The 144,179-nt window shown below is 38.1% G+C and overlaps 2 protein-coding genes across 2 annotated transcripts; both read left to right on the forward strand.

Moving 5' to 3' along the window:
• Positions 1-1,032: 1,032 nt before the first annotated feature.
• LOC114497508 (tyrosine-protein phosphatase non-receptor type 20) lies at positions 1,033-64,820 on the forward strand. Its single transcript, XM_036027507.1, has 8 exons — positions 1,033-1,132; positions 2,258-2,349; positions 5,576-5,578; positions 9,242-9,339; positions 11,774-11,883; positions 40,911-40,913; positions 63,000-63,172; positions 64,710-64,820. The coding sequence occupies exons 1-8, from the start codon at positions 1,033-1,035 to the stop codon at positions 64,818-64,820; spliced, it is 690 nt and encodes a 229-aa protein (XP_035883400.1).
• Positions 64,821-96,390: 31,570 nt separating this feature from the next.
• LOC118500780 (tyrosine-protein phosphatase non-receptor type 20-like) lies at positions 96,391-112,076 on the forward strand. The gene is made up of 3 exons (XM_036026707.1): positions 96,391-96,678; positions 110,856-110,918; positions 111,758-112,076. Exons 1-3 carry the CDS (start codon positions 96,484-96,486, stop codon positions 111,821-111,823), a joined length of 324 nt encoding a protein of 107 aa, XP_035882600.1. The 5' UTR covers positions 96,391-96,483; the 3' UTR covers positions 111,824-112,076.
• The last annotated feature ends 32,103 nt before the right edge of the window (positions 112,077-144,179 follow it).

A 144,179-nucleotide genomic window follows, 5' to 3' on the forward strand; every position in this document is an offset into this window, starting at 1 on the left:
ATCAGCTGATAGTCTTATGGGAACTCCTTTGTAGGTAACTGTGTTTTTTTTCTCTTGCTGTTTTTAAGATTATCTCCTTATCTTAAATTTGGGTAACTTAATGGTCATGTGTCTTGGTGTGTTCCTTCTAGGGCCCAGCTTCTTGGTACTCTGAACTTCATAGACTTCCTGGAGGTCTGTTTCTTTTGCCAGATGGCAAGGTTTTCCTTCATTATTTGTTCAGTAAATTTTCAATTTCTTGCTCTTCCTCTTTTCCTGGAACCACTATGATTCTGTACTTGGAGCGTTTAAAGTTGTCCTAGGGGTTCCTCCACCTCTCCTTATTTTTTTGAATTCTTGTTTTTTCATCCTGTTCTGTTTGGCTATTTATTTCTTCCTTTTGTTCCAAATTGTTGATTTGAGTCCCAGTTTTCTTCACTTCGGCAGTGGTTCCCTGTATATTTTCCTTTATTTCACTTTGTATAGCCTCTATTTCTTCCTTCATTTTGTGACCAAACTCAGTAAATTCTTTGAGCTTTCTGATTACCAGTGTTTTGAACTGTGTATCAGATAGGTTGACTATCTCCTTGCTGCTTAGATTTTTTCTGGGGTTTTAATCTTCCTTCATTTGGGCCATAGATCTTTTTCTCTGTGCACCTGTTATGTTTTAAGGGGAAGAGCCTTAGGTATTTGCCAAGGTGGAGCAACCTTCTTTGCTGTGCTTTGGCGCTGTCTGTGAGGAGGGGTTAGAGAGGGAACAATGCTACTTTCTAGGCTCTCGCCCTCTTTCCATCACTTCCCCCATTATTCACAAGCGGATTGTGCCCTTTCAGGTGCTGATTTGGAGGTGAGTGGGTTTGTGTATGTTCTAGGACCACATGGACATCTCCAACAGACTCTCCTGTGATACTGGGAGTTTGTCCCACCTCAGCCTCCACAGATTTTTACAGCCAAAGGTTTTGAGTCTTTAGTTTTTCATGCTGGAACCCAGGGTTGCCTTGTCTGTCTCACTCCCAATTTGTTTCTCCCAGCTTATCCCCATGCAAATGTGGGATGTCCCAGTCAGCTAGCTCCCACCTTGCCACTCTGTCCGCCATCTTGCCACTTGTCCACTCTTCCCCACTTTCCCGCTTCACCTCTCCTAGCAGTTTGGGTGAATGTTTCTTTAATTTCTTGGTTGTTGGACTCCCATGCACTTTGATATTCTGGAATTTCTGGTTGTTTTTGTTTTTAAATTGGTTGTTTTCCTTGTTTTGGTTATGCAAGGAAGCAAAACTTTTCTACTTATGCCTTCACCTTGGCCACTACTCTATTTGCTACTTTTTAATGTTATCTCCCCTTCTATAGTTTTGGTCATTTCCTCAGTTATTCTTGGTCTTTAGAATTGAATACAAAACTTGGTTTTGTAACTTTTTTCTTTTTTTATCAATCTATTTAAAAACCATACTTTTCCTCCTTAACACTGCTTTAGCTAATTCATATCAGTTTTGATATGTGGCCCTTTCATTGATACTTTGTACTATATGTTTATAAAAATTTACTATAATAGTCCATAATTTCTATTTCCTTTTTATCACACTCAGCAATGCACTAGTGTTCAGATTGATTGATTTTGTAACATGCTGTGTCACAAAATTTCTAAATTATAATATGTAAGACTGACATGATATAGGAAACAGTATTCCAAGTGCTCAATTCTAAGATCAGAGAAAAATATCTCTCTTGGTTTCTGGAAGATTCTGTGCAGTAGAATTAACAGAGTAAGCAACAATCTTGTAATAAAGCCAGCAATATTTTTTGTAGGGATTATTTATATTACATTCTTCAATAAAGCCTAAAAAAGCTTTTTATGTGTCTTTACATATTGATAATTTATTTCTTAGTAATAATATGAGACATGTCACATTTTTTTTTTATCTAAGAAGTAGACTCTGAAACACAGAAAATTTTATTCTGTAGATTCCAGTGCATAGTTTCTGTGGGTCATATATTTAGGATTCACCTGAAGAATACTTCCTTGAATAATATAGAAGTAGGAGCAAAGGGACTGCTTGACAATCAGTTTCCTGAGGATACTCACAGAAGAAGAATCATGTTCGCTATGTTAGTTTTTCAAAGCAAGGAGAAAAGCAAATGTAACATATGAGATAAAGATGAAATGACTAAAATAGGAAGAGTAGGTGAAAAGTCCCTTCACACAGCTTGACTTTTCTCATTCAGATTCAGTCATTCCTTCTGTGTAACACTTTGTATTTGATTAATTCTTTCTTTTGTTCAGGAAAAGATCAGAAGGGAGATGACTCTAATATGGAAGACCTGAATTTCTGGAAGACTTTGCCTTCATCAAGTCAGAGAAAGATGCCTAGATCAGTGACTAATGAGGTAAACCTAGAAAAAGTGGGATCTCTGCTGATATGAGACTAATACTCAAATCACTGACTAAGCTCTCAAAGAAATAGGTGTCCATTTTGTTTTCCTTATCACAGTGATATTTTCATTTCTGTGTTACTCTGATATTGAAGGTGACCAAAAACAGGGATTTGAAAGTGTGGAACTTTATGCAGCTTTAAATAAAACCACTTTTGATGCTATTCTGGAAACTTTGCTCATGTTGGCACCTACTTCATTATATGATACTAACAAATACAAAATAAATTTCACATAAACATTGAAGAAATTTTAAATATATTGATGGAATTTTTACTTGATAGAGACAGCTTGGTGCAGTGTCTCCAAACTATGGGAAAGTAGAGGGTTGTAAAAAAATTGGGGGCAAAAATCTCTTACCTTGATACAGTACTTTCTATTTGGAGATACTGATAGGTTTAGTGCACCAAAGGGGCAATGCATTTTCATCTTTTGAGTGCCTTGTATTTTTTTCCTCTTATCTAATCTCCTAGAACTTTGGGACACCCATGATTTTGCTGTCTTCCTGCTTACTTCCTATAAGTTCTAGCTTTAATAGAGATAAAAATCATGATAAAAAATAACCCTGCTTCCCCCACTGTCCAGTTTGACCACCACCCTCACTCAGAGATGACAGTTGTGTTGCTGATTTGAAAAACAGCTTTGAAGATTGGTAGATTTGTGTGTGTGTGTGTGTGTGTGTGTGTGTGTGTGTGTGAGATACGTAAGCTGGTCTTATCAAGGTCACCACTGCATCCCTGGCTACCAGTCTCTCTTCTGGACTCTCAGACCCACTCTTGATAAGAATGATTTTCTTCTTGATGGAGAGATGATTTAAAAGTGAACAACTTCATAGAATGTCCTGAGTAGATCCTTTATGTAACTCTACTTGACTCTCTTTTAGAATTGAGTACATTTTATGGTTTGTTTTTCCTTATATCTTATGGCTTGACATATTTGAATGAGTTTTGATATTTTTTAAAGCTTCCTTTTTGAAAAAATTATCTTAGTATATTTCTGGATGTTTTTTAAAGTATGTTGGGAAAATCAGCTCTTTTATCAGAATTTGCTTTTCTTATATTTCATGAAGCAATTAAATTGATGTTATAGACACCAGATGCTTTTTCAGGTATGATGCTGTTCCTAGGAATTGTCTAGACTCATAGACTTGTAGATGGTTAAATTTGAAAAATAGATCAAGAAACTTTTTCTCATTTTATTTATTTAGAGGTGAAGAAACTAAGGTCCTAGAAAAAGCTGAAATGATTTATCTATGATCATACAGCTCTTCAGTCACAGAGAATAGGCTAGAAACCAGGGTCCTATCTTCTAGTATTACTTTGTTTTCATAAAATGCTTAGAATATGCAGTGTAGTAAAGCTAATTTAGTCTTGTCAGAAAAATTTACCCATCCTTTTCTTTAATTTGAAATTAATTTGATTCAGTGAGAAATCAACAAAAAGACCTGAAATCTTGATAATTTAGTATATTTCTCCTTGTGCCTTCTTGACATTGTTAGCCAAATCACATTTCATTCAATCAAAGACATATTTAGTCCTAAGTGATACTTTAGCTTGAACTGCGGCCATCTAGAACAGTTTGCTTCTTTGATAAGTGTAATCAAGTTGATTGTGAAGCATGATTTGAAATATGTCTCAGGTGAAAATTATGCTAGGACTTCTCACTCAGGTGTTTTAACCTTTTCTTAGTAAATGAGTTGTATGCAAATGGCTTTTACACTATGTTGTGCTGGAGATTGGAGGGATCGTGGTGATGTAATAGCACCACATCACTTCTTCTCTATCTCATTGCACTCACAATCTCCACATTTCTATTTTAATTATTCTGAAATTAATTTTTAGAAATTTATTTTACTGATTAATATCAATAAACAAGTTTTCAGGACTAGATTAACTCTATAGAACTCATTTTATTTAATTTATTGGTAATTTATATAGTTTAATGAGGAGAAATCCTTGGGAAACATTTTTCCTTGATATTTTATTTGTTTTTCTTTAAGATTTTACTTATTTATTTTTAGAGAGAGGGGAAGGGAGGGAGGAAGAGGGGGAGTGAAACATCACTGTGTGGTTGCCTCTTTAGCTCACCCTCTACTGGGGACCTGGCCTGCAACCCAGGCATTTGCCCTGACTGGGAATCAAACCAGTGACACTGGTTCGCAGGCCCATGCTCAGTCCACTGAGCCACACCAGCCAGGGCTCCCTTGATATTTTAAAATAAAATAGTTAAAATACACAAGTTAACACCAAAAAAAAAGAGAGCTGTTGTAGCTATGGTAATATCAGACAAAGAGACGAAAGCAAAAAGCATTAGGTATTAAGAGGTCACTATATAACACTGAAAGGTTTAGTTCACAAGGAAGATATAAAGTTTTAAATTTATAAGCATCTAATAGTTTCAGAATATATAAATTAATATTTGGCAGGATTATAAGGAGGAATTTATAAGTTCACTATGATACTACAACATTTAAAACTATCTCCTAAAAATAGATTAGACAGTTAAGAGTATAGATACTACCCCCCAAAAAACAATCAGCAAGCTCGGTATAATAAACATAAATAGAACTTGCATCCAAAAATTAGAGACCACATTCTTTTCAAGCATACATGGATCATTTGCAAAAATTCACCATGTTCCAAATCAAACTATATCTCAAATAATCTTACAGACTGACTGTGGTCTCTGACATAAAGAAATTTGGTAGAAGTCAATCACAAAAGGATGAAACATACATTTGGAATGTAAAGATATGTCCTTTCAAACTCATGGGTCATAGAAGACATCATAAGAAATATAAAGTATTTAGAATAGAATAAATACAAAATTATTATATATGAAAATCTGTGGTTTGTTCAATATGCAGCAGTTAGCAAATATAATGATATAATCTATATCATTATATTTACAATGATACTAGCTAGTAAATATATAGGAGTAAATCTAAGAAAAGGTATGAATTGCCTTTATTGAGAATATCATAGAATGTTATAATAGCTATATCATATTAATGAATAATAAGACAATATAATAAAGATAACAGTTATCCCTAATGTAAATTACAAAATTAATTTAACTGAATTTCATAGGTCTTGTGCATGTGTGTGTATGTGCGATTTGATCAGCTGATTCAAAAACTTGGGAAAACAGAAGGCCACAAATAGGCAAGAAAGTATTAGGTAAGGAAGGAAAAGTGTATATGTGGTAGAGGAGGTGACTGGAACTGCAGGTTGTCAAGACTTATTACAAGGCTATAGGAATTAAGTAAATATGTAATTAAGCAAGTGGCAAATAAGGCCAATGAAACTGCATAGAAATTACAGAAAAATACCCATTGATGCATATACAGGAACTGTTCATGTGATAGGTAGCATTGCAGATAGAATGGTCTGCTCAATTAATGGTGCTGGTATAGTTGGTTATTCCCATAGGAACAATAAAACTGCATTTTTACCTATGAGTAAAGGTCATGAGAACCTTTTCTTCTTCGCAGTAAGAAAATAATCTTTTGTTAGCCTTCTGGTATCCTATTTCTCTGGAAACCTAATAAAGGTGGACTATCATCTGAGTTATCAAGCAGCACATTGATTATGGTAAAAATGGCTCCTGGATTGGAAGGTTTATGACTAAGACAATACATACCTTATTGAAAGTGCAAATGGGGTGAATGTGGGAAGCCCTTTTCTGTGATCTCCAGAAGCCAGGTTCATGGAGTGTTATAAGAGACACTGGTTCCTGTTCTGCTTGAGGCTTCTAAGCCAGGATGACATGGGTGAGACCACCCATGTGGTCTTGCTACCTTCACCTGAGTTGACATGAGAAAGCTGTTAGGACTCCTGATGTGGGCAAATGTAAGATTGTACTGCTGATGTGTTGTGGCTGTTCTTCTATATTCTTTGGCACCAGGTGTGGCCTATTGGGTCTTGTCAATGTCCAGTTGAATGCAAGATCATTGTTGGTGGTTGAGCAGAGAGACAAAAGTACACTTTATACTGAAATTGATTGTTGGTGAATTAAATCCTTAAATATTAAAAGCAAAGCTTAAAATATTTTAGAAAAATATTGGATAATTAATATTTTTCTTACTTGCATAGGGATTTTTTAAATTTATGTTTTATATATTATTCAAAACAGCAATTAGCTAATCTACCAAAAGTTAGTATGTTCTTTTTTTAATTTTTAATTTTTTTAACTTTTATTTATTTATTTTTAGAGAGGGAAGGGAGGGAGAAAGAAAGAGAGAGAGAAACATCAGTGTGTGGTTGCCGGGGGCCATGGCCTGCAACCCAGGCATGTGCTCTGACTGGGAATTGAACCTGTGATGCTTTGGTTCGCAGCCCACACTCAATCCACTGAGCTATACCAGCCAGGGCAATATGTTCTAAAATGATAAAGTTATTGCTAAAATATGTTAACTTTATATTTCAGGCAATGTTTATTAATGTTATATTAAAAACTCAATAAGCTATATGTTTTAAATTGTTCAGCAAAATGAATATGCTTGATAGGAGTTCTGGGTAGTTTTTTATATCTTTCCACTAATGTGCTTGGTTTTAAAATTGTGTTTGGGTTCATGTTCTGGAATGATGTCTGTATGTATGCCCACAAGAGGTATTTCAGGTCTAGGAAATTTTATGGAATCAAGCAAAACACATACAACTAGCAAGAGGGGAAAAGATTAATAAGCTTTACAAAATTAAAGTAATCAAAGAACACTTCAAAAAAGACAAAAATGCCGGACATAGGCTGTGCCTGGAGATGCTGCATGAGAAATAGGCAAGAGATGAGGGTGGGAAATTAGGCAGCAGCTAGACCATAAAAGGCTGCCTGGATTGTGGACCTGATCTTTTTGCTCAAGATGCTTCCTTTGCTTAGTACTTTTTGTTTTTAAGGTACATGGCTATTATGCATCACTATATTCTGTTACTACATTAACACTTATCACCACTGTAATTTTTATATGCTTACTGTGTATTTCTTCTTTCCCTCTGAAACTATGTATGCTCTACAAGGGCAGAACACAAGCCTCTTTTGTTCAGTGTTTTATCTGCAGTATTTAGAAGAGTATCTACACATAATAGGCCCCCAGGAAAAAACTGTGAGTGAATAGATTAATTGAAGCAGAAATAAGGGCTAAAATACTGATTACTGAATCTGTATTTTAATGTGTCTTTCCCCCTCTTATTATGTTCAATTTTGTTTACTGGTAGGCTATATACTGTACCAGAGGCTCCAAATGCAATAAAGTAGACTAAAGTCAGTTGGGCAGTACTAAATCTCATGGCAGAGAAAAGCTCTAAAAGAAAGATAAATACAATGTTGGGAATGTTCTTTTTTAATTTTTTTATTTGAATTGTTTAAGTACAGTTTTCTGTCTTTTACACTCATCCTAGCCCACTCCTCCAGTCCTCCTCACCTTCCTCTCATTTCCACACCCCCCTAGTTTTTGTCCATGTATCCTTTATACCTGTTCCTGTATACTCTTTCCCTTTTCCCCTGAAATTCCCTCCCCTCTCGTCTCTGGTCACTGTCAGCCTGTTCTCTATTTCAGTGTCTTTGGTTATGTTTTGCTTGTTTGTTTTTTTGTTTAGGTTCCCATTAAAGGTGAGATCATATGGTATTTGTCTTTTACCACCTGGCTTATTTTGCTTAGCATAATGCTTCAACTTAAATAAAGGCCATATATAAGAGACCTGCAGCCAACATCATACTCAATGGGCAAAAATTAAAATCTTTTCCACAAGATCAGGAACAAGACAAGTTTGTCCACTTTCACCACTTCTATTCAATATAGTATTGGAAGTTTTAGACACAGTGATCACACAAGAAAAGGAAATGAAAGGCATTCAAATCAGAAAGAAGGAAACAAAATAGTCATTGTTTGCAGATGACATGATAGTGTGTATAGAAAATCCTATAGACTCCACCAAAAAACTGCTCAACCTAATAAATGAATTTGGCAAAACAGCAGGATACAAATCAATATCCAGAAATCAAAGGCTTTTTTGTATACTAACAATGAAACAGCAGAAGCAGAAATCAAGAAAAAAATCCCATTTGATATAGCAACAAGAAAAATAAAATACCTAGGAATAAATCTAATCAAGGACATAAAACTACAGAACACTAAAGAAAAAAATTAAGGAAGACACACACAAATAGAAATATATACTGTGTTCATGGATCGGAAGAATTAACATCATCAAAATGTCCATACTACCCAAAGCAATGTACAGATTCAATGAGAATGTTCTATTTACAATAAACTCAACACTCATGATAAGAATCTCTGTGTTGAAGTCATAATCTTTTTTCTAAGAACAATGAAGCTTATTTTTAAAAATCAACTTTTGGAAAATAATTTGAGTGATTCAATAAAAATCACTTGTATATGAATAGTAGTCTAGTCTGTTATGGCAGATTAGAAAATATTTGATAGGGAGATACACATTTCAAGTGATTTTCTAGGAGTAAAAGTCACACTGTGATTATAGTTTTAATTGTTATGGATAACTTACTGTTTATTGAATACCTTAATGTTTTTAATATTATAATTGACATATAATATTATATTAGTTTCAGGAGTGCAACATAATGATTAGATATGTACATGCCTTACAAAGTAATCACCCTGGTATATATAGTACCCATCTAACACCATACATAATTATTATAATATTATTGACTATATTCCTTATGATGACTTTACACTCCTGTGACTGGTTTTATAACTGTCCATTTTTACTTATTGTTTTTTCAGGAAGCTATAGAAATCATGCTTTTAATTTATATATTTATGAAATTTAGCCATAATGTTCTATTCTTATGCCTGTAGGTTTTTGCAAATGAGGTTAACTCAGAGAAGGGAAAATTCTCTCTTCAGGATCTCCAACATAGTGACTATGAAGATTTTTTTAAAGAGCCTACAAAAAGGTATAACTAACATGCTTATGTAGTTTTCTATTTAGTCATTTTAATAGCTAGCTAGCCTTCTGAGTGGAGACAAATGTTTGATATATCTTTTTAAAAATATAGCTCCTTGTAAGTACAACTTGGTTTGACTAGAAGTAGGATGTATTCATGATCTCATAAATATGGCATTAACACAAGAAACAGATATTATTTAAAGAATTTAATTTCTCTGCCATCTCAGTAATTCCATAGTTCCCAAGCCTTTGTAAATGTGTCCAGAGCTCCTGAGGAGCCACTATACTTAAGGTAGGGTGAAGCTCAGTATGCAGTGAGACTTTATTGGAAATTATGTCTGTTTCTAGAAAGAAAATAATGTGCTAGAAACAAAAGGACTGCTAGCATGGTGAATTCCTGGAACTTTGTATGAAAAAAAATTTAAAGAATCAGGAACAAAGTAAATTTCCATCAGAAAAAACAAAGAAACAGGAGGTTTCCTGTTCATAAAATGTTCAGATTTAGGTGTTATATGCAAAAACATATCAAATAAGGAAACATTTTATTGAGTCATTTTTTCTTAGATGTTTCTGTTATATTACCTATAGAGACTGGGATAGTACTGCACAATAATGTATATGGTATAAATCTTGTATGTACAACTTTCAGAAGTACATTAAATGAACAAACTATATGCTAATAGTATATAATAATTAGCAGATACTAATTATATACTGAGCACTATTTATAAATGCAAAACACTGCATAGTTCTTGCTCTTTAGTTTGTAGTTTAACTAGGGGAAAATATGAAAGAGACAAATTTAAATGCAATATAGTAACTATTATAAAGTTAAAGTCCAAGGACTTTTGAGTACAGAAGACAGAACAGTATGGAAGAGGGGCATTATTTACCATTTGCTTGGAGAAAATATATTTTGGTTGGATTTTGGGTCAAAATAAATAGAAATCTAGCAGGTGAAAAGAGGGAAGAAAATTTCAATCATGCGACAGAAGTTTGAGCAAAGGTAGCGAGTTGTGAAAATACCTTATTAATGGTGGGAAATGTTATGTGTTAAGAATTGTAGGGTGTGAATTGTGAATTGGAATGCCAGAAAGCTTCAGAAGATGAGAGATGGAGCCAAAAATATAGCATAAGTCAAAGTGTGAAGGAACTAGATATGTGTGAAACCAAGGAGTATACAATTTATTCTATCTGTTAGAATGAAAATAAAGCATAGATACAACCCTTGTTTTATTCATCTATCTATCATCTATCTACCTATCTATCTATATGAAGGATTTTTGGTAGCAAGGTAGAAGGTAGCTGGCAGGAAACAAAGAAGGAGAAAGAAAAGAAACCTGAAATTATCCACATAAATAAAAGAAAAAAGCCTTTATTTTGTTAAGGTTAAAGCTTGAAGTGCATGTGGAGATGACAATGAAAAAGTAGGCAAAGACCACATTGCCAAAATCCTAAACTTATGTGTCCACTAGGAGCCTTGGTTTATCCTGAAGTTGGTGCATGGATATAATAACATTTGTATTTTAAGGAGAAATTTCTCTGGACATTAAAGATTAGACCCAGAAGCCAAAGTAAGAGGTTTTTGTTAGGTGGAGTTATAAATGAAAGTGCAACAAGAGCCAAGCAGATTACACAAGTGAGTAACCTGAGTGGTGAGAAGCTGGAAAGAAAACAAATGCGTGTGGATTAGCATTTGAAAAATCATTAGAAATAGAGCAGTAGTTAGATGATGATAGAAAGTTTAAAGAGTCTTCTATGTTTAAATTGAGAGAGAATTGAGTATCTTTATAATGTGGAAGAATCTGCTGATAGGGAGTGATTATATAAAGAAATTTTTGAAAAATATCTCAGAGGATACAGCATTCATGGTACTTGAGAACGTGGAAGGATTAATTCTGAACAGGAAGTAAGGAATAATGAAGACCACTGATGCATCTAGGTATACATTTAAAAAGTAAGTTGAAAGAGCTCCTGTTTTCTGGGCTGTATTTTCTAGAAGGGGTTGCATTTTTACTATAACAGAGCATTAAGGTCTGGACTCCATGAGGGTGGTAGTTGGCTGTAGGAGGAATAGTCGAGGAAATGGAACAGAGATATACCAATGTTTTCCAAATGATTCTCTGATGATACAAGAAAGCCCAGCAACCCTAGTACTGTTTTCCCACAACCTAGATAAAAGAAGAAAGTGAATAGGTGGATAGGTCGAAGGTAGCTAGTTTGCAAGCCAGGTAAAAGTGGAAGGAAATGGAGTTGGTGATCAGACATTGGGATTTTAGAATTATCTCTTTGGAAGTGGGTCAGTTCCAGGTGCAGAAAATTAAAGTGTGTGGCTGAATTGAAATGGAGGTTAACGTCAATTTAATAATTACTGTGGATTATCAGATATTTTTTAATGTGCATGTTCTTTGACATGAACACTATACAAATTTATTTTCTAGTGAGAGTGAACATAGTATATGGACAGCCAGTGGATCCTTCCTAAGAGACAAGTGGAACAGTGAGGATGAGCTGGCAGGGCCATCCCAGACTGTTTCTCCTCATCTGCACGGTATGACTTCATCCTATTTCTAATAGCAAATTCTTCAAGAGGCTATGTTTCAGAGGTATGCACAAAGAAATTTCTAATATAATGCAGGAAAGAGCTAGGAAAAATTTTTAAAATGAGGGAAAACATGGTTGTCTAGGTTTTTCTTTTAAAAATGAGGAAAATGCTGCACAATCCACATTCAAATGGGCAAATTTCTATTCTTTAAATATTTTAATATATCAAATGTGACATATTGAAGTGAGCTACTTTATATTTTCTTAAACTAGGGATTATAGATTTGTATAGACTTGAATATGACCTCCCTCATTTACCTAATTTTAATTTGTTGCACAGTATGTATTTTGTAAGTTAAATAATAACTTTTTTTTGGATTACACATAATCACATATTGTGGGGGGGGGGAAGGAAACACAAGTGTGTATAATATAATAAATCATAATACTGAAGAATATTCCAATTATTTTCCATGCATATATATTTACATTTGTATATAATACAAACATAAATATAACCATAAATGATTATATTCATACAGGTACTTACATAAAAATTTTGTGGATGAGATTGGAGGGAGTCACATACATATCTCAAAAACTATGGTGTTTTAGAGGACTTTAGAGATCACCCTTTTCAACCTCCCATCAAATGCCAGAATATCTTCTCTAATGCTTTTTTAATTTAAAAAATGTCAAATATTATTATGGTATCATCACACTATGCAATTATAAAATACAAGTCTCATACAAAAGTAGTTTATAAGAAAATACTTTTCAAATATTGAAGTATAATTTACATATGGTAAAATTCACCCTTTTAGCATATAGGTCTATGAGGTTTTATTTTCTTTCTCTTTTTCTTCTTAAAGCAAGCCCTTTAACATTTATTGCAGTACTGGTTTGGTGTTAACAAACTCCTTTAGCTTTTTCTTATCTGGGAAGCTCCTTATTTCTCTTTGATTTTACATGATAGCTTTGCTGGGTAAAGTAGCCTTGGTTGTAGCTCTTTGCTTTTCATCACCTTGAATATTTCACACTACTTCCTTCTGTCCTGAAATGTTTCTGATGAGTAATCAGATGTCAGTCTAATTGGTGTTCTCTTGTAGGTAACTACCTGCTATTCTTTTGTGGCTTTCAGAATTCTCTTCTTGTCTTTAAGCTTTGTCATTTTAATTATGATGTGTCTCAATGTAGGTCTCTTTGGGTTCAAATTGTTTGGGACTCGCTGCACACTCTGGACTTGTGTGTCTTTTTTCTTCACCAGATTAGGGAAGTTTGCAGTCATAATTTCTTTTTTAAAAGAATATTTTATTTATTTATTTTTAGAGGGAAAGGAAGGAGAAAGAGAGGGAGAGAAACATCAATGTGTGGTTGTCTCACATTGGTTGCGAGGGTGGTTGCACAACCCCTACTGTGGGCCCGACCTGGCCCGCAACCCAGTCATGTGTCCTGAATGGGAATTGAACTGGTGATCCTTTGGTTTACAGACCAACATTCAATCCACTGAGCCACACCAGCCAGGGATCAGTCACAGTTTCTTTAAATAGGTTCTTGATCACTTGCTTGCTCTCCTCATTCTGGTATTCTCATGGCACAGGTGTTGTCATGCTTCATGTTTTCCAAAATGTTTTTCAAGCTCTCCTCATTTTTTAAAATTATTTTTTCTTTTTGCTGCTCTGCTTGGATGTTTTTTTCTACCTTGTCTTCCAGAACACTGACTCAATCCTCTATTTCATCTAACCTACTGTTTATTCCTTCCAGTGTATTATTTATTTCAGATATTGCATTCTTTATTTCTGACTGGTCTTTTTTTTATGGTTTCTATGTTTCTTTTTATGCTGTTGAGTATCCTTATAATTATTACTCTAAACTCTCTGTCTGATAAATTGCTTGTCTCCATTTCATCTAGTTCTTCTGGAGAATTCTCTTGTTCTTTCATTTGGGGTTTGTTTCTTTCCCATTTTGGCTGCTCCTTTGTATTTTCCACTTTAGTTATTAAATTAATCAATCATTAAATGGATCAGTTGCTATCTAATGAAGCTGTAATCAGAAACTAGACTTAAGCACCACAGGCAGAGTAATTCCTATGGGCAGGGCTATTGTTTCCCCTCAGGCTGATGCTACTTGGAGAGGAGTGTTTTTCCTGAGAAAGACGGATTCTGCAGTATGGGGAATGATTCAGCATAGGGATCCTGGTAGCTATTCCTTTAGTTCTCCCTTCAGAGCCACCATTGCCTGGCTCTCCTCAAGTGTCTCTAGTCCACTCTGCCTTCCCTCTCCCAGAGCCCAGGGTAAGTGGCTGCATATGAAATTTTGTCCATTGGCCCTTTAAGGGGCTCTCAGCATCTTCAGCTATCTCTCCCTGGCAGAGAGAAACCCTGCTGCTTTTCACATCTGGAAGTTATCTGGATTTCTTTCTGGCTCTTGTGCTGTATGTTGAGGATCCCAGTTTGGGGTTTAAACCCACACTTCTCAGGGGGAACTCCAAGGCCACTGAAATATCCCTCCAGAACTTCAGCTGCCACCCATGGGAGCACAGTCGTCCCTCTTGCACCTCCTATTCACTGCCTACCAGTCTTGTAGTGAAGTAGTTTCTCATGTCTGTCCTTGGTTATAAGGCTTCTCTCTGGCTAGTGTTCATTTGGTTATTCTGGATGATTTCTCTGCAATTTAGTTGTAATTCCAGATTGGTCCTGGGAAGAAGTTAGTGTAGCTTCCACTTCTCGACCATCTTGGATCTGAAAGTCCTTGCTTTCCATGACTTTGAATATTTCTTGCCAATCCTTTCTAGCCTGCAAAGTTTCTTTTAAGAAATTAGCTGACAGTCTAATGGGCACTCCCTTATAGGTAACTAACTTCTTTTTCCTTGCTGTTTTTAAGATCCTCTCTTTATCTTTAAACTTTGGCATATTAATTATGATGTGCCTTGGAGTAGGCCTCTTTGCATCCATCTTGTTTGGGACTCTCCATGCTTCCTGGACTTGTGTGCCTATTTCCATCATCAAATTAGGGAAGTTTTCTTTCATTTTTTTTCAAATAGATTTCAAATTTCTTGCTCTTTCTCTTCTTTTTCTGGCACCCCTATGATGTTAGTGTTGCACCACTGAAAGTTGTTCCAGCTGCTGCCTACACTGTCTACATTTTTTTTTATCCTTCTTTCCCCTTGTTGTTCTGATTGGTTATTTTTTGATTCTTTATCTTACAAATCAATTTGACTCTCAGCTTCATTCACTCTACTATTGTTTCCCTATAAATTGTTCTTTATTTCAATTAGTGTATCCCTCATTTCTGACTGGATCTGTTTTATGATGCTGAGGTCCTCACTAAGCTTCTTGAACATTTTTATTTATTTTTTTGAGAATTTTAGATTTTTATGTTTTTTAAGAATTTTTTATTGATTATGCTATTACAGCTTTTCCAATTTTCCCTCTTTTATCCCCTCTCCTTCCTCCAGCACCCCCACCCCTCAGTTCATGTCCATGTGTTGTATATGTAAGTTCTTTGAGTTCTCTGTTTCCTATACCATTTTTTACCTCTCCCCATCTATTTCATGTCTACTAATTATGCTTCTTTTTCCCTGTACCTTTTCCCCCCATTCCTCCTTCCCCTTCCCCACTGAAATCTCTCGATGTTATGTCCATTTCTTTGATTCTGTTCTTGTTCTAGTTGTTTGCTTAGTTTTTGTTTTCATCATTTGTCTTTTCTTTTAGGTTCATTTGTTGATAGTTGTGAGTTTGTTGTCATTTTATTGTTCATATTCTTTATCCTCTTTTTCTTAGATAAGTCCCTTCAACATTTCATGTAATAAGGGCTTGGTGATGATGGACTCCTTTAACTTGACTTTATCGGGGAAGCACTTTAACTGCCCTTCCATTCTAAATGAAAGCTGGGCTGGATAGAGTAAGCTTGGGTGTAGGTCCTTGCCTTTCATGACTTCAACTACTTCTTTCCAGTCCCTTTCTGCCTGCAAAGTTTCTTTTGAGAAATCAGCTGATAGTCTAATGGGAATTCCTTTATAGGTAATCTTTCCTTTCCTCTTGCTGCTATTAAGATTCTCTCTTTATCTTTAATCTTGGGTAACTTAATGATGATGTGCCTTGATGTGTTCCTTTTTGGGTCCAACTTCTTTGGGACTCTCTGGGCTTCTTGGACTTCCTGGAAGTTTATTTTCTTTTCTGTATTGGGAAATTTTCCTTCATTATTTGTTCAAATCAGTTTTCAATTTCTTGCTGTTGTTCTTCTTCTGGCACCCCTATAATGTGGACATTGGAACATTTCCAGTTGTCCCAGGGGTTCATAAGTCTCTCTTCACTTTTTTGAATTCTTGTTCCTTCATTCTGTTGTGTTTGGATGTTTATTTTTCCCTTTTGTTCCAAATCATTGATTTGAGTCCTGGTTTTCTTCCTGTCACTGTTGGTTCTCTGAATATATTGCTTTATTTCACTCTGGGTATCTTTCATTTGTTTTTTTCATTTTTTGACCAAGCTCAGTCAGTTCTGTGACCAATTTGATTACCAGGGATTTAAATTCTCTATCAGAGAATTTGCTATCTCTTCATCACTTAGCTCTTTTTCTGAAGTTTTGCTCTGTTCTTTCATTTGGCCATTTTTCTTTGTCTTGATGTACCTGTTAAGTTGTAAGGGGGCAGAGCTTTAGGTATTCGCCAGGGCAGGGCAACCCTCTTTGCTGTGCTGCGGTGCTGCCTGTGGGGCATGGACCAGAAAGGGAACAATGCAACTTGCCTGCTCATCTCTAGCCCACTTTCTAATGAACCCTTGTGTGACTTTGGGAGTTTCTTCCACCACAGCAACTGCTGTAGTCCACAGTCAACTCTGAGGCTCAGTTTCACCTTCAACCATCCCTACCTGTGCAGTCCATCACCTTACTGTGGTTTTTCTCAGCTGGCCCTGGTCCACGCAATCCACCACCTTGCCGTGGGTTCTTATTGGTTTGGTTGTTCTGGTTGCCTTTTTCTTTAATTCCTTGGTTGTTGGAGTTCAATGCAGTTTGATTTTCTGGCACCTCTGGTTGTTTATTGATTTTAGATTGGTTGTTATCCTCCTTTTGGTTGCATGAGGAAGCAAAGGGTTTCTAACCTATATCTCCATCTTGGCCAGATGAGCTTGAACATCTTTATAATCAGTGTTTTGAACTCTATGTATGACAGATTGATTATCTTCATTTTGTTTTGTTCTTTTCCTGGAGTTTTAATCTGTTCTTTCATTTAGGCTGTGTTTCTTTGTCTCCTCATTTTGTTAGCTTCCCTGTGTTTGTTTCTATGAATTAGGTAGAGCTGCTATTACTCTCTGTCTTGGTAGTGTGAACTAATGTAATAGGTGTCCTGTATAGTCCAGTGGCACAGCCTCCCTTATCACCCAACCTGTGTACTTGAAATGTATCCTCCATGTGAGCTGAGTATACCCTCCTCTTGTAGTTGAGGTTTGATTGCTGCTGGCAGGTCAATGGGAGGGATTTACCCAGGATAGTCAGCTTCAAGGACTGGCTATGACCACTTACCACCAACCTCCACCCTCTGTGGAGAATCAGCTATGCAGGGGCAGGGTGTTGGTGCTCCAACATGGTCTGTAGTGCTCCACTGGAAATGCAGGCTCTGGAGTTTGTTGTGGGCCAAGGTTATATCCCACTTGTGTTCTGCCCATGGCCACCCTGCTTGAGGTATAAAACAATCTGAGATGGCTGCTACTTGTGCTGGGCTTTGAGATTCCAAGGTGAAGCCAAGTTGAGAATCTAGGCTGGCTGCTGGTAGTACTGGGCCTGAGGCCACTTAGTAACTGGTATAGGACTGGATACTGAAGACAGCTGTCACTTGTTTGATAGGATTTAGGAAGTTGTGAAGTATGAGCCCAGACTAGCCATTTATATGCAAAAGCCATGGTTAACATTTTGAGTGGACCCATAAGTTGGGTGGGATAAGGTCTTGGGGATCTACAGAGTGGGGCAAACAGTGTTAGCCAAGTTGATCAAGTCTTAGATATGCCACCTGCCTACTGGCTCTGTGGCTTTGTTGGGAGAGTACTTAGAAAAGGGAAAGTGGCCTCTGCCCACCTTCCTGTGTGGAAGAAAGTTGTCCCACAGCTCCTGCCTTGATGTCATATACTTGTTCCTCTCTGCATGTCACTGGTGCTTTCCAAGCTGCTACCCCAGTGCTGGAGCTCAGAGGGAGTGAATCTGAGTTAGTCCATGTGTGTGTTCTTTACAGGGAACTGCTTGGGACCCCAGATGTTTCCTCTACTGGCTAATCCCCACTATGTTTTATAGACAGAAGTTATGGAGACTTATCTTCCTGGCACTGGAACCCTGGGGTGGGGAACCTCATGTGAGACTGGGACTCTTGCTCTGGAGATATCCTTCCTAAATTTTTATCCACCACATGTGGATATGGGACCAGCCCATTCCACATGTGAGGAAATTCCTCAGGAAATTGTTGAATCATCTGCTTGCATCCTGCCATCTGTTTATAGTAAAATGTGAGAAGAGAGAAATGAATTGAAGATAGAATTGCTAAGCAAAATTGAACCAGAACTTAAATATTTGGAAAACTCATAACCTATCCATATTTAAAAAAGAGAGAGAGAGAAAGTTTGATAGGGAAAGTAATAAGGGTGTGAATCAGGGATCAAATAAGCCATCTCAACAGGAAGCCAGGCCTTATTTTCAGAGCAAGAAAACAATAACCTTTCAGAAATCATTAGGGCTGACACTCCCACTACACGCCCAGAGTGTGTTAAAAGGGTTGGGAGTGGGGATAGCGAGGGGAGAGCAGATGAAGGAGCTAAAATGGTCTTTCTATGTGACAATGCGAGAAGAAAGCAGCCCTTTGTAAACCAGGAAGAGACTATTCACTAAGAACCCAACCATGCTGGCACCCTGACTTTAGACATCTAATATCCAGTACTATGAGAAATGTTTGTTGTCTAAGCTACCCAGTCTAGATAATTTGTTATGGCAGCTGAAGCTGACCAAGACAGAACTGACACCAATGGGCACTTCACTAAAGATGAAATATGAAAAGGTGTTCAACCTAATTTTAAAGCAGGGAAGTGAAAATTAAACCATAGTGAAATAACAATTTATACTGACTCAATAGTTAAAAATTAAAAATTTATGACAGTAGTCAATATTCATGAATATGGGCAAAATAAAAAAATAATAGCATTTTTAATGTGCATATATGCTATCCCCTAGCATTTCCTTTCCTAATTATTTTTAACAGCCTATTATCTTTTTATCTTTTAAAATTTTATTTTAATTGTTGCAGTACAATTTTCTATCTTTTACTACCATCCCAGCCCACCCACCCAGCCCTCTTCTCCTCCCTCCCATTTCCACCCACCCCTAGTTTTTATCCATGTGTCCTTTATACTTGTTCCTGTAAACCCTTCTCCTTTCCCCTGAAAGTCCCTCTCCTCTCCCCTCTGAACACTGTCAGTCTGTTCTCTATATCGGTGTCCTTGGTTATATTTTGCTTGTTTCTTTGTTCTGTTCTTTAGGTTCCCGTTAAAGGTCATATCATATGGTATTTGTCTTTCACCACCTGGCTTATTACATTTAGCATAATGTTTCCCAGTTCCATCCATGCTGTTGCAAAGGGTAGGAGCTCCTTCTTTCTTTCTGCTGCATGAAATTCCATTGTGGAAATGTACCATAGTTTTTTGATCAATTAATTCATTTACTGATGGGCATCTAGGTTGCTTCCAGCACTTGGCTATTGTAAATTGTGCTGCTATGAACATTGGGGTGCATAGGTTCTTTTGTATTGGTGTTTCAGTGTTCTTAGGATGTAATCCTAGCAGTGGAATTGCTGGGTCAAAAGGCAGGTCCATTTTTAATTTTCTGAGAAAATTGCATACTGTTTTCCATAGTGGTTGCACCAGTCTGCAATTTCACCAACAACGCATAGGGTCCCCTTTTCTCCACAACCTCTCAGACACTTGTTGTTCATTGCTTTGTTTATAATGGCCATTCTGACTGGTGTGAAGTCGCATCACATTGTGGTTTTAATTTGCATCTCTCTGATAGCTAGTGATACTGAGCATTGTTTCATGTATCTCTGGATCCTCTGTATGTCCTCCTTGGAGAAGTGTCTGTTCAAGTCCTTTCCCAATTTTTAATTGGGTTGTTTGTCTTCCTGGAGTGGAGCCATATGAGTTCTTTATATATTTTGGAGATCAAATTCTTGTCTGATGTGTCATTGGCAAATATGTTTTCCCATATGGTTGGTTCTTTTTTTTTCATTTTAATGCTATTTGCTTTAGCCATGAAGAAGAATTATAATTTGATAAAGTTCCATTTGTTTATTCTTTCCTATATGTCCCTTGCTTTAGGAGACACATCACTGAAACTACTGCTGCATGGAATATCTGAGATTTTCCTGCCAATGTTTTCCTCTAGGTCTTTTATGGTATTATAACTTATATTTGAGTCTTTTATCCACCTTGAATTTATTTTTGTGTATGGTGTAAGTTGGTAATCGAGTTTCTTTCTTTTTTTTTTTTTTTTGCATGTAGCTGTCTAGGTCTCCCAACATCATTTGTTGAAGAGACTATTTTTACTCCATTTTATGTTGATGCCCCCTTTGTCAAATATTAATTGACCATAGAGACTTGGGTTTACTTGTAGGCTCTCTGTTCTGTCCCACTGGTCCATATACCTGTTTTTATGCCAGTACCAGGCTGTTTCAATTACAGTGGCCTTGTAGTACAGTTTGGTATCAGGTATTGTGGTCCCTCCTACTTTGCTCTTCTTTCTCAAAATTGCAGCAGCTATTCGAGGTCGTTTATGGTTCCATATAAATTTTTGAAGTGTTTGTTCTATGTCTGTGAAATATGCCATTGGTACTTTAATAGGTTTTGCACTGAATCTGTAAATTGCTTTGGGTAGTATGGACATTTTGATGATGTTAATTCTTCCAATCTATGAACACGGTATATGTTTCCATTTGTTTTTGTCTTCCTTGATTTCTTTCTTCAGTGTTGTGTAGTTTTCTTCATGCAGGTCTCTTACCTCCTTGGTTAGGTTTATTCCTACATACTTTATTTTTCTTGCTGCTATATTGAATGAGATTTTTTCTTGATTTCTGCTTCTGCTGTTTCATTGTTGGTATACAAAAAATGCCTTTGATTTCTGGATATTGACTTTGTATCCTGCTGTTTTGTGAAATTCATTTATTAAGTCAAGCAGTTTTTTGGTGGAGTCTATATAATTTTTTTTTTAATATTAACACTGGTTGTCTCCAAGTAGAGTGAAATCATGGGTGACACACTTTTTTAAAAAGATTGTATTTATTTATTTTTTAGAGAGAGAAGGGGGGAGGAAGAGAGAGAGAGAAAAATACAAATGTGTGGTTGCTCGGGGTCATGGCCTGCAACCCAGGCATGTACCCTAACTGGAAATTGAACCTGCAACACTTTAGCTTGCAGCCTGCACTCAATACACTAAGGTATGCCAGCCAGGTGAGTCTATAGGATTTTATATGTACACTATCAAGTCTTCTTCAAACAATGACAGTTTTGTTTCCTCCTTTCAGATTTGGATGCCTTTCCTTTTCTTTTTTCTTTTCTTTTCTTTTCTTTTCTTTTCTTTTCTTTTCTTTTCTTTTCTTTTCTTTTCTTTTCTTTTCTGTCTGATCACTGTGGCTAAAACTCCCAATACTATATTGAATAGAAGTGGTGAAAGTGGACATCCTTGTGTTGTTCCTGAAGTTAGTGGAAAACATTTTAGTTTTTGTCCATTGAGTATGACGTTGGCAGTAGGTCTCATATATAGTTTTTATTATCTTGAGGAATGCTCCCTATATTTCCCTTTGCTGAGTGTTTTTATCATAAATGGGTGCTGTACCTTATCAAATGCTTTTTCCACATGTTTTGATATGATCATGTCATTTTTGTCTTTGCTTTTGTATATGGAATAAATTACATTTATTGATTTGAGAATATTTGGCCATTTTTTTAATCCCTGGGGTGAATCCCACTTGGTCATGGTGTATGCTCTTTTTAATGTATTGTTGGATGCGGTTTGCCAATATTTTTTTGAGGATTTTAGCATCTATGTTCATCAGCAATATTGGCCTGAAGTTTTCTTTCTTTGTTGTGTCTTTATTTGGTTTTGGGTTTAGGATGATGCCGGGTTCATAAAGAGTTTGGGAGTCTTCCATTGTTCTGGATTTTTTGGAATAGTCTGTGAAGGGGTTAGCTCTTCCTCAAATGCTTTGTAGAATTCTCCTGTGAAACCATCAGGATGCAGACTTTGTGTATGGTGTTTTTTTGATTAGTGCTTCAGTTTCATCTGCTGTTATTGGTCTGTTCAGGCTTTCTGCTTCTTCTTCATTAAGTTTGGAAGATTATACTTTTTATGAAATTTGTCCATTTCACCCAGGTTTTCAAATTTCTTGTCATATACTTCTTAATAGTAATTTCTTACAATCCTTTGTATTTCTCTGGTGTCAGTTGTAATCTCATTTCTGATTGTGTTTATTTGGATCCTTTCTCTTTTTCTCTTCATGAGCCTGCTTAAAGGCTGGTCGATTTTAGTTTTCTTTTCAAAGAACCAGCTCCTGGATTTATTGATCCTTAGAATTGTACTTTTAGTCTCTATGTCATTTAATTCTGCTTTGATCTTGGTTATTTCCTTCCTTCCACTTTCTCTGGGCTGTCTTTGTTGTTGTTCCTCGAGTTCTTGTAGATGTGGGGTTAGGTTGTTTGTTCGAAATGTGTCTAGCTGTTTTAGGTAGGCCTGTATCGCTATGAACTTCCCTCTCAGGACTGCCTTGTCTGTGTCCCATAAATTTTGGGTTGTTGTGAGTACATTTTCATTTGTTTCCAGAAACTTTTTGATTTCTTCCCTTATTTCATTCTTGACCCATTCATGGTTTAATAGCATGCTATTAAATCTCCATGATTTTGAGTGTTTTGGGTTTCTTCCCTTGGGGTTGGTTCCTAGTTTCAGTCCCTTGTGGTATGAGAAAATGCTTGGTATAATTTCAATTTTCTTGAATTTGTTGAGCCTTGCTTTGTGTCCTATCATGTGATCTATCTTAGAAAATGTTCCATGTGTGTTTTAAAAGAATGTGTATTTTGCTTCTTGGGGATGAAGGGCTCCATATAAATCAATTAAGTCTATTTGCTCTAGGGTATTGTTCAATGCCACAATACCTTTGTTGATATTTTGTTTGGAAGATCTGTCCATTTTTGACAGTGGGGTGTTAAAATCCCATAGTATAATTGTGTTGCTGTCAATATCTTTCTTGAAGTCCTCTAAGATTTTCTTTATGTATTTGGGTGCTCCTATGTTGGCTGCATATATATTTACAATATTTATGTCTTCTTGGTGGATTTTTCCCTTGAGTATTATGAAGTGATCTTCTGGGTCTCTTTTATGACCCTTTTTTGGAAGTCTATTTTCTCTGATATGAGTATTGCTACCCTGGATTTTTTTCCTGTTCATTTGCTAGGAAAATTTGTTTCCAACCCTTCACTTTTAGTGTGGGTAAAGCTTTTGTCCTGAGGTGGGTCGCTTGTAGGCAGCATATGTGTGGATCATGCTTTCTTATCCATTCAGCTATTCTATGTCTTTTGATTGGAGCATTTAATCCATTTACTTTTAAGGTTATTACTGATAGGTACTTATTCATTCCCATTGTTGTACCTGCCCCCCCCCTTCCTTCTTTTTCTTAAAGTAGGCCCTTTAACATCTCTTGCAGCACTGGTTCAATGGAGGTGTATTCTTTTAGACTTCTTTTGTCTGGGAAGCTTCTTATTTGACCTCCTATCTTGATTGAGAGCCTTGCTGGGTAAAGTAGCCTTGGTTGCAGACCTCTGGTCTTCATTACTTGGAATATTTCTTGCCAATCTCTTCTGGCTTGGAGTGTTTCCATTGAGAAATCTAGCTGCTAACCTCATTGGGGCTCCCTTGTATGTTAATTCCTCTTTCTCCCTTGTTGCTTTTATGATTCTCTCTTTGTCTTGGTATTTTGCCATTTTAATTATGATATGTCTTGAAGTGACCCTCTTTGGGTTCTTCTTGATTGGAACTCTCTTGGATTTGTTTCTTGGATTTGCGTGACTTTTTCTCTCATCAAATTAGGGAAGTTTTCCTTCATTACTTTTTCAAATGGGTGTTCTATCCCTTGCTCTTCTCCTTTTGGTATCCCTATTATACAGATATTATTACATTTCATATTGTCTTGCATTTCTCTTAATCCCTCTTGATTTTTCCTGAGCCTCTTTTCCTTTCGTTGCTCTTTCTGGGAGTTTTCTTCTACTTTGTCCTCTAGCTTGCTGATCTGATCTTCTGCTTCATCAATCCTGCTTTTCATTCCTTTTACTGTGTTCTTCAGTTCAGAAATTGTATTCTTCATTTCCTCTTGGCCCTTGTTCATTGTTTCTATTTCCTTCTTCATGTTGATGTAGTTTTCAGTGAGTTCATTGTAGCTTCCCTGTAGTTTCTGGTAGCTCATTGTGAGCTCAATGGGCTTCCTGATAATCATTGCTTTGAATTCCATATCTGATAGTTGAATTGCCTCTATTTCATTTAGCATTCTTTCTGAGGCATCCTCCTTTACTTTCATTTGGGGATTGTTCCTTTGTCTTAGCATTGTTTGTGAGACTCTTCTTGTTAGCCTCAACTCCTTAAATTGATCTTTTCTGGCTCCCTGGGTTTATGGTGTGAACTTCTGTAGTAGAATAGCAGTGAGTTTCAGTGGTGTAGTTTCCTTGATCTCCCAAGCTCACTGGTCTTGGGCTGTCATTTAAGTTGGCTCTGTGCTTGCCTTTGGGTTTTGATTGTTGTTGGGTCTTTCTTTGGTGGTTCCTTCCCACCAGATGATTAACTGAGGGTCAGTCTTTCCACTACCTCTTGTATTTTGTTGTGCTGGTGAGGGCAGGTTGTGTTGAAGCTGGTTCTTCCATGTGTATAAGGCTTTGAGGATTATCTCTTGTCTTGTTAAGTTGTTTGTACTGGATTCTGTCTCTACTGTTTAGTTGTATTTCCAGATAGGTCCTGGATTGAGTTTTGTGTGTTTTCCACTCCCTCCTTCACCTTTCTCTGTTGTTATCTGTTGCTGGTTCTTTTGTTGTTGGCTTTCCTCTTCCAGTGGGTATCCTGGTGTTCACCACTTCCACCCTACTGTTTTTTTGTGAACCGGTGGAGGGGGATGGCAAAATGGTTTAAGACAGCAAGAGCGTATTCTATGATATTTACAGCAGCCAGTAGAGAAGAGATAGGACATCCTTTGGCTATGTGTAATGTTAACTGTGATCTTCCACCCAGCTATCTGATTTTTAGAAAGGGTGGAAATATGATAAGACTCTTGTTGGGGAAGAAAGGATTGTGAGTTGGAGCTAGAAATCAGTGAGGATGTGGGAGGTCAGATTCTGAGGTAAGGTGAGAGTAAAGGAAAGTAAACAGATGTAGTGTGTGAGGAAATAGAGGTAACCACCACAGTAATAATGTTCAGGAAACTTTGAAGTGGGCTAAAATCTGGGAGGGGTGTTGTGAAATATTTACAATTGAATGGAACAGCTATTATTTACAATAATACTAGAACAACAATCATATTACAGAACCTATGATATCTAGATAACAAGAATAGGGAGTATAGAACCTTGAGTAGTGTGCTAACGGGACACAGGTGAAGTGAATGACAGTAAATGAGCAATACAGTATGAAAGAGAACAGGGGAAACCCGTCAAGTGTTACAATATAGCCAGCCAAGCAAAGCAGACTATACAAAAAGAAGAGGAATACAAAAATACTATTAAGAAAAAGATGTAAGAATAATGAAAAATAATAATAATACAAATATGCAATAACTTGCAGGTTCTCTGTAATAGCAGAGTGAAATTTATTTCACTGTCATAGCTGTTGCAGTGCCCCTTCTTTGGGTTCAACACTGGTCTTTTCACAGTTCCAGGTTTTTGTCTTACTTGCAGGTATTTAAAAAAAAGGCAGATGAAGGAAGGAAGAAGACATAAATTTGGAGGAAAGAAAGGAGGAAGGAATAAAACAAGAAAGCAGAAAAGAGAGGAAAAAGAAATTGAAATAGAATAAAAATGAGAAAAATTAAAAAATTAAGAATTGTTTTTTTTCAGTTCTTATCAGATTTCTTTTTCTTTAATTTTATTTTAATCATTGTTCAAGTACAGTTTTCTCCCACCTACTCCCATTCCAGCCCACCCCCCAACCCTCCCCTCTTCCCCTGCATCACCCCCCAACCCTAGTTTTTGTCCATATGTCTTCCAAATTTGTTTCTCTAAACACTACCCATTGCCCCCTGAAATTCCCTCTTCTCTCCCCTCTAGTCACTGTCACTCTGTCCCCTATTTCAGTGTCTTTGGTTCTATTTTGCTTGTTTCTTTGTTTTGTTGTTTAGGTTCCTGTTAAAGGTGATATCATGTGGTATTTGTCTTTCACTGCCTGGCTTGTTTCGCTTAGCATAATGCTTTCCAGCTCCATCCATGCTGTTGCAAAGGGTAGGAGCTTCTTCTTTCTTTCTGCTGCATAGAATTCCATTGTGTAAATGTACCATAGTTTTTTGATCCATTCATTTGCTGATGGGCATCTAGGTTGCTTCCAGCACCTAGCTATTGTAAATTGTGCTGCTATGATCATCGGTGTGCAAAGGTTCTTTTGTATTGGTGTTTCAGTGTTCTTAGGATTTAGTCCCAGGAGTGGAATCACAGGGTCAAAAGGCAGATCCATTTTTAGTTTTCTGAGGAAGTTCCATACTGCTTTCCATAGTGGTTGTACCAGTCTGCAGTCCCAACAGTGCACTAGGGTCCCCTTTTCTCCACAACCTCTCCAACACTTGTTGATTGTTGCTTTGTTTATGATGGCCATTCTGACTGGTGTGAAGTGGTATTTCACTGTGGTTTTAATCTGCATCTCTCTGATAGCTAGTGATATTGAGCATTGTTTCATGTGTCTCTGGATCCTCTGTATGTCCTCCTTGGAGAAGTGTCTGTTCAAGTCCTTTGCCCATTTTTTTTAATTGGATTCCTTGTCTTGTTAGAGTGCAGTTGTGTAAGTTCTTTATATATTTTGGAGATTAAACCCTTGTCTGAGGTATCATTGGCAAATATGTTTTCCCATACAGTTGGTTCTCTTGTTATTTTGATACTGTTTTCTTTAGCTGTGCAAAAGCTTTTCATTTTGATGAGGTCCCATTGTTTATTCTTTCCTTTATGACCCTTGCTCTAGGAGACAAGTCAGTAAAAAAGTTTCTGTGTGAAATACCTGAGATTTTCCTGCCTACGTTCTCTTGTAGGACTTTAATGGTGTCACGGTTTATATTTAAGTCTTTTATCCACCTTGAATCTATTTTTGTATAAGGTGTAAGGTGGTGCTCGAGTTTCATTTTTTTGCACATAGCTGTCCAGTTCTCCCAGCACCATTTGTTGAAGAGGCGATTTTTATTCCATTTTATGTTGCTGCTTCCTTTGTCAAATATTAATTGACCATAGAGACTTGGGTTTATTTCTGGGCTCCCTGTTCTATTCCATTGGTCCATGTGCCTGTTTTTATGCCAGTACCAGGCAGTTTTGATTACAGTGGCCTTGTAGTATAGTTTAGTGTCAGGTATTGTGATGCCTCCTACTTTACTCTTCTTTCTCAAAATTACAGCAGCTATTTGGGATTATTTATGGTTCCATATAAATTGTTGAAGTGTTTGATCTATGTCTGTGAAATAAGCCATTGGTATTTTAATAGGTATTGCATTGAATGTGTAAATTGCTTTTGGTGGTATGGACATTTTGATGATATTAATTCTTCCAATCCATGAACACGGTATGTGTTTCCATTTGTTTGTGTCTTCCTTTATTTCTCTCCTCAGCGTTATGTTGTTTTCTGAATACAGGTCTTTTACCTCTTTGGTTAGGTTTATTCCTAGGTATTTTATTTTTCTTTTTGCTATTTCAAATGGGATTTTTTTCTTTATTTCTGCTTCTGCTGTTTCATTGTTGGTGTACAGAAATGCCTTTGATTTCTGGATATTGACTTTGTATCCTGCTGTTTTGCCAAACTCATTTATTAGGTCAAGCAGTTTTTTGGTGGAGTCTATAGTATGTTCTATGTACACTATCATGTCATGTGCAAACAGTGATAGTTTTGTTTCCTCCTTTCTGATTTGGATTCCTTTTATTTCTTTTTCTTGTCTGATTGCTGTGGCTAAAGCTTCCAATACTATATTGAATCGAAGTGGTGAAATTGGACATCCTTGTCTTGTTCCTGTTCTTAGTGGAAAAGATTATAATTTTTGCCTATTGAGTATAATGTTGGCTGTAGGTTTCTCATATATGGCCTTTATTATGTTGAGGAATGCTCCCTCTATTCCCACTTTGCTGAGTGTTTTTATCATAAATGGGTGCTGTATCTTATCAAATGCTTTTTCTGCATCTATTGATATGATCGTGTGGTTTTTGTCTTTGCTTTTGTTTATGTGATGTATTACATTTACTGCTTTGCGAATATTGTACCATCCTTGCATACTTGGAATGAATCCCACTTGGTCATAGTGTATGATTTTTTTAATGTATTGTTGGATGCAGTTTGCCAGTGTTTTGTTGAGGATTTTAGCGTTAATGTTCATCAGTGATATTGGCCTGAAGTTTTCTTTCTTTGTTGTGTCTTTATCTGGTTTTGGAATTAGGATGATGTTGGCCTCATAAAAGGAGTTTGGGAGACTCCCATCTTTTTGGTTTTTTGTAATTGTCTGTGAAGGATAGGGGTTAGCTCTTCCTTAAATGCTTTGTAGAATTCTCCTGTGAAACCATCTGGTCCCGGGCTTTTGTGTGTTGGGAGTTTTGTGATTACTGCTTCAAATTCTTTTGTTGTTATTGGTCTGTTCAGGCTTTCTGCTTCTTTTTCATTGAATGTTGGAAGATTATATTTTTCTAGAAACTTGTCTATTTCACCTAGGTTTTCAAATTTCTTGGCATACAGCTCTTTGTAGTAATTTCTTACAATCCTTTGTATTTCTGTGGTATCTGTTGTAATCTCTCCTCTTTCATTTCTAATTGTGTTTATTTGGGTCTTCTCTCTTTTTTTCTTGATGAGTCTCCTTAAAGGCTTGTCGATTTAGTTTATCTTTTCAAAGAACCAGCTGTTGGATTCATTGGTCCTTAGAATTGTGCTTTTAGTCTCTATGTCATTTAATTCTGCTCTGATCTTGGCTATTTCCTTCCTTCTGCTTGCTCTGGGATGCCTTTGTTGTTCCTCGAGTTTTTGTAGATGTAGGGTTAGGTTGTTTGTTTGAAATGTTTCTAACTTTTTTATGTGTGCCTGTATCGCTATGAACTTCCCTCTCAGGACTGCCTTGACTGTGTCCCATAAGTTTTGGGTTGTTGTGAGTTCATTTTCATTTGTTTCCAGAAACCTTTTGATTTCTTCCCTAATATCATTCTTGACCCATCCATTGTTTAATAACATGCTATATAATCTCCATGAATTAGAGTGTTTTGGGTTTTTTTCCTTGGGGTTCGTTTCTAGTTTCAGTTCCTTGTGATCCGAGAAAATGTTTCGTATGATTTCAATTTTTTTGAAATTGTTGAGGCTTGTTTTGTGTCCTATCATGTGGTCAATCTTTGAAAATGTTCCATGTTCATTTGAAAAAAGTGTGTATTTAGCTTCTTTGGGATGGAGGGTTCTGTATATATCAGTAAATCCCATTTCATCTAGGGTATTGTTCAATGCCACAATATCTTTGTTGATATTTTGTTTGGAAGATCTGTCCATTTTTGATAGTGGGGTGTTAAAATCCTGTACCATAATTGTGTTGCTGTCAATATCTTTCTTGAAGTCCTCTAAGATTTTCTTGATGTATTTGGGTGCTCCTATGTTGGCTGCATATATATTTACAATATTTATGTCTTCTTGGTGAATTCTTCCCTTGAGTATTATGAAATGACCTTCTGGGTCTCTTTTTATGGTCCTTCTTTGGAAGTCTATTTTGTCAGATATGAGTATTGCTACCCCGGCTTTTTTTTCTGTTCATTTGCTTGGAAAATTTGTTTCCAGCCCTTCACTTTCAGCCCATGCAGATCTTTTATCCTGAGGTGGGTCTCTCGTAGGCGGCATATGTGTAGGTCATGTTTTCTTATCCAATCAGCTATTCTATGTCTTTTGATTGGAGCATTTAATCCATTTACATTTAAGGTTATTATTGATAGGTACTTATTCATTGCCTTTTATGTATGTGTGTTCCTCTCTCACTCTCTTTTCCTTTCTTTCCTTAAAGCAGTCCCTTTAGCATTTCTTGCAGAGCTGGTTTAGTGGAGGTGTATTCTTTTAGACTTCTTTTGTCTGAGAAGCTTCTTATTTGGCCTTCTATCTTGATTGAGAGCCTTGCTGAGTAAAGTAGTCGTGGTTGCAGGCCTCTGGTTCTCATTACTTGGATTATTTCTTGCCATTCTCTCCTGGCTTGGAGTGTTTCCATTGAGAAGTCAGCTGTTAGCCATATTGGGGCCCCCTTGTATGTTACTTCCTGTTTCTCCCTCGCTGCCTTTAAGATTCTCTCTTTGTCTTGAAATTTTGCCATTTTAATTATGATGTGTCTTGAGGTGGGTCTCTTTGGGTTCCTCTTGATTGGGACTCTCTGTGTTTCCTGAATTTGTGTGACTTTTTCTCTCATCAAATTAGGGAAGTTTTCCATCATTACTTTTTCAAATAGGTTTTCTATCCCTTGTTCTTCTTCTTCTCCTTCTGGTATCCCTATTATACGGATATTATTACGTTTCATATCGTCTTGCATTTCTCTTAATCCCTCTTGATTTTTTCTGAGCCTCTTTTCCTTTTCTTGCTCTTTCTGGGTGTTTTCTTCTACTTTTTCCTCCAGCTCGCTGATCTGATCTTCTGCTTCATCAGTCCTGCTTTTCATTCCTTCTACTGTGTTCTTCAGTTCAGAAATTGTATTCTTCATTTCCTCTTGGCCCTTGTTGAGAGTTTCTATTTCCTTTTTTATGCTGATGTAGTTTTCAATGAGTTCATTGTGGTTTCCCTGTAGTTTCTGGTAGCTCATTGTTAGCTCATTGAGCTTCCTGATAATCATTGCTTTGAACTCCATATCTGATAGTTGAATTGCCTCTATTTCATTTAGCATTCTTTCTGAGGTTTCCTCCTTTCTTTTCATTTGGGGATTGTGCCTTTGTCTTAGCATTGTTTGTGAGACTCTTCTTGTTCACCTCAGCTTCTTATATTGATCTGTTCTGGCTCCCTGGGTTTATGGTGTGAACTTCTGTAGTAGAATAGCAGTGAGTTTCAGTAGTGCTGTTTCCTTGATCTCCCAAGCTCACTGGTCTTGGGCTGTCATTTAAGTTGGCTTTGTGTTTGCCTTGGGTTTTGATTGTTGTTGAGTCCTTCTTTGGTGGTTCCTTCCCACCAGCTGGTTAAAGGAGAGTCACTCTTTCCACCACCTCCTGTATTTTCTTGTGCTGGTGAGGGCAGGTTGTGTTGAAGCTGGTTCGTCTGTGTGTATAAGGTTTAAAGAAATCTTGTCCAGTTGTTTCTATTGGCTGCTGTCTCTACTGTTTAATTGTATTTCCAGATAGGTCCTGGATTGAGGTTTGTGTGGTTACTACTCCCTCGTTCACCTTCTTCTGTTGTTATCTGTTAGTGGTTCCTTTGTTGTTGGGTTTCCTCTTCCAGTGGGTATCCTGGTGTTCACCTCCTCCACCTATTCTTTTTTGTCTTCAGTTGGAGGGGGAAGGCAAAATGGTTTAAGACAGCAACAGAGAATTCTATGCTAGTTACAGTGGTAGCAAGTACTGAAGAGATAAGAGATCCTTTGACTATGTATAGTGTTAACCATGATCTTCCACCGAGCTAGCTGATTTTTAGAAAGGATGGAATGAAGATAAGACTCTTGTTGGGGAAGGAAGGATTGTGAGTTGGATCTATAAGGCAGGGAGATTGTGGGAGGTCAGATTCTGGGGTAAGGTGAGAGTAAAGGATAGTAAATAGGTGTAGTGTGTGAGAGAATAGAGTTAACCACTACAGTAATAGAGTTCAGGAAACTTTGAAGTGGGCTAAGATCTGAGCGGGGGGTGTTGTGAAGTAATTACAATTGCATGGAACAGCAGTTATTTACAATAATATTATGGCAACATTCATATGACAGAGTCTATGAGATCTAGGTAACAAGAATAGGGAGTACAAAACATCGAGTAGTGTGCTAATGGGACACAGATGAGTTAAAGGACAGTAGATTAGCAATCCAGTGTGGAAAGAGATATCAGGGGAAAGCTGTCAGGTCATACAATATAGCCAGTCTAGCAAAGCAGACTATACAAAAAGAAGAGGGATATAAAAATACTATTTAAAAAAGATGTAGGAATACTGGAAAAATAATAATAATACAAATATGCAATAACTTGCAGGTTCTCTGTAATGGCAGAGTGACATTTATCTCACTGTCCCAGCTGTTGTGATGCCCCTTCTTTGGGTTCAACTTTGGTCTTTTCACAGATCCAGGATTTTGTCTCACTTGTACGTATTTAGAAAAAAATTTTAAAAGTAAAAAGTAGAAAAGGCAGATGAAGGAAGGAAGAAGAGATAAAATTGGAGGATAGGAAGGAGGAAGGAATAAAACAAGAAATCAGGTAAGAGAGGAAAAAGAAATCAAAAGAGAATAAATACAATAAAAATGAAAAAATGAAAAATTGTTAAAAAAAATAGAATCAAATTAAAAAGTCTCTTGGTTTCAAAGTGGCCAAACCGGTTTTTCTGCTCTTGCTGGCTGAAGCAGGCTGAAGGATGATTTGCTTGGCTTTTCTTCCTTGGCCAGTGGAGTTCGTACTGGCTCCTCAGCCTTGTGCCCTGGGTGTGGGAATCAGGTCTTTCCCCAGGGTTACTGCTGTGGACTGGGGTGTGGGGATGCTCTCCCTGCAGGCGCGCCCATGTGCAGGTGCACCCGTGTGTCGGTGTGCTGGTGTGCTGGTGTGCCGGTGTGCTGGTGCGCCCATGCGCCGGAGCACCCACAGCTGGGTAGCAGGGAGGCTGGAGCCACTGATCACTTTAGGAGAATTCCCCAAACAACGTCTGTGTCTATTCACTCCTTCCTCTTGAGAAATTCCTCCCATTCAAGCCTGCCGCTCCCCACAGTGGCCTGGCTTCTCCCACAGCCAAACTCTCCAGCCAGACCGGTGACCGTGGGGGTCTGGGTCCACTGCGTGACTCAGTCCCTCCGGTGTCCACCGCCTCCAAAGGTGCTCACAGCCCCCGTGTGTTTGCCAGCACCTGGATTCCTCCCAGAGCCGCTCAGACCTTGTTTGGCTGGGGAGGGGGCAGTTGACCTGGCTCTCTCCCAAGGACCCTATGGCAAACCCAGCAGCAGCCCCGGGCCTGGGGCTGCATCCCCGGACCACACGCTGGTCCTGGGACCCTACCTTGTTGCAGCACTCCCCTTAGGGTCCGTTCTTTGTTCTTTCGGTTCTGCCACAATCCTTGGTCCCCTATTTTCAAAAATGCTGAAGTATGTTAGTTGCTTGCCTCTCTACTCCATAGATCGGTCAGGATTTTCTCCCCTGAGCAGAGGAAAGCCGAATCTGCTCCTTCCTACTCCGACGCCATCTTCTCCCAAGAATTGTTAAAAAATAGAATAAAATTAAAAAACCTCTTGGTTTCAAAGTGGCCAAACCGGTTTTTCTGGTCTTGTTGGCTATGGCAGGCTCAGAGGTGATTGATATGGCTTTTCTTCCTTACCGATTTGCACTCAGTGTGCCGTGCACACTGTCTGGGGAGCTATCGTGGCACTTCTCACCTGTCCCCTGGGTGTGGGATCCAGGACTTTCCCGATGGTTAACACTGTGGGCTGGGGTGCGGGGTTGCACTCCTGGGCACACGCCCTTGGTCAGACTGCCTCACCTTTCCCAATGCTATGGGGGTGAGTAAGGTCCTCTGCACAAGCACAACCTTCTGTGCAACCATGGGATCTCTGCCCAGCTGGGTAGCAGGGAGGCCAGAGCAATACAGAAAGAAGAGGAATACAAAATCCTGCCTGTAGTTAAGTAAAATAACATTAAGGTATAAAATATTAACAATCTATTACCCAATTTAAAATATTAACAATATACTGCTGCATAGGAGGATTCCCCAAACAGTGTCTGTCTTTTCACTCCTTCCTCTTGAGAAATTCCTCCTACTCAATCCTGCTGCTCCATACAATGGCCTGGCTTCTCCTGCAGTCCAAGTCTCCAGCCAGACTGGTGACTGTGGGGATCAGGGCCCATTGCATGACCTAACCCTGCCGGTGTCCACAAACTCCAAGGGTGCTCACAGCCCTTGTGTGTTTGCTAGCAACTGGTTTCCTCCCAGAGCCACTCAGACCTTGTTTGTCTGGGGAGCGAGCAGTTGCCCCTGCTCTCTCCCAAGGACTCTGTGGCAAACCCTGCAGTGTGTGCTGGGCCTAGGGCTGCAACCCCCCTCGACCCCACACTGGTCCCTGGGACCCTACTGTCTTGCAGTGCTCCTCTCACCATCTGGTTTTTCGCTTCCGCCACAATTCTTGGTCCCTTATTTTCATATATGTTGAGGTATGTTGGTTGCCTTCTCTTTTACTTTGTAGATCGGCCAGGATTTTCTCCTGTGTGTAGAGGGAAGTGGAATCTGCTGCCTTCTACCCCGATGCCATCTTTTCCCTTTCCTAATTATTTAGCTTAGAGAAATTCTTTCCCTTTTGCACCAGAAGACATATGCATGAGTGTTCATACTGTCCTCATTTGTAGTAACCATAAACATAAAAAAACTCACATGTCCTTCAACATTTAGAATACATGAATTAGTTGTGGTATATTTGAAAATGAACAAATTAATCCAGATGTAGTCTCAGCATAAAAGTCGAGATTTAAAAGAATATATGATTCCATATGTATAAATTTGCAAAATATTCAAAACAGCATATCTGGTAAATAAAACAAACAAAATCAAAGGAATGATGGCATGATCCAGAATAGTGGTTACCCCTGAGGGAGGAGGAAGGTTCATGGGGACATAAGGCAATGATAATGTTCTTTTTTCTTTAAAGATTTTATTTATCTATTTTTAGAGAGTGGGGAAGGGAAAAGGAGAGAAAGATAAACATCAATGTGTGGTTGCCTCTCATGCTCCCCCTACTGCCTACTGGGAACCTGCCCTGACTGGAAATTGAACTGGTGTTCCTTTGGTTCACAGGACAGCACTCAATCCACTGAGCCACACGAGCCAGGGCACTAATGTTCTTTTTTAAATTGAGTAGTATATGGTTAATACTTTATACCTTAATTGTATTTTACTTAACTATTAATTTTGCAAATACTCAATACTTTTTAAAATTATTTTATTGATTATACTATTACAGTTGTCCCATTTCTCCCCTTCACTCCCCTCTACCCTGTACACCCTCTCCCACCCACATTCCTCCCCTTTAGTTCATGGCCATGTGTCATAAGTTCTTTAGCTTCTACATTTCCCATACTGTTCTTGCTCCCCCCCCCCCGTCTATTTTCTACCTACCATCTATGCCACTTATTCTCCATAACTTTCCCCCCTCTCTCCTCCTCCCACTCCCCTGTGGCTAACCCTCCATGTGATCTCCATTTCTGTGGTTCTGTTCCTGTTCTAGTTGTTTGCTTAGTTACTTTTGGTTTTGTTTTAGGTGTGGTTGTTAATAATTGTGAATTTGCTGTCATTTTACTATACATATTTTTTTATCTTATTTTTCTTAGATAAGTCCCTTAAACATTTCATATAATAAGGGCTTGGTGAAGCACTTTATCTGCCCTTCCATTCTAAATGAAAGCTTTGCTGGGTTGAGCAATCTCGTATGTAGGTCCTTGCCTGTCATAACTTGGAATACTTCTTTCTAGCTCCTTCTTGCCTGTAAGGTCCCTTTTGAGAAATTAGTCTGATGGGAACTCCTTTGTAGGTTACTGTCTCCTTACCTCTTGCTGCTTCTAGGATTCTCTCCTTCATTTTTACCTTGGCTAATGTAATTATGAGGTGCCTTGGTGTGTTCCTTCTTGGGTCCAACTTTTTTGGGGCTCTCTGAGCTTCTTGGACTTCTTGGAAGTCCATTTCCTTTCCCAGAATGGGGGAGTTCTCCTTTATTGTTTGTTCAAATAATTTTTCCACTGGTTGCTCTTCCTCTTCTCCTTCTTGTACGCCTATAATTTGGATGTTGGAACGTTTCAAGATGTCCCAGAGGTTCCTAAACTTCTCATTTTTTTGAATTCTTATTTCTTCATTCTTTTCTGTTTGGTTGTTTCTTTTTTCCTTCTGGTACACTCCAGTAATGTGAGACCCAGCTTTGTTTCCATCACTATTGGTTCCCTGTGCATTTTTCTTCATTTCACTAATTGTAGCCTTCACTTTTTCATCTAATTTGTGACCAAAATCAACCAATTCTGTGAGCTTCCTGATCCAGTGTTTTGAACTGTGCATCTGATAGGTTGGCTATCTCGCGGTCACTTAAAAGGATGGGTTCTGGGGCTTTCATTTGGTCTTCTGTTTGAGCCATCTCTCTCTCTCTCTCTCTCTTTGGTCTGGTCACACCTGTTGTGGTGAGGGGCGGAGCCTTAGGTGTTCATCAGGGTGGGGTACCCCAGTCTCTGGGTTGTGACATTGTATGTGGGGGTGGGGTCAGAGAGGGAACAATGGCGCTTGCTCAGTTCTCTGTGGGACTTCAGTTCCTTCTGCTGCTTCCCCTGAGCAAACTGGGCCCCTCTGGTGCCAGTTCCTGTGTGGGTGGGCTTGTGCACACCATGGGACCCTCCAAGGACCTCTCCTGGGAGGCTGGGTGTCTCTCCGTGAACCTCAATTCCCACAGGTGTCCTCAATCAGTGTCTTGAGGCTCTCTTTCCCAGCACTGGGATCCTGGGTTGTGCGCACTGCCTTGCTTTACAATCGCTGCCTCACTGGGTCTTCTGGTAGACACCCCTCAGCTGGGGTCTTCCAGCTGCTGTTTGAGCACTCAGGGTCCACCTGCTGTGGTCTTGAGTGTCTGGGATGGCTTACGCACCCCTGGATGCCTTACACACCTGGTCCCAACTCTCTGCTCTCCATGCTGTGACCCGCGCCTGGCTGCCCGACTATGCCTCTCCTACCGGTCTAGATGAATGGGTCTATTTCTACTTTTTGGTTGTCTGACTTCCATCCAGATTAGATCAATTTTCAGATCAATTTTCTGTCAGTTCTGGATGTTATTCTGTTTCTAAATTGTTGTTGTCCCTATCTTGATTGTGCGAGGAGGCACAGGTGGACAAAGTATAAATAATTTCTTTTCTTCATCTGAAATCCTGACTCAATGATAACAAATATTAACAGTTTCTCTGTAAACACAAATACATAGGCTTTTTGTTTACAGTTTAAATAAATATTGTGCTATAACTTACTCTATAATGTTTTTAAACAAACTGCCCTGACTATATTAATGTATATTCTAAGATGTTAATAGCCACCTAATATTCCATTATATAGGAATACTATAATTCAACTACTCTCCTTCTGACTTTTTTATTACTAATCTGTAATACATATTTTATACATATTTCCTATGTATTGGTGCATTTATTTTGGTTAGAAGGTTGCTAAGCCAAAGTATATGTTTATTTTATATTTTAGTGAACAATACTAGATTCCTTTCCAAAAGGTTAGAGCAATTTATTCTTGCTCTGTTTGGAAGGGTCCTATTTCCCACATTCTTATCATCCCTAGGTAACACTTTGTTTAACTTTTGCCAGTCTGATGGATGAAAAATAGCACTTTTTTATTCCTGTAATTTACATGATGCTGATTCCTAGTGAGAAAAAGTATCTTATTTATGTTTATTAGACTGTCTTTCATTTGCATGTTTACATTCTTTGTCCATTTTTTTCTTATTACAATATTTTGGCATGAATAATACATACTTTTTTGTCCAAATTTTTGAGGGAAAAATAAGGATGTGTATTATACATGGGTCTTATGATTACATACTATGGGTATAAATAGTGGCTATAATAATCCCATGTATAATGCACACAAAAACCTGGGTATGCATTACACATTGGGGCACATTGTATATGGCAAAATATGGGGTAATTTGTAGGCCCTCTTCACATGTAGGCAGTCTTAATGCCTTGTCTGTTTGACAAATGTATTATAAATTATTTTCCTACTCCATACTTTAAGAAGTGAGACCTTTATAAGGAGACCTTATGAGACTTTATGAGACTCCATAAACATTTTGGGTTTCTAAAATGTTTAAAAGGTTCTTCTTTACAGGAAGAATATACAAATACTCTCCTAAATCTTTCCCAGAATTTATTCTTCTCTCCTTCCTTCCTTGCCTCAACCTGCATGGCTACATCAGTCATGTCCTGAGGGAAGGTGAGGCAGGGATTGAGAAATCAAAAAACAGAGTCAAAGAGGAGTCAGGTGGAGTCCCTTCTCTGGGATACAGAAGAGGGAACTGTTCATTGGTGAAGTCAGGCTGTATATATTGAGTAAACTTTGAAGCAGCATGAAAAAGACAAACCATGAGGCTAGGTACATTTTGTTTTTTAAGAACATTTGCTGCTCCTTCTTGGTATAGTGATATAGCAAGCAGCCAAGTCATTCCTTCCTTACAACAATCTGTCAGGCAGTCTTCTGTGGCCTAGGGCAGCTGTGCTGAACCTGAGGCCTGCTTCCAACTCCCTTGGCATGCATTAGCTTGCTTGCATCTCCACATTTCCCTTTTTTCTTTTTTCTAATTGCACCTGATGCAGCTTTACTCATGTATAGAATAATTGGGCTCGCAGTTTTTGGCAGACTAGGGATAAAGCACAGAACATAATTAGCAAAAACCTACCTAAGCCAATGAGATAGCATAAGGAATGCTTTAACAAATTAAAGGGGTTAAATCCCTGCAATTTTTGTAGCAGTTTATGGGCTATTTGAGCAGGGTCAATTATAGAAAGATACACATTCTGTATTTGCAGTATTTCAGAATGTAATTGCTTTATATCTAAACTTATGTTTTCATGACTATAAATTCCCATTAGATGGTTTTTCACTTTGTCCCAGTCCCATACAGAAGTATCACAAGGAATGGGAGTTATATAGACATATGTGTATTGAGGGTGGCATTGAAGCTTGGAACAGAGTCAAGGCTTCTACCCTATTTTGCCTAAACCAATGACTACAGCCTCTAAGGCATTAAGTTTGTCCTCTAACTTTAAATCTATATTTTCTTGATCTCCTAATGCTATTGATACATTATGAGCTAAATTATTAACAAAATCAGCATTGTGAATACTTTGTGTTAATGCAACCATGGCAGCGCTAGCAGTGTCTATGAGTGTTATTGGAGCAATGATTCCTGTAATGATGAGCCTGTAATGGCTCATCACATGTGGGTTAAAGCCTTTTGCACTTCTTCTAGGACTTGAAGCCTAGAAGAAGTCAGATGTCAGCATACTAAGAGCCAGTCAGATTTACAGGAAGCATAACAAAAGTAGGTTGATGCAGAATCAATAAAGCCTTATTTTGATTGTAATGAGATACACAATTAGAAAGATTAAAGCTATGACACTGGACTAAGAAAGTTTAGTCCTGCAAAGTAATATTTAAATTCCCTACTACAATAACATAAGGCGGTTGAACACAGGCCCACAACCCATGTGCCCAATGGATCCCCAAGTCAGATATACTTCCTGCAGACATGTTAATGAACTGTAGGGTCATTCCAAGATGCCAAATGTTCTTTTGGAAAAATCCCTTTGCTGTGGTCAGGATATTGGAGATGAAACTGTCAGGGGTCCAGTACCGAATGTTAGGGTGAACTGGATCCAAGAGGTGGCTCCAATCATAGAGTATGAGTCCAGTTCCAGAAACATTATTCATCATAGGCAGGATGCCGGCACAATCAGTCCATGGAGGGAATCCACTCCATGTAACATGAGAGCCATTAGGGCGATAAGGAAATGGTGGATGAGAAACACTCACAGTTCGAGTTGTGTTAGGAAAACCCCATTTTGACACAGTCATAATATATTTGGCAACATCCCATGGACCTGTTACATTAGCAATGTCTGTCCCCCTATAAGCCATTTTACATTCCTGTTGTAAGTAAACACACCCTGGTTGTACATCAGGAGACAAGCAAAGACGGGGCTTGCTAGCTCATCCCTCATACAAATAATTCCCACAGGACTGTGGCACAATATATTTAGAGTTAGAACCCCCCATGAGATGCATGTCATTTACAAACACCGGAATTGAGGGTCCTTCCCAGGGCTGGGAACAGCAATGGGGGCTCTAGAAGGTAAGCCCAAAAAGGATCAGCAACTCCCATACCCATTTGGGTAGCAATGATAGCTAACATGGCTATGAAGAGGGTAGAAGCATCACAGGGAGCAGACTGCTGGTTGACCAAGCCTTGTGCTTGCTCAGTCAGTTTCTCTAGTTGTTCCTGTGTCAGAGGTTCAGCCAGACCCATGCTATGGGTCAGCAGCCTTGACACCCTCTCCCTGGGTTGTCTGGGACTTATCCTGAGCTGTTTCACCTTTCTCTCCAGGGTATCCAGGAGTGGAGGCTCGTAGAGTTCCATCACAGATGCGGACAAGTCTTGCCGGGACCCAAACAAGTCGGGATTCAGGTAGGGAATACACACACATATCCCTGTCCTCTTGTTAATATAGGGTCAGGATCCTGCCATTGGCCTGTGGCAAGATCCTTTCACTTGGCGGAAACTAGATCCTTGGTAACTGTAAATAACTGGTGTTTTCCGGCAGGAGTAATCCCTTGCTCATCATAATTTAAAAAATTAAGAATATAGAAGGCTAGTCCTAGCTGTCTTTGTGGGGTATTAGTATTGTCTCCCCCTTTTTGTTTTTCAATATAGGTTTTAAGGGATTTGTTAACTCGCTCTACAATGGCTTGTCTCTGAGAATTGTAAGGGATGCCTATGACATGAGTGATTTGAAAGTATGTACAAAACTGTTGAAATGCCCTCCTGCAATATGCAGGTGCATTATCAGTTTTGAGCTGTGTAGGGCATCCCATAAGAGAGAACATCTGGAGACAGTGAGAGATAACATTTTTAATGCTTTCTCCAGTGTGATAGGAAGCCCATGTGAAATGAGAAAAGGTATCAATGGTTATGTGAACCCATGCCAATTGGCCAAATGCAGGGATTCATGTAACATCCATTTGTCATAGATGGTTGGGTCAAAGTCCATGAGGATTGACCCTGACGACAGGTGAGGGGAGGTGCACAATGCAGCGAAGGCGCTTTTTGATAATTTGTCAAGCCTGTTTCCTAGTAATAGGGAACAAAGCATTGTGGCATTGACATGAAATTGGGCGTGCATGTCTGTGGCTTGCTGCAAAGGTGTGTATGCACAAGAGCAGAGACTAGCAGATCAGCATTATGATTGCCCTCCACTAAGGATCCAGGTAATTGACTATGAGAGTGAATATGTTCAATAAAAAAACGGAAAGGCTCTCTTGTGGACTAAAGATTGTAATTTGGTAAAGAGGTGGAACAAATCCTCAGAGGACATGTGTCCAAAAATTGCTGACTCAATATGTCATACAGTATGGATGACACAGTGACTGTCACTATAAATATTGACAAGTTCTGCCACAAAATGAGTTAAGCCCATACAGACAGCATAGAGTTCAACACTCTGAGCAGATGAATAGGGGGTGGTTTCAACCAAAGTTTGCTGAGGGGTATAAACCCCAGCTTTTCCAGAACTTGACCCATTGGTGAATACTACTGCTGCCCCTGAAATGGGAGTCAAAGTTACAATCCTTGGAAAGATAAAGGGATGTCTCTGAGAAAACCAAAGGAGTTTATCAGCAGGGTAATGATTGTCTATTTGACCAGGATAAGCAGCTAGGGCTATTTGCCAATAATTTGCATTTTCCCACAGCTGTAGTTGTTGGGCAGCAGAATAGGGGCCTACAATTTTATTTGGCTCCAGCCCTAACAATTGTGTGCATCATTGTCCTTTATTGATTAACCAGCAGACAACTTTTGGGTAAGGCAGTAAAGATTTCTTGGGGAGATGGGAAGCATGGAGCCATTCTAGAATACCCTGGGTTTGCCAAATAGCCCCAGTGGGAAGATAAGGTGTGGGTAAGATAAGGACCCAAACTTCTTGAGTCAGGTCAACCTGGGTGACCTGAGAGTCTTGAATAGCTTGCTCTACTAATTGTAGAGCCTGTAGGGCAGTTTTGTCAAGTTGTAGCAGGGAGGGAAGGTCAGGGCCTTTTTTAAGAATATTAAACAGTGGATTGAGTTGTCCTGTAGTTAATTTTAAGGTTGGTCAGATCCAATTAATATCACCTAGTAATTTTTGGAAATTGTTGAAGCTTTTGAGAGAGTCTCATCTGATTTGTAGGTTTTGGGGATGAATGTGTTGTCCTTCAATAATATAACCTAAATAGGAAAATGGGTGTTGTTTCTGCACATTTTCCAGGGCTATTTTTGAGCCCCACTTTTCTAGTTGTGGAACTACTTCTTGGAACAAGGAGAGAAGTAACTCCTCACTTTGATGAGACAGTAAAATATCATCCATATAGTGGATAATATAAGCCTTGGGGTATTTGTCATGAATAGGTTGGAGGGCTTGTGCTACAAACTTTTGACAAAGAGGTGGACTGTTGGCCATGCCGAGGGGTAGTACCCTCTGACAGTAATGCTGCACAGGTGCCTGCCAATTGGTGGAAGGAATGGAAAAGGCAAACTACTGACAGTCTTCAGGTGAAAGCGGGATAGTAAAAACAATATCCTGCAAATCAATGATTATAAGATGATAGTCCCAAGGGATTGCTGTAGGAGTGGGCAAACCAGGCTGTAAAGGGCCTATAATTTGCATGGTCTCATTGATCTTGCACAAATCCTGCAACAATCACGACTTTCCTGATTTCTTTTTTATGACAAATATAGGAGTATTCCAAAGACTCATATTAGGCTGAACATGGTGGGCTTTTAGTTGTGCTTCTACTTATTGTTGAGCTGCTATTAATTTCTCCCCTGTGAGGGGCCACTGGTCCACCCACATGGGGGTGTCTGACAAGCAGGCAATAGGGTCAGCTGTGGTTGCCAGAGGGGGAGCTTTTACTAGGGCCCCTACCCTAAATTTGAATGTTGAGTTTGCATCCCTAGTCCCAGATGTTTTGTGTGAGGGGCTGTCTCAGTAGGCATTGTCCTATCTTGGTTGTTAACTCCAAGCCCTTTATGAGGCATCAATCTTTGATTAAACATGATTTGAGTTACAGTTTTAGAAGGGCTGTATAGAGATATACACTCATTTCAGATAATACATCTTTTCCCCATAAATTCAGAGATTGAAGGAAGGAAATAGTGTTGGAACCATCTTGAATGCCCTTCAGCATCGTGCCACTTGAGAAATTTTATGCTTTGCAGAGGGGTCTGAATTTGTCCTACACCCTGTAATTCAGTAGATACCTCTTGAAGAGACCATGTCTGTGGCCAGGGAATTTGAGCAATAATGGAAACATCAGCTCTGGTATCTAGGAGACCTTTAAATGACTTTCCTTCTATGGTAAGGTTCATTTGAGGCTGCGTCTTTTTAACCACTTGTATCCAAAAGATAGCATCAGAGGAACCAAAGCCTTTGTTCCCTCTAGGTTCATCAGTAATAACCTTTCCCATGGCCTTAATAAGGGAGGAGTAGCAATTGTGCTATCCTTGTCTCTGGCAATATTTGAATAATGACAGAGGCCTGTGCTATTACTTTCAACTCTCCTGTATAGTCTTCATCTACTATTCCAGGAAAAACTTGAAAATCTTTAGCAGTGAGACTGCTTCACCCTAAAATGATTCCTACGGTGCCAGAAGGCAATGGCCCAAAAACCCCTGTGGGGATGACTTGAAGACCCATCTCAGGCATTAGTACTTGTTGGGCAGTGGGACAGAGGTCCAATCTGGCACTCCCTGAGGTGGCTCTGGACAGTTGGGAGATTGAAATTCCTGCATCATGGCCCCTATTCTTTGCCAGGGCCAGGACAGGTCCTGTGAGGAGTTTCCCAACGATCCCCTGATGGGCTGATCATTAGTGTCAGTTTTAGAGCAGCACTCGTTAGCCCAATGCTTACCCTGACAGCAGCAAGGGCAAAGGGCCGGGGCAACAGGGGTTTTACCCTTTTGCCCTGCATTTGCAGTGCTTTTTCCCATTTTTTGAGGACAGTTATGGGCGAAGTGTCTACTCTACTTGCAGTTAAAGCAAGCACTTTTTGTCCCCAAAGTTCTTTTGAGAGTGGCTGCAAGAGTGACTCCTTGGATATAGGAGGGGCCAATATCTGCAGATTCTAATAAAATCAGTAAGATTACCCTTCTTATATGGCCTTAAGGCAGCTTGGCAGACCTTATTTGCATTTTCAGAAGCTAGCTGTTTGACTAATATATTACCAACCTTTGGATCCCCTATCAACTGTCCAGTAGCCTGGAGGAGATGGGAAACAAAATCCTGATAAGGTTCTTCTGGCCCCTGTCGGATTTTGGTGAGGTCTTGAGATTTTTCTCCTTTGGAAGGAAGGCAGCACCAAGCTTTGGTGGTGTATGCTGTAATTTGTTGGTAAACTTATAAAGTATACCCTAGCTGATTCTGAAAATTCTCATATAATCCAGACTCAGAAAGCATTTCAAATGTAATAGGTATGTTATGATTTTGATTTCTGTCTGCCTGTTGTGAGCTCTCTTCATACCAATCAGACTTCCACATCAGGGAATCCAACCCCCCACCCCCCCACCCACCGCACCACCCATAAGCATGCTTTGGCTAGTACAATCCGGTCTTTTGGTGCCATGGCTTCAGAGCCAATGGTATCAAGAAGAGCAAGGGAAAAAGGGGATGTTGGCCCATACATACTGCAAGAAGCTTTTAAGTCTTTTAAAGTTTTAAAGGAGAGGACCTTGTGATATCTTTGTCCGTTGTTAGGATTTTGTGGATCAGGCCTCTTAAACACAGGGAATAGCATAAATCTTTGTATGCCCTCTCCCAGATCCACAGCTTTTAGTAAAGCCCTTTCTTTGTAAGGGAATAGTTTCTGACGGTCCTACTGGACTAAGATAAGGAGGAGGAGCTTTGGAAGATGAGGGGTTAGTGGGAGAAAGTACTTCAGTGAGCTTAGCTTGGTCTGGAGAGGATAATTGAGACATTTGCTTTACTAATCCTACTACTGAGTCCTCATCATCAGAATTATTAGGGGGCTCATCCTCTTGCATTCTCTGCTGCTGATCCCCAGCAGCTTCCTGTTCCACTTCTTGTTCAAACTCTAGCAGCAGCGGCTCTCCACTGGGCTCTAGCTGGGGAGCAGTTGCCTTCAAAGTAGTAGATCCTTCTACAGTATTAGCGAGGGTTTCAGCTGCTGGTTTTAGCACCCTACATTCTTCCTTTTCAGGATTTAGAGCTTTTCTAATCAGGGTCCACTAAGTGAAAGCAAAGATTGGAATCTGCTTGGTGCCTTCTGCTGTATATCTTTCTCTAATTTTTAGGCCTACCCGAGCCCACATATATTCATTTACTGTGCCTTCTGCAGGAAACCAAGGCCAAGTTTGCTGTACGTAAGTTAAGAATTACTCCAGCTGTGTGGTGGGGACTTATTAGTGCCCTGTGCAGGTAACATGGAGCACAGCATTTGTGTATACAGCCGCCGCTTGGCCGACCCAGAATTCCAATTTTACACCTGCTTGTTATAAATCCTTTTCACTCCCCACTTACTGCACCATGGCCACTCAGGAATGTCCCCTTGTCTTCTGGCTGGGGAGTTCCCTCATACTTGGGTCCCTGTTCCAGGCACCACCTGCCACAACCCGTGGGGCTAGATTGGTCAGGTCCCAAGGGAAGGCGAGGGGGGATTGAGAAGAGACAGAATCAAAGGGGAGTCAGGTGGAATCCCTTCTCTGGGATGCAGAGGAGGGAACTGTTTATTGATGAAGTCAGGCTGTATATACTGAGTACTCTTTGAAGCAGCATGAGAAAGACAAACCGTGAGGCTAGGTACATTTTATTTTTTAAGAACATTTGCTGCTCCTTCTTGGTACAGTGATATAGCAAGCAGCCAAGTCATTCTTTTCTTACAACAATCTATCAGGCACTCTTCCATGGCCCAGGGCAGCTAACTAAACCTGAGGCCTGCTTCCAACTCCCTTGGCATGCATTATCCTGCTTGGCTCTCCACATTCCTTCCTTCCATTCATTCATTCATTCATTCATTCTGCTTAGGTCACTAATCTGCAGTTAATTACTATGGTAAAGGTATAGAAAACTGACTAGACAATTATACCAGCACCATTCACTAAATAAACAACCTTACCCAACTGAATTTAAATATACATTCATGGCATATTAAGTTCCCCAAACTGTTTCCTGTTCTCCAGCCTTTTCTCCCCAGATTAACTAGTTTGTTCCTGTGGACATGATATTTTATTTTGTTTCATTTTATATTTATTTATTTATAAAATTATTTCATTATTGTTCAATTACAGTTGTATGCATTTATCTCCTACCATTCTCCCCTACCCCAACCATCCCCCCCCCCTTGATTCCACCCTCCCCCTTGGTTTTGTCCATGTGTCCTTTATAGTTGTTCCTGGAAACCCCTCATTCTAAGTAATATCTAGAAAGGCACATCCTAAACCTAATCTTTTAAAGCAAATTTTTGTAACTTATTTGCATGTTTTTGCTACATATGGAATTTAAAATTATTTTGTTCATTCTCTCTAAATCCCTTTGAAATTCATATTAGAGTGACATGGGAAGGATAGGAATTTTTATGATATTAAGTTCTTCCCTCTATTTAAAGAATGAGGTGAACCAGGAGATTAGCTACAGTGTGTGACCTACAAAATGGCCATTGTTTCAGGTTTGCCTTTCAAATCTCACTCAAGAACTTCCCTTAACCATCTTAACTGGAAACATTCAGGGATTGGAATTCTGGGAAAACTAATTTGGCCTAGCCATATTAACATATTGTGAAGCAGTCACAGTCCATGCCTTGTCAACTTGGCATCCACACACATCTCTTAATCTCCAAGTAAAAACAGAATTATCAAGGGCACAAGATGGTAGAGGAGTGAATGGAAGCCACACTAACCTCCTCACAGGACCAATCTGGAACTACAACTAAATTGTGGAGAAATCACCCAGAATAAACAACTAAACAATAGTGAGAGAAAAGACTTACAACCTTGGATAGACAGAAGAATCAGCTTCAGCGAAACCTGACTGGTATGGGGTGTGATGGAACTCAAGAAGGCTGGCTAGGCACCCACAGGCAGCAGTGATGGAGGGATAATTAAGCAACTGGTTGGATCCCCCTGAGAAGTGTGGGGTCTAAACCCTAGGTTGGGACCTGAGCCTAAAGCACCAGAGCCCAAAATGTACACAGACAACAATCAGTGGTGAAAAGCGGCAGGGTTGCTCCCTGCCAGAGATAGAAGGCTGGAGATGCATTTAAAGGGCCAACAAAACAAATTTTCATTTGCATCTACTTACCTTGAGCTCTGGCAAAGGTGGGGACAGAGTGGACTGGGTATATATGAGGAGAGGCTGGGGACAGAAACTTTGGGGAGAGAGCAGAGAGAGTGGGTGCCAGGACCCTGGTGATGAGTCATACTCTGCACAGCAGCAGCCATCCTGCTCAGGCAGACCACTCCCCTATGAGCGTGAATAGCCTGAGGGGAAACACTAGCCCTGACCCCAGGAGGGATTATGCGTTGCTCTACTGTGCTTAAATCTGACTGCCAAGTGCAGAGTGACTAGATTAACAACTGAAGGAGGAAGCCATGAACAGTAGGTCCCCAGCCATCTTGGAGCAGGCTGCCTAAGGTCAGACAGGGTCAACATCTGACATCACCAGAGTAGATCCAGAAAGAAAAAACAGTGGTAAATACTAGAGACTATCAAGACAAAATCCACTGTGGTCTTCTCCATGATTTGAGATATTTTGTTTCCTGCATAGCTTTTTAACACTCATTTATTGTCCATCAAGTTTGTACATATTAAGTCATTAGATTTTATACTATAGTTTATTTCCCTCCTTTGTTATAATAGTCTTAATTTCTTTATACCCTTATTAATACTGGTTCATTTACTGTTGATAGTGAGATTGTGGATGTAGGGAGTTATTTTTGCAGATGTGGGTTTGTGTCCTGGGCTTTGTGGTTTTGTTCTCATAGCATCTGCAGAACAGCATACAAGACAAGGTGGGCAGAGTGATCTCAGTCAACCAGCTAGATAGAAGGACCCACCAAAGAACTTCCCCACAATAATCAAAATCCAATTATATCCAGAGAACCAACATAAATGGCATAAAACTCATCCCAAGAGAATCAAGGTCAGGAGATCAAGGAGACTGCACCACTCAGTCTCACAGCTCTTCTACCATAGAGTTCATATCACAAACTCAGGGAATCAAGACAGTTCAATTTAAGAAGCAAAAGCAAACAAATAAGAGACTCACAAATAATGGGAAGATAAGGAAACAACCCCTAATCAAAAGGAAAAGAGGAATACTCAGAAAGAATGCTAAATGAAATAGAAAAACTCAACTATCAGATATTGAGTTCAACACAATGGTTATGAGGAAGCTCAATGAGCTCAGTGAGAATTATCAAAAACTACAGGGAAACTACAAGGAACTTACTGCAAACTATATCAACATGAAAAAGGACATAGAGACTATCAATGAGAGCCAAGAGGAAATGAAGAATACAGTTTCTGAAATAAGTAACACATAGAAAAAAATAAAAACCAGTCTAGATCAGAGAATCAAACTCATTTTCACTGGGGGCCACATAAACCTCATGGTTGCCTTGATAGGGACGAATGTAACTTTAGGATAGTGTAAATATAACTACTCCTTAAAAGTTAAGTGAGCCCTGGCTGGCATAGCTCAGTGGATTGAGCACGGGCTGGGAACCAAGGTGTCCCAGGTTTGATTCCCAGCCAGGGTACATTCCTGGGTTGCAGGCCATAATCCCCAGCAATCACACATTGATGTTTCTCTCTCTCTCTCTATCTCCCTCCCTTCCCTCTCTAAAAAAATAAATAAATAAAATCTTAAAAAAAAAGTTAAGTGAGAGTTTGGCTCTGCCACTGAAGAGAAACAAGGTGCCAAGATAAATAAAACAAGGTGCAAGGCTGGATTTGGCCCACGGAACTTGTGCTCCCCACCTGTGGTCTAGATGAAGCAGAGAATCAAATGAGTGGGCTGAAGTACAAGGTAGAAAAAAAAACACGTGGAAAGAGCAAGAAAAGGAAAAAGGAATCAGAAAGAACAAAGAGGTGTTAAGGGAACTGCAGAACAACATGAAATGGAATAACATCCATATAATGTGGATACCAGAAGGAGAAGAAGAGGTGCAATGGATAGAAAACCTGTTTCAAAAAGTAATGATGGAAAACTTCCCTAATTTGAAGAGAGAAAAAGCCATGGAAATCCAGGCAGCACAGAGGGTCCCAATTACGAGGAACCCAAAGGCCCACTCCAAGACACATCATAATTAAAATGGCAAAATTCTAAGACAAAAAGAGAATCTTAAAGGCAGTAAGGGAGAAATAGGAAGTAATATACAAGGGAGCCCCAATAAGGTTAACAGCTGACTCCTCATTGAAAACACTACAAGACAGAAGGAAATGGCCAGAAATATTCCAAGTAATGAAAACCAGAGGCCTGCAACCAAGATTACTCTATCCAGCTAGGCTCTCAATTAAAATGAAAGGCCAAATAAGGAGCTTCCCAGACAAAAAAAATCTAAAAGAATATACCTCCACCAAATCAGCTCTGTAAGAGATACTAAAAGGTCTTCTTTAAAAAAAAAAAAAAGGAAGGAAAAGAGTGAGGAAGAGAAGAACATAGGTATGAAAAAAATGGCAATGAATAAATACCTATCAATAATAACATTAAATGTAAATGTTTTAAATGCTCCAATAAAAAGACATAAGATAGCTGAATGGATAAGAATACATGACCCACAGATATGCTGTCCACAAGAGACCCACCTCAGAACAAAAGACATCAACAGACTGAAAGTGAAGGGTTGGAAATAATATTCAAAACAAATCACCAGGAAAAAAATTGGGGGTAGTAATACTTATATCAGACAAAATAGACTTCAAAACAAAGGCCATAAGAAGAAACAGAGAAAGTCACTTTATAATACTCAAGGGAAGAATCCATCAAGAAGACATAAACATTATAATCATATATGCACCCAGCATAGAAGCACCCAAATACATAAGAAAGATCTTGGAGGACTTCAAGAAAGATATTGACAGCAATACAATTATAGTATGGAAATTTAACACCCCACCATAAAAAATGGACAGATCTTCCAAACAAAATATCAACAAGAATATTGTGGCATTGAACAATGCCCTAGATCAAATAGACTTAAATGATATACATAGAACCTTTCATCCAAAAAGAGCAAAATACATATTCTTTTCAAATGCACATGGAATATTTTCAAAGATAGAACACATGACAGGATATAAAACAAGCCTTAACAAATTCAAGAAAATTGAAATCATATCAAGCATTTTCCCTGATAACAGGGTCCTGCAACTAGAAACCAGCCTCAAGGAAAAAACACAAAAATACTCAAACTCATGGGGATTGAATAGCATGCTATTAAATGATGGATAGGTTAAGAATGCGGTCAGGGAAGAAATCAAAAAGTTTCTGGAAATAAAGGGAGATGAACATACAACAATCCAAAATGATGGGACGCAGAAAAGGCAATCCTGAGAGGGAAGTCCATAGCAATATAGGCCCACTTTAAAAAGGTAGAAACATTTAGAATAAACAACCTAACTCTACATCTACAAGAACTGGCAGAACAACAACAAAGACAGCCCAGAGCAAGTAGAAAAAAAGAAATAACCAAGATCAGAGCAGAATTAAATGACATAGAGACTAAAAGAACAATTCCAAGGACCAATAAATCCAGGAGCTGGTTCTTTGAAAACATAAACAAAATGGACAAGCCTTTAAGAAAATTCAAGAAAAATAGAGCAGCACCAACATAAACACAATCATAAATGAAGAAGGAGAGATTACAACTGATACCATAGAAATACAAAGGATTGCCCTGGCTGGTGTAGCTCAGTGGATTGAGCACGGGCTGTGAACCAAAGTGTCGCAGGTTCAATTCCCAGTCAGGGTACATGCCTGGGTTGCAGGCCATGACCCCCAGCAACCACACATTAATGTTTCTCTCTCTCTCTCTCTCTCTCTCTCTCTCTCTCTCACCCTCCCTTTCCTCTCTAAAAATAAATAAAATCTTAAAAAAAAGAAATACAAAGGATTGTAACAAATCACTATGAACAACTGTATGCCAAGAAATTTGAAAATCTGGGTGAAATAGACAATTTATTAGAAAAATAGAATTTCCCATAACTGATTGAAGAAGAAGCAGAAAACTTGAACACAATGATAACAGCTGGTTATTTGAAGGAGTAATAAAAAAAAAATCCCAACACACAAAGCTCTGGAGCAGATGGTTTCATAGAACTTTACAAAATATTTAAGGAAGAGCTAACCCCTATCCTTCACACACTATTCCAAAAAATTGGAGAAGGGGGAAGACTCCCAAACTCCTTTTTATGAAGTTATCATCCTAACCCCAAAACCAGATAAAGATACAGCAAAAAAAGAAAACAACAGGCCAATATCACAGATACACATAGATGCTAAAATCTTTAACACAATATTGGTAAACTACATCCAGCCATAGATTGAAAAGATCATGCACTATGATCAAATGGGTTTCATTTTGGGGATGCAAGGATAGTACAATATTTGCAAATAAATAAACATAATACATCACATAAACAAAATGAAAGAAAAAAATCACATGATCATGTCAATAGATGAGGAAAGAGCATTTAATAAGGTACAGCACCCATTTATGATAAAAACACTCAGGAAAGTGGGAGTAGGGGGAGCACTCCTCAACATGGTAAAGGTCATATACAAGAAACCTACAGCCAGCATCATACTCAATGGGAAAAAACTAAAAGCTTTCCCATTAACATCAGGAACAGCACAAGAATGTCCACTTTCACCATTTATTTTCAATACTAGCATTAGAAGTCCTAGCCACAGTGATCAGACAAGAAAGATAAATAAAAGGCATACAAATTGGAAATGAGTAAGTAAAACTGTCATGGTTTGCAGATGGCATGATAGTGTACATAGAAATCCCTATAGACTCCACCAATTAAGTACTTGACATAATAAGTCAATTTGGCAAAACAGCAGGATACAAAGTCAATATTCAGGAATTGAATGCATTTTTGTACACCAACAATGATATACCAGAAACAGAAATAAGGAAAAAAATCTCATTTGATATAGCAACAAGACAAATAAAGTACCTAGGAATAAACCTAACCAAGGAGGTAAAAGACCTGTACTCAGAAAACTGCACAACACTGAAGAAAGAAATCAAGGAAGACACAAACAAATGGAAACATATACTGTGTTCATGGATCCGAAAAATTAACATCATCAAAATGTCCATACTATCCAAAACAACTTACAGATTCAATGCAATACCTATTACAGTACCAATGGCATATTTCACAGAATAGAACAAAAATTTCAAGAACATACGTGGAACCATAAACACCCCCAAATAGCTGCAGAAATTTTGAGAAAGAAGAACAAAGTAGGAGGGATCACAATACCTGATATCAAACTATATTACAAGGCCACTGTAATCAAAACAGCCTGGTACTGACATAAGAACAGACACACAAACCAATGGAACAAAATAGAGAGTGAAGAAATAAGCCCAAGTCTCTATGGTCAATTAATATTTCACAAAGGAGGCAGAAGCATAAAGTGGAGCAAAAACAGCCTCTTTAATAAATGGTATTGGGAGAGCTGGACAACTACATGCAAAAACATTAAACTCAATCGCCAACTTACACCATACAAAAAAATAAATTCAAGGTGGATAAAAGACTTAAGTATAAGTCATTACACCATAAAAGTCCTAGAGGACAATATAGGCAGGAAAACCTCAGATATTCCACACAGAAATATTTTCACTGATATGCCCCCTAGAGCAAGGGATATAAAGGAAAGAATAAACAAGTGGGACCACATCAAACTAAAAAGCTTTTGCATGGCTAAAGAAAATAGCATTAAAATGAAAAGAAAACCAACTGTATGGGAAAACATATTAGCCAATGATACCTTGGACAAGGGTTTGATCTCCAAAATATATAAAGAACTCACGTGACTCCACTCCAGGAAGACAAACAACCTATTTAAAAAATGGGCAAAAGATCTGAATAGAAACTTCTCCAAGGAGGACATATAGAGGGCCCAGAGGCATATGAAAAGGTATTGAGCATTACTAGCCAACAGAGAGATTCAAATGAAAACCACAATGAGATACCACTTCACACCAGTCAGAATGGCCATCAGAAACAAAGCAACAAACAAGTGCTGGAGAGGTTGTGGAGAAAAGGGAGCCCCAGTGCACTGTCGGTGGGATTTCAGACTGGTACAACCACTGTGGAAAACATATGGAATTTCCTCAGAAAACTAAAAATGGAACTGCCTTTTGACCCAGCAATTTCACTGCTTAGATTGTATCCTAAGAACCCTGAAATACCAATTCAAAAGCACCCTTGCACCCCAATGTTCATGGCAGCACAACTTACAATAACCAAGTGTTGGAAGCAACCTAGGTGCCCATCAGTAAATGAATGGATCCAAAAAGTATGGTGCATTTACACAATGAATACAGCAGAAAGATAGAAGGAGCTTCTACTCTTCAAGACAGTATGGATGGAATGGGGAACATTATGCTAAGTGAAATAAGCCAGGCAGTGAAAGACAAATATCATATGATCACCTATAAGTGGAACCTAATCTACAAAACAAGCAAGCAAAATATTTCCAGAGACATTGAAATAAACAACAAACTGAAAGTAACCAGAGCAGAGAAGGGAGAAGATAATGGGGGGGGGGGGGGGGGAAGAGGAAGGGTCATCAAGGCACATGTATAGAGGACACATGGAAAAAGCTAAAGGAGAGTAGGATTGAGGGTGGGAGGTGGGGATAGGTGGATGTAGCAGTGGTGGTGGGAAAATGGATACAACTTACTTCAACAGTAAAAAAATAGAAAAAGAAGGGCAGAGTGAAGGAAAGAAGTAAATAAGAACTACCAATGAGTAACAGATGAACTGTATGATATTTATTTTAAATCTTGCACTGTAAGGTATCTCCATAAATAAGAGTCTTTAAAATATTGTATTTATATGATATAAAAATCCATTTTTAAAAGATTTCATTTATTTATTTTTAGAGAGGGAATGGAGGGAGATAGAGAAAGAGAGAGAAACATCAATGTGCAGTTGCTGGGGGTCATGGTCTGCAACCCAGGCATGTACTCTGACTGGGAATTGAACCTGCGACATTTTGGTTCACAGCCTGCGCTCAATCCACCGAGCTATGCCAGCTAGGACAAAAATTCCATTTTTAAAAAGAAGACAAAACATAAATAAATGAAGTGCAAGGACTTTCATGGCTTGGGAATACAGTGAAAACAGGAGTTTACCAATGAGTAAACATTTAAATATCTGGAAATCATAGGTAACCATTAGATAGGACCACATACATAATTTTTAAATTTGCCATTAAAAAAATAAATGACTTGTGTCTTTCCAAAAAAACCCAGAATTATCCTGCAATCAATGATGATACACTATCTTGTGTGCAACTAAAAACACACTCTTACCCCCATCTCCAAAATAGGTTACAAAGTCTCTTTCTCTTTTTTTATTTATTGATTTTTTTTTAGAGAAACAGATTGATTTGTTGTTCTCCTTACTTATGCATTCACTATTTGATTCATGTATGTGCCTTGACCAGGGATTGAACCCATAACCTTGACATATTGAGACAATGCTCTATCTAACTGAGCTAGCCAGGCAGGGGCAAAATCCCTTTTTAAATGTTTTAGGGATGTTCTCTTTTCTTCAGCCAATTGACACTCCCCCTTAATGTCCTGTAAAAGAAAACAAAAATATATGGTGTATGTGTGTATATATGAATGTATATGAAAACTGAAAAAGGAAGAAATACTCACAACTATTATTCCTTGTTTGTGCAGCTGGTCACATGGTTGTATCTGGTGTCTATAACTGCCTCCTTTCCTATGAATTCTATGTTCTCTTTCCTCTCATTAGGCACCTCGGTTGGTTGTAGTTCCTTGTCTGATAAGTGACATAAACCTTCATTCCTGAAAGGTCTGAGTTAGAAGCAGTCATGCCTGAATTACATTTTTGTAGTTTTCCATTGACTTTAATCACTTTAGTGGAACTCTAGAAAATCACCTGCATTCTAGACATACTCCTTCTTACCCTTATTGTTTAGGAACAGTGCAATTTCCCCTTGATAATTACAGTTAGTCAAATCAAACATAGTAAACTGTCAATTCAGTAGCATGAAGAGCCCAAAATGGCCTGGTGGCATCCTTAGCTTCCAGCTCAATGGGATCATTATGATGTCCCCTGATGGAAGCATTTCTCATTCTGTTTAGGTCTGCATTGATTTCTTTCATCACTAGTAGTGTTTTGTAGTTATAAATATATAGATCTTATACAAATCATTAGATTTTTTGTTTAAGTATTTCATAAGTTTTGGTGCTATTGTGAGATTTTGAAAAAATAATTTCTATTGTTCATTGCTGATATAGAGAACTATGATTGATTTTGGATATTGGGTATGTATTCTTTTACCTTATTAGGTTCACTGTACTTAATATTAATATTGGTTTATTAATTATAACAAATATAATATCCTAATGTAAGATATTAATAATAGGGAAAACAATAGCATGGGGTACATAGGAACTCTGTACTCTCTACTAATTTTTAAATAAATATAAATCTATTCTACAAAAAAGTATATTTAAAAGACATTTTCTAATTTCTCTTATGACCTTTCCTTTAATCCATGGGTTATTTAGAAGTATGCTTTTTACTTTCCAAGCATTAGAGGATTTTCCAGATGTGTTATTAATTTTCCAGATATGTTATTGAAAATATTGATTTCCAAATATTTGGAAAGTTTAATCTCATTATGGTCCAAGAACATACTTTATATTAATTCCTTTTAATTTATTAAAGTTTTTTTTTTAGATTTTATTTATTTATTTTTGGGAGGGAAGGGATGGGGAGGGAGAGAGAGAGAGAAACATCAATGTGCGGTTGCTGGGGGTTATGGCCTGCAACCCAGGAATGTACCCTGGCTGGGAATCGAACCTGGGACACTTTGGTTCCCAGCCTGTGCTCAATCCACTGAGCTACGCCAGCCAGGGTTAATTTATTAAGTTTTGATTTTTGGCCTAGAATATGGTCTATGCAGTGAAGATTCCATGCATAATAGAGAATAATTTTTATTTTGTTTTTGGAAGGAGTGTTTTATAAAGGTCAGTTAGGTCAAGTCCAGTTTTTTAGCTCGTTCCATTGATTCCTGACTGAAGAGCACTGAAGTCTTCAATTACAGTTGTGAATTTTCCTGTGTGTGTTTTCAACACTATCAGTCTTTATGTATTTTGAAATTCTGTTAGGTGTATACACATTTAGCATTGTTGTCTTCTCTGTAAATTGATCATTTATCATTAGTAATGAACTTTTTAAAATATGAATTTTATTTTTTAAAGCCGTTTTACATTCAGAGCAAAATTGAGCAGAAGGTACAGAGATTTTCCATATACTCCCTGTCTGCACACATGCACATTCTCCACCGCTATCAATATCCCTTACCAGAGTGGTACATTTGTGATAGTTGATGAACCTGTATTGAGGCACTTCCACCCAGAGCCCACAGTTTACACTAGGGTTCACTCTTGGTGTTGTTCATTCTATGAATTTGGACAAAATGTATAATGACGTATATCCACTATTACAGTTGCAAATAGAATAGTTTCACTGCCCTAAAAATACTCTTTGCTCCACTATTCATCCTTTCTGTCTCCCAGTATTGACTTTTTATCGCTGTAATGTTTTTCTTCTGAAGTGTGCTTTGTTGTTAATATATTCTCTGATATTAATATAACCACTCCACATTCTCTTTATTGGTGATCCTATCGACATATTTTCCATCTTTTTACTTTTAACTTGCCTATGTTTTTGTATTTAAAGTGGTTTTTTTGTAGGCATTGTATGGTTGGGTCTATTTTTTCACCCACTGTCCCAATATCTGTTTTTTAATTGGTGTATTTATTTTTTTAATTTTAATTGTTGTACAAGTACAGTTTTCTACCCTTTACCGCCATCCCAGCCCACCTGCCAGTCCTCTTTTTCTCTCTCCCATCTCCATCACCCTTTATTATTGTCCATGTGTCCTTTATACTAGTTTCTTCAAACCCTTCCTCCCTTCCCCTGAAATTCCCTCCCATCTCCCCTCTGGTCACTGTCAGCCTGTTCTCTATTTCAATGTCTTTGGTTTTATTTTAGCTTGTTTGTTTGTTTTGTTTATTAGATTCCTGTTAAAGGTGAAATCATGTGGTATTTGTCTTTCACTGCCTGGCTTATTTCACTTAGCAAACTGCTTTCCAGTTCCATCCATGCTGTTGCAAAGGGTGGGAGCTCCTTCTTTCTTTCTGCTGCATAGAATTCCACTGTGTATATGTACAATAGTTTTTTGACCCATTCATTTACTGATGGGCATCTAGGTTGCTTCCAACATTTGGCTATTGTAAATTGTGCTGTTATGAACATTGGGGTGCATAGGTTCTTTGGATTGGTGTTTCAGGGTTCTTAGGATATAATCCTAGCAGTGGAATTGCTGGGTCAAAAGGCAGATCCATTTTTAATTTTCTGAGAAAATTCCATACTGTTTTCCATAGTGGCTGCACCAGTCTGCGATCCCACCAACAGTGCACTAGGGATCCCTTTTCTCCACAACCTCTGCAACACTTGTTTGTTGATTTTTTCATGATGTCCATTCTGACTGGTGTGAAGTGGTATCTCATTGTTGTCTTAATTTGCATCTCTCTGATAGCTAGCGATACTGAGCATCTTTTCATGTGTCTCTGGATCCTCTGTATATCCTTCTTGGAGAAGTGTCTGTTCTCAATGCCTTTATATATACCTTCTTAGATTTAACTTTATCATTTGCTAATTATTATCAATTTACTACCTTTATTTTTAAATCTTTTTTTCCTATTTTTCTCCCTTAGATGATTCTGTGATTTAATTTTATCTTCCTAGTTGTCTTATTTACACTTCTTTTAAATACATTTTCTTGGTTACTCTAGAATTTACCATATACATTTAAAATTTTTCACAATCTATTTTTTCTGTTCTTCAAATAACAGTATATCACTTCAAATGATGTACTGTCTTCCTAATTACAATACTGTCCTAATTTCTCCCTTTCATCTTTTGTGCATTTGTCATAAAATATTTCAATTTCACATAACAATAATCCTAAAATACATATTTAATATTTTTGTGTTAAATTGTCTGTTATCCTCCAGAGAAGTAAAGATTAAGAAAAATTTGCATTTATGGAAGGTTTAGAACTATTCATTTCTTTGTATTCATTTACTTTCCTGTTCTGTAAGATATCCCTTCTGCCTGAAGTTCTTCACTGAGCATTTCTTACAGTGCAAGTTTGCTGCTAATGACTTCTGTCACTTTTTGTTTGTCTATAAAAGTGTTTGTTTCTCCTTCATTTGTTCAGAAAGATACTTTTGTTGGCTATAGGGTTCTGGTTTGTCTTCTGACTTATTTTTTTTTTTTTCATTTGAGCTTTGGGATTTGAGACTTGGTATCTTTCATTTATTTTGGAAAATCCCCAACCATTATCATTTCAAATACTCTTTCTCTCTCTTTCTCTGTTTCACTCTCTTGCTCTCTCCCCTCCACCTCCAATTCTCTCAATTTTGGGATTCCAATTACAGAAATATTAGTCTGTTTGATATATGCCTGTAGCTCTTGGGTGATCTCTCTGTGCCTTCCTCTCCCACACTCTTTTTCTCTTTCACATAGGGTAATACCTATTGACCTATTTTTCAGTTTCCTGATTCTTTTCTTTCTGCCATCAAGCCTATTGATGAGCCCATTGGTAGAATTTTTTATTTCTATTACAGTGTTTTGCACTTTTAGCATTTTCCCATATCTCTGATACAATTCCCCATTTGTTCATACATGTAGTCCACTTTTTCCACTAAAGCCTTTAATCATTGATCATATTTTAAATTAAATGTCTGATAATTTTAACACTGATATCATACCTCTTCTGGTCCTGCTGATTGCTTTGTTTCCTAAGAGTTTTATTTTATTTTTTATTGCTTCTTTGTGTGCCATATAATTTTTGTTCTTGTTGTTGAAATCCAGGTCTTATGTTCTAGAGACTGAGGTAAATAGGAATGGGTAGGCCTTCAGTGTAAGGAGTTGAATCAAGTTAGTTAGGACTTGAGCAGGATTTGAGTTTTTATGGTGCTTTCATAACTCTCAGTGCACCACCACTTTCAGATTCTGGTATTGTTACCTTGTGCTTAGAATGGAATATGGCATGCCAGATGGTTTACCTCAATGTTTTTCCTACTCTTTACTTTAGGTCTCCCCATTGTACCTGTGCCTAAGATAAAATTTCTATTCATGGTCTGGTCCTTTCCTTAACAATATAATGCTCTTGTAATTCTGTTGCTTGCTGATTTGGTTGTACATGGGAGTAGCATGCTCTGTTGTCCTTGATCAACCTTATTCATGTACATGTCCCTGGAATGGTGCCTTCTCAGTTATTCTGCCCTTTCTTCAAGGGTAGAAGATATATTATGGTCAGAGCCCAGTATGCTTTTCTACCTTCTCTGTCCCCAATGTTGAAGGTCTTAACCTATGTTTTGAGGGTAATAGGGTTTGGAAAAAAGGGTAGTTTTCCAACTTATTATGCTTTTGATTCCTAAGGAAGATAGGAGGAAAGCAATTGGCTGGGGCTTCATGCCTTTTCTGCAGAAGCTGCTGTTCCCCTGTTCAAGTTTGCACCATGAAGGGGGGTTTCCTGAGTTCCACACCTTGTCTCTAGTTTTTCTTCTGAGCTTCTGATGAGGTCTTTATATGCATTATCTTTTGTTTTTCCCCCTTTTCTTTTTTTGTTAATTTATACACACATCTTTGTCCTATAAATAAGTTAATTTTTGTCTACTTTATTGATTACAGTATTTAATTTAATTATTAGTTCTATAATCATGTACTTTTGACCTTTAATTTATTTTATTACATCTATAAAATTTTCACCTTATTCTGTTGTTTTTATCTCATTTTGTCTTATTATTCTAAATAATTCATATTCTTATTACTTATTTCTAAGGTGGTGGAGCTACAATTTATGTTTCATTCAGAATGGCTTAAATATGTTGCATGCTGTTTGCATTTCTCATTATTTTCCACACCTCATGTTTTATTTCCATCTTGTTCAGTAACATGTTTAGTTCTACATCTGTTTGATTTTGCTAATTAAGCATGAATGAATTCTTCTTGACTCTCATTCCATTTAACTTGAATTTAAAATCTTTCTTTACGTGAATGACATTTTAACAGCTGGATTTTGCCCAAGGACAATGACATGTGCCAAAGGTTGAAGGAAAAGGAGCAGAAAACTGAAAGGATGTGGTTGAATTGCTTTGTCACACATGTTGTAGATCAGCTTACTCAGGATTCAATATACCCTCTTCCTCATGTACCTGCCTGTATGACTCAGGCAGGAAAACAAAAAAAAATTACATTTCTGACATCCTGATAGATATGGTTTGACCAATCATATGCACTTAGCCAAGACTTAAATGTGTAGAGAAGCATCTATGTTGCTGGTGCACACTATAGCAGGCACAGCATTTCTGGTGCTTCATTGCAGCTAAGGTGGCACATTACTAGAGCCAATGGCCGTGGTGGTAAATTTTTAAGTTCTCCATAGTTGCTAAGGTAGTGTCATCCAGGAGACAGGAGTTAGAGCTGTAGTGTCCAGCTTCCTCAGATTCCTCCTCCTGGCAAAGGTAGCACTTTTCATGTCAGACTATTCTATAGTGTTATTTTTGGGTCATAATAGGGGAAACACATGATCTTTAAACCCACCCAGTGATGTTGTCAGCACTAGCTAGCTAGATAACATCTCTCTGTAATGGTTTACATTACCTACAGTGAAGCCTGACCTATACAGATTGTTGGAATACTTCAACCAGGCAGCAATGAAAAGAAAACAAAATCAAAATTATGTTAACAATAAAGAAATATATTTTCTTCTATAATGGAGATCAGAGGTAGGAGCTGTGCCAGGTTCACTATGATTAGTTGCTCAGTGATCTTATCAAGAACATAAATTCTTTATTTTTTTCATATTTGCTATACTCAGCTCATTCTTTTTATGGTCACAATAGGGCTGCCTATGATAATCAGGGCCATATGTTTCTGTGCTTAAGTCTAGGCAGGGGATGGAAGTGGGACAGAGGCTAGATTCTCTTGCCCATTAGCCCTGAATAAACTTCTCCTTGCTTCTGACTGGCCCAAATCACCTACCTATTCCTGAATTGTTCACTGGCAAAGAAATTATTGTGGAATGATCACAAAAGGCTTTAATTAACCATCAGGGTAGAATCAGTGTTGAGGAGTCAACAACAGTGTCCATTGCAATCATTCTACCTTGTCTTTTCTTTCCTTTCTGCCTTTGCTCAGCGTTTTCTTTTCCCCCAGCAAGGCTAGAATACAATGAAAAGTTCTAAGTATTTTTCTATTGGGGGTCAAAGATGACAAAATGGCATCTGCTCTTGTGGGTATTTTATCTCTCCTTCTGAGCTTCCTAGACCTCATCTCATACTACAGTTAGAGATATCTGTGAAAAATTTTAAGATTTCTGTGAATGTCTCTCCCAATCCACAATCCCTCACTTCCAACCTTACAGAAAGCTTTTAGGTATAGTAGTATTCCAAGAAAAGGTGAGTTTACCAACACTGTGCAGGTTTTCAGAAATTTCCATCTTTTTTAATGCCCATTATTCTGCTTAATTGCTTCTAATATACTTTTTGCTGGTATTAACTTGATTTTATTAGGGTTGGATGAAAAGTTTGTTTAGTTTTTTCCATAAGATGCTGTAGGAGTACTTAGTTGTCTTTAAATTCACTCAAACAAAAAAATTTTTGTTAGATTGTACTGTGACAGCTGTCAGTGTGCATTAAAAAAATCAAAATTGGTAAATTTTTTGCAACCACTTTAATATTGAAGATGGGAGAAAATACATAACACTTTGGCATATTATGCTTTATTATTTCAAGAAAGGTTAAAAACACAATTGAAATGCAAAAAAAAAAAGATTTGTGCAGGAGTAGGTGCTATGATGATCAAGCATGTCAAAAATGATTTGTGAAGTAAATTTATAAAATCTATAAAATTTCAGATATGTGGAATCTAGACTGTCAACATGATCTAAAAGATCGTCATTTAAAAAAGAAAATTTCTATGTGTACTATTATATAGAAACTATTGTATTCTAAGTGTATAACTATATAATATATATTACATGTAATTATAATATTATATATCTGTTTTTAGTTTTATTGATCACATCATATAGATCCTCTTTATTCATTTGTGTTACATGCATGTGTACATGTATGTGCACATGTATAAATGTTATATATGTGTGCTTGATTTGTTGTAGAAGGAAGAGTGTGTTAGACTCTCCACATCTTCTAATCTCAGACTCCAGGGACTTGCAAACACTTGGTTCCAGGAAGGAAAAGGTTCTCTCTTTTCCTGTACAGATCTTGTGCATGCTTGCTTTGATGTAATTGTCAGTACATAGGCCCAATTCACATTGCACAACAGAGCACTTACAGTGCAGGTCTAGTGCATCTGTTATGTTTACAGCACTTATAGTTTTCTCTAAGAACCATGGGTTTTATGTAATTTCAAGGTACATAGTTAAGATTTTTCCAAAACAAGGATACTTTCTTTCAAAGTAATAGATGCTTCACCCCTGAAAAAATAAACTTCCATTAATCCTTAAGTGACTGTGCCTTTATTTAGGAGAAAACAGCAACAACAACAATAAAATCTCCCTTTACATACATACAAATAAGTTACAAATGTGAATTTTTCTCTCTCTTAGGTATACAAATTGTTTCTGAAAGGGAGTTAGCTCAGTTGGCTCAGGTTCAGCCATTAATATTCAGTTTTCATGAGAAATCAGCTATCAAGGATTGTTTTAAAATGCTTCAGAAAAAAGTAGAAGAACATGAAATCATCCAGGAATTTATGGTAAATATTTTAGTCTTAACAAAAGTCTATATGTTATTTATTTTTCCACATCTGTATCAGAGGGTTTCTTTTCTTTTCTTTTTTTTAAGATTGAGTACATACATTGTTTTTTTAATTACATTCATTTTATTTTTAAATTTTTTGTTGTTCTTCAATTATAGTTGTCCCCATTTCCCCCATATCTCTCCCCTGCCCTACCTATCCCCCTTCTTCCACATTCAATCTTCTCTGCCCATTGTCCTTGTCCATGGGTTCTTTATACATTTTCCTTGATCTGACCCTTCCCCATCTTTCCCCCATTAAATTACATTTATTTTTAAATATTAAGTTTGTTTTAGAATTTATAGGTGTACCTGGTAAAAGAAAAGTCAAATAGCATAAAAGATTATAAAATGGATAAAATCTTCTTCTTCTCCCTTGACTTGTTTTAGGCCTCCTTTCCACTAGTAAGTTTCTCATATAGACTAGTAGGAAAATTGTTAGCATATACTTTACTTACTTTTCTACCCTTCCTTTCTTTTTAAAACATTTTCCACATAAGAAATAGTTCCCAAATATATTATCAGCACATATAGTTCTAGCTCATTCTTTTTGTGCTGCATGGTTGTTATCTGAATAAAGATCTTTAAATAGTCACCTATTATGGATATTTAGATTATTCTTGTTTTGACTATTCTGAACAACATTCACCCTTCTTCATATGCCTGTGCATATGTGTACATATTCTTTAGAACAAATTCCTAGAAAGAAAGGCAAACAATATTTTGTGCTATCAAATTTTTAGATATTTGCTCATTTCTTAAATGACAAATGATTCCTTATTGATGATATAATTGGCAGTTCTTTATTTGAGACCAAAGGAATAGCTTTCCATGTGCTTTTCATTAAGCCTTTCATGTTTATTTTTAGTGCACTGCTAGTTCCAATTCTTTGCCCAATATTTTACTTATTCTTTTACTTATCCATTAATAAGTCTTTACATGAGTAAATTATCCCTTTTGTATGTGTTATATATGGTAAACTTTTCCAGTTTGATGTTTGCATTATACACATGTGTGTGCACATATTTACTAAGAAAAAAATAACTAATTTTTAATTATCACATATGGCAAGGTTTTCTTTCTGGGCTTCAGGGTTTTCTGTGTCTTTTATGAATTCCACTTTCACTTTAGGGTTGTAGTAATTTCATGTTTTTTCCTAATATTTTGATGATTTTTAAAATGTAAATCTTTGTTCTAGCTAGAATTTAATTCATTATAAGGTATTTGGTAGGGATCCAGCATTATATAGCTACCTAATAGTCCAAGGATTCTCTGGAAACTTCTCTTCAGTGATGTAAAATGCCAGTTTTATCGTCTACTGAAGTCCTACATACATTTTAATTTGTTCTTGGTCTTTTTCCATTCATTTGTTTATTCATAGACTGGTACCAAATTGTTTTAATTAGCATAGCTTTATATTATTTTTTACCATCTGTTAATTCTGGTCTTTCCTGATTAATCTTATTTTACAAAATTCTTCCCATCTTCCTACAATTTTTTTCCTCATTTCCCCATTGCAGGAGTTGCCAGTACCTATTTATAGACCAGTGGTGCCAAGTTGGCAGCTAAGAGTTACTGAAGAACTTTTAAAATGTGAAGGCTTTAAGGCTTTATCCATCAATATTCTATAGAGTAGGACTAGATATATCACAATTTCTTTTGAAGGCCTTTATGAAACAAGGCCTTCCAGGTAGTTATAGTTTCCTTTGGGCTAGGTCGAGTGCTCAGTGCTCTTGTTACATATTTTTCAGTGTTTCCCTGAGAGAACACCTATGCCTCCATGCCTTTATTCCTGTCTTTTAACCTGGAATGATAGCCAGTCACTTCGCTCTTCTTTCCTTACATACACAGGCACGTGCAAGCATGCATGCACATGCACGTGCGCGCGCGCGCGCACACACACACACACACACACACACACACAGACTTTCTAGGAACTTTCCTTCCCATACCTTCAGGTACAATCTGGTGGTGTCATTTATACTGGTATCTTTGTACATTGTTCACATGTCCATCCCTCTAGCTTCTCCTTAACTCCTTTAGGGTGAAGCCATTTTTAGATTGAGATTCATTTCTGTACTCTAATATCTAGAAGACTGCTAAGTACATACTAAACATTCGATAAATGTTTATTGAATTTACATTTGGCAGATAATTTTTTTGAAAGGAAGAATTCTTTAATTGGTGTCCTAGCTGTAATTTCTTTATGGGGTAAGGAATAAAGTTTGAGATTATTTATATGTTTTGTTTAAATGTTTATATATTTTTGTTGCTGTTATTCTATTTTTTGTCTATAAAATGGTAGATTTATGGAGAGGTCTTAAGAAGTAAATATTCTGTATTGGCTTTTCTTTTAAGGAAAATTGAAGAGTAATGAAGTTCAAGCAAGAAAAGAATCTATAAGAGTTTAACATTTCTTCATCAAGGAACTAGTTGATTGACATATCAAATTTGAGATCTTTTATATAGTACTTTTTAAATGGGGTTTGATTTCTCCACTTATCATACAACATTTAACATAAGGTCATGTCACACAGAGTGTTAAGGATCATGAACACTAAACAAAGGCAGGTGTTTTTTGTTATATTAAATATATGACTTATATTTCTTACTTTAAAGGCTTTAGAATATAAGAATCTGCCTTGTGAATACAACTCTGGGAATGAACGATGCAACAGAGACAAAAACAGATATCAAGATATTCTTCCATGTAAGCTAAAAATGGTTTTGATTATTTTCTTGTTTACATTTGGGAAAAGGTAAGAAGTGGGTTGTATGGCTTTTAATGTTAGGCATTTTGACCTGTGATCCTGGTGAGGAGCTTTAGTAGTCAGCAACCGGGGCATATTTTTTGGACATGCTACAGGGGTGTCCAACCTGTGGCCTGCAGGCCATATACAATCCAGAATGGCTATGAATGTGGTCCAATACAAATCATAAATTTATTTAAAACATTATGAGGATTCTTTTGTGATTACATGTTACAATGTATTTAATGTGTGGCCCAAGACAACTCTTTATCTTCTAGTGTGGCCCAGAGATGACAAAAGGTTGTACACCCCTGGCAGCTAAAAGGTCATGTCTCCTATTCCAGGTACTTCTTCCAGAAACTGGCACAGGATTATTTACAGAAGTCCTTCAACTTTGTTTTTATTCATTTGTTGTTACTTCTATGGCCATGGACCATCTAAAATATAGTCTAATACTTTGAGACATCTGTCACTTTTGGTTCAACAAGCCCTGACCACCTTCCCTAGATATTTCATTCAGACACATGATTAGAATGGGGCTATTTATATTCTTTGTCCTGGACAATAAAGCTGTCAATATATTATCCAACAGGAGGCTACACTTTGATTGTCTCCATAGGGCCCTACACATTGCTTCCCTGTGCCGAGTGATACTAATGCCATTGCCCTCCCCACCTGGTTGATTGCTTACTGTTGCAGGCCATCCAAAGAGCAGAAAGAAAACACAGCACAGTTTTAATCTTAGGCAATCTCATTCTAGGCCTTACATTCCTTTCAAAGTCAAAAAATTTCCAAATTAATTATAATTTTTCTCTCCAATTTGACCTTCCTCCTTTATTATATATCTTATTTAATGCAACCACCCAGTTGTCCAAACTAGGAAACTGAGTCACCTGGAATATCCAAAAGTAGTCACAACGTTCTTTGATTCTATTTCCTTAATCCCTCTAGAATCCTCTCAAATCTCTCAATTCCCACTGCTGATAACTTAAACATTGAGCCTGTTTCATGTCTCAGCTGGTCTCTGTCTTTTTCACTGCCTCTATTCTCATCTCCTAACAGCAGCTACTGAAATGATTTTCTTAAAATGCAAATCACAACATTTTACTCTTATGTAAAAAGTTCTTTGCTTCTCTGTTTCTATCATGGTAAAGGTCTTTAGCGTGGCTTAGATTTTACCTCTCCAGCTTCAGCTCTCCCATTAGAAGTCCCATAGGGCTTCTTCTGATTTCTCAAATACATCATTCTTTTTTTTATAGCATTATTTTTTTAAAATTTAATTTATTTGTTTTTAGAGAGGGAAGGGAGGGAAAAAGAGAGAGAGAGAGAGAAACATCAATGTGCGGTTGGCTGGAGGTCATGGCCTGCAACCCAGGCATGTGCCCTGACTGGGAATTGAACCTTCAATACTTTGGTTTGCAGCATGAACTCAATCCACTGAGCTACACCAGCCAGGGCTACATCATTCTTTTTATCTTGTCTCTAAGTCTTTGAACCTGAGGTTCTTGCAAGAACCATCCATCCTCCCTTCTTTGCTAAGGTAATTCCTGCAGTCTCTCACAAGTAGCTCTGCCAGACCTTCCTTATTTTCCTCAAAGCTAGGTTTGGTGTTTCTCTAACAGTCTGCACCATTTTGTCACTACCCTCTGCCACTTACCAACCTGTATTTGAATTATATATTTATGTTCCTGTTTCTTCCACTAGACTTGAAGTGGTTATTATAAAAATCAAAGTAGAACACAGTTACTGCCATCACTGAATAAATATGTCATTTTAGTTGGTTCATTTAGAACCAACTAAAATAACTCTGTGATTGTAAAAGTAATGAGTACCTTCACAAGATTATTCTGCTATCTTTGATACAGAGACTGCAGAAATGAATATTTCTGAAATTAGATGAACCATTATTAGACATTTTAAGAGATAATGCCAAAAAGAGGTTAGAGGTCCAGTTGTATAATTTGTATCCCTACATTTGTCATTATCCCTCCAGGAGACTAAATGCAAGCAGGCCTTTAAAATGAACCTCTTGGGAGTAGAAGAAACTCATCTTAGGATATTGGGTATACTTAACATTTGATCTGGCTTTTTTATTCTGAGTATAAGAAAAGCAACAACTAAAAAGATGCAAAGATATGAAAAAGTAAAGTTAAATGATTAAAACTATGGAGAATTATATAAAACTCTGATTTTATCTTAAAAGAATATCAAATGTTACTCAACCAAGTTCTATTCTGAAGTTCACTGGTTTATCTACCTGATGCCACAGGGTAATTTAATTTAAAATAAGCCTACGTAAGTGGCAATCAAAGAACATTTCTTTGATTTCTTCATCACAGTTATTGGAATTAATAGAGGAGGTTTCTGAAGAAACCAAGAAAGCCAAAGAATTAACTAATTTTCCTTCCTCTTCCAGTGCTGAGTACACTAAATGGGGATTTTACACATTTTGGGACACTGCAAGTACAGGCAGTCCTCACTTTGCATGGCTCAAGTATGCACAAATTTCAGTTACTGTGTTTAGTTAAATATCAACCACCCCTCAACAACACAATTGAAATTTCAGTAATCATGACATATTAACTACGAGTAATTACATAAAGCATAAATTCATTCCTAACTTTCTGTCCACAAAGCACTATGTAACAAATGTGCATCATGATCAGTAACTAATCATGTCACTTCTTTTCAAATATGTCAGCAGTTGTCACTCTGTGCTGATTATTCAGCTCACATACAGACAGCAAAGTATGCAGCTGTTGTTGCCTCCTTATCTTTCAATGATAAAATTATATAACATTTTACTGGATATGGATAATCAAAAGAAGGAGCCCTGGCTGGTGTAGCTCAGTGGATTGAGTGCAGGATGCAAACAAAAGGGCCACCAGTTTGATTCTCAGTCAGGGCACATGCCTGGGTTGGGCCAGGTCCCCAGTAAAGAGCATGCAAGAAGCAACAACACATTGATGTTTCTCTCCCTCTCCTTCTCCCTCCCTTCCCCTCTCTCTAAAAATAAATACATAAAATCTTAAAAATAAGTAAATAAAATGTTTTAAAGAATCAAAAGAAGGAATTCACAAAAAGATGAAATTGCATCAAAAAAGGGAAAAGTGGTAACAGTGGAAGTAAAATTCTAGGAGAATGTAAATAGAGTTATAGAAGAAATAGCTGACCAGGAAAATGTTAGCATAGCCACCACTGAAGATACTCCATATATGAAGCCAGAACTTGTTAAAGGGGAATTTATTGGCATAAATGAGGAAAGTATTTGTGACAGAAAGGATAAATGTGTCCTAAAGGAAGTAGGGGTGGCAAAACCTTCACAATAAAAGAACTCAAGGTGCTGTTCCACAACAGTGAAAGTGCAAAGGATAAAATGGTGGGAACTGATCCAAACTAGGAAGGAAGTATGATAGTTCATTAAGACATGGAAACGCTCAGCCTGTGTTGTTAGTCATGTGATGAAAAGAAAAGGCAAACACTGTTCAGACTACTCTTGATAAGTTTTTTTTTTAACAAAATAATTGCTTTGGTTTCCAATGTTTTTTTTTAAAGATTTTATTTATTTATTTTTAGGGAGGGAAGGGGGAGAGAGAGAGAGAGAGAGAGAGAGAGAGAGAGAGAGAGAGAGAGAGAGAGAGAGACATCAATGTGTGGTTGCTGGGAGTTATGGACTGCAACCCAGGAATGTACCCTGGCTGGGAATCGAACCTGGGACACTTTGGTTCCCAGTCCGCACTCAATCCACTGAGCTACACCAGCCAGGGCAGTTTCCAATGTTTTAAATTCCAGTGTGCTAAATTAATATTATTCTTGCTATATTTACACTTTTCTTAGATTAGCAATCAGCAGAGGGTTTCTGATGTTTTGAAAACATTTTTTGAAAACATTTTTAAGGATTATGAAGTAATCATAACTTGTGCCCTTGTTTAAAAACATTTTTTTGCATCGCTCCAGCTTGCACAGTCATATTTATGGTCCTGTACTATCATGCAAAACAGGAATGGGCCCCACTGTGACATCCAGGGATTTTAAGGTGTAAAGAAGTATCGTGCATTTCTTTTCTTTTTTTTTCAAGGATCTGCTGCATGATTCAATTTTTAAAAAAAATTTATTTAAATTGTTGTTGCAGTACAATTTTCTATCTTTTACTCCCATCGCAACCCACGCACCCAACCCTCCTCTCCTCCTTCCCATTTCCACCCGCCCCAAGTTTTTATCCATGTGTCCTTATACTCATTCCTGTAAACCCTTCCGCCTTTCCCCTGAAATTCCCTCCCCTCTACCATCTGAACTCTGTCAGGCTGTTCTTTATTTCAGTGTCTTTGGTTACATTTTGATTGTCCCTTTGTTTTGTTGTTTAGGTTCATGTCAAAGGTGCCATCATATGGTATTTGTCTTTCACTGCCTGACTTATTTCTCTTAGCATAATACTTTCCAGTTGCTCCATGCTCCATACAGCAAGGAGCTCCATGCTGTAGGAGCTCCTTTCTTTCTGCTGCATAGAATTTCACTGTGTAAATGTACCATGTTTTTGGATCCATTCATTTACTGATGAGCATCTAGGTTGCTTCCAACATTTGGCTATTGTAAATTGTGCTGTTATGAACATTGGGGTGCATAGGTTCTTTTGGATTGGTGTTTCAGGGTTCTTAGGATATAATCCTAGCAGTGGAATTGCTGGGTCAAAAGGCAGATCCATTTTATTTTCTGAGAAAATTCCATATTGTTTTCCATAGTGGCTGTACCAGTCTGCAATCCCACCAACAGTGTAAGGGTCCCCTTTTCACCACAACCTCTCCAAAACTTGTTTGTTGCTTTGTTTATGATGGCCATTCTGACTGCTGTAAAGTGGTATCTTACTGTAGTTTTAATTTGCATCTCTGATAGCTAGTGATATTGAGCATCTTTTCATGTGTTTCTGGATCCTCTGTATGTCCTCCTTGGAGAAGAGTCTGTTCAAGTCCTTTGCCCATTTTTCAATTGGGTTGCTTGTCTTCTTAGAGTGGAGTTGTGTAAGTTCTTTATATATTTTGGAGATTAAACCCTTGTCCTAGGTATCATTGGCAAATATGTTTTCCCATACAGTTGGTTCTCTTTTTATTTTAATACTGTTTTCTTTGGCCGTGCAGAAGCTTTTTATTTTGATGAGATTCCATTAGTTTATTCTTTCCTTTATGTCCCTTGCTCTGGGGGACATATCAGTAAAAATGTTGTTGCGTGAAATATCTGAGATTTTCCTGCCTATGTTTTCCTCTAGGACTTTAATGGTGGCATGGCTTATATTTAAGTCTTTTATCCACCTTGAATTTATTTTTGTGTATGGTGTAAGTTGATGCTCAAGTTTCATTTTTTTGCATGTAGCTGTCCAGTTTTCCCAACACCATTTATTGAAGAGACTGTTTTTACTCCTTTTTAAGTTGATGCCCCCTTCGTCAAATATTAACTGATCATAAAGACTTGGGCTTATTTCTGGACTCTCTGTTATGTTCCATTGGTCCATGTGCCTGCTTTTATGCCAGTACCAGGCTATTTTGATTACAGCACCTTGTAATACAGTTTGGTATCAGGTATTGTGATCCCTCCTACTTTGCTTTTCTTTCTCAAAATTGCAGCAGCTATTTGGGGTCATTTATGGTTCCATATAAATTTTCGAAATATTTATTTTATGTCTGTGAAATATGCCATTGGCACTTTAATAGGTATTGCATTTAATCTGTAAATTGCTTTCGGTAGTATAGACATTTTGATGATATTAATTCTTCCAATCCATGAACATGGTATATGTTTCCATTTGTTTGTGTCTTCCTTAATTTCTTTCTTCAGTATTGTGTAGTTTTCTTTATACAGGTCTTTTACTTCCTTGGTTAGATTTATTCCTAGGTATTTTACATTTCTATCTGCTATGTCAAATGGGATTTTTTTTTCCTGATTTCTGTTTCTGCTGTTTAATTGTTGGTATACAAAAATGCCTTTGATTTTTGAATATTGACTTTGTATCCTGCTGTTTTGTGAAATTCATTTATTAGGTCAAGCAGTTTTTTTAGCAGAGTCTATAGAATTTTCTAGGTACACTATTATGTCATCTGCAAACAGTGACAGTTTTGTTTTTTCCTTTCCAATTTGGATGCTTTCATTTCCTTTTCTTGTGTGATCACTGTGTCTAAAACTTCCAATAGTATATTGAATAGAAGTGGTGAAAATGGACAACCTTATCTTGTTCCTGATCTTAGTGGAAAATATTTTAGTTTTTGCCCATTGCTGTTGGCTGTAGGTCTTTCATATGCGGCCTTTATTTTCTTGAGGAATGGTCCCTCTATTCCCACTTTGCTGAGTGTTTTTATAAAAAATCCCTTATCAAATGCTTTTTCGCACCTATTGATATGATCATGTGATTTTTGTCTTTGCTTTTGTTTATGTTTTTGTTTATGTTTTGTTTACATTTACTGATTTCCGAATATTGAACCATCTTTGCATCCCTGGGATGAATCCCACTTGGTCATGATGTATGATCTTTTTAATGTATTTTTGGATGTGGTTTTCCAATATTTTGTTGAGGATTTTAGCGTTTATGTTCATTAGTGATATTGGCCTGAAGTTTTCTTTCTTTCTTGTGTCTTGATCTCAATTTGGGATTAGGATTATGCTGGCTTCATAAAAAGAGTTTGGGAGTCTTCCTTCATTCTGGATTTTTTGGAATAGTCTGTGAGGGTAGGGATTAGCTCTTCCTTAAATGCTTTGTAGAATTTACAGGTGAAACCATCTGGACCTGGACTTTTTTGTGTCAGGAATTTTTTTTTTTTTTTTTTTTTTTTTTTTTTTTTTTTTGGTGAGGGGCAATTTTTTGATTACTGCTTCAATTTCATCTGCTGTTATTGGTCTATTCAGGCTTTCTGCTTCTTCTTCATTGAGTTTTGGGAGATTATATTTTTTTAAAAATTTGTCCATTTCATCTAGGTTTTCAAATTTTTTGGCATACAGTTCTTCATAGTAATTTCTTACAACCCTTTGTATTTCTGTGGTGTCAGTTGTAATCTCTCCTCTTTCCTTTTTGATTGTGTTTATTTAGATTCCTTCTCTTTTTTTCTTGATGAGCCTGCTTAAAGGCTTGTTGATTTTGTTTATGTTTTCAAAGAATCAGCTCCTGGATTCATTGATCCTTAGAATTGTGCTTTTAGTCTCTATGTCATTTAATTCTGGTTTGATCTTGGTTATTTCCTTCCTTCTACTTACTCTGGGATGTCTTTGTTGTTGTTCCTCGAGTTCTTGTAGATGTGGGGTTAGGTTGTTTGTTCTAAATGTTTCTATCTGTTTTAGGTAGGCCTGTATTGCTATGAACTTCCCTCTCAGGACTGCCTTGGCTGTGTCCCATAAATTTTGGGTTGTTGTGAGTTCATTTTCATTTGTTTCCAGAAACTTTTTGATTTCTTCCCTTATTTCATTCTTGACCCATTCATTGTTTAATAGCATGCTATTCAATCTCCATGATTTTTAGTGTTTTGGGATTCTTCCCTTGGGGTTGGTTTCTAGTTTCAGTCCCTTGTGGTCAGAGAAAATGCTTGGTATAATTTCAATTTTCTTGAATTTGTTGAGCCTTGCTTTGTGTCCTATCATGTGGTCTATCTTAGAATATATCCCATGTGTGTTTGAAAAGAATGTGTATTTTGCTTCTTTGGGATGAAGGGCTCTATATAAATCACGTAAGTTCATTTCATTTAAGATATTGTTCAGTGCCACAATACCTTTGTTGATATTTTGTTTGGAAGATCTGTCCATTTTTGATAGTGGGGTGTTAAAATACCCTACTATAATTGTGTTGCTGTCAATATCCTTCTTATAGTCCTCTAAGATTTTCTTTATGTATTTGGGTGCTCCTATGTTGGGTGCATATATATTTACAATGTTTATGTCTTCTTGGTGGATTCTCCCCTTGAGTATTATGAAGTGACCTTCTGGGTCTCTTTTTATGGCCCTTTTTTGGAAGTCTATTTTCTCTGATATGAGTATTGCTACCCTGGCTTTTTTTCCCTGTCCATTTGCTTGGAGAATTTGTTTCCAGCCCTTCACTTTTAGTTTGGGTAGATCTTTTGTCCTGAGGTGGGTCTCTTGTAGGCAGCATATGTGTGGGTCACGCTGTCTTATCCATTCAGCTATTCTATGTCTTTTGATTGGAGCATTTAATCCATTTACATTTAAGGTTATTACTGATAGGTACTTATTCATTCCCATTTCATACCTGTGTTTCTCTCTCTGTCTCTCTCTTTCTCTCTCTCTCTCTTTCTTCCTTCTTTTCTTTAAAGTAGGCCCTTTAACATCTCTTGCAGCACTGGTTCAGTGGAGGTGTATTCTTTTAGATTTCTTTTGTCTGGGAAGCTTCTTATTTGACCTCCTATCTTGATTGAGAGCCTTGCTGGGTAAAGTAGCCTTGGTTGCAGACCTCTGGTCTTCATTACTTGGAATATTTCTTGCCAATCTCTTCTGGCTTGGAGTGTTTCCATTGAGAAATCAGCAGCTAACCTCATTGGGGCTCCCTTGTATGTTAATTCCTCTTTCTCCCTTGTTGCTTTTAAGATTCTCTCTTTGTCTTGGTATTTTGCCATTTTAATTATGATATGTCTTGAAGTGACCCTCTTTGGGTTCTTCTTGATTGGAACTCTCTTGGATTTGTTTCTTGGATTTGTGTGACTTTTTCTCTCATCAAATTAGGGAAGTTTTCCTTCATTACTTTTTCAAATAGGTGTTCTATCCCTTGCTCTATTTCTTCTCCTTCCGGTATCCCTGTTATACAGATATTATTACATTTCATATTGTCTTGCATTTCTCTTAATCCCTCTTGATTTTTTTCTGAGCCTCTTTTCCTTTTCTTGCTCTTTCTGGGTGTTTTCTTCTACTTTGTCTTCTAGCTTGCTGATCTGATCTTCTGCTTCATCAATCCTGCTTTTCATTCCTTCTACTGTGTTCTTCAGTTCAGAAATTGTATTCTTCATTTCCTCTTGGCCCTTGTCGATAGTTTCTATTTCCTTTTACATGTTGATGTAGTTTTCAATGAGTTCATTGTAGCTTCCCTGTAGTTTCTGGTAGCTCATTGTGAGCTCATTGAGCTTCCTGACAATCATTGCTTTTAACTCAATATCTGATAGTTGAGTTGCTTCTATTTCATTTAGCATTCTTTCTGAGGCATCCTCCTTTACTTTCATTTGGGGATTGTTCCTTTGTCTTAGCATTGTTTGTGAGACTCTTCTTGTTAGCCTCAGCTTCTTAAATTCATCTGTTCTGGCTCCCTGGGTTTGTGGTGTGAACCTCTGTAGTAGAATAGTAGTGAGTTTCAGTGGTGCAATTTCCTTGATCTCCTGAGCTCACTGTTCTTAGGCTGTCATTTAAGTTGGCTCTGTATTTGCCTTTGGGTTTTGATTGTTGTTGGGTCTTTGGTGGTTCCTTCCCACCAGCTGGTTAAATGAGGGTCAGTCTTTCCACTACCTCTTGTATTTTGTTGTGCTGTTGGGGGCAGGTTGTGTTGAAGCTGGTTCTTCTGTGTGTATAAGGTTTTAAGAATTCTCTCTAGCTCTTGTTTAGCTGTTTGTATTGGGTACTGTCTCTACTGTTTAGTGGTATTTCCAGGTGGGTCCTGGATTGAGGTTTGTGTGGTTACTACTCCGTCCTTCACCTTCGTTTTTGTTATTTGTTAATGATCACTTTGTTGTTGGGTTTCCTCTTTCAGTGGGTATCCTGGTGTTCACCACTTCCACCCTACTGTTTTTTGTGATCAGTTGGATGGGGAAGGCAAAATAGTTTAAGACAGCAAGAGAATATTCTATGATATTTACAGTAGCAGCAAGTAGAGAAGAGATACAAGATCCTTTGACTTTGTATAGTGTTAACCATGATCTTCCACCCAGCTAGCTGATTTTTAGAAAGGATGGAAAGAAGATAAGACTCTTGTTGGGGAGGGAAGGATTGTGAGTTAGATCTATAAAACAGTGAGGCTGTGGGAGGTCAGATTCTGAGGTAAGGTGAGAGTAAAGGATAATAAATAGGTGTAGTGTGTGACAGAATATAATTAACTACTACAGTAATAATGTTCAGGAAACTTTGAAATAGGCTAAGATCTGGGAAGGGTGTTGTGAAGTAATTACAATTGCATGGAACAGCAATTATTTACAATAATATTAGGGCAACGATCATATGACAGAATTAATGAGATTTAGGTTACAAGAATAGGGAGTACAGAACCTCGAGTAGTGTGCTAATGGGACACAGATGAGTTAAAGGACAGTATATTAGCAATACACTATGAAAGAGACATCAGGGGAAAGCTGTCAGGTCATACAATATAGCCAGCCTAGCAAAGCAGAGTATACAAAAAGAAGAGGGATACAAAAATATTATTTAAAAAAAGATGTAAGAATACTGGAAAAGTAATAATAATACAAATATGCAATAACTTTCAGGTTGTCTGTAATAGTGGAGTGAAATTTGTTTCACTGTCACAGCTGTTGTGATGCCCCATCTTTGGGTTCAACTTTGGTCTTTTCACAGATCCAGGATTTTGTCTCACGTGTAGGTATTTAGAAAAAAAAATTAAAAAATAAAAAAGGCAGTGAAGGAAGGAAGAAGAGATAAAATTGGAGGAAAGGAAGTAGGAAGGAATAAAACAAGAAATAAGGAAAGAGAGGAAAAAGAAATCAAAAGAGAATAAAAACAATAAAAATTTAAAAATTAAGAATTGTTAAAAAATATAATAAAATTAAAAAGTCTCTTGGTTTCAAAGTGGCCAAACCGTTTTTTTCTGCTCTTGCTGGCTGTGGCAGGCTGAGGGGTGATTGATGTGGCTTTTCTTCCTAGGTCAGTGGCCTGCACACTGGCTCCTGCACTGTCTGGGAAGCTAATGTGGCTCCTCAGCCTTGTGCCCTGGGTGTGGGAATCAGGCCTTTCCCCAGGGTTACTGCTGTGGACTGGGGTGCGGGGATGCTCTTCTCGTGCGCACTAGGCTGGGTGGCAGGGAGGCTGTAGCTATTGATCACTTTAGGAGAATTCCCCAAACAGTGTCTGTCTTTTCACTTCTTTCTTGAGAGATTCCTCCTGTTCGAGCCTGCTGCTCCATACAATGGCCTGGCTTCTCCTGCAGCCAAACTCTCCAGCCAGACTGGTGTCTGTGGGGATCAGGGCCCCACTACTCGACCCAGCCCCTCTGGTGTCCATAGCCTCCAAAGGTGCTCACAGCCCTTGTGTGTTTGCTAGCACCTGGATTCCTCCCAGTGCTGGTCAGACCTTGTTTGGCTGGGGAGGGAGCAGTTGTTCTGGCTCTCTCCCAAGGACTCTGTGGCAAACCCAGCAGCAGGCACTGGGCCTGGGACTGCAGCCCCCAGACCCTGCGCTGGTCCCTGGGACCCTACCCTCTTGCAGCACTCTTCTTAGGGTCTGGTTTATGGTTCTGCCACAATCCTTGGTCCTCTATTTTCACATATGCTGAAGTATGTTGGTTGCTTGCTTCTCTACTCTGTAGATCAGCCAGGACTTTCTCCCCTGAGCAGGGAGAAGCCGAATCTGCTCCTTCCTACTCCGACGCCATCTTGGATAGAGCCATAGCTTGCATTTCTGTAGCACTTTATAATTTATAAAGCACTTTTAAATGCATAATCCTTACCAACTTCCTCTGAAGTAGACCAGTCAGATATTGCTATTCTTGTTTTATAGATGAAGAAATAAGCTCTGAGATTAAAATATATTTAAGGCTCATAAAAGGGTGCCTGACATACCCTGAACTAATAATAATAGTGACATATTTCTATGAATTTTCTACTTTTCAGAGCAAGATGGCATATTTTTTAAAAATTATTTTATTGTTGTTCAAATGCAGTTGTCTGCATTTATCCCCCAGCACTCCACACCCAACCCAGCCATCCCCACCTTTCTCCCCTGATTACATCCCCCTTGGTTTTGTCTGTATGTCCTTTATGGTTGTTCCTGAAAATCATTCCCACCTTTTCCCCCAATAGCCCCTCCCACTTCCCCAAGATTATTGTCAGATTATTCTTAATTTCAATGGTTCTGGTTATATTTTGCTTGCTTGTTTGTTTTGTTGATTAGGTTCTGCTTAAAGGTGAAATCATATGGTATTTGTCTCCTGCCACCTGGCTTATTTCACTTAGCATAATGCTCTCTTGTGGGGGTGCTTCGTCCACAGAGCCACCTCACTTGTCACAGATGAGAATAAGTCTACCAAGAAATGATCTGCTTGGGGAGGAAAAGTGGCCAATCTCTCAAAGGAGGAGGGTCTATAGCCTGCTCCTCAATGGGGTTTTATTGGGTTTAATTTGCACAGGAATACAGAGCTTATATGTAAAGCTCATCAACCATTGTCAGACAGTAATGATCAAACAATAGATAACATTCAAAGAACTATCAGGGCTTATTAAGAGTCAGGGTCAGATAGCCAAAGGGCCATAAATAAAACTTTGGGAAACAAACTCATTTTATGCTGAGACCCTTATCATTTAACTTGAAGGCAATCTTAACAAAGCAGGTTTCACAGGATTTTATGCATTCTCTTCTTAGTCCTGATTGCCAAAGAAACCCGCCCTTTCTAGCACAGGACCACACCCCACATTGTTTCAGGCTTAAGTCAGGCAGGGGAAGTAAGGCAGCCAAGAGATTAGGAGACTTCTTGCAGATAGAATGAGGACTTAGGTTACATCAAAGCTGAGAGGTGAGGGTCCATTACCCCCTTTTTCTATAGCCCCCCAAGTCCTTCCCTGATGGCCACATCATGCCCATGCCTGTCTTAGGTCATCCTTCCCTTGAGGAATCTTACCATTGGGTAACCTGTCATCCACCAGGGGCCAAGCAGGGTGAAGAAAAGAAGACAGAGGCAGTGCACCTGCCAGGGATATAAGCTTTGTCTTCTTAGTGGCTTATGGTCCCAAGGATTTTTACTCAGCCTTAGCTATGGCAGGTTACAGCTTCTGAAACAGGGCAGGTCAGTTCCCAACACTCTGCAGTTTCATCTATGCTGTTGCAAAGGGTATGAGCTCCTTGTTTCTTTCTGCTGCATAGTATTCCATTGTGTAAATGTACCATAGTTTTGGGATCCATTCATTTACTGATGGGCACTTAAGTTGCTTCCAACACTTGGCTATTGTAAATTGTGCTGCTGTGAACATTGGGGTGTATAGGTTCTTATGAATTGGTGTTTCAAGGTTCCTAGGATATAATCCCAGCAGTGGAATTGCTGGATCAAAAGGCAGTTTCATTTTTAGTTTTCTGAGGAAACTACATATGTTTTCCATAGTGGCTGCACCAGTCTGCATTCCCACCAATAGTGCACTAGGGCTCCCTTTTCTCCACATCCTCTCCAACAGTAGTTGTTTGTTGATTTCTTTATGATGGTCATCCTGACTGGTGTGAAGTGGTATCTCATTGTGTTTTTCATTTGAATCTCTCTGTTGGCTGGTGATGCTGAGTACCTTTTCATATGTCTCTGGGCCCTCTGTCCTCCTTGGAGAAGTTTCTATTCAGGTCTTTTGCCCATTTTTTAAATGGGCTGTTTGTCTTCCTGGAGTGGAGTCATGTGAGTTCTTTATATATTTTGGAGATCAAACCCTTGTCCAAGGTATCATTGGCTAATATGTTTTCCCATACAGTTGGTTCTCTTTTCATTTTAATGCTATTTTATTTAGCCATCCAGAAGATTTTTAGTTTGATGCGGTCCCATTTGTTATTCTTTCCTTTATGTCCCTTTCTCTAGGGGACATATCAATGAAAATATTGCTGTGTGGAATATCTGAGGTTTTCCTGCTTATATTCTCCTCTAGGACTTTTATGGTATCATCACTTATAGTTAAGTCTTTATCCACCTTGAATTTATTTTTCTGTATGGTGTATGTTGGTGCTCAAATTTATTTATTTATTTTTTTGCATGTAGCTGTCCAGCTCTCCCAACACCATTTTTTGAAGAGGCTATTTTTACTCCATATTATGCTTCTATCCCCTTTGTCAAACATTTGTTGACCATAAAGGCTTGGGCTTATTTCTTCACTCTCTATTCTGTTCCATTGGTTTGTGTGTCTGTTTTTATGCCAGTACCAGGCTGTTTTGATTACAGTGGCCTTGTAATGTGGTTTGATATCAAGTATTGTGATTCCTCCTACTTTATTCTTCTTTCTCAAAATTGCTGCAGCTATTCAGGGTCATTTATGGTTCCATATATATTCTTAAAGTATGTTCTATGTCTGTGAATATGTCATTGATACTGTAATAGGGAATGTGTTGAATCTATAACTTGTTTTGGGTTATATGGACATTTTGATGATGTTAATTCTTCCAATCCACGAACATGGTACATGCTTTCATTTGTTTGTGTCTTCCTTGATTTCTTTCTTCAGTGTTGTATAGTTTTCTGAGTACCAGTCTTTTACCTCTTTGGTTCTTTACACATTTTTCATCAAATGTTTTCTACAATCACATAAGGAGAAAAGAATAGATGATTATATCAGATTTTAAAGATGCAAGTCAGAAAGCAAATGATAATCTTTCAATAAATGGTTCTGGACAATTGCATATTCTTGTACCAGAAATAAACTATGACCCTTACTCTCTACAAAGATTCAAAATAGATTATAAGCCTGAATGTAAGCATTAAAGCCATAATACTTCTAAAGAAAACCTAACATAAAAATTTAGTGTCTTTGGGTTTGGCAAAGTTTTCTAAATGGGATTTCTAAATATAGTTTCTGAATAGGGTTTCTAAATAGAGTTTCTAACAGAAACCCTGAAGTATATAAAAGGAAAAACAAATGGGACTTCATCAAATTAAAAAAATATATATTGCTCTTCAAAGTACACTGTTATAAAATAAGAAGGCATGCAACAGACTTGGAGAAAAATACATTCTAAACATTTATTTGGCAAAGGACTTATATTTAGAATACATAAAGAATTCCTACAACTTGATAAGAGGACAAATAAGCCAAGAATAAGTGAGCAAAATATTTGATCAATCACTTCTCTGAAGAAGGTATACAGGTGACAAATATGGGAAAAGATGTTCAACATCATTACTCATTAAGAAAATGAAAGTGAAAAGTATTGTAATATTTTTTCCTACCCATTACAATGAAGAGCTTAACAATTTCTTATAAAGTTAGCCATCTACCTACCATATTGCTCAACAGTTCTACTCTTATATATTTTCTTAAGAGAAATAGAATCATATGTCTTTATAAAGATGAACACAAATGCTCATATCAATTTTATTTTCTATAACCAAAAACTGACAACAAGCAGAGGTTCATTAATAGAGTACATAAACAAATGTGATATGCTCATACAATGGAATATTGCCCAGCCAAAAAAAAAAAAAAAAAAAAAAAGCAAACTAATGATACATTCAACAACATTAAATAATGTTGTATATAGTCAAAATAATTATGTGGAGTGAAAAAAGCCAATCAAAGGAGTATATACTGCACAGGCTGAATTGAGTTCCTCTAAATTTGTATGTTGAAGTCCTAGCCCCCAGGACCTCAGAATGTGACTGTACTTAAAGGGGTGACTAAGTTAAAGTAATGCCACTAGGGTAGACTCTACTCCAACCCAATTGGTGTCCTTATAAGAAGAGGAGATTAGGATACTCAAAAGACTTCAGGGATGCATGAGCACAGAGGAAATAAGAGGATATGAGGGACATGAGAACATTGTAGTAGTGATGGAAATGTTAAATTACCTTTACTGTAGTGATGCTTTCGTGTAGGCCAATTATACCTCAGTAGTTTGTTTAAAAGTGTAGTTTGTGACTGAGTGCAAAAATATACCTTTTATAGTTAGTACAGTTTATCATTATAATATGATAGCTGGGAAAATACAAGTTCTCTAAGGGAGAGATTCAACAAGGATTCATACTGTAGTGATTGTTTAATGTTTGTTTCTATTAATATCACCACCAATAATAGTAGCAATAGTAATAGTGATAATAATATGTTTATATGTGCTCAGCACCGATCTAAGTCCCACATAGGTGGTAACTCATTTAATCCTCACCACAACTCTATGATATTGGTACTCTTAGTATCTTTGTTTTACAAAATGGCTAAAACAGGCTAATTACTTTCCCTACAGTCATACTGCAAACAGAAGATAGAAATGGAATTTAAACCTACATTTAACCATTGAGCAATAGTGCTTCCCTATATTAATTATTTTTTCAGACTATTAATAAGTTTTCCTGTTTTATGCTTTCAAGAAATCATTTTTAGCACTTAAATTCTCATCCAAAAACTGTTTTGCAAGTCTTGTTTTCTGCCATTTCCCCTTCTTTCCATGTTCCCTTCATTTGAGGTCTTTGTCCTGATTCATTAATTGTTTGGTTAGAGATGGGCTAAATAGTTGATATAGTCTCAAACTTTGTATGCAGCTCTCTCTAGTTTTTTTTTTTTTAGCTTTCACTCACTCCTCTACCATCTTGAGTCTCTAAATCAGTATACTTTGAATAAAGTAGATTACCCTTCATATATGGATGAACTTTCTTCAATCAGTTAAAGGCATTGAGAGAAAAAGATTGACACTTCCTAGAGGAAAAAGTCATTCTGCCTACAAATTGCCTTCCAGACTCAAGGCTGCAACAACTCTTCTCTGAATCTTCAGCCTGACAGCCTGCCCTGCAGATTTCAGACTCGCTAGCCCCACAGTCGTGTGAGCTGATTTCTTAAAACAAATTTTTCACTGTAGACATACAGACTGTTGATTCTAATTCTCTGTAGAACACTAGCAAATACAATTTTGGTATCAAGAGTGGTTCTAGAGGATCAGTATCTTAAAGATGAGTTTTATTAATTTATTCCCTAATCTGAAAATATATAAAGGCATTAATGACTATTTTCAGTTTGTGAAGAGAGCACTGGTAATCCATAGTGTGAAATGGCACAAAATCTCACTGCTTTATATTCCTACTCAAATACGTATAAGAAGCAAGGTTCTGTATGACTGTGCATTTGATAAATTAGAACATTTTTGTCAGACTAACAAGTATAATGGGATTAGCTATTTGGTCCTAATTATGCTAGACAAAGTAGGGAAAGAAAAAATGATTTCAGGGATTTGAATTTCCAGCTCAAGTATCACATAAGTGACCTAAAAGTTTTTATGTCTTCCCTGAAAGAAACCCTTATGTCTTGTAGCCATGGAGGTGGGACTGCAGAAAATCACACCTAGAGACTCATCTTGCAAATAGCTGAATTACAATGCAAAGTGAATTTGTAATCTTATAGGGTGTTTCCTGTTAAAATTATGGTACCAATGGAGAAGGTATGAGATCCTGAAGTTTGGAATAGAAACATATGGGAAGATCCCGATGAAGATGAGCACATCAAACCTTAAACTCTGGAGAGTCTTCTTTGTCAATGCTGCTGACACTGGCACTAATCTGATACTAATTCCAAGAGACCAGAAATATCACTGTGTCCTACCAATTAGAGTGGTGCTAATGGAGGTCAGAGTATCAATGAAATTTTATCTTAGGTCCATTTTACAGTGGATCCAGTAAGTGCTGGACCATTATAGTTATTTCCCCAGTGGGGAATGCATAATTGGAATAGAAATACTTAGCAGTTGTAAGGATCCCCACTTTGGTTCCTTAACCTGCAGGGTGAGGGATATTATAGTGGAAAAGACCAACTGGAAGCTACTATATATGCTTCCAGCAAGGAAAATAGTAAGCTAAAAGAAATACTGCAGTCCTAGAAAGAGTGCAGAAAGGTTAGTAACACCATCAAGGACTTAAAGATGCAGGGGTAGTGGTTCCCATGACATTTCTATTCAACTCACCTATTTGACCTGTTTAGAAACCAGGTGGATCTTGGAGAATGATGGCAGATTATTTTAAGCTTAAGCAGACAGCAATTCTAATCACAGCTACTGTACCAGATGTGATTGCATACACATTCCTTGGTACTTGGTATGTACCTATGGACTGGGCAAATGCTTTTTCTCCATCCCAGTTAGTAAATACTACCAGAAGCCTACCTTGGGTATATCAACTTTTCAACTCTATGTCATAGTTCAGAGGAATTTTGATTACCTTTCTCTTACTTAAGACATCACATTGGTCTATTATATTGATGACATTATGCTGACTGAACCTAGAGAGCAAGAATAGCAAGTAACTACAGTCATGTGTTGCTTAATGACAGGGATATGTTCTTAGAAATGTGTTACTAGGCAATTTCATTACTGTGCAAACATCTCAGAGTACACTTACACAATATATGAGATGATATAGCCTACTACATACCTAGGCTATATGGTATAGCCTATTGCTTCCAGGCTACCAACCTGTACTGAATACTGTAGGCAATTGTAACACAATGGTAAATGATATTGTGTCTAAACATACCTAAACATTGTAAAGATACAGTAATATGGTGTGTAGTATTTTATAGGTATGGCAGCACAGTAGGTTGGTTAACACCAGCATCATCACAAACATGAGTAATGTGTTATGCTGCAATGTTACCAGGGACTGCTATGATGTTACTGGGTAATAGGAATTTTTTGGCTTCATTATAATCTTATGAGATCTTTGTCAAATATGTGGTTCATTGTTGACTGAAATGTCTTTATGTAGCACATGCATGTACTTTTAGACTAACTGGTAAGACCTTTGTATATCAGAGAGTGGGAAATGAATCCAACAAAAATTCAGTGGCCTTCTACTTTGGTGAAATATCTAGAGATCCAGAGGTATGAGGGGCATGCCAAAGTAATCTTTTATAAGGTGAAGGATAAAAAGTTGTCTCTGATCCCTCCTATAGCCAAAAGAGGCACAATTCCTAGTGGACCTCTTTGGACTTTGGAGGCAACATATTCCTCATTTGGGTGTGATACTCTGGCTCATATACTAACAGACTCTAAGAGCTACTGTTCTGAGGAGAGCTCAGAATAACAGAAGGCCCTGCAACAGGTCCATGTGCAAGCTTCTCTGCCACATGAGCCATATAATCCAGCAGATGCAATGTGAGTGGAAGGCAGGAATAATGTTTGGAGCCTTTGCCAGCTTCTATATGCAGCCCCTGCAGCTCAGACCCAAGGGATTTTGGAGCAAAGCCCTACCAATATCTGCTTAGAACTACTTTTCTTTTGAAAAACAGCATTTTACTTACTACTGGGCCTTAGTAAGTACTGAACACTTACCCATGGGCCATCATGCCAGAAAGGTATGCTTGCATAGCAGTACTCCATCCTCTAGTGGAAGTGGTATATAGGAGGTTGGGCTTGAGCAGGCCATGAAGGTACATGGAAGTTACATAAAGCAGCTGAATGCCCGTGGTCCCTCTCTTGCTATATCACCTTCTTCTTCCTAGCCTCTATCTGTGGCCTCATGAGGCATTCCTAATGATCATTTAACTGGAGAGAAAACTGGGTCTTCATTCACAGGTGATTCTACATGTTATGGAGGCATCACCTGGAAGTAGACAGTAGCAGCACAATGGCCCCTTTTGTGGGACATCCCTGAAGGACAGTGATGAAGGGAAATCCTCCAAGTTGGTAGGACTTTAAGCAGTGTACTTGGTATTCTTTTTACTTTGAATAAAGGAGAGATGACCAGAGGTCAAATCTGTAGCAATTCATGGACTCCAGCCAATGGCTTAGCTGGATGGTTAGGGATTTGGAAGGAACGTAATTGAAAAATTGGTTACAAGGAGGTCTGGGGAAGAGGTATGTGGCTAGACCTCTCTGGGCATAAAACAAACAAACAACAACAAAAAACCCCAAAACATGAAGATATTTATGTTCCGTGAGAATATTCACTGAAGGGTGCTTTATATAAAGGATTGTAGTAAGTGATCATAGCCCATTCTGTGGATATCAGTCAACCTCGTTCCTGGACATTCTTGCCAGTGCCCAGGGACCCAGGAACAAAATAGACATGCTGGCAGGAATAGAGGTTATGCATGGGATCAGCAGCATTGACTTTCACTCACCAAGACTGACCTTGCTGTGGCCGCTGCTGAGTACCCAACCTGCCAGCAGCAGAGACCTACACTGAGGCCCCAGTAGGGCAGCATTTTCTGAGGTCACAGCCAGCATTCTGATGGCAGCTTGATTACAATGGACTGCTTCTGTCATAGAAGGAACAGTGCTTTATTCATACTAGAATACACACTGAATATAGATTTGCCTTCCTTGGATATAATGCTTCCACCAAATCTACCATCCATGGACCTACAGAAGCAGGAATGTAATTGAAAAATTGATTACAAGGAGGTCTGGGGAAGAGGTATGTGGCTAGACCTCTCTGAATGGGCAAACAAACCAACAACAACAACCCCCAAACAACCCCAAAGAATGCTTTATCCACTGTTATGGTATCCCACACAGCACAGGAAACTCACTTTGAGGCAAATGATTTGTGGCAATGGGCTCATGCTCATACAATTCACTAGGATTACCATATTCCTCATCATCCTGAAGCAGCTGGCCTGATATAATGGTTGAATGGCCTTTTGAAGACTCAGTTACAGTGCCAGCTAGGTGGCTGTGCCTCACAGGCCTGAGGAAATGTTCTCTAGGAAGTTGTATATGAGTATACTTCAAATTGGTGTCCAAGATATGGTACAATTTCTGCCACAGCCAGGTTTCAGGAATCCAGGGCTGGAAATGTGAGTAGCATAACTCTATTTTACCTCCAGTGATCCACTAGCACAGTTTTTGCTTTCTTTCTCTAACTTTATGCTCTGCTAGTCCCAAGGTTTTAGTGGCTCTCTTCATTAATGTCATCTGACACTAGGTAAGGCCTTTCCATCTGCAAGCTTGAGTCTTACTTGAAGGGAAGCAAATCATGGAATTATCTGTGGACTGTGGAATCTAGGAGAATTGTTGTGTAATATGAAACAAATTACTTAGCCACTTTGAGTGAAAGGCTCCTCATCTGAAAAGCATGAATAATAATATGCCTTTTTCAAAGGATTATATTGAAGTTTTTATTTATGTATTTATTTTAAAGGACCGTATTGAAGTTCATGCGGAGTATATACCATGCTGCTTGGACCTGGTGTGAATTCCTTCTTTTACTATCTATTCTATTACTATCCCTTCTTTTCTCCTATGATCACTTGAGTTACTTCTTTCCTGCTGTGTGTTTTATACTTTTCTTCTGAAATTCATTTTACATATTTCCTTTATATGTTCTGCCTCCTTGCATTTTAGGCACTATTGTTATTTTTTTATCATTTTATCCAAGTTATGGGAAAATTCCTTATGCTAGTTTTCTAAATCACTAACTTGTTTTTCTCTTCACTTCTCACTTTAAGGGTTTTAACTGAGTTAGATTGTTTTTTAAATTTTATTTTTATTGAATTTATTAGGGTAACATTGATTAATAACATTAAATAAATTTCAGGTATACAACTTCATAATATGACATCTGTGTACTCTATGTGTGTTCATTACTGGATGTGTAGTCTTGTTTCATCACCATATATCTGACCCACTTTACACTATTTGCCTTCCTCCCACCACTCTTTCCATCTGCTAACCAGCAAATCTCTTCTTTACACCTGAGTTTGCTTTGGTTATTCATTTATTGCTTTTTGTTTTATATCCCACACTAGTGATATTACATGATTCTTGTCCTTTTACATCTGACTTATTTCACTTAGCATAATACTCTCAAGATTTGTCCATATTGTTGAATATGGTAATATTTCATCCTTTTATGACTGAGTATATACCATTGTATACGAGGTCTGTCCAGAAGGTATCCAGCCATGTACTATGATAGAGACATTTATTCAAGAAGATACAAGACACAAGAAACATTGTGCATAGCAAGGCAAATCACCAGTTGCCTATAGCTGCAGCCTTCTGTATCATCTGAATAGTTCCCATGGAGGAATGTTCATGCTCAATGCAAAACTTGATACAGGTTTGATGTTCTACTCATTCAGTCATTTTGAATGCCACAGCCACACAGTAAACATGCTCACTCAGTGGCATCAACCACCCCCACAGACTAGCACAGTGAAGTGATCATTGCTCATGCATGCACATTCCAGTCCACTGTCCTTAGCTGACACTTTGCATTGATGTCGTGCATATCATTCTCATTATATTAACAATGGTTGGGCTTTTCCTGGGCAGACCTCATATATGTACCACATCCAGTCATCCATTGAAAGATACTTGGGTTTTTCCATGTCTTGGCTGTTATGAGTAATGCCGCAATGAACATAAGGATATATATATATATATATATATATATATATATATATATATGACTTTATAAATAAGTGTTTTCAAAATTTTCAGGTAGTACCCAGAAGAGGGATTGTTTGGTCTTATGATAGTTCTATCATTAATTTTTTTAGGAATTTCCATACTGTTTTCTATGGTAGTTGCACCAATTTACATTTACATTCCAACTAGCAGCATGCAAGGGTTCTCTTTTTTCCACATCCTCTCCAACACTTGTTATTCCTTGTCTTAATGGTAATAGACATTCTAATAGGTGCGAGGTGGTATCTCATTGCAGTTTTGATGTGCATCTCCCTTATAACTAATGATATTGAGCATCTGTTCCTATGTTTGTTGGCTATCTGTGTTTATTCCTGGGAAAAGTAAGTATTCATATCCTCTGCCCATTTTTTAATCAGATTGTTTGCTCTTTTATTGTAGAGTTGTATGAGTTCTTTATGTATTTTCAATATTAGCCCCTTATCAGATATATCACTTGCAAATATCTCCTCCCATTTGGTTGATTGCCTTTTTGTTTTGATGATGGTTTCTTTTGCTGTGCAGAAGCTTTTTAGTTTAATGTAGTCTCATTCATTTTTCTTTTAATTTCCCTTCCCTTTGGGGTCAAGTTCACAAAAAAACCTCTGAATCCCAGGTGGATAAGTTTAGTGCCTATGTTTTCTTCTATGTATTCTATTGTTTTAGATCTTTAATCCATTCTGAGTTAATTTTTGTGTGTGGTATCAGATAGCAGTCTAATTTCATTCTTCTACATGTGGCTTTCCAGTTTTCCCCACATCATTTATTGAAAAGACTTTCCCTATTGTATGTTTTTGATACCTTTTTTGAAAGTTACTTTCCTGTATTTCTGGACACTCAATTCTGTTCTATCGGTCTGTGTGTCTCTTTTTCTGCCAGTACATACTGTTTTGATTATTGTAGCTTTGTAGTATAATAAAATGTTAGGGAGTATGACACCTCAGGCTTTTTAATTTTTTCTTCAAGATTGCTTTGGCTATTTGGGGTCTTCATGGCTCCATAGAAGTTTGAGATTTGTTTTGTTTTATTTTTGTGGAAGATGCCTTTGGCATTTGGCTGGAGATTGCATTAAGTCTGTATATTGTTTTCAGTAATATAGCCATTTAAAAATATTAATTCTTGTAATTCATGAACATACCTTGTATTTTCCTCATTTTTAAACAATATCTTCTTGTTTTCAGTGTACAGGTTCTTCACCTCCTTTATTAAGTTTATTACTAGGTATTTTATCTTTTGTATTGCAGTTGTAAATGGGATTGTTTTATTTGTTTCTTTTTCTGATATTTTGTTGTCACTATGTAGGAATGCAATAGATTTTGTATATTGATTTTGTATCCTACAACTTTACTATATTTTTTTAGTTTCTAATAGTATTTTGGTTTTGTGTTTACCATTAGTCTTATGTAAAAAATGTTTCATACATAAAATAGTCCTTTTTATTTTGATTGCATTTCATTTGTATTCACCTGTGCAAGTTCAGTTATTTTTCTCCTCCCCTTTTATAATTTTGTTGTCACAAATTAGCCTTTTCATTGTTGTGTGTTTGTTTCCAAATTTCAAAAATCATAGTTTTTTTTAAAACTTCTTTTTTCCCCTTTAACCTCCATGCTATAGTTAATACCCTATTATGAAAAAAGTTGCATTTTTCTGCTTTGGTCTCTCTGTCATATGAAAGTTTTGTATACTTTTATCTTTTTCTTCTAGAATTTCTTATAATGCAGGTCTTGTAGTGGTAAAATCCCTCAGCTCTTATTTTTTGGGGAAAGTCTATTTCTCCTTCATATCTAAAGGATAATATTACTGGATATATTCTATTTGGCTGGTAGTTTCCCTCTTTCAATTGTTTGAATATTCAGTTCCACTGTCTATTAGCTTGTAAGGTTTTTCCTGAAAAAGCTAATGATAATCTAATGGGGTTTCCTTTGTAGGTTACAGTCTTGTTCCCTGCTCCTTGCTGCCTTGAACATTCTTTTTCACTAACTTTTGATAGTTTTAATATAATGTGTCTTGGAGAAGGTCTTTTGCATTGAGATAAGTAGGTTTCCTGTTAGCTTATTGGATTCCAGGATCCAGTTCTTTTCATAGGTTTGGGAAGTTCCCATTGACTTGCATAGCTATTTGCTCTTGTTTCCTACTCCCTCTCTTCTTCTGCTATACCTGTTACGCTTATGTTGCTCTTTGTAATGGAGTCAGATAGTCATGGGTCATATAAGTTTCTATCTTTGAGCTAATTCTTTTTTACCTGGTTTGCTGTTTCAAATGCTTTCTGATGCATTCCTCATCTTATTTATTGAGTTCTTTAGCCCCAGATTTTTTTTTATTTTCAGTCTCTTTGGTAAAGCACTGTATTTGTTCATTAATTTTCTTCCAGAAATCATTGAACTTTTTTCTAAGTACTCTTTTATCTCAGTGAATGTCTTCATAATTGCAGTCTTTTTTTTATAAGATTTTATTTATTTTTAGAGAGGGAAGGGAGGGGAGAGAGAGAGAGAGAGAGAGAGAGAGAGAGATCCATCAATGTGCAGCTGCTGGGGGCTGTGGCCTGCAACCCAGGCATGTGCCCTGACTGGGAATCAAACCTGTGATGCTTTGGTTTGCAGCTGGCGCTCAATCCACTGAGCTATGCCAGCCAGGGACATAACTGCAGTCTTAAATTTTGTCATTTAAGTGACAGTCTTCCATAACTTTGAGTCTGGTTTCTGGAGAATTCATTTTCTTTCTGTGCTTCCGTGTTAACTTGGTTATTCATGGTATTTGATGGATTGTTTCTCTGCCTGGGCACTTGAGGCAGCAACCTCTTTTTTCTTCTTTAAATACTGTTTTGCTCCCAAGAATTCAGCAGGTTAAGATATAGGGTACTTTTTTCTTTTGTTTTTCAGTAGATGGTGTTAGCACAAGTTTGGTTTTCTCTTACCCACACTATTTGCATCTCTGGGACTGAGGTGGAGCTTTATCACTTTGGTTAAGAAAAATGCTGTGTATCCACTGAGATGCTGGATGTTCTTTGTGTAACCAGCTCACCTTGTTTATGGGACACTACCACTGTGGTGGAGGTATGTGGTAGGTGGCAGAAAACTGGTTGTATGAGCTCTCAGCACTACGTCCTGTTTACTAAAGGTCTACCCCTGCTGTGTTTCTTAAATCATCTCCACTGCCTCTACTTGTGGCAGATACCGGACAGCAGTATCCATCTCTCCTGCAGATACTCATTGAAAACATGAAAAAACCATACACAGAGACAACCAGGTCCTGTGGGGAAATAGGGACAGAATGGCCACTCTCTCTAGTGGAGAGAGCCCCGTATCCATTCCCAAGCAGATTTTTATTGAGAATACAGACTTAGTTTGTGGATTCACAGTCTGGCAGAAAAGATCAAAAGAAGTAGGTGACTTACAAAGGTGCAGACAGAATCCCCGCTGTTATTCTGGGCAGAGGTTTGGGGTTTTAATATATGGCTCAAAGGGCTATTTTTGGTTTCCTGCTTCTGCCTCCATATTCTAATTTAATAACAGCCTCCAGCAAACAGATATCACAGGATCTTGCATATTTTATGTCCCAGGCCTGATTACCCTGGGGGTCCGCTGTTTCTGGTCTTGGCTGTACTGCCCCTGCTATTTCCGCAGGCCTGAGTCAACAGAGGCAAAGGCAGCCAGGAGACTTGGATTTCTTACTTCTAAGAACAAGGACTCACGCTTTGACAAAGTCGAGGGGGCAGGGGTTGATAGCCATTACCCCTTCATTTCCACAGTCCTGAGTCTCTTCTTAGAGGCCTCCTCATGATCATGCCTGTCTTAGATAATTCCCTCCATGGGAGATCTTACCCGTCACTGGCTAACTGATCAAGCTTGGGAGGTCAGGCACAGAACAGGCAGCATTCATGCCAGGGAAATAAGTTTTTGTCACCTTAGTGGCTCCTGGTCTGGAGGTCTGTCACTCAGCCTAAGTCAAGGGGGAGTTACAGCTTCCTGAGACCAGGCAGGGTGGTCCCCAACATCTACTGATCTCTGCCAGGATGAGGAGGGTGGAGGGATGGGGGTAAGTTCATGATTTCACAGCCTCAATGTACAATTTAAGGCATCTCAGTAATCTCTACCTGGCTCTTTTAGGAAGCAAAGTGAAATTCAGGCAGCCCCACCCTACTGCCAGCAACAGCTGTGGGCACCAGTGCCCTGTAGAAGGCTTCTCAGCTTTATTTACTGGGCTCTGTCAGGATGCGTAAGGCTATGGAGGCAAGTGTGTCTCTACCCCTCTTGCATTAATGGCTGTCAGAGTTGCTCTATTGTTTTAAGCTTCCCAGCCATCTCTGGGCAGTGGGGGCAGGGTGGGGGTTCTGCTTCAATGAGGAGAGGGGAAAGGAGATGCCTTTTCTCAGGAACCACTGCCTTTGCCTCTCTTTCTCTCCAGGCTCAAATGCGAGTACTGCAGCCAGATTCCTCCACTGCTGCCCTCACTGGAGCCTTGGTGAACTGCATCTGGAGTGACTGTCCTAATCCTTCCGCCTGTCAGCCTCTGCTGCTCATTTCAATCTGTCCACCTTCAGATATTCTTTTTTTCTTCTTAAAATTGTTTTATTGTTGTTCAAGTACAGTTTTCTACATTTACCCCCCACTCCCTGTCCCCCACTCCAGCCATCCTCACCTCCCTTTCCTGATTCTCCCCCTTGGTTTCATACATGAGTCCTTTATAGTTGTTCCAGAAAACCCTTCCCACCTTTCCCCCCATTATCTGCCCCCCACCTCCCCTCTGGTTACTGTCAGATTGTTCTTAATTTCAATGTCTCTGGTTATATTTTGCTTGCTTGTTTGTTTTGTTGAATAGGTTCCACTTAAAGGTGAGACCATATGGTATTTGTCTTTCACTGCATGGCTTATTTCATGTAGCATAAGGCTCTCCAGTTCCATTCTGATGGGTGGATCTTTCAGACATCTTTGTGTATTGAGCAGGGGATCCTTTGTTGAGTTGTAATTGTCTTAGTTGTCATTTTAAGAGGAGAAACAATGGAGTCTTCTTACTCCACCACGATGCTGACATCACCCACTGAGTAACTGTGCTTTTTATCTGGAAGTAAGCTTTTATTATTTTGGATTATTTAATTTTCCCAGATTTAATCTCCATTTTGAAAATTAAAAAATGCTTTTCTATCATGAAGTAGTTCATATTTACTATAAAAAATAAGATAATGAAATAGACACTGTTAGCATTTTGATGAATGCTTCTAGGTTTTTGGTTTATTATATTTTTATATTTGATGCATGTGTGTATATGTATATATATGTGTATATATATCATTTATATATATAATGAAAGGTCTCACTAGAATTCTCTTATTATCTCCTTTATAATTTAATAGTGTAGCATATTTATATAAATAAACAGATATCCTTTTAAATGATAACAATATTCTCTTGGATTTCATTTAAAATACAAATAGGAGTTCTTATTTATTTTCACAGAGTTTATTGGGATGACATTGGTTCACAAAACCATATAGATTTTAAGCATACAACTTAACAAAACATCATCTGCATACTGCATGGTGTACCTATCACCCAAATCAAAGTCTCTTTTCATCCACATTCTTGGTTTGCATGATATCAATGTAATCTGGCAGCCAATGAGAGCAGACTGAAATATGTATGCATGAACAATGATGACTTCACTATACTATTCCCTGGGGTTGGTAGACAATGTTGAGTGAGCATGTGTACTGTGTGGCTGTCACATTGAAAATGACTGAACAAGTAGAGCAACCAATCTGCATCAAATTTTGCATTGAGCTTGAACATTCCTCCATGGAAACTATTTGGATGATTCAGAGGTCTGCAGCTATGCGCACCTGGTGATTGGCAGATTCATTACAACATCGCACTTGCTCATGCATCACATATCCTGCAGAGTTTTTTGGTAAAACATCAAATCACCCAGTTGACCCAGCCCCACTACAGACCAGATTTGGTGCCCTGAGACTTCTGATTTTTCCCGAAACTAAAATCACCTTTGAAAGGAAAGAGATTTCAGACCTTCAGTGAGATTCAGGATAATACAAAGCAGCAGCTGATGGTGATTAGGAGAGTTGTGTGAGGTCCCAAGGTGCCTACTTTGAAGGGGACTGAGGCATCCTTGTCCTTTGTACAATGTGTTTTTATCTTGTATCTTCTTCAATAAATGTCTCTATTTTTCATATTACATGGCTGTAAACTTTATGGAAAAACCTCATTGTATGTTTTGTTTTGTTTTGTTTTTGCTTAATCCCTTCACCTTCTTTCATCAAGTCCCCCAACTCCCACCCCTCTGACAGCTGTTAGTCTGTTCCATGCCTCTGTTTCTATTTTTCCATCAGTTTATGTTGTTCATTATTTTCCACATATAAGTGAGATCATGTGGTATTTTTCTTTCTCTGACTTGTTTATTTCACTTGGACTCACAATCTTTAGGTCCATCAGTGCTATCACAAAAGGTAAGGTTTTCTTTTTTATGGCAGAACAGTGTTCCATTGAGTAAATGCACCATAGTTTTTTTATCCACTCATCTACTGATGGGCACTTGGGCTGCTTCCAGATCTTGATTATTGTAAATAATGTGGCATGAACATAGGGGTGCATATATTCTTTTAAATTAGTGTTTTGGGTTTCTTAGGTTATATTTCCAGAAGTGGGATCACTGGGTCAAAAGCCAGTTCCATTAAAAAATTTTCAGAAAACTTCATACTGTTTCCCATGTGGCTCCACAAATCTGCATTTTTACCAACAGTACACTATGGTTCCCTTTTCTTCACATCTTTACCAACACTTCTTTGTTGATTTATTGATGGTAGCCATTCTGACAGGTGTGAGGTGGTATGTCATTGTAATTTTAATTTGCATTTCTCTGATGATTAGTGACATTGAGCACTTTTTCATATACCTCTGGGTCCTCTCTATATCTTCTTTGGAGAAGTGTCTATGCAGGTCCTTTGCCCATTTTTCAATTGAGTTGTTTGTTTTTTTGTTGTTGTTGTTTTTCTTTATTTAGTGTTGAATTGTATAAGTTCTTTATATATGAAATATAAATAGGTGTTTTTAAAGCCTTATTTCCTTTTATAGAAAGGAAAACATTTGCTATGATTCTGCAGAATGGTCTCCTTTTGTGAAGTATCGTATATCTTTATGTATCTAGTGATTGTTCTTCCTATTTATTCATATTTACAACAGATGGTTTGTGTTTGCTATGTTGGAATTTGAGAAGGGTTCTGTCATATATTGTGTAAACTCCTTTTCAATTATCTGGGTCATAGCATATTTGATAGGTAAGTGATCCATGTGTAGTAGGGACAGGCTACTGGTGTGACAGCTACATGGCAGGAAGGTCTCTCTTTTTCTGAGGTTATTTGCTCTCTCTGTGTGGGAACAGTGGTAGAGCCAGAGCTCCAGATGTTGCTGTGCAGTGGAGTTTATTAGTGAGTCAAGTGGGCCAATGGAGTTTATTAATGAGTCAGGTAACTGGATTTTCCCCCTCTCATATTTGTTGTAACACTTTATGTTAGGTGTGTCTCCTGTTACTTGGAGCAAATCCTCTTTATAGCACCCTTTCCCCATATCTTTGCTTTGGTTAATATGCCACTTCACCAGGTAGAGGCTGAGGATCAACATAACAGATGGCTGCCTTGTATGTGTGTGGCATTGATAGAATTCTGTTAATCCTAGTATATGTATTTGATTGGCTATCTCAGTTCTTGGTTGTTGGTATTTTTCCTTCCGTCCCCACTGCTTTGGCCTTGATACTCCAGATTTGTAGGAGAATGTTACTCATTTGCTTCTTCAGAGGGCTCCTTCTTTGCTGTGTTTAGCTACAAACTAGTAGGTGCCTCCTTTGACATAATCCTCCCTGTGCCATTTCTAACAGAAGTCTCTCAAAGTGTCTGGATACTGGTGGAATCCTTCTCTGTTTAGTACAAATTGATTAGAATGAAAACTCCCCTAATTGTTTATTTCTTAGATCATGCCAATAGGTTTTGGTGAGGGAGGAATTTAAATTCATGGACTCAAATAATGCTTTTAGAAAGAAACTCCAATGCCATCCTCTATTGGCCAAAGACACAAATGGATTTATCTATAGGAAATGCTTTCAGGAAATCTGGAAGTATGTTTCTGTTTTTGTAACAGATGATTCAACACGTGTTCCTCTTGGAGAAAACAAGGACTACATTAATGCTAGTTATATTAAAATAACCAATTCTGGAGAAGAATATTTTTATATCGCTACCCAAGGACCACTGCCGGATACCACAGATGACTTTTGGCAAATGGTTTTGGAAAATAACTCTAATGTTATTGTCATGATAACCAGAGAGATAGAAGATGGAATTACCAAATGCCACCGTTACTGGCCCATTTCCAATAAGAAGCCTTTGGAATTGAAAAATTGTCAAATCTTCCTGGAGAACTACCAGATACTTCAATATTTCATCATTCGAATACTTCAGGTTGTGAGGAAGTCTGTAAGTTTTGTAAAATCAGTATGAGATATATATTTCATTATATGAGCACATGTGTCAGGACGATAAATTAGGAGTACGATAAGATATAGATTGGGAATACTTTTTAAATAACTTATTTTTAATTCTCTCTGGTACCAGAAACAAAGACACCACCACTTCTACTTGTGCTTAACCAAACTCTGTCTGGAGAGAGGAAAAATTGAAAAGGGGAGATGGGGCAAGGAGGGAAAGTATTGGAAGTTACCTAATCCTAGGAGGTACTTTGCCTGCTTCTGCCTAGTGAGACAGATAGTTTTGAATTCTTAAGTTGTGCTAATCAGTGTGCCAGGCACTGTTACTGCTTACTGAGTGGAGAGTTTGGTATGTTCACCGATCATTCCTTCTAAGGAACTGTGCTTAGTGGTAATATTGAGATCTGTATGGAGGATTTGGGGGCTTGGAAGGGAAGTACTTAGCATTATTTGGAGTTTTGGGGAAGGTTCGCTGGAGGAGGTAACGTCTGAATTAAGAATTGTCCAAATAATAAAGATGGAAAGGGGAAGTAGATGAAGCTAAGAGGTATAAAACTCAGAAGGAAGAGGGAGTTTATTTAAGGAGAAGAAATAGTGCACTGGAAACAGGAGTGGACAGCAAGCAGTAGATAACCCAATCTCTGTGCTCTGTGGTACTTGGGCAAAGGAGGACAGGTAACCTTGATCAGAGAGGCCCTCAGAGAGTAAAGTGCCTATGAGAGACAAGGCAAGGAACTGGAAGAAATATTTAGGGAGGTGACTAGGGTTTCCAAGAGATTACTGTGGGATGGGGAACTTGAGTGCAAAAGGAGAAGTTGAAGAGATAGAGTAGAAGAGGATGGGAAAAGATAAAATTGAGGAGTATGAGGGGGGTCAGAGTCCAGACTGAGGAGCATGTAGGTCAAGAATAATAATGGCTGACATAGATACAGAACTTACTGGCTATGTGCTAGGCACTGTGCTTGCTCTGTGTACCTGGGGATTTGCCTCATCCCACATTTCCCTAATACCTGATGATTCCTTCCTATTAACCAGGTATTATGTCAGGTGCTGAAGATATGAAACAGACACAGTCTCAGCTCTTAGAGTGCCTACAGTCTAGCATGGAAAGAAGGCACCAAGCACATCAATTCCAAATGCCATGTGATACATGCTATGGCAGCAGGACAGTATGCTTGGAGAATAGGCCAGGTGGGAGGAACAGATGAATGATCTCTCTGCAAGGACTCAAATTCTGGGGTCCATTTATGGAGTATTGGCAAGGGGGTATAGGACAGCAGCCTTCAGGCTGAGGCCCACAAGTTTCAGAACCATGTGACTCAGGTTTGGAGAATCTGCATCAGGGGTTCTGTCTTCATGGCATAGGGTCAGGAAAGTGGTGAAGTGAGGCCCACCTTTTTGCAGACTCTTAATGTCAACAGTAGCAGGAGAGATTTAATCCCTGAAATATGTGATAGGGTGAGAGTTATCCTAAACTTCATGCCTTCACAGGATTTTCAAGTATTGTTTTCATCACTAAGTTTAATGTACTAATGATTCAGACTTGAGTTTTCTATTTCAAACTTAGGAAAAAAAGATGCATTGCGGGGAGCAGAAGAGTGAGAAACCCATCCTCAGTTTTTCCAGAAGGGTCCTCAGTGAAGTAAAATAAGGACTTCAAGTGGGAAAAGTGTGATCCCTTTGGAAGGAATGATGGGTAAACTCCAAATGTTTTATCTGTCAACCTTGAGGAGAGTTTTATGACTCTACTTCCAGGGGGCTCAGCATGAGATTGGTGGCCACAGTCCACTCACATGGCCATGAACAACCCTATCCTCATTGCCAGAGAAGATTGGTGCCCCCAGTCAAGCAACTTGATAGAACCTACTGTTTTAATTATATCTAGTATTATAATACTTAAGCTAAGATAGATGGATTCTTGTTTTTTTTTTTTTTTTTTTTTCTGCAGCCTCATGGTGCAGAAGGAAGATAGTCAATTTGGGTTCAGGAGGCCTGAATGACAATCCCAGCTCTAAACATGTGAGCCTCCTGACCTAGCATACTTTCTCAATCACTCTAATCCTTACCTTTTTATCTGTAAAATGAGAATGAAATGTACAAAGTGCCACCTCCTAGGATTGATGTGAGAATTAAGAGATAATACACGTGAAGTTCCTAGCACAATACTGGGAACATAAGTTCAATTCATGTTACCTGTTAGTGTTCATATTTTTTATTGTGTTACCATATAGCCATTATTATCATTATTACTGGTATATTAGAAATTGAAATGAGATTCTAATATAAAAGGTTGATAAATCTCTCTTCCCTCTCCCCCACTTCCTTCTCTCTTACTCCCTTTCCCTCTCTCTTCCTTACTAAACAGACAGGAACGAGTCACTTTGTAAAACAGTTGCAGTTCACCAACTGGCCAGACCATGGCACTCCCGCCTCAGTAGATGGTTTTATCAAATATGTTCGTTTTGTGAGGAAGAGTCACCTTACAGGACCCATCATTGTTCACTGCAGTGCTGGTGTGGGCCGGACGGGGGTGTTCCTATGTGTGGATGTTGTGTTCTGTGCCATTGAAAAGAACTTTTCAGTAAGTGTGTGAATTAAGCAGATAAACCCATGTTAGTAAACACTCTACTTTTAACAGAATTCTTATAGCTGAAGACTAATATTTTTGGCCTTCAAGAGCAACTTAGTATATCGATGTGAGCTTTGGGTACCTGCTTCCTATTTAACTGCTGCAAGTTCCTGGAGATGGATGTGAGGGTTAAGTACATAATGTGAATGAATGGTTTAGTACACAGTAAATGTGAGTTCATTTTCCTTTTTCTGCCCTCCACTCCACAGATATGGTTTTTATAATCCTGTTAGAGAATGTCAATGAAGTGTACGTACTTTTAATGAACAGAAATACATGGATGTGAGCACACTGAAAAAATGTAGACTTCAGAGTTAATAAGAGGTTCTCTGGGTTGGACTGCCAGTTTTACCACATACTGTAGATTTTTAGTGACTTTGCAAATTGTTCATCCTCTCTGAAACCCAGTTTTCTCATATGTAAAATAAGGATATTAATGTTGTGTTTGAATCCATTTTTAGCAATTCTTTGTTCTCCTCTTAATTTAGAACCAGCTAAGAGATAGACATAAGAATTAGACATATGGTGATTATACTAATACCTTTATCATTGATTAAACTGAGTAAGGAATATGAATTTAGATCTGTGGTCAAAAAATTGTTTCCTGTGCTGCAGAATAAGGAGGTACTGGGGAAAAAGTGGGTCGTGCCATAAATAACTACAAGGAATATGAAAATGCCCAGCTCAGCCATGAGAAAACAGGGGCTATGTGGTGTTTTCCCTGGTAGACAAATTCTGCAGACTTCTGTTGTCAGAACAAATGTCAGACTCTCCTCACTGAGACTTTATGTAGTTACACCCACACAGTAACAGGATCTCCCTGTGGCAGCAAATGGCTGCATGGGTTCTATGGAACTCACCATCCTCAGGCCATATTATGTGGGATGGTAGCCAAATGACCTATCCCAGTAACTCCTGAAGGATAGAGGAAATTTCCTTCTTTTCAGAATCTTGAGTCCAGTGTTTCCTAACATTTCACTGCATTCCACTCAGTTATAGTCCTTCACTGAACTAGTCACTGTGAGAGATTCTGGTCAATGTAGGCCAATGAGGACTACTCCAGTCCATATGGCAGAGAATGAGAGAGAATGGTTTTCCAGATAAAATTTAGGGCTCTATGACAAAGAATAAATATAAAATGTCTGGCCCAAAATAAAGACAAATACTATAAAAAATACTAAACATTTGAGTCTGATGTTATCTATTCCTATAACAAATTTCATTAATATAATTTTTATATGTTGTTCATCATAATTTCTTAAGTAGTTTGTTTATATTAATATTTACCTTTATTTTATATCCCTTGTAGGAACTGTATTCATGACCCTAAGGAGCACTGTTTTTTTCCCATGTTATGCTTTCTTTAAACTCTAAAGTGTTTTATAGCAAGTCATCTGAGAGTTTGACAGTGGCTTTTTGGGAGGTGCATAAAAGTATGCATTTTATAATCAAGGATTCTTAGTTTTATGAAATATAGTGGTTCAAAAATAGGCAACACATCCATCATTTCCCTATTGGCTTTCCAATAGAGTCTTAAACTGTCAAATATTCTTACTAATGCCCCTCTCTACTCTAGAAATTTTGTAGAGCTACTAGAGCTACTCAAAATGTGGTCTCAGACCAGCATCAGTCTGTGGATGTTTGTTATCTACTGCAAGATAAGTTTACAGAAATAGAGAGTAAGCATTTGGAAACACTCAAGGCAGTTTGATGCATTGCCATACCGTCCAAGAGCAAGCCCAGTGTTTTTGGTGGTGTCGAGCAGCCATAGACCAGTGTGCATGCTGTTGAACTCACATGGGGAAGTCTCACATGCTGTAAGCTACACACCAGCCTAATTATGATTCTAAAGGATATGAAAATCTGAAAATATGTAACCACCTATTTCTTTTCATTGTTATTTTTATAGCCATTTTCATTTTTTAACCAAGGCTGCTTAAAAATCCCTGAACCTTTGGAAATGTTAAGATTTCTCATTCTACACAGAACTTTCCCTTCTCACCATCTGCAGCTTGCAGTAACAGTTGTTAACTGTCAATTACCATATGATCACATCATGAATTGACTGATCCAAATTCTTACTATGCCACTCACTAAGCACACCATTTAGTTTATCAAGCAGGTATGTTTACTTTTTTTAAGTCTTTGTAACTACCTGCAACTATTTTCCAGTCTTTGAAGCTCTACTACCAGTACATAATTGTACACAAAATTAAAACTTCAAATGACATTTGTTGACAATGCATAGTTAGTGCTTTGCATTTTTATAGTTTAGAACTAGTAGTGTTTGTCAGTAATCAAACTGCAAACAGGAATTATTCCTTTATATTTCATCATGTTCAAATCACATATATACTGAAAGAATCACTATGTAAGCAATACCTATGGTTCATTAAGTTTCAATAGTAAATAAATTGCTACTTTTGTTTCATAAATTAGTACCACTCCATTTCATTAAACAGTCCCTGAATTCATCAAGCTGGGGTGTCATTAGAAAATGGTACTTTAGAGCTACACTTCTGGTCAAGATGGAGGCATAGGTATATACCCATTGCTTCCTCACACAACCAAAAGAAGGACAACAATAAATTTAGAAACAAAAAATAACCAGAGCTGTCAGAAAATTGAACTGTATGGCAGTCTGACAAGCAAGGAGTTAAAGAAGAAATATTTATCCAAACTGGTAGGAGGGGCAGAGATGGGCAGCAGGGGTAGGAGAAGATGAACAGCAAGGCACAGGCTGGAGGATCCAGGTGGGTGAGGCAGTGGCTGGTGGACTGGGCAGTCCCACATTTGTGTGTGGATAAACTGGGAGGAACAACCGGGGAGTGAGACAGACTGTGCAACCCAGGGTTTCAGCACAGGAAAAGAAAACCTCAAAACCTCTGGCTATAAAAATCTTTCAGGGTTGCAAATTCAGGAGACAATCCCAGCCTCATGGGAGAGTTTGTTGGAGAGACCACAGGGTCCTAGAACATACACACACACACACACACACACACACCCAGGAATCAGCACCAGAACAGCCCGATTTGCTTTTGGGTAGTGTGGAAAGTGACTGAAAGTGAGACAAGAACCAAGTAAGTAGCATTGTTCCCTCTGTGAATCCCTTCCCCATATATAGCACCACAACACAGCAATGTGGGTTGCCCTACCCTGGTTAATACCTAAGGCTCCACCTGTTATGACAGGAGCTCCAAAGCAAAGAACTATGGCCCAAATGAGAGAACAGATTAAAACCCCTAAAAGACATCTAAGTAATGAAAATATAGCCAACCTCTCAGATGCAGATTTCAAAGCACTGGTAATCAGGGTGCTCACAGAAATGGTTGAGTATGGTCACAAAGTAGAGGAAAAAGTGAAGGCTATGCAAAGTGAAATAAAATGTACAGGGACCCAACAATGAAGGGTAGGAAACAAGGACTCACATAATGATTTGGAGCAGAAGGAAGAAATAAATATTCAATCAGAACAGAATGAAGAAACAAGAATTCAAAAAACTGACAGAATTAGGAACCTCAGGGAAAACTTTAAATGTTCCAACATCCAAATTATAGGGGTGCCAGGAAGAGAAGAGGAAAAGCAAGAAATTGAAAACTTATTTCAAAAAACAATGAAAGAGAAATTTCCCAATCTGGCAAAGGAAATAGACCTCCAGGAAGTCCACAAAGATCAGGGTCTTAAAGAAGCTGGACTCTAAGAGGAACACACCAAGACACATCATCATGAAGTTACCCAAGATTAAAGATAAGAAGAGAATCCTAAAAGCAGCTAGAGAAAAGGAGACAGTTACCTATAAAGGAGTTCCCATAGGACTATAAGCTGATTTCTCCAAAGAAACCTTACAGACTCAAGAAGGGGCTGGAAAGAAGTATTCAAAGTCATGGAAGGCAAGGACCTACATCCAAGATTGCTCTATCCAGCAAAGCTATCATTTAGAATGAAAGGGCAGATAAAGTGCTCCCCAGATAAGATCAAGTTAAAGTAGTTCGTCATTGCCAAGCCCTTATTATGTGAAATGTTAAAGAGACTTACCTAAGAAAAATAAAATGATCAAAACTATGAAGAGTAAAATGATAAACTCACAACTATTAACAACCAAACCTAAAAAAAACAAAAAAAAAAAAACAGAAATAAACTAAACAAACAACTAGAACAGGAACAGAGTCACAGAAATGGAGATCACATGGAGGGTTGTCAGTGGGGAGGAGGAGGAGCTATAGTGGGACAAAAGGTATAGGGAATAGGAAGCATAAATGGTAGGTACAAAATAGACAGAGAGAGGCTAAGAATAGTATAGGTAATGGAGAAGCCAAAGAACTTGTATATATGACCCATGGAAATGAACTAAGGGTTGCAGTGGCACAGGGTGGGCGCTGGTGGGAGGGAAGGTTGCAGGGCAGAGAGGAATAAAGGAGAGAAAAAAAATGGGACAACTGCAATAGCATAATCAATAAATTTACTTTAAAAAAAGAAAATGGTACTTGAACTCTTTTTAGCCACATATAGTGGTGGGAAAAATAAGTTAATAATAATACAGTAATCAATAAATAATAATACAGGAACAACTCTATTTTTTAGACTCACAACTGTGAATCGACTTTGCTCATCCCTGTATTTACTCAGCATTTTCAAGAAAACATTAATACAGTGTTCTGCCATTATCTTGGCAATTGTACATGGGTTTTTAGTCTTAGCAATTCAAAGTGATGTTTTGTAAGTCTCTAGTAGATTAATGCTATTTGAAATATTGAACATCAGTTTCTGTTGGATTTTTAATTTAACATTCTTTAATCTTTTTGTCTTTGAAATTATTTTTTATGTACATGACAAGTAATATTAATGGTTGGTTTCCTTTGTTAGCTAGTACATCTTTGCAGTTCACACAGGTGTGGTTTTAGCAATTCACAGTCAATAATGGCTATACGCTTCAATAAATGGTATTGGAAGATCTGGACAGCTACATGCAAAAAAATTAAACTCAGCCACCAACTTATACCATACACAAAAATAAATTCAAGGTGGATAAAAGACTTAAATATAAGTCATGACACCATAAAGGTACTAAAGGAAAATATAGGCAGGAAAATCTCAGATATTCCATGCAGCAATAGTTTCACTGATATGTCCCCTAGAGCAAGGGACATAAAGGAAAGAATAAACAAATGGGACTTCATCAAAATAAAAAGCTTCTGCAAGGCTAAAGCAAACAGCGTTAAAATGAAAAGAGAATCATCTGTATGGGAAAACACATTAGCCAATGATACCTTGGACAAGGGTTTAATCTCCAAAATATATAAAAAACTTACAGGACTCCACTCTAAGAAGACAAGCAACCCAATTAAAAAATGGGCAAAGGACTTGAACAGACACTTCTCCAAGGAGGACATACAGAAGATCCAAAGACACATGAAATGATGTTCAATATCGCTAGCTATCAGAGATATGCAAATTAAAGCCACAATGAGATACCACTTCACACCAGTCAGAATGGCCATGATAAACAACAAGTTTGGAGAGGTTGTGGAGTAAAGGGGACCCTAGTGCACTGTTGGTGGGACTGCAGACTGGTACAACCACTATGGAAAGCAGTATGGAACTTCCTCAGAAAACTAAAAATGGATCTTCCTTTTGACCCTGCAGTTCCACTGCTGGGACTATATCCTAAGAACACTAAAACACCAATACAAAATAACCTTTGCACCCCAATGTTCATAGCAGCACAGTTTACAATAGCCAAGTGTTGGAAGCAACCTAAGTGCCCATCAGTAAATGAATGGGTCAAAAAACTATGGTACATTTACACAGTGTAATTCTATGCAACAGAAAGAAAGAAGGAGCTCCTACCCTTTGCAAGAGCTTGGATGGAGCTGGAAAGCATTATGCTAAGCCAAATAAGCCAGGCAGTGAAAGACAAATACCATATGATCTCACCTTTAACAGGAACCTAAACAACAAAACAAAGAAACAAGCAAAATATAAAAAAGACACTGAAATAGAGGACAGACTGACAGTGACCAGAGGGGAGAGAAGAGGGAATTTCAGGGGAGAATGGGTAGGGTTTACAGGAACAAATTTAAAGGACACATGGACAAAAACTAGGGGGAGGGTGGTAATGGGAGGGAAGTGGGGAGGGTTGGGTGAGTGGGCTGGAATGGGAGTAAAAGGGAGAAAACTGTACTTGAACAATGATTAAAATTAAAAAAAAATAGAAAAAAAAAAGAACTCACATGACTCCACTCCAGGAAGACAAACAACTCAATTAAAAAATGGGCAAAGGACTTGAACAGACATTTCTCCAAGGAAGACATACAGAGGATCCAGAGATACATGAAGATGCTCAGTATCACTAGCCAACAGAGAGATGCAAATTAAAACCACAATGAGATACCACTTCATACCAGTCAGAATGCCCACCATAAACAAATCAACAAACAAGTGTTGGAGAGGATGTGGAGAAAAGGGAGCCCTTTTTCTCCAGTGCACTGTTGGTGGGACTGCAGACTGATGCAGCCACTGTGGAAAACAGCATAGAATTTCCTCAGAAAACTAAAAATGGAACTGCCTTTTGACCTAGCAATTCCATTGCTAGGATTATATCCTAAGAACCCTGAAACACCAATCCATAAGAACCTATGCACCCCAATGTTCATAGCAGCACAATTTGCAATAGCCAAGTGGTGGAAGCAACCTAAGTGCTCATCAGTAAATGAATGGATTAAAAAATTATGCTACATTTACACAATGGAATACTGTGCAGCAGAAAGAAAGAAGGAGTTGCTACCCTTTGCAAGAGCATGGATGGAAATGGAGAGCATTGTGCAAAGTGAAATAAGCTAGGTGGTGAGGGACAAATACTATATGATCTCACCTTTAAGTGGAACCTAATCAACAAAACAAACAAGCAAGCAAAATATAACCAGAGACATTGAAATTAAGAACAATCTGACAGTAACCAGAGGGGAAGTGGGAGGGGATAACTGGGGGAAAGGTGGGAATGATTTTCAGGAACAACTATAAAGGACACATGGACAAAACCAAGGCTGGGTGGAAGCAGGGGAGGGAGGTGAGGATAGCTGGGTTGGGGGGGAATGTTGGGGGGCATATGCAGACAACTGTACTTGAACAGCAAAATAATTTTTTAAAAGTTGTTTGTTATTTATTTTTCCACTCTGATTGTAGTTTAATTATTCCAATTTTATTTCAAATAATCATAATGAAAGTTGGCATTCTTCAGTTTTTGATTTTAAAAAGAAAGTTTTCATTGTTTCACAATTGAGTATATAGCTAGTGGTGAGGTTGTCATATATACTCTTTGTCAAGCTGAGATTGTTTCCTTCTATAAGCCTTCTTTGAAATGTTTTTATCAGTAATGCATATAGTATTCTATTTCTTTTCCTGTATCTCTTGAATTCTTCAATATGCATATTTTTATTGATGAATCACATCAATTGTTTCCTGGATGTCGAGACATTCTTGCATCACTGGTATATTCACACTTGATCAGGGTGTATAATCATTTTAATATATTGTTGAATTTGTTTTGGTACTATTTTGTTGAGAATTTCAGTGTGTACATTTATCAAGAATATAGGCCTATAAGTCTCTCTCTCTGCAGTCTCTTACATTAGTTTGGGTATCAAAGTAATGCTGGCCTCATAAAATAAATTCATAAGTGAACTTCAATTTATAGATTAGTTGAGATGGATATGTACTAGTCATTTTTTAAATATTTGTTAGAATTCCCCTGTAAATCTATCCAGGCCTAGACTTTTTATGGGGGTGTTTTAATTACTGATTCAAATGTATTGCTAGTAATTGGTTTGTTCAGATAATGTGATTTGTCATGATCTAACCTTCAAATGGAATATGATTAAAAAGTTTTCCATTTCATTAAATGGTCAAATTTGTTGTAAAAAATAATGGCTATAAAACTCAATATGTGAGGAATCATAACACCAGGTAAAATTAACATGAACTTTTTGGGTCTTCATTTCTCTTCAGGTACATCTATAATCATCATTTTGTAACAAGATAGTCCAATGAAGCTTGTTTTGCCAATAGTAAATTGAGGTTAAATAAATACTAATTTATTTCCATAATTTTTCTAATCTTAAATTATAAATTTAAAAAGTCTTTCAAAGAAGCAATGGTTTTAAAATTCAGTGAGGTTTTATTTTATCAATACTTCCTTTGGTGGATCTTACTTTTGGTGTAAAGTGTCAGTATTCATCAGCCTAAATCTCAAAGAATTTTTCCTCTGCTATTTTCTGAAAGTTCTGTAGTTTTATGTTTTACATTTAAGTCTATAATTTATTTTGGGTTAATTTTTGTAAAAAGTGTGAGGTTTAGGTCAAGGCTGACCGACCTTCCTTCCTTCCTTCCTTCCTTCCTTCCTTCCTTCCTTCCTTCCTTCCTTCCGATGTTCAATTGCTCCAGCACCATTTATTGAAAAGGCTGTTGTTCCTTCATTGAAATGCTTTTGCACATTTGTCATAAATCATTAGACATGTCTGTATGGGACTAGTTATGGTTCTGTAATCTGTTCAATTAATCTGTATGTGTGTTCTTTTGCCAATACTACACTTTGCATTATTGTAATTACGTAGTAAGTCCTTATATCAGGTAGAGTGATTCCTCACACATTCTTCTTCTTTTTTTGAAATTGTTTTAATGATTATAGGGTCTGTGCCTTCCCACATAAATTTTAGAATTAGCTTGTCTCTGTCTACAAAAAGCCTTGCCAGGATTTTTATAGGAATTTATTAAAATTTAGATCAGTTTGGGGAGAATTGACATCTTTACTATGTTGAATCTTTTAATCCAGGAATATGGTATGTCTGTCCATTTATTTAGGTCTTTTATTTCTCTCATTAGCATTTTATAATTTTCAGCATATAGATACTATACATGCTTTATTAAAAATTTCATTTTCTTTTTAATTTTTTTTAGATTTTATTTATTTATTTTTAGAGAGAGGTGAAGGGAGGGAGAAAGAGAGGGAGAGAAACATCAATGTGTGGTTGCTTCTTGCACACCCCCTACTGGGGACCTGGCCCACAACCCAGGCATGTACCTTGACTGGGAATCAAACCTACAACCCTTTCTTTTGCAGGCTGGTAGTAAATCCACTGAGCTACACCAGCCAGGGCAAGTTATTTCATTTTCTTTAGAGTGATTGTAAATGGTATTGTGTTTTTACTATCAGTTTCCATATTTCATTGTTACTATGTAGAAGTGCAGTTTTTATGTGCAGATCTTACATCCTTTGATCTTGTTAAACTCAGTTCTAGGAAGATTGTCTGTGCTGTTTTGTTTTTAGATTTCTTGGCATTTTCTACATAGACAATCATTCAATCCAAAAAATAAGGACAGACTGTGGCTTCCTTTCCAGCCTGTATGCCTCTTATTTCTTTTTCTGACCTTATTGTGCTACCTAGAACTTCAAGTGCTGTGTTGAATACAGGCAGTGAGAGAACACATTTTGCCATCACTGATATTAGGGGGAAAGAAAATTAAAATTATTTGTTCTGTAAAAGACCCTATGAAGACGATTGAAAATACAAGCTGCAGACTTGGAGAAACTGAAAGCTGTATATCCACAAAGGTCTTACATCTAGAATATGTAAAGAGCCTTTGAAACACAAATGCAAAAAAAAAAAACCCAATCCAGTTATAAAGTGGGTAAAAGACATGAAGAGACATTTCAGCATAAAGGATATATAGATGACAAGTAAGCACATGAAAAGATGCTCAGCTTCTTTAGCCTTTAGGAAAATTAAATTAGAACCATGATGAAATGTCACTGGACATCTATCAGAAAGGCTAATATGAAAATAGTGATATAAAAATCTTCAACAAATGCTGGTGAAGATTAAATAAACTGGATTAATCGTACATCACTTGTGGGAATGTAAAATGGTATACCCACTCTGGAAAATAGTGCTACAATTTCTTTTAAAAAGATAAGCTAAACTTAACAGTATAAACACAACAACAGCACTTTTGGGTATTTATCCCAGAGGAACAAAAACTTATATTAACACAAAACCTGTACACAAATGTTCACAGCAAATCTATTCATAACAGCCAAAAACTAGAAACAACCTAGATGTCTTTCAACAAGTTGATGGTTAAAAAACTGGTACATATCCAGACCATAGAATACTATCTGGCAATATGAAGAAAAGGGCTATGAATATATACAACAGTTTTGATATGTCTCAAGCAATTATGCTGAATGAAAAAAGTCAGTTTCAGAAGGTTAGACAGTACCTTATTCCAGCCATGTAATCTTGAAATAAACTATAGAGACAGAGAACATATTACTGTTGCCAAGGGTTAGGGGTTGTGGTGGGTGGGTGCCCTAACAGATAGCATAAGGAAGTTTTATGGTATAACAGTTAGGTATCTTCATTGTGGTTGCAGTTACATAAATTTTTACATATGATAATATTGCACAGAACCACACAGCCATACAAGTGCACACACTCACAAATGATTGCATATAAAACAGGCAAAATCTGAATAAGCTTTGTGGATTATACTAGTGTCAATTTCCTGGTTGGGATATTAATACTATACTATCCTGGATGGTATAATATGGGGAAACAGGAGAAATACACACAGAATTTCTCTTTAAATTTTATTTTTGCAATTTACTGTGAATAATTCAATATAAAAATTTTAAAACCTAAATTAAAATTTTAAATTATTATAAAATGATAAGTTATAAAAATAAAGGAATGCTTACATTTTCTCTGATTTTTTATATACTTTGGGGTTATGGTTGACAAACCTCAAAATTTTCAGATGTCAGCATGGTTTCGTTGGATGTAACTGGTCTTCAGCTTGCACTACATATGACCCTCCAGGCCAGTTCAGCAGCACCCTAGCTGGTCTGTGTACTGTTCCACTGATGACACCTCTTGATGCTGCACCAGTGTCAGATTGTAATGAGAGTTTCTAAAACTTACTACTAGCTTCTGGGCTTACTGCATTGTGGACCAGCAACAGCCTTTTGCAGACCTGCTCGAGCTCAGTGACTACATTGAGTAGAGTAGATCTCTGCAAATGTGCAGAATCTAGTGTTGAGCCAAATGTTGTCCAGGGTCTCCATTTGGGTTAAGAGGACTCTTTTTATGAGAAACAGCTGTGTTACTATTGTAGCCAGAAAAAGTCTTCCATGTTTCCAAACTTTTCCAGAATTATAATGCTACTTTAAGTTCACCCTTTGGAGAACAGAAAAGTAAAAAGTATACACAGGGGAAAATTTGTTGTTATTTCTTTTGGAGAACATTTCTTGTTATAAATTATTGCTTCCTGCTTTTTCCTGGAAACCCATTTAGACAAGTCTTCCTTATCCATTACACTAGGTTAAAAATAGTGCATTGTCTTATAACTGAAAATGAGAACTTTCTGATTAAATCTTGACATCTCTTTTACTGGAGAGCAGTATGGAATACTCATTTGGCAATCTGTATATTTATGTTTTTCCCCTATATGGAAAATATAAAATTACTATCATCCTGTTGCAGTTCAACATCAGAAATATAGTGGCCCAAATGAGAGAACAGCGTTATGGCATGATTCAAACAAAGGTAAGCTCTCACCTCATAAATTCTAATTTGAAGAATAATGAATATAAAAGTTAACACTATATATAGCACATTACAATTTATAAATATTTTATCTACATAATTTCACTGATTTTTACTTTTTGAGGTAGACATTGATTTTGCTCTGATATTACTGATGTAGAATTTTAAGTTCAGAGCAATGCAATCTGTTCATAAGTTCATTCAGATAGCAAGTGGAGGAGCCAAAACTAAGACTGAAGTCTCCTGATGCTCAAACACAAGCTTTGTACATAATGCTGTGTTATTTAAGTAATATAATTTATTTTTCATAAATTTGTGAATAGAAATTTTGGAATATTTATCTTCCACTGAATTATTAATGTCATTGGCATTTCAAAAAATGATATCATTTGTCATGGGTTAATTATTAATCATTTGGGGGGTTAAGAGAAAATGGATAATGAAAACAAATAGATACCCTTAAATCTTTAGCTTGGGCTGTTTTTAGGCCAATGTCAAATAATATAAAGCATTTTATTTGAACTAGTGGTGTAAAAGACCTGAGGCTATTTCTAAAAAATAAGTTTAAAATTAAATTTGTCCAGGCAAAATATAAGAAGATTGAGAGTGAGAGCCGGTTTTCTCTCTATTTAGTTTATCCTTTAGTTCTAGAGCAAGAACTATATTGTGATCATTTATTTTCCTGATATTTAAAAATATATTTATGTAAATAAATTATTAGTTAAATGTTTGCTCTTTTAGGAAATTTCCTTTGTAAAAATTACAAATGTGTTCTCTGAAAGTGGATATGGGTATTCAGTTACTTAATATTCTGTTGTTTTTCATATACATGTATGTAGGAGCAGTATTACTTTTGTTATAAAACTGTACTTGAAGTTCTTCAGAAGCTTGTGACTTTCCATTAAGAAAGACTTCTGTTGCCTCACACTTGAAATCACCAAGTGGCTTGGAGCTTCCTCGTAAAGAACATGTTCAAGCTGCACTGACTAGCCTTGCTTATGCCTGTAATGTGCTTTCTTGGTGTATCATTTAATTTTCTTTCTGACAGCTTCCTGAAAGCAGCATCATTTGGTTGGTGGTGAACAGAATTTACCCACTGACTTTACTTAGATAATATCAAAATACCCTCCCACATTTTCCAGCAAAATAAAAAGTTACTTAAAACAACTGCTTGAAGGGATTACAGAGCCCAATAAAGGACTTAAACTATATTCATTAAGATTTTATTTGGAAAGACAGCTAAAGGGACTGAAGATTTACAGGACCTTCTAAAGCCTGATTCTGGCAGTATATGGGGCCAATAAACTGCAAAATCATTATGACTTCTTACAGACATTTTCTAGACAGATACTTGTTTATGTGTGCATGTGTTTTTAGCTAGAATCTGTATTTTTAGATGGCATTTGAGTAACTCAGCTCAATAAAGAGCCCTATTAGGATGCTTTATCTTGTTATGCAACTTGAATTTCATTTTTCTATTCTTCCATGCTCCCATGGGAGACCTCAGAGGATGAGTTGTTTTTACAGAGCCACAGGACAAGGACCTGTTGGTCTGGGAAGCATTTTATGGGTGGGTAGAGCTCCTTCTTGCCATCACATGAGCACACTGGTGAACAGTCCAAAGCTAAAATAGATGTTTATGTAGAAGGTCCAAGGGTAAATTTTGGCTTGGCCCAATTTCTTTCTTATCCCACCCTAACACTGGAACATATTACTCAGTCTGCTTTGTTGAAAGCAAGTATTACATTCTACTTGCCTCTTATTTTTTTTCCCTTTAGCTAATTGATAAACTTTGATGTAAGCATTATCATGTAACTCTGAATATCTCTTATGCAAGATATATTTTTCAAACTAAGATCTATGATAGCTATTTTTTCCTTCAGAGTTACATTAAATAATTTACTTTCATTACCTCCCATCTCTGTTGTAACATTTAGAAGTTGGCTTTTGGGAACCAAATTTTGGAAAACCAAATTCGTAGTTTAGAAAGCAAAAAATTCTACATTCTGTTTTTTGAAAAGATTGTGGCCTTGTAAAAGGCCATCATTACATTCATCTTATTTTAGAACTTTGCCTCATACAATTGCAGTGATATTTTTACTAAAGAATTTTTGTGACCAGTTAGACTTGATTATAAGCTATAAAGTAATTGATTCAGGTAATTGCACAGTGTGATTCAGTGCAGATCAGAATATTCTATGTATTATATTGAGAGAATTTCTAATATTAAGCTGTAAATCTTTAATTTTTAAGAGGCTTATATTGTTCCTACGGCTGAATTGGATGAATTAAAATGGATAATTTTCATTTTAAAAATAATTATATGCCAAAAATGTATTTTGTTAAATAAAATTAATGATTCTACCTATTTACATTGTTCATATAAACAATGGTCTCTGCTAAACATTAATTTAATTTTGGTGACTGGGCTTTAATATTTATATTCTTAATTTCTTCTCTTTATGCAAAATAGATATAATGTACAACAGTGTTCCTGAGGATTTCATGTTATTATTTAAATGAAAATATTTACTACATATTGCCTGTTTTATTTTTATTATCTAGCCCTTAAAATACTCTTGTAGTGAAAAATTCCACAATTTTTGATGGTAAATATGTCTCTTCTTAATGCGTGCCTCATATTTTTTATAGCTGAACTAATTTTTAGTTGTTTTAGGGAAATTAAGTAAGTAAATATGGAAATAGTGATTGAATTTTTTAAAATGTATTTTTGGAAAGTGAATTTCAAATTGAAAACTTCTGAGTAACTGAAATACAAAGTTTCATACCAACAATAAATCAATTTTTGCCTAGGATATGAATAATAAACTTCCATGACACCTTTGTGAGTATATGAATTATTATTTAAGGGAAATTTTAAAAATATTTAAATGTAATTGTATATGCATTTATTAACTTTGAACTTTAAATTCATATTTTAAAAGTTGTATGTGCTTATGGATTCACAGGTTGGATCAAAGCTTTTCAGAAATAAACATTGTAAGTTTTATTCTCATTTATGTCTTAGTAATTTTTTTACTTTTAACCTTCAATTTGTCTAGAACATTATTAAATTTTCAATTAAGTTTACATTTATATTCAAAGGTCATTTCAGTGATTTATTTTTATTGAAAAATCTCAAATGAAAGCAACTCTAAAACAAAAATGTTTAATTTCCTACTTAATTTTTCTTAGTCTCTTGGAAGAATTAATTTTCTTCTGTGGTGTCTAGAGGTTCAAGTAATTGAATCAGAAGAGCTGGAAGGTATCCATTAGGTAAAAATAGGTTAATAGCTTTCAGTGGGCTGTGTTGGATTGCTCAGTGGAATACTGAGTACTTAATTTGTTTACAGTTATAACCAAAAATCAGTATGACTTTATAGTGAAACAATTGCAATTAGAAGGGATCTTAGAAGATATCTAATGCAGCTATATCTGAAACTTGAATGTGATAAAGAAAATTTTTTTAGAAACTCATAGCAACATCATATTTGGAGGGGAAAAATAGTCTTCTAATTAAAAAAAAAAAAAACAGCAAGACCTCCTGTTAGCAATTGAGTATTGCTTACAGTTATGTAGCCAATGCAATGAGACAAATAAAGGAATTGTTGGTATAAATATTGAAAAGTTAGAAAAAATGGTCTTTTGTTTATATATTTGCCTGCATAGAAATAATAAACTCAACTAAAATATTGTATTGGGTTGGACAATGAGCCATCTTATGGAAAAAACAAACAAACAAACTTTCTGGCCAACATGATATTAGTAAATTCATTACAAAGTCCAGACATGAGATAACTATGTAAAAATTAATTTTTCTCTATGTAAGGGGTCAGTTAACTATGGCCCATGGGCCAAACCTGATCTGTTGTCTATTTTTGTATATAAATTTTTGTACTCATTTGGTTATGTATTTTCTATGGCTGCTCTGTGCTACAATGGCAATGACCAAGTTAGCAGTGGTGAAGATCATATGGCCTGTACAGCCTAAAATATTTACCACCTGACCCTTTGAAGAAAAAGTCTGTCAATCCTTGTTCTTTATCTTGAATAGGAAAAATATCTCTGAGCAACAAATAAATATAAAGTATATATTTTATAAAATACAAAAATACCTAAGATGAATCTCAACAAGAACTTGACCAGTTGATGTTCATGTTTTAAATGACAGAAAATGCATGAAAAGAACCAACATATTTTTGGAAAAGAAAAGTTTGGGGAAGGGAGAGGATTTATCTTAATGATAATCAAAGTATTTTCTAAAGTCTTAGTAATTAAAATAATATGGGGGTATGTAAACAGAGCAATGGAGCAAAATAGTCAAGAAATAGACAACAGATTCATGTATATTTGTGAACTTACTACATGCTAAAGCCAGCATTTCAAATCTAGAGCTTCAAAATAAATGAAGCACAAACTGATAGAACTGATAAAACTGGAAAAACAGATCACCATTCCTTTCTTAGTAATTAATAGCATAAGTAGAAAGAAAAATGAACTAGCTTGACCTATTTGACATTTTAGAACACTGTACCAAACTACAGAAGAATACATTCTTTTCAAATGCACATGGAACAGTCTTCAAGAAAGTATATATTGGGTCATAAAATAAATCTCAATGTATTTCCAAGGAAAAGAACTGTATATGTGCTTTTATGGATTAACTACAAACCAATAGCAAAGATAAATTTCAAAAATTCTAAAATACTTGGAAATTAAACAAGGTACTTCTAAATAACCCATGAGTCAAAGAAAGTAATCACAAGAAATTAGAAAATATTTTTAAATAAATGAAAGTGAAAATATACCATATAACTTATGGGATGCAGTGACAAAGTGTAAGGGTAAAATTATTCACTTTGTTTGGGTCATGCTGTATTTGAGTTTGTTATGCTCGCAGGACCTCCAAGTGCTTCAACATCTGATGTTAAAAAGAATTAGCTGTTCCATGAAGCCTCCTAACACTCATCTTACCTTTCTTTCATTAGTGCTCCTCCAACTCTGGTGAAGGACCCATTTTATTTACAAACAGGGGATGTGAAAACAACCAAAATAGCCAATAGGAAAGTTCAGTGAGCTAATTTCAGGACAGCAGCTGAAACTGGAGGAGTAAGTGCCATTGTCCAAAAGTGAATAGATGGAAGGAGCACTATGTAAGGCCTAAAGGGGAAAGAGCAGTCTTGTTCTTAACCCCTCTAAAAACTGACCCACCAAGACTCCTTCCAGAACAAAATCCCACACTGAAAAGAAACCAGAATGGGAATTCAGCAGAAGACAGTTAGTAGGGGTGAAGAAAAGAGAAGGTCAATATAAAAGTGAGTGAGGGGAACAGAGCCAGGAAACCTCAGAAGGCAAGCTCAGTAAAGTTACAAGAGCCATCTGAAAAAGCCTCTCAAAAATTCAGGAAAACTAAATTTACATAAAAATGAACAATAGAAAGGTATCATGATAAAATCTCTATTACTATAAAGAAGAACTAAAGAACATATAATCTCTACAGACAATAAAAATACACCAGAAAGACATATTCAGAACAGATAAAAACTATAACTTAATAATTCAAAAGAAGCTTAAAGACATTAAGAAAATTACATAAGACAAAGGAGAGCAACAAAAGCCATAATATAAAAAATTCAAAATTATTTGACAAATCAAGAATTAGGCACAAAAAATTTAAGAAATGAAGACTAAACTATTAGAAATACAAATAAATAAACACAATAATGAAAGTGAATAAAGACTATTTCAGACACAGCAAAAACAGTTTGCCTCCAGCAGAGGACCCTTAAGAAAATTCTAAAAGTGAAAATGGCAGAAAATGATCTCAAACGAGTTAAAGATAGAATTAAAAGCAGAGAATAGATTAAATATTTTAGGGGATTTAAAAATTCATGTACTGAATTAAAATACATTATATCACTAGCATATTGGTCAGGGGAAATACAGATGGGTTTAAAATGTTCCCTATTAAAATACCAGTGCCATATTTCACAGATATGGAACAAATATTTCAAAAATGTATATGGATCATAAATGACCTTGAATAGCCTTAGCAATTTTGAGAAATAAGAACAAATTAGGAGGGATCATAATACCTGATATCAAACTATATTGCAAGGCCACGATCATCAAAACAGCCTGGTGCTGGCATGAGAATAGACACATAGATCAGTGGAATAGAATAGACAGCCCAGAAATAAACCCAATTCTCTACAGTCAATTAATATTTGACAAAGGGGGCAGAAGCTTAAAATGGAGTAAAAATAGCCTCATCTACAAATCACGTTGGGAGATCTGGATAGCTCCGTGCAAAAATGAAACTCAATCACCAACTTACACCATACACAAAAATAAACTCAAAATGGATAAAAGACTTAAATATAAGTCATGAGACCACAAAAATCCTAGAGGAGAACATAGGTAGGAAAATTTCAGATATTCCATGGAGCAATATTTTAACTAATATGTCCCCTAGAGCAAGGGATATACAGGAAAGAAACTAGTGGGAGTACATCAAATTAAAAAGCTACTGCACAGCTAAAGAAAACATCAGCAAAATGGAAAGGGAACTGACTGAATTGGAGAACATATTTGCCAATGATACCACAGACAGGGATTTTATCTCCAAAATATGTAAAGAACTCATATGACTCAACACCAGGCAGACAAACAATCCAACTAAAGAATGGGCAAAGGACCTGAACAGACACTTCTCCAAGGAGTACATATACAGGGCCCAGAGACATATGAAAGGATGTTCAGCATCACTAGCCATCAGAGAGGTGCAAATTGAAACCACAATGAGATGATATTTCACACCAGTGAGAGTGGTCATCATAAACAAATCAATAAACAACCAGTGCTGGTGAGGTTGTGGAGAAAAGGGAACACTGGTGCACTGTTGGTGGGAATGCACTGTGGAAAAGAGTATGGAATTTCTTCAGAAAACTAAAAATGGAACTACATTTTGACCCAGAAATTCCACTGCTGGGATTATAGCCTAAGAACCCTGAAACACCAATCCAGAAACACCTATGCACCCCAATGTTCATAGCAGCACAACTTACAATAGCCAAGTGCTGGAAGCACCTAGGTGCCCATCAGTAAATTAATGGATAAAAAAAACTATGCTACATTTACACAGTGGCATTCTATGCAGCAGAAAGAAAGAGGGAGCTCCTGCCTTTTGCAACAGCATGGATGGAAATGGAGAGTATTATGCTAAGTGAGATAAGCCAGGCAGTGAAAGACAAATACCATATGATCTCACCTATAAGGGGAGCATAATCAACAAAACAAACTAGAGAGCAAAATAGAACCAGAGACATGAAAATAAAGAACTGACTGACCATAATGGAGAGGGGAGGTGGATAACATGGGGAATGGTCAAGGAACTTGAATAAAGGACACATGGACAAAGACAAGAGGGGGAAGAGGGAGGATTGAATGTGGAAGGTGGGTGTAGGTAGGGCAGGGGAGAGTAATGGGGGGGAAATGGGAACAACTGTAACTGAAAAACAATAAAAAGAAAAGAAAAATTTTTCTAAGTGTTACTGAATAAAAGTGGGGTTCAGGCCAGCCACCACCCATACAGGCAAATTCCAGAGGCAGAGATTTGGTGAAAAAAGGAAAGGGGTCTTTTATCCAAAAGCTGAATAATTTGGGAGCATGGCAGGCTCCTGCCTCAAAGCCATTCTCTCTGGAAAACCCAGCCACCCTGTGCCAGACTAATCCAAGGCTACACCAAGAGTTCCTTTTCCCACTTATAAAGACAGTCCTTTGGGAACCACAGATGGCTGCCGCACCATCATCCAAGTGGCTTGGCTTGTTCTAGGTTGCAATTCAACTATAGGCTCCTTCCTGGGGACCCATGTGTGGGGTTGGCACTGCCACTGGCCACATGGCTTCCAGGCCCCTTTCCCTTCCCTTAACTGACCCAGCTAACAGTATCATAAGGTCCTTGAATTATTTAAGAAAATTAATTATGTTAATTAATAAAATCAATATTATGTTTTAATAACTTTAAAATACTTTCAAGTTTTTATTATAGCTACTAAAAGCATAGGAAAAAAAGTATGCTTTTTCCACACTAAGAGAAGGTAACTATGGGCAAGACAGGAAAGAAGAAAAAGCCGAAGAAGGTGGCACAAATAAAAGCACATAATAGGAGAGAAGACTAAAGACCCAAAATAACAAATTACAGTAAGTTATAAGTGGATCAAATGCTCAAGGTAGATGATGAAGACTATCCAGGAATGTAAAATAAGGATACCAAAAAGGTTGAAAACGAAAGAGTCTAAATAAGAATTAAACATTAGCCACAAGAAAACAGGTATGATATATTACTTTTAGACAAAATAGAATTCAGGTTAAAAGCATTACTAGAGAGGTTCTCTACAAATATATGACGATTTTAAATTTGTGTATACCTAGTAGGGCCTTCAAATATATAAAGAATATATACAAAGTAAATGAAGCATATATATGTAAATTGAAAATTATAAAGAGACAAGCACAAAATAATATTTGGGGTTTAATCTATCTTTGTTAGTCATCAACAGAAAACACAGAAAAAAATCGGTGAGACTACAGGGAGAAGACAGCTATCTACAAATCAAGAAGAGAGCTCTCAGACTTTTGCCCTCTGGAATTGTAACAAAATAAATGTTTGTTGTTTAAGCACACCCTCAAATTAGTGTGACTGCAGAAGAACATCATGTGCTCAATTGACCAAAGAACATGTATAGAACACTACAAACAACTATTGCAGGTTATAAGTATTTTCAAGTTTTCTTGATACATATAACACCCTGCACACACGCACGCGCGCACACACACACACAAAATGACCATACTCTGAGCCATAAAGAAAATTTCAAATTATTTCAAAATATCAAAAGCTTAGGCAGTGTGGTTTCCAAATCAAATGCAATTATACTAGAAATTTGTAACAGACTGATAACTGGAAAAGCCCATATATTTGAAACTTAAAAATGTATTCTAAATAAATAATGGGACAAAGGAAAAATATTGGGTTGGCCAAAAACCTCATTTGTTTTTTTTCCCTTAAGATGTGCTAAGTTGTTTGTAATTTCATTCAAAACAATTTTGTTGTCCTGGCTGGCATAGCTCAGTGGATTGAGCATGGCCTGTGAACAAAAGCATCGCAGGTTTGATTCCCAGTCAGGGCACATGCCTAGGTTGCAGTCCACGGCCCCCAGCAACCACACACTGATGTTTCTCTCTCTCTCTCTTTCTCCCTCCCTTCCCTCTCTAAAAATAAATAAATAAAATCTTTAAAAACCAATTTTGTTAGATTTTATTGTGACAGCTGTCATATCAGCGTGCATTTTTTAAAAAATCAAAATCAGTGAATTTTTGGTAGTCATTTTAATATTGAAGAGGGAAGAAAATATGCAACATTTTCAGCATATTATGCTTTATTATTTCAAGAAAGGTAAAAATGTACCTGAAATGCAAAAGAAGGTTTGTGCAGTGTGAGGAGAAGTTGATGTGACTGATCACTTTGTCAAAAGTGGTTTGCAAAGTTTTGTGCTGGAGATTTCTCACTGGACAATGCTTCACAGCAGGGTAGACCAGATGAGGTTGATAGCCATCAAATTGAGATATTAACTGAGAACAGTAATTAATCAACAGTATACCATGTGGGAAATAGCCAACAAACTTAAATATTCAAATCAATTAAAGTTATTAGTGAAAATGAAAAATGTATTTTTTTTATTTTATGGAAAAAACCATACAGACATCTTGGCCAACCCAAAAGAATCAAAATTAAAATGTTTTAAGTTGAAAATGACAGTAGTACATTTAAAACCTTTTTGAGACAGAAAAATCATAGAGAGGGAGGAATTTATAGCCATAAATACATATACTAGGAAAGAAACGACAAAATTAGTCAGCTAAAGAAGCATCAGTCTCAAGAAGTTAAAGAACAGTGAAATTAAACCAAAGTAAAGTAGAGGAAGGACATGGTAGAGTTCAGACTAGAAATTAATAACATAGACAACAAATATACAATAGGGAGAATCAACATAGCTTGATCAATGCTGGTTCTAGTAAGACTGATTCAGATAAAGAGAACAGTCACAGATAAATAGCAGAAGGAGAAAAAAGATTATTTGATTACAGAATCAGAAAAATTTAAAAAGGAAAATACAAAAATTGTATAAATAAGTTTATACCTCTAAATTTGAAATGGACTGATTCCTAGAAAAATACTAAAAACTACACAATAAAAATAACTATAATAGGTCTAAAAGTTCAAAGAAACTGATTTATAATTAACACCATTCCACAATAAACACTTCAAGTTCAGGTGGTTTCATGGGCAAATTCTAAAAAAAAAAAAAAAATTATTAAATGGAACTACAGCTTTATGTAATTCTTTGAAAGAAATGAAAAGGTTTAGCATAACATTCATACCAAAACCCCAAAAGGAAATTATGACCATGGTGGGTCAGTTTTACTCTTGAACATGTATGTGTATTTCCTAAACAAGGTATAGCAAATTGAATCCAGAAATAAACTGCTAGAAGATAACTTTTAAAGAAAGTATCATTTATGACTCGTAATATTAAACACAGATACATCAAATGTTTTATTTAATTATCAGTTAATGAGGAAAACAATAGCTGGTTCACAGGAAAACTTTTGAAACCACATGTAAATGCTAAAATTTACAAATAGATGATAAACCATCTTTTAACGTAGGGTGTAAGAATAATTAATTGTCCCTTTACTGGGCAGAATTAACTTGCAAATCTACAGATAAGAATCATTTGCATGGTTACCAGTTATTTACAGTTTACAATAGTTGTAAAATAGCTCAAAGACTATGAAAGGCAGAATTTCCATAGAATTAGAAAATCTGGAATTAGAAAATTCCTTGTTTTCCATTAAGAATACCTAGTTAGACTCCCCATCAAAATGGAGGTATAGATAAACACAGCTCACTTCTTCACATGACCACAGCAAAAATTACAAATATCACCCAGAGTCATCAGAAAATTGAGCTGTATGGAAGTCCAACAACTAAGGAATTAAAGAAGCTACATTCATCCAGATGGGTGGAAGGGGAAGAGATGCAGAGAGGTGCAGACAGGTGAGAAGAGGTGCTGAGAGGCATAGAGATCCGAACAGGTAATCCCACACTCACATATGGTGGATAAAAATTTGGAGGGATGCCTTGGGAGTGAGGGACCCCAGCCCCACAAGCAGATCACCTAGTGCAGGGTTCTAGTGCCAGGAAAATAAGTCCCCATAACTTCTAGCTGTAAAAACCAGTGGGGGTTGTGGTGGTGGAAGAAAGCAGGATTCTCAGGAGTCTCTAAGGGTCTGAAAAGGACTTACACAGACTCACTGGACTTCAGCACCAGGGCAACAGCTGGTAGGGCAACAGCTGGTAGGGCACCAGTGGCATATGGGGATAAATTAAAGTGACTGGCATCAGAGCAAGTGCTGGGATACGGCTTACTCCTGGACAAAATTCCAGAGGCCAGGCAGCAGCATTGGACTCTCTCTGAGCCTTCTCCTACATAGAGCCACAGAGTGGCAACTGGGGTTGCCCCACCCTGGCAATTACCTAAGGCCCCACCCCATCCAACTTACCAGTGCATTACTCTATAATAAGCCACATTACTAAGGCAGGGAGTCAAGGAAGTTCTACCTAATACATAGAAGGCTGCCAAAATGAGGAGACAAAGAAATATAGCCCAAATGAAAAAATAGAACTCCAGAAAAAAAAATAAAGGAAATGGAGAGAGGCAATCTATCAAATGCAGAGTTCAAAACACTGGTTACTAGGATGCTGAAAGAACTCATTGGGTACTTCAATAGCATAAAAAAGACCCAGGCAGAAATGAAGTTTACATTAAGTGAAATAAAGAAAAATTTACAGAGAATCAGCAGTGGAGAAAGTGAAGCTGAGAATCAAATCAATGATTTGGAACATAAGGAAAAAAATTCAACCAGAACAGGAAGAAGAAAAAAGAGTCCAACAAAATAAGGATAGTCTAAGAAGCCACTGGGACATCTTCAAAGTACCAACATTCAAATAACAGGGGTATCATAAAGGAAAAATGAGAGCAAGAAATAGAAAACTTATTTGAAAAAATAATGAAAGCTTCCCTAATTTGGTGAAGGAAATAGACATACAAGTTCAGGAAAATCAGAGTCCCAAACAAGATGGAACCAAAGACGACCACACCAAGACACATCATAATTAAAATGCTAAAGGATAAACATAAAGAGAAAATCTTAAAAGCAGCAAGAGAAAAGCAGATAGTTACTTACAAGGGAGTTCCCATAAGACCGTCAGCTGATTTCTCAAAAGAAATTTGCAGGCTAGGAGGGACTGGCAAGAAGTATTCAAAGTGATGAAAAGCAAGGGTCTACATCCAAAATTACTCTATCCAGCAAAGCTATCATTTAGAATTCAAGAGCAGGTAAAGTGGTTTGCAGACAAGGTAAAGCTAAAGAAGTTCATCATCACCAAGCCATTATTATATAAAATATGTTAAAGAGATATAATTAAGAAAAAGAAGATCAAAACTATGGACATTAAAATGGCAATAAATTCACAATTATCAACAACTGAATCTAAAAAAATAAACTGAGCAAACAAACAGAATAGAAATGGAACCATAGATGTGGAGATCATTTGCAGAGTTATCAGCTGGGAGGGGGAAAGGGGATAATGGAGGAAAAGGTGCAGGGATTAAGAAGTGTAAATTGGTAGGTACAAAATAGACAGGTGGATATTAAGAACAGTATAGGAAATGGAGAAGCCAAAGAACTTATACATACATGACACATGGACATAAACTAAAGAGGGGGGTTGCTGGAGGAAATGGGGAAAACTGGTTGAGGAGGGCAAGAGGTAAAATTTGGGACAATTGTAATAACATAATCAATAAAATGTATTTTAAAAAGAATACAAAGTTATCCTTTTGGTCCCTTCAAAGCTTTACACATTTTTTTCTGTTATTTAAGATAATTATGTCTCATGATCCAGTTGGCTTTAGTCTAGAAATGTCAAATCAGTTTGCAATTCAATGAATGTATTCATCACACTAATGGATTAAAGAAGAAAAACATGTGGACAACTCAATAGATGCAAAAAAAAGTTCTGGTAAAATTTAATATCCTCTTGTTACAATAGGGAATATTCCCTAGGGAATAGGGAATAGAGGATGTTCCCAGTAAACCTGGCTTGGGGGAGGGAGAAGCAGGAGACAGTGATTGAGAATTACTTTGTATAACTATGGCAACTTGGCTAGCTTCATAGTAATGCTAAAAATCTGTGTCTTGCACACTTGGGGCCAGGGAAATGGGCTTAGAAAGGAAAAGGAGGGTTTCTGCCATGTAGGTTGTGCTAAGGACTTAAGCCACAACCTGCTGCTGTAATCATTCCTGCTCTAGCTGACTCCAGAATTGCAAAGGACTTCCTTGCAAGATCCTGATCGGCTGCACTTGTATTTTACCTGGACTTTAAGACCTGTGCCTTTCTTGAGTTTCACCATGACTCAGTGTGTTACAGAACAGACCCAAGGGGGGGTATGATATAATATTACTGAATGGACCCCCTTTTTTCTCCGGGGGTCCCGCCACCTACTAGGTTTGCTATGCCCACTGCCAGAGGAAAGACATCTCTCAATGCCAGAGATTTGTGAAAAGGAAAGGAATTATTTATTAAAAGCTATACAGACTTAGAGTAGTGACTTAATGTCTTCATTAAAATACTGAAGTCCTTTAGAATACCCACAGATGCACACAGACCTTCCTTCTCCCTCTGCCCTAGTCTGGGGTACCATATCTCAGGAAAAGAAGTAGAAGTCCGTGATTCAGGCTTCCAGCACCATCAGTTGTGTCACCACCACGATCTCCAGTTAATCTAGAAACATGTGGCACCTTCTCATGGCCTACCAGCAAGAGTCCTTTCACCCCTTTTCTTCCAGGCAAAGTATCTCCTGTTTCCTAAGCCATGTAGCAAGAGGGAGCATCCCAAAACTGTGTGGTTCTCCCCAGCATGGCTGCCACACCTGGGTTTAAATCCCCATGCCAGTCTTCCTCTATGGCACCATTTCTGACTACTCCTACAACTGGTTACACCTGCCAGCATTCCTGTATTATTCCAGCTTTTCTGGGCTGCCCTAGTGAGTCTGGGCAGGTGTGGCCCTATGGCATGGAGCCAATCATCTCCATGTTCTCACGCATATGCTGTAACCAGGGGGAGTTGCTTCCCAGTTACATCTTGGGTGGAAGTCACTTCCATCCCCCTGGCTCAAAGCATGGCCACAGCTATTTAACATATCCATGAAACCAGTTAAAGGTTATAGATATGTCAAATGACCATGATAGAGGTTAGCTGCAAAGTTGTTGCTATTCAAAACAACTCTCAATGGCCCTACTCCATGTTCCCATCCCCCAGCTCAGACTTGTGGGGGTGAGGACATCCTATATATATTTTTATAATATTTCCTGGACATCTTGAGTTCTGGATACCATTACAAATCCCTATTTGGGGACCCCCTCTTGGCTGCACCCTGTTACAAGAGTAATGTGGAACATGCTTTTCTCAACTATTAAATGGAGGCTGATGAACATGTATCCTGGATCCTGAAGGAGAGAGCTGCTGTGTGAGGATGATGACCTTGGGACTTTCCAGAGGGACCAGAGAACTGTTTACACAGCTAGCTTAAGTTAAGAACATGAGAAACTTTGGGGGATGTTTCTGGCTTATAGCCTGGTGGGGAGGGTGGGAAGTGCTGGGTCTCATGGAAAAACCGGGCTCAGAGCAAGAGTGCTCTGGGCTCCCCCAGGGTTGGAATGTTGTAAATAACGATCTGCTTCTAGCATTAATTGTTGGGTCTTACACCAAGGCAACACATGGACAGGCCCTGCTCTGCCCTATAATATCATGATCTAAAAAAGAAAAGAGAGCTCTTAGCAAACTCGAAATAGAAGGGAATTGCCTTGATCTACTATCAGATAGGTACAGCAAACTTACATTGGACATTCATTTAATAGTGAAACATTGCTCCCCTTCTACAAATTGTTTTGTCTTCTGAAAATCAGGTGGGAGTGGAACAGGGAAAATGCATCCATCACACAGCCTGGCTTGGATAATAGCTCCAAGGAGATGACTAAGTGTTCCTTTGTGCAAGAGATCACTTCTTTCTCACTGGTGCTGATTCTTGTTTTCTCAGATGTGGATAGAATAGATTTGGTTCATTATACCCAACAGAGCACATTGAAAATTTTCTGCCATTATCCTTTCTGCTCAGGAATACCCATTCTCTCTCACGCCATTTTTCAAGAGAAACTAACTAATAATAATAAATGTTAAGTTCACCATTTTAACTCCCATTGCTGTTCATATAAGGTGTTTAGGGAAAGCTCTGTTAAGCTAATCTTTCTTAAATTTGGAATTTCTGTTTGACTTAGCAGTTTCTGCCTATAACAGATAAACCAAATATACTAGTTAAAATAAGTCATAGTGTATGTCAACCCCATAATTCTGCTCTCCATGTGTGTAATTACTCAAATATTTGAACCTTCACTGTGTACCTAGGGAGCCAGAGATGGGACTGATGATAAAAGGTGAATGTGGGACTCAGAGCTTGCTCATCCTGAAACCTGGCCAAGGGACAACTCACTCACTGAGAACCTGAAACAAGGACCAAGGGGACCAGAAGAACAAAGAGAAAAAGTGATAATCCCTGAGTCAAAGTAAGGGCTCACCAGGCCCCCTTCACAGCACCTCTGTTGGGCATGACCCACTGTTCACATTTGCCAACTTGTTTGTTCTAGTCTTGTGCTAGTCCTGTCACATGGTCCTCATCCATGGGTGCAGCCTGCAGCAAACATGTCTCCTCCTCTGATAGAAAGTGGGATCCCAGGCATTCCTTTCAGTGGAAGCAGCTAACATCCTTTCACAGGTAGTAAGAATCTGAGACTTACACAGCACAGTGACTTTCCTGGGGCCAGAGATATTGTAGTGCTTCTCTCTCTCTCTCTTTTTTTTTTTTTTAATCCTCACCCGAGGACATTTTTTCATTGCTTTTAGAGAGGAAGAGAGAGAGAGAGAAACATCGATGTGAGAGAGAAACATTGATCAGTTACCTCTCCGAGGTGCCATGACCAGAATCAAACCTGTAACCCTCCCGTGCACAGGACAACACTCCAACCAACTGAACCACATTGGCCAGGGCAATTTTAGTATATCTTGTCTACACACCATCCTTGTGTTCCTGGCTGTCGAGAAGGATGGGTGTGGGCACCACACTGGGACCTAACTGCTGGGATTAACTTTTGGTCATCTTGTCTCTTTCTTGGTCATATACTAACTTCTTTCTAACCCACAGCCCCTTTAGAAAAAAGGTCAGTGCCAGGAAAAGCTTAGAACAAGCATACCTCCTCTCAGAACTGTTACTCTCTAATTATCAGGTGAATTTCCTCTTTAAAAAATACACCCCCTCACCTAAGGAAAAAAAAATACCACAATTTTAAAAGTTTATTGTTGTGGCAATAACTTCACTATAGGCATACCTCATTTTATTGCACTTCACTGGACTTTTTAGGAATTGAAGCCTTATGCCAACCCTACATGGAGAAAGTCTATTGGCTCCATTTTTCCCATAGGCTCAAGTAATAGTTAGCATTTTTTAGCAATAAAGAAGATTTTTTTTCCAATGGTGAATTTAATTTATTCAAAAGCATTTGGGTATGACACATTAGAAAAATTTTTCATTGAGTTCCAGAATGGAGAAATGAATAATGGAAAACTGATTTGGATATAAAAACAAGTCTTTATAGAGATTATCAAACAATGAATGTAATCAAAGGATAACCCTTGGTAGTGTATGAAAGAGGAATGTTTTTACTGTATGTTCTGGTTCTATGTTCTTTTTGATATTGTACTAGTTATTTCACATTTTTGTTCTGTTCTTCCCAACTCCTATAGACTACATCCAAACAGCTCACTGGCAAACTCAACACTCAGTGTCACTGTGACTGGATTATTAGACCTTGAAATTGTTTGTTTAGATCTTAACTTCCTTTTATTGTGAGTTTTAAAAATTTTTATTTTAATAGTTGTTCAAGTGTAATTTTCTACCCTTTACCCCATCTCATCCCAGCCACCAGTCCTCCCCAACTCCCTCCCATTTCCACATTCACCCTTGTTATTATCCATGTGTCCCCTATACTAGTTCCTTCAAACCCTTCCCCAGAAATTTCCTCCCTTCTCCCCTCTGGTCACTGTCAGCCTGTTCTCTATTTCAGTGACTTTGGTTATGTTTTGCTTGTTTCTTTGTTTTCTTGATTAGATTCCTGTTAAAGATGAGATAATATGGTTTCGTCTTTCACTGCCTGGCTTATTTTGCTTAGCATAATGCTTTCCAGTTCCATCCATGCTGTTGCAAAGGGTGGGAGCTCCTTCTTTCTTTCTGCTGCATAGAATTCCATTGTGTAAATGTATCATAGTTTTTTGATCCATTCATTTACTGATGGGCACCTAAGTTGCTTCCAGCACTTGGCTACTGTAAATTGTGCTGCTATGAACATTGCAGTGCATAGGTACTTTTGGATTGGTGTTTCAGGGTTCTTAGGATATAATCCCAGCAGTGGAATTGCTGGGTCAAAAGGTAGTTCCATTTTTAGTTTTCTGAGAAAATTCCATACTGTTTTCCAAAGTGGCTGCACCAGTCTGCAATCTCACCAACAGTGCACTAAGATTCCCTTTTCTCCACAACCTCTCCAAAACTTGTTCTTTGTTGGTTTGTTTATGATGGCCATTCTGACCAGTGTGAAGTGGTATCTCATGGTGGTTGTAATTTGCATCTCTCTGATGGCTAGTGATGCTGAGTACCTTTTCATATGTCTCTGGGCCTTCTGTAAGTCCTCCTTGGAGAAGTGTCTGTTCAAGTCCTTTGCCCATTTATTAACTGGGTTGCTTGTCTTCTTAGAGTGGAGTGGTATGTGTTCTTTATATATTTTGGAGATTAAACCCTTGTCTGAGGTATCATTGACAAATATGTTTTCCCATACAGTTGGTTCTCTTTTCATTTTAATGCAGTTTCTTTAGCCATGGAGAGGTTTTTTATTTTGATGAGATCCCATTTGTTTCTACTTTCCTTTATGTCTCTTGCTCTAGGGGACACATCAGTAAAAATGTTGCTGTGTGAAATATCTGAGATTTTCCTGCCTATGTTCTCCTCTAGAACTTTAATGGTGTCATAGCTTATACTTAAATCTTTTCTCCATCTTGAATTTATTTTTGTGTATGGTGTAAGTTGATGCTTGAGTTTCATTTTTTTGCATGTAGCTGTCCAGTTCTCCCAACACCATTTGTTGGAGAGGCTAGTTTTACTCCATTTTATGTTGCTGCCCCCTTTGTCAAATATTAATTGACTGTAGAGACTTGGATTTATTCTGGGCTCTCTGTTCTCTTCCATTGGTCTATGTGCCCGTTTTTATGCCAGTACCAGGGTGTTTTGATTTCAGTGGCCTTGTAATACAGTTTGGTATTAAGTATTGTGATCCCTCCTACTTTGCTCTTCTTTCTCAAAATTGTAGCGGCTATTCAAGGTTGTTTATGGTTCCATATAACTTTTTGAAGTGTTTGTTCTATTTCTGTGAAATAGGCCATTGGTACTTTCATAGGTATTGCGTTGAATCTGTAAATTGCTTTGGGTAGTATGGACATTTTGATGATGTTACTTCTTCTGATCCATGAACATGGTATATGTTTCTTTCCATTTGTGTCTTCCTTAATTTCTTTCTTCAGTGTTGTGTAGTTTTCTGCATAGAGGTCTTTTACCTCCTTAGGTTTATTACTAGGTATTTTATTTTTCTTGTTGCTATATCCAAAGGGATTTTTTCTTGATTTTTGCTTCTGATGTCTTATTGTTGGTATACAAAAATGCCTTTGATTTCTTGATATTGACTTTGTAACCTGCTGTTGTAAAATTCACTTACTAGGTTGGGTAGTTTTTTGGTGGCGTCTATAGGATTTTCTGTGTACACTATCATGGCATCTTCATACAATGACAGTTTTGTTTCCTCCTTTCAGATTTGGATGCCTTTCATTTCCTTTTCTTGTCTGATCACTGTGGCTGAAACTTCCAATACTATGTTGAATAGAAGTGGTGAAAGTGGAGAACCTTGTCTTGTTCCTGATCTTAATGGAAACAATTTTAGTTTTTGCCCATTGAGTATGATGTTGGCTGTGGGTCTCTCATATATGGACTTTATTATGTTGAGGAATGCTCCCTCTTTTAGCACATTCCTAAGTGTTTTTAAGATAAATAGGTGTGGTACCTTATCAAATGCTTTTTCCACATCTATTGATATGGTCATGTCACTTTTGTCTTTGCTTTTGTTTATGTGATGTATTGCATTTATTGATTTGCAAATATCATACTATCCTTGCATCCCTAGGATGAATCCCACTTGGTCATGGTGTATGATCTTTTTAATGTTTTGTTGGATGCGGTTTTCCAATATTTTGTTGAGGATTTTAGCATCTATGTTCATCAGCGATATTGGCCTGAAGTGTGCTTTCTTTGTTGTGTCTTCATCTGGTTTTGGGATTAGGATAATGCCGGCTTCATAAAAAGAGTTTTGGAGTCTCCCATAATTTTGGATTTTTTGGAATGATCTGTGACGGTTAGGGGTTTTCTCTTCCTTAAACACTTTGTAGATTTCCCCTGTGAAACCATCTGGTCCAGGGCATTTGTGTGTTGTGAGTTTTTTGTTTACTGCTTCAATTTCATTAGCTGCTATTAGTCTGTTCAGGCTTTCTGCTTCTTCTTCATTAAATTTGGAAGATTATGTTTTTCTAGAAATTTGTCCATTTCACCTAGGTTTTAAAATTTCTTGGCATGCAGTTCTTTGTAGTAATTTCTTACAATCCTTTGTATTTCTGTGGTCAGTTGTAATCTTTCCTCTTTCATTTCTAATTGTGTTTATTTGGGTCCTCACTCCTTTTTTATTAATGAGCTTGCTTAAAGGCTTGTTGATTTTGTTTGTTTTTTCAAAGAACCGGCTCCTGGATTCTCTGATCCTTAGAATTCTGTTTTTAGCCTCTGTGTTATTTAATTCTACTCTGATCTTGGTTATTTTGTTCCTTCTACTTTCTCTGGGCTGTCTTTGTTGGTATTCCTCCAGTTCTTGTAGGGATAGGGTTAGGTTGTTTATTTGAACTGTTTCTATCTTTTTTAGGTAGTCCTGTATCGCTATGAACTTCCTTAACAGGACTGCCTTTGCTATGTCCCACAAGTTTTGGGTTGTTGTGTGTTTATTTTCCTCTGTGTCCAGGAACTTTCGACTTCTTCCCTAATTTCATTCTTGACCCATTCATTGTTTTATAGCATGCTATTCAATCTCCATGATTTTGAGTGTTTTGAGGTTTTTTTCTTGGAGTTGTTTCTGTTGGGAATCAGGAAATTAAGAACTAAATTTCCTCTAATAGACAAGAACCACATTGTAGCTAAAAGGAAATGATAAGGGAGACACAGGGCAGTTAAGCAAACATCCCGTGTCTATCAGACGCTCTCCCCTGGATAGGCTAGATAAGCACTGCTTTATAGTTTTTAATGAGAAAATGGAAAACTAGCTAGCTAGAGCCAGGAGATTACTAGGTTAATGAACAAACAGCCTGCCTTCCCACCTTATGCAAGAATGCTTGGTTTGAAATTCCTGCGCGCAGTCTTTGTAAGCAAATTGCTAACTACCACGTCTGCTTCTGTATAATGCTTGCTTGCCCGCGCCTATATAAGAATGTAGTTGTAAGCGCTTGGGGCATCTCTTGTTTGCAGCTCCTTGTGGGCACTGTGTCGCTGGACACTTTGAGAGTTCGCCCCTGCGCAGGTTAAACTTGGCCAATAAAGTAACATCTTTGATACCCTGAAAGTCTCCGATATTGGTTCTTGCATGTGCTGGATGCTACAGTTTCTAGTTTCAGTCCCTTGTGGTTGGATAAAATGCTTGATATGATTTGAATTTTCTTGAATTTGCTGAGGCTTGTTTTTTTGTCCTACCATGTGGTCTATCTTTGAAAATGTTTCATGTGCATTTGAAAAGAATATGTATTCAGCTTTTTTGGGATGAAAGACTCTGTATATATCAGTTAAGTCCATTTCATCTAGGGCATTGTTCATTGCCACAATATCTTTGTTTGGAAGATCTGTCCATTTTGATAGTGGGGTGTTAAACTCCCATACTATAATTGTATTGCTGTCAATATCTTTATTGAAGTCCTCCAAGATTTTCTTTATGTATTTGGGTACTGCTATGTTGGGTGCATATATATTTACAATGTTTATGTCTTCTTGGTGGATTCTTCCCTTGAGTATTGTGAAGTTACCTTCTGGGTCTCTTTTTATGGCCCTTTTTTGGAAGTTTATTTTGTCTGATATGAGTATTGCTACCCTGGCTTTTATTTCCTGTTTCCTTGGAAAATTTGTTTCCAGCCCTTCATATTCAGTCTGTTTATGTCTTTTGTCCTGAGGTGGGTCTCTTGTAGGCAACATATGTGTGGGTCATGCTTTCTTATCCATTCAGCTATTCTATGGCTTTTGATTGGAGCATTTAATCTATTTACATTTAAGGTTATTATTGATAGGTGGTTATTCATTGCCATTTTCATATGTGTGTTCCTCTCTCTCTCTCTCATTTCCTTCCTTTCCTTAAAGCAGTGTGTTTAGCATCTCTTGCAGAGCTGGTTGGTGGAGGTGTATTTTTTTAGACTTCTTTTGTCTGGGAAGCTTCTTATTTGGCCTTCTATTTTGACTGAGAGCCTTGCTGGGTAAAGTAGCCTTGTTTGCAGGCCTTGGGTTCTCATTACTTGGAATATTTGTTGGCATTCTTTTCTGTTGGGGACCGCCCTATCTGGTCTCAGGAAGCTGTAACCCCTGTGACTTAGGCTGAGTGAAATACCTCCAGACCAGGAGCCACTAAGGAGACAAAACTTATTTCCCTGGCATGAACGTTGCCTGCTCTAATGCTTGGCTTCCCTTTTGCATGGTCGGCAGTCAATGATGGCAGTCAAGTTCTCTTTCTTAGAGTAACAATTCTCTAAAAGAGAATGAACTTAAGACAGATGTGATCATGTGGGAATGCCCTAAGGGAAGAGACTCACGGGGCTTTGGAAATGAAGGGGTTATCGACATCAACCCCTGCACCCTCGGCTTTGTCAAAGCCTGAATCTTTGTTCTTAAATGTGAGAAATCCAAGTCTCCTGCCTGCCTTTGTCTCCTGCCCTTCTCAGGCCTGCAGGGGCGTTATAGCCCAGACCAGAAACAGTGGGCCCCCAGAGTAATCAGGCCTGGGACATAGAATATGCAAGATCCTGTTAGATCTGTTTACTGGAGGATGTTATTAACTTGGAATTTAAAGGCACAGACAGGAAACCTTTGGAACCTGTTGTTCTTTCATATGATAAAACCTCAAACTTTGCACAGAATCACAGCAGGAGTTCTGTCTGCACCTTTGTAAGTCACCTACATCTTTTGGTCTTTTCTGCCAGACTGTGAATCCACAAACTAAGTCTGTATTCTCAATAAAAATCTGCTTGGGAATAGATACCGGGTGCCCTCCAGGAGAGAGGGTGGCCAAGCGGTGCCCTCTAGGAGAGAGGGTGGCCAATGGCACTCTCCATGAGAGAGAGTGGTCCTTCTGTCCCTATTCCCCAGCAGGAGCTGGTTGTCTCTGTGTATGTCTTTCTCGTGTTTTCACGAGCCATCCACAGCATTCCACACTCACTGCAGGAAGGTGAGCATGCATCACTTTTCTGGCTTGGAGCATTTCCACTGAGAAGTCAGCTGCTAACCTTATTGGGGCTCCCTTGTATGTTACTCCCTGTTTCTCCCTTGCTGCTTTTAAGATTCTCTCTTTGTCTTGGTATTTTGCCGTTTTAATTATGATATGTCTTGAAGTGGCCCTCTTTGGGTTCCTCTTGATTGGAACTCTCTGTGTTTCCTGGATCTTTGTGACTTTTTCTCTCATCAAATTGAGGGAGTTTTCCATCATTACTTTTTCAAATAGGTTTTCTATCCCTTGCTCTTTTTCTGGTATCCCTATTATACAGATATTATTATATTTCATATTGTCTTGAATTTCTTTTAATTCCTCTTGATATTTTTCTGAGCCTCTTTTCCTTTTCTTGCTCTTTCTGGGTGTTTTCTTCTACTTTGTCCTCTAGCTTGCTGATTTGATCTTCTGCTTCATCAGTCCTGCTTTTGATTCCTTCTACTGTGTTCTTCAGTTCAGATATTGTATTCTTCATTTCCTCTTGGCCCTTGTTGATAGTTTCTATTTCCTTTTACATGTTATATAGTTTTCAGTGAGTTCAATGTAGTTTCCCTGTAGTTTACTGGTAGTTCATTGTGAGCTGGCTGAGCTTCCTGATAACCATTGCTGTGAACTCAATATCCAGTAGTTGAGTTGCCTCTATTTCATCTAGCATTCTTTCTGAGGCTTCCTCCTTTCCTTTCATTTGGGGATTGTTCCTTTGTCTTGGCATCATTTGTGAGACTCTTCTTGTTAGCCTTAGCTTCTTAAATTTATCTCTTCTGACTCCCTAAGCTTCTGGCATGAACTTCTATGGTAGGAGACCTGTGAGATTCGGTGATGCAGTCTCCTTGATCTCCCAAGCTCACTGGTCTTGGGCTGTCATTTAAGTTGGCTCTGTGCTTGTCTTTGGGTTTTGATTGTTGTTGGGTCTTTCTCTGGTGGATCCCTCCCACAAGCTGGTTAACTGAGGGTCACTCTGTCCACCAGGTCTTGTATTTTGTAGTGCTGGTGAGGACAGGTTGTGTTGAAGCTGGTTCTTCCATGTGTACAAGGGTTTGAGGATTCTCTCTAGCCCTTGTTCAATTGTTTGTTCTGGATATTTTCTCCACTATTTAGTTGTATTTCCAGATCGGTCCTGGATTGAGGTTAGTGTGGTTTCCTCTCCCTCCTTCACCTTCTTCTGTTGTTATCTGTTTCTGGTTCCTTTGTTGTTGGGTTTCCTCTCCCAACAGGTATCTTGGTGTTCACAGATCCCACCTACTCTTTTCTGTGATCATTTGGAGGGGGAAGGCAAAATGGTTTAAGATAGCAAGGGTGTATTCTATGTTATTTAAAGTAGCAGCCAGTAGAGAAGAGATAGGAGATCCTTTGGATATGTATGGTGTTAACTGTGATATTCCACTCAACTAACCACTTTTTAGAAAGGGTGGAAAGAAGATAAGCCTCTTGCTGGGGAGGGAAGGATTGTCAGTTGGATGTAGAAAGCAGTGAGTGTGTTGGAGGTCAGATTCTGAGGTAAGGTGAGAGTAAAGGATAGTAAAGAGATGTAGTGTGCCATAGAATAAAGTTAACCCCTACAGCAATAGAGTTCAGGAAACCATGAAGTGGGCTAAGATCTGGAAGAAGTGTGTATAGTATTTGCAATTGTATGGAACAGCTATTATTTACAATAATAATGGAGCAACTATCATATGTAAATAACAGCTATTATTTGTTGGGAACCGCCCTGCCTGGTATCAGAAGCTGTAACCCCCACCAAGGCCAAGGCTGAGGGAGTGACCTTGGACCATAAGCCACCAAGGAGTCAAAAGCTTATCTCCCTGGCAGGAGCACCGCTTCTGCTCCTTTTACTTCACCCTGTCTGGGCCCCAATGCTTGGTCAGTTAGCCAATGATGGGTAAGATTCCCCAAGGGGGGAATGATCTAGGACAGGCACGATCATGTGGGAGGCCCCCAAGGAAGGACTTTGGGGGCTACGGCAAAAGGGGTTGATGGACCCTCGCCCCTTGGCTTTGAATAGCCTGAGTCCTCATTGTCTGTGAGAAAATCTCCTAATCTCTTGACTGCCTTAGTTCCTTTGCTCCACCTAAGCCTGAAACAATGACAGAGGGTGGTGCAGCCCTGTGATGGAAAGGGCAGGTTCCCTGGGTGATCAGGTCTAAGAAAGGATATGTAAAATCCTGTGAAACCTGCTTTGTTTAGAATGCTTACAACTGAATGATAAGGGTCCAAGGAAGAAGTAAGTTTGCTCCTTAAAGTTTTTTACAGCTCTTTAGCTATCTGACCCTAACTCAAAATAGGCCCTCAGAGTTCCTTGTTATTTGATCCTTACTTCCTGGGAATGATTAATGTGCTTTACCTGAATTCCTGTATAAATGAACCCAATAAAAGCCATTGAGGAAAAGGCTCTTGGTCCTTCTCCTGTGAGAGATCGGCTACCTGTCCTCCCCAAGCAGATTATGTCTTGGTAGATTTATTCTCATCTGTGGCAGATGGGGGGCTCTGCAGGCAAAGTTCCCCCACAATTATTTACAATAATAATGGAGCAACTATGTGATCTGGATAACAAGAATAGAAAGTATAGGACCTTGAGTAGTATGCTAATGGAACACAAGTGAAGTGAAGGATAGTAAATTAGCAATACACTATGAAACAGAGAACAAGGGAAATCTGTCAAACAGTACAATTTAACCAGCCAAGCAAAGAAGGCTAAACAGAAAGAAGAGGAATACAAAAATATTAATAAAATAAAAGATGTAAGAATAATGAAAAAAAATAATAATACAATTGTGCAATAATTTTCTGGTTTCGGTAGTAGTAAAGTGTAATATGTCTAACTGTCTCAGCTGTTGGGATGACCCCTCTTTGGGTCCATCTCTGGTCTTTTCACAGTTCCAGGTTTTTTTGTATCAGTTGTGAAAATTAAAAAAAAAAAAAGAAGAAGAAGGAAGGAAGAAGAGCTAAAATTGGAAAGGAAGAAGAAATAAAGCAAGAAAGAAGGAAGGAGAAGAAAAAGGAGTTGAAAGATAAAAACATAACAATAAAAGTAAAAATAAATAAATAAAGAATTACTTAAAAAAAAAAGCTTCTTGCTGACTTCTATCTGGCCAATCTGGTTTTGCTGGTCTTCCTGGCTGCAGCAGGCTGAGGGGAGATTGGTTTCTCTTTTCTCCCTTCCTGATCCTCACTCAGTCAGCCTCCAGCCTAGGTCTCCACAACCCTGAGGTTCCAAGTTTGGATGCACACTCTCCCCAGGGCTAGCCAAGTACCTCTCCCTGGGGCCTTGGTGTGGGCTTGGGGTCTTCCACAGAGCATAATCTCCCCAGGTTGTGGCTGTGCGCACTTGGGCAGACGTCCTGCGGTCCCTCAGGTTCAGGTGCACACCCTTCCCAGGGCTATAGGGGTGTGCAGGGCCTCCCTCACCACCTCAGGAGTGCTGCAGGGCTGGGTGGGGAGGAGGCTGGAGCAGCTGCTACAAGAGAATTCCCCAAACAGTGTCTTTTTTTTTTCTCTTTTTCTTTTTGAGAAATTCCTCCTACTCAAGCCTACCATTTCATATAGAGGCCTGGACTTTCACACAGCCCAACTCTCCAACCAAGTCTGGACTATTGGGGTCAGGGCCCATCAAGGCCCAACTCTCAACTCTCCAGCCAGCATCCACAGACTCCGTGGGTGTTCAAAGCCCCTGTGTGTTTGCCACTTAGTCCTTATTCCCCTCTCTGTGACTTCAAGCAACCAGGTCTCTCCTGGTGCTGTTCAAACCTTGTTTGGCTGGGGAAGGAGTCGTTGACTTGGCTCTCTCCCAAGAACCCTGTGGCAGATCTGGCAGGCACTGGGCCTGGGGCTGCTGCTGTCCTGGTCCCAGAACAGGTCCCAGGGACCTTATTGTCCTGTAGCCCTCTCCTTACCATCTGGTTTTTCAAAGTCCTCTATAATTTTTGGCCTCCTATCTTCATATATGCTGGGGTACTGTTGGCTGTTTGCTCTGTTTCTCCATAGATCAACTAGGCTTTTCTCTCGTGTGTAGGGAGAAGTGGAATCTGCCCCCTCCTACCTTGCCGCCATCTTCTCCCTCTTATTGTCGAAATAAAGAATTTTTTAAAATTAAGTTTTGTACATTATTTTTTGAGATAATGTAACTTGGTACAGAGCATGTTCCCCCCCAGCTCATGGTTGAGGATAGGGGTGATTGGGTGACATGACTAAGATACTTTTCATAACAAAGTTTAGTTTAATAGCTGTGCTGCCACTAGAGCCAGGGAGATGCTCTTGACTTTGATTCTCAATGTAGCCAGTGGGCTTACAGTAACTGCATGAAAAGCAGGGAGGCAGTTCTTCTGTGTCATGGAGGCACACCTGCCCTGATGAAGGATGGAAGCCAAGAGAATGTAAGCTGTATTGAGAACTGGAAGAATGTAGTCCACTGTGGGAGAAGTCAGAAATGGGGTCACATACAAGGCTCTGTGTCAGGATTTAAATGAAGATGGGCAGCCATGAGTGGGAATTCGACCATGCAGCTTGGAAGGGAGTAGGAGAGCCTTGAGAGAGGCATGATGTAGCAGCCATGTGAGAGGGAGAAGTAAGCAAGCAACTATGTAGTTTGTAGTCAGAGTCCGGCCATGCAGCCTGGTATAGTAAGGAAGGAGACATGTTGCTGCTTTGATTGTGCCTGCTTTAGCTGACTCAGAAGCTGCCAAGGACCCTTCTTTGCAAGATTCCTTGCAAACCCTAACTTTATCTGGACTTTTGTGAATTGTGTCTTCCCTGGATTTCTCCATAATCCAATATAATATGGCACATGCTTTCTTGGACTATTATATGGAGGCTGATGACAATGTACCCCAGATCCTGAAGGAGAGAGATGCTGCATGAGGATGGCAACTTTGGTACCTTCCAGAGGGACTGGAGAACTATTGCATAGCTGGCTTAAGATAATATGGGGAACTATTGCTTTTGGTTTATAGCTTTCTGGGGAACAAAGGAAGTGCTGGTTTTCATGGAAAGCAAAGGCTCTGAGTAAAGTGCACTGAGTCCCCCCAAGGTTGGAATATTGTAAATAAAGACCTGTTCTTTCCACCATTAATTGTTAAGTCACTAGCTAAGGCACCATGTGGATGGACCACTGTCTGTTTGGTTACAATAACTCTATTACACACTTGATAGACTAAGTATAGTATAAATACAACTTTTATATGCACTTAGGAAAAATTAATGTGACTCAGTTTAGTGAGATATTTATTGTGGTGATCTAGAACCTAACTGCAATTTCTCTAAGGTCTGCTTGTACTTACCTCTGGATTAATCTTGGTCAAACATATTTCCAACTCTGCCACATTCATTTTGCATTGTCAGTGCTTACTATATTGTCTGGCATCCAGAAAAATTGGTTAAATAAGTGAATAAATAAATGTTATAAAAATGGTCAGCAGAGCAAGTTAATCCTGACACTAAATACTACTTGGATGCCTGTGCTTTTTGTGATCTGTCAGAGAGAGTGATGCCATCCACATGGGTATAATGTCTGGCTTCCCATCAGAACAAGATCACAGCAGAACACAGACACTCTGGCCCATCACCTCACCTGAAGCTCACAGTAACCCCAGAGGATGAGAGCACCTTATTAGTTCTTGTTTGGAGATGAAAATTCTAAGTTATGCTCAATCACAGTCAGATCCAGTGCTGTGGTTCTCTTCCCTCCACCTGATGCTCAGCCCTTGGCTCCCCTGGTGGGGCTCAGCATTCCCTTGTGGACAAGGGTGGGAAAGGGTGAGGGCAATGTGTGTGGTGTGCATGGGAATTCAAGTTTTCCTATTGAATTATTTTCTGCTTGCATTTGGAGATGAAAGTGAGCCTTCCATTGAGCAGAAACAGGCTATTGCAGCATCTCCTGAGTGCACATGCTCATAGTGCTGGCCCCACAAATCACCACTGAGGCCAGTACCTACCATTTGGCTCAGGTGGCTTCTATGGTCCTATCAGAGGAAGTGGGACTGGAAGCCCCAGTTCTCACCCCTTTAGGCTGTTCACCCTGTCTCCAGTCAAGACTGATCCACAGCTGCAGGAAGCTTCTAAGGAAAGAGGAATATGCAGTTGAGCTTGGAAAGGGTGGAACATGCACTAGCAAAACAGGGAAGGTGGAAGGCCATTGGATCAGGTCTGGCATAGATCCTTTAAAACCACTTATAAATACTTTCTTTCCACTAAGCCCTGCCCAGCCTCCCATTGCATCCTACTCACATCTAAGCCTGGAATAGGCAGGCCCTTCTCACCCTGGGCCCAGGCCCCAAGATGGGTAAATTGACAGGGGTCTGGGGCCAGGAAAACCTTCACACAGAGCTTCCAGCTTGGGAGGCCGTGGCTCAAGCCAAAAAATGTCCAGGCAATGAGGCCATGCTCTGGGGCATTCTAATGACCATTAACCTCTCATGGTGACTGCAGCAGCAGACCAATAGCTTAAAGGACTTGAAGGCAGACCCAACCCATAGGAGCCATGAACCCACAAGGGAGGCACCTTGCCTTAGGGGGTGTTGATGATGTGGGGTGCAGTGCCCTGGGCCTCCCCTCCACAGGCCCTTCCTGCAGCTGAGAATGCCACTGGCACTCAGCAGATGATAAATCACCATTGCAGTCTGTCAGCTGGGATAACTCCATAGCTGTAGGAATTTTATTTTTCATTTCAAACATAACACGTCATAAAACACAGCCTCTTAGGGAAAGAGAACAATCAGGAGGTGCCTGCACCTCCAAGGCTCTGTTCTGGAAGCTTGGAAGGTGAGGTTTAGAGTCTAGTATGTCCTCATACCCAGTCAACCTCACCAGCATGCTCCAAAACCTACCATTTCTGCAGGTCCCCAGGCTCTACCTGTGGCCCAATGCTAGCCAGACCATAGAGCATAAAAGAGCCACAGTTTCTTCTCCAGGGCACTTTGGATCTATGGCACGTAGACAGGCGGTAAGCAAGTATAAGTTTGTCTTGGAGTTCAGTACTGAATCTTCTTATCCCTTTCAGAGTGTTTCAGCATCTGTGCATGGCTCAGGTACATAGTATAATGCATTTCCTGTACATGATTGCACGGGTATCTGATACCTGTTTCTAGATTTAGTGAGAGGAACACTTATTATGAAGAGCTCCTTTCCAAGGCAGAACTTCCAGACTCAGAGTGAACAGCAAGTGGTCTCTGAAGACAGTAACCATCTGCTCCTCTCCTCCCTCTACACTGCTCCTACTTTCAGAGTACTGTCAACCCTCAGAACCTTGACTCAGGGATGGATCTTTGACTTGCCTTGACCAATAAAATATAGGTAAAGTGACAGTTCTATGCGGGTTCCGTGTCTGGTCCTTAAAAAGACAGGCAGCGTCTGCTTCTTCTGGGGAAGCCAATGTAGGGTCTGGACAAATTAGTGCTAAGAGGCCATGTGGAGAGAGCGACCACATGAATGAGCATCCAGCTACGAAACTGTGATAACACGTAAGTCAGGGTTGAAGAGTGCTTAGCATAGAGCCAGGCACTTCCAGTAGTGGCTGTGCCAGTGGTCACTCCCTTCTCCCCAGTTCCCTTGCCTGTCCAATTTTAGAGAAGACAACTTTGATTCTGGTACCCCAAGGGCCAAGAGGATGAATTCAGATTAGTAAGACTTGGCTGCTGCAGGCTGTGTGGGCCCAGCCAGTCCCTGTGTCATTCACATGGAAGGAGACCGCATTTATTCACACAGAAGTGCTGATATACTACTTTAAATCTGGGTGACTTGGCTGGCATGCATCCCTGATGCGGACCCTGACCTGTGAGGTCCATGTGTTGTGGCTGCAAATAACAAATTCACATGGACTGCAGAAGTCCTGTGGAGAAAAATGGATGGCATGGCCACTCTCTGTGTGAGACAGAGGGCCCCAACCCCTGTCTGGACAGGCTTTTATTGCTTTTCTGGGCACATGACATTGGGGATGGTTCTCATTTACTATGCACAGGTTCATTTTAGGTGGTTACCTTTTACAGAAAACAAAGGAAAGGATGTTGCTAATTATATCAAAGAAGAAGGATGTTTTCAAATGCAAAAGGAAAAGTGGTTGAACTGGTTACACTCATCCTTGAGAGGTTTAGCATAGATTTTAGGAAGTTGCTTTAAAGATATGCAGTAAACATTTGCTGCCTCAATCAGCGTGAGGAAATTTTATCAAAAAGCAAGCCTCAAAGCAGCCTAGGTACAATGAAGGCCTGATTCCCCACTGGAAAACCTCTCAGTGGGTGTGGGTCCTGTGTGCCGACCTCACTCCCCATCAGTTTTCCAAATCAGGGGCTGGGCTATATTCCCCATGTCATGAGGAATGGTTCCCTATACATCTCATTGTGGCAGTCACCTTCTGACCCTTCATGGAAACCCTTGCTTGAATATCTGAGCGAATAGCATGTTCACTTTACAAATATAAAGATGATAACCTGGAATGCTTACAACTTGTCCCAAGGCAGCTAAGGGAAACCCACAGGATTTAAGTGTGCTTACTTCCAGCCTGTCAAAGAGAAATTGCACTGACATTTGTTCAAAACAGCTAGCCAGATTTTATTTGAGTGACTCAGTCAGGGAGAGAGTTCATTCTAGAATTGATCTCAACTCCCAACAGAACAAAGACACTTGGTGATTTATATTCAAAGGGCACCATGAAGAGTCAGTGGACAGAAAATTAGTGTGGAAAACTTTTTTAGATATTTGGGAATAAAGATGGGAACTTGACTAAATGTAAGTTTCAGGGGGAGGAAGAGTCTCAATAAACTTGGCTCATCAGGCCAAAGGCAAAGCCTAGTCAAGAAGAGAGCTCAGAACTTCTGGCCAAGATGGAGGTATAGGTAGACATACTTTGTCTCCTTGCACAACCAAAATAAGGACACTACAAATTTAGAAATAAAAAAAAAACCAGTACTGACAGAAAATTGAACTATATGGAAGTCTGACAACCAAGGAGTTAAAGAAGAAATATTCATCCAGATTGGTAGGGTGGCCGAGTGGAGAGGACTTGTGGCAAAGTGGTGGCTGGTGGACCCAGCGAGGTGGCACATTGTGGAGGGCCTTGGCACACAAGGCAGCTGGTGGACTGGGCGGTCCCACATTCACATACAGATAAACCAGGCAAAACTGGGGGACAATACAGATTGCACAACTCAGGGTCACAGTGTGAGGAAATAAAGCCTCAAAACACTGATTGAAAACACGTGTGGGGGTTGAGGTGCTTGGAGAGACTCCCAGTCTCACAGGAGAGTTCACTGAGAGAACCACAGAGTCCTAGAATGTACACAAACCCACCCACCCAGGAATCAGCATGAGAAGGGCCCAGTTTGCTTGGGGGAAGTGGCGGTTGTGACTGAAATCCAGCAGAGAGTGGAGCAAGAACCACTATTTCCTCTGGGACCGCTGCCCCATATACAACATCAGAGCCCAGTGACTGGGTTGCCCCGCCCTGGAGAACACCTACGGCTCTGCCCCCTCACTAAGTAACGGGCAAGTCAAGAAAAAAAAAATGGCCCAAATGAAAGAACAAATCAAAGCTCCAGAAATAATACAGCTAAGTGATGAAGAGATAGACAACCTATGAGATGCACAGTTCAAAACACTGGTGATCAGGATGCTCACAGAATTGGTTAAATTTGGTCACAAATTAAATGAAAAAAATGAAGCCTACGCTAAGTGAAATAAAGGAAAATGTTCAGGGAACCAATAGTGATGGGAAGGAAACTGGGACTCAGATCAACAGTGTGGACCAGAAGGAAGATAGAAACAACCAAACAGAAAAGAAGGAAGAAATAAGAATTCAGAAAAAATGAGGAGGGGCTTAAGAACCTCCAGGACATCTTTAAATGTTCCAACATCTGAATTATAAGGATGCCAGAAGAAGAGGAAGAGCAACAAGTGGAAAAGTTATTTGAACAAATAATAAAGAAGAACTTCCTCAATCTGGCAAAGGAAATAGATTTCCAGGAAGTCCAGGAAGCCCAGAGAGTTCCAAAGAAGTTGGACCCAAGAAGGAACACACCAAGGCATATCATAATTACATTAGCCAAGATAAAAATGAAGGAGATAATCCTAAAAGCAGCAAGAGATAAGGAGACAGTAACCTACAAAGGAGTTCCCATCAAACTGTCAGCTAATTTCTCAAAAGACACCTTACAGGAGAGAAGAGGCTGGAAAGAAGTATTCCAAGTCATGAAAGGCAAGGACCTACATCCAAGATTGCTTTATCCAGCAAAGCTTTCATTTCAAATGGAAGGGCAGATAAAGTGCTTCCCACATAAGCTCAAGTTAAAGTAGTTTATCATCATCAAGCCCTTATTATATGAAATGTTAAAGGGACTTATCTAAGAAAAAGAAGATAAAAAACATGTACAGTAAAATGACAACAAACTCACAATTATTAACAACCACACCTAAAACAAAACCAAAAGAAACTAAGCAAACAAC

This window comes from Phyllostomus discolor, chromosome 5, assembly GCF_004126475.2.
Source record: "Phyllostomus discolor isolate MPI-MPIP mPhyDis1 chromosome 5, mPhyDis1.pri.v3, whole genome shotgun sequence".
In the NCBI taxonomy this organism is placed as follows: domain Eukaryota; kingdom Metazoa; phylum Chordata; class Mammalia; order Chiroptera; family Phyllostomidae; genus Phyllostomus; species Phyllostomus discolor.

Bases quoted from the DNA above. Each gene is read 5' to 3' on its own strand.
- LOC114497508 (XM_036027507.1), top strand. From the start codon at position 1,033: ATGTCCCAGTCAGCTAGCTCCCACCTTGCCACTCTGTCCGCCATCTTG. The intron at 1,133-2,257 runs GTGAATGTTTCT...TCTTTTGTTCAG, and splicing joins CACCTCTCCTAGCAGTTTGG to GAAAAGATCAGAAGGGAGAT. The intron at 63,173-64,709 runs GTCTATATGTTA...TCCCCATTGCAG, and splicing joins ATATTTTAGTCTTAACAAAA to GAGTTGCCAGTACCTATTTA.
- LOC118500780 (XM_036026707.1), top strand. From the start codon at position 96,484: ATGGTTTTGGAAAATAACTCTAATGTTATTGTCATGATAACCAGAGAG. The intron at 96,679-110,855 runs GTAAGTTTTGTA...ATCCTGTTGCAG, and splicing joins TTCAGGTTGTGAGGAAGTCT to TTCAACATCAGAAATATAGT. The intron at 110,919-111,757 runs GTAAGCTCTCAC...ACATGTATGTAG, and splicing joins ATGGCATGATTCAAACAAAG to GAGCAGTATTACTTTTGTTA.